This window comes from Carassius gibelio, chromosome A6 (genome assembly GCF_023724105.1).
Source record: "Carassius gibelio isolate Cgi1373 ecotype wild population from Czech Republic chromosome A6, carGib1.2-hapl.c, whole genome shotgun sequence".
NCBI lineage: Eukaryota > Metazoa > Chordata > Actinopteri > Cypriniformes > Cyprinidae > Carassius > Carassius gibelio.
Genome location: NC_068376.1, coordinates 19,094,262 through 19,223,461, shown reverse-complemented (window position 1 = coordinate 19,223,461; position 129,200 = coordinate 19,094,262). Strand labels below are relative to the sequence as shown.

General features: G+C 36.8%; 2 protein-coding genes across 4 annotated transcripts in view; both read left to right on the top strand.

The window, feature by feature from the left end:
* Window positions 1-12,551: 12,551 nt before the first annotated feature.
* Window positions 12,552-79,371, top strand: LOC128015623 (VWFA and cache domain-containing protein 1). Of its 2 annotated transcripts, XM_052599634.1 has the most exons (27): window positions 12,552-13,068; window positions 37,035-37,097; window positions 47,022-47,170; window positions 53,964-54,070; window positions 59,216-59,342; window positions 60,374-60,518; window positions 60,614-60,830; window positions 61,569-61,718; window positions 62,663-62,896; window positions 63,628-63,777; window positions 64,734-64,857; window positions 64,949-65,066; window positions 65,215-65,383; window positions 66,143-66,285; window positions 66,518-66,699; window positions 66,966-67,076; window positions 68,164-68,286; window positions 69,584-69,683; window positions 69,854-69,970; window positions 70,132-70,292; window positions 70,843-70,929; window positions 71,719-71,835; window positions 72,838-72,989; window positions 73,267-73,428; window positions 74,668-74,745; window positions 76,174-76,275; window positions 78,033-79,371. In XM_052599634.1, the coding sequence occupies exons 1-27, from the start codon at window positions 12,718-12,720 to the stop codon at window positions 78,278-78,280; spliced, it is 3,987 nt and encodes a 1,328-aa protein (XP_052455594.1). In that variant the 5' UTR covers window positions 12,552-12,717; the 3' UTR covers window positions 78,281-79,371. The 2 variants fall into 2 exon arrangements, with proteins under 2 accessions (XP_052455594.1, XP_052455595.1); XM_052599635.1 differs by lacking the exons at window positions 62,663-62,896; window positions 63,628-63,777 and having other exon boundaries at window positions 12,617-13,068.
* A 3,675-nt stretch (window positions 79,372-83,046) lies between these two features.
* Window positions 83,047-129,200, top strand: part of LOC128015622 (ribonucleoprotein PTB-binding 2) — a 53,251-nt gene continuing 7,097 nt past the window's right edge. The window contains exons 1-4 of one of the 2 annotated variants that reach the window (XM_052599633.1): window positions 83,047-83,366; window positions 93,549-93,615; window positions 113,454-113,926; window positions 125,208-125,399. In XM_052599633.1, the coding sequence (XP_052455593.1) occupies window positions 83,115-83,366; window positions 93,549-93,615; window positions 113,454-113,926; window positions 125,208-125,399 (984 nt within the window). In that variant the 5' untranslated portion in view covers window positions 83,047-83,114. Of the gene's footprint in view, window positions 83,367-93,548; window positions 93,616-102,534; window positions 108,368-113,453; window positions 113,927-125,207; window positions 125,400-129,200 lie in introns of those variants that run through there. The other variant, XR_008183961.1, reaches the window with a different exon arrangement.

Here is a 129,200-nt window from a genome sequence, read left to right as displayed (position 1 = left end):
CAACAATTAACTGACCTTAAAAAAAAAACTGGCTGTTTACTATTTTCCTCTTGCATTACTCTGCTTTGACACAATCTGTATTGTGTAAATTGCTATATAAGTAAAGGTGATTTGACTTGTTAAATATAGTGAATATAGTTCAATATATGCAAAGCTAAATAGATGAGTCTTCAGTCTAAACTTTGCAAAAAGAGACAAAAACAGACTGTTCCTTAGTTGTAACTGCGCATGTAAATGTACTTCTGGTTATTTGTCGTTTAGCAGAAAATTTGATATTTTTCAGTTTTACAAAGAGTGCACAAAAAAAGTGTAAAACGTAAGTTAGAACAGTGAGGCATGATAGCAGACATGAATTATGGATTGAGTCCAAGTGAGCTATAAAATAAGATAAGTATATCGATACCTGTCAGGGTTTTGCACTGTTACTTTGTTTTATGTTTGTTTCTTGTGTCTAGTGTCAGCACATGGCCTTGTAAGTTATTTTCTCGGCCATGTGCTCCTTTACCACACCCTCTTGTTAGCCTAGTTGGTCTAATTGTGCTCACCTGTCCCTCATGTATTTTCCTCCCTATTTATAGTGCACCTTACTTTTTTTTGTTTGCTAGTCTGTTGTCATCCTCACCCCCTCGGTCTGGGGATGTGGCTGAATATGCTCTTGTTTTGTCTAGCCCTTGTGATTCTATGTTCTTGTCTTGCTCCTTGTTTTAGTAATTTGTTTGTTCTTGCCCTTTGTTTTCATTTGTAATATTTAGTTTTCTAGTCTTGATTCTTGGTTTTGTTTGATCATTCTCTTAAGTTGGTTAAATTGGCAATTTATTTTGTTGCTTTTATTAGTTCATTTGGTTTATATTTGTCTTGGATTTAACTTGTGTTTTTGTGGAGCTTTGTCCTGTCTTGTGTTTGAGGTCCTGACCTGTCCCCATGTGTTCTTCCCTGGTTCTACCAGCCTGGCATCTGGTCTGACTCCAGAGTCAGTGGCCAACAAGTTCCTGAGCTCTGCTCTGTGGTGCCTTGTGTGGCCTTCTCTATCAGCCTGGTCTTGCTGCCCCCTCTGTTGCCCAAGTATTCTGCCAGATGTTTCCTGAAGCCTTCCGAGTGGCCTTCCCTAGCTGTTCTGTTCATTGTGTTCCTGTTGTGGTATCTGTTGTGCATTTCACTACCTCTTGTATCAGTCTGTCTTTTCAAAACCTTGTTATCTCACTGCAATTGGGTCCTCCTTCCTAGATCCCTGATAGATATCCATCCTACTGTATATGGTTTAGGATTAACTTAAAGAATGTATTCATAATGAGAAATTATTCAACTTTGCCTTTATTCATCTAATAATGCCTATGGTTCAAATGCTTCCTGGAGAACTGTAACAAGAAATGATTTTTTTTTTTTTTTAAGCTGTTATACAATGAATGTGTATTGTAATCTTATTTTAAAAATGTTCAACATAAATCAACAAATTCTTGAAGTCTTCTAAATTGTTTAAGGCTGGAATGCACTACTCAACTTTTAAAATGGGAACAGGTTTAATAACACTGGACATACACTTGCTGACTTTAAATGGTTACAGGGGGAAAAAATGGAAGTCATAAACAACTGAAGATCACACAACATTTTCAGGAAATTCAAAAAAAATCATACAGGAATGTGCACATTGCTAGATGACATGTGAGAAATGAAAATGTGTTCTAAAATCATCTTAAAGTATCAAACATATTTGATATCCTCTGACTGAATACAATCAGTCTGAAGCTAAAAATCAGTCTTGCTGAAGTCTAGAAAGTCAAATGCTGGGTTGGGTGAAACTAAATGCTATATGTTAATTTATTCTTCAGTTTGCGATCACATCTTTAGGTTATCCTTTGTTACAAAGGATACAGTTGGAATGCCTATCTTCACTGAGCACCAACACACACACAAACAAACACACACCAGGCGAAGTCCAAGAACTTTGTCACCTCACAACCCCACTCCAATGTAATATAGATGAAGGCCTAAAATTTGGATGAGCCCCCAAACCATAACTTGTCAGTCCTGTGAGCATTCAAAATAATCCATTCAGTCCCCCCTCAGTTAAGATTCTCAGTGAAAAACAGTGAATCCTTCTGTTATGAGTAAGCATGATTATGAGATGAATAGAAAACATTAGCATAGTGCTAGCCAATGAAACAGATTCAATTTGTTTCGAACACAAACCCTGCTTATGTCTTCTGATTATGACACAGTCCAATGTTTTTGGAGTCCATCGACTCATTTGACCCAATTGATGATCCCATTTTGTTTTCAAATATGTTAATTTCTGTTTCACAGATTCACAGAAGTCATACAGATTTGCAGTGACAGATGACAAAATTTTCATAGGGTGAGCGATCCATTAAAAATATTGGGGGGGGGGGGGGCAAATCTGCAGTGCAGTTAGACAACTAGTATTATGAAGTCTATGAAAAGAAGCAAGGTTCAATCAGCATTTTGCATAGTTCTTTTAAGTTTGCATAGGAATGTGTGTGAAAAGTGAATGTGAGTATTTTATAAAGTTTGTCTGTGCTTGAAAGAGTGAGTCATAATAATGAAAACATAGGACAGAGAGAAAAAATCTAGTACAAAATCATAAAATTCCTTGATAAAATTATGGCATCCACAATAGTCATCATAGTCATCATAGACAAAAGTCAAAGTCTGCTGTTTTTGTCCTGGTGGAGTTGACACATTTCACTGAAAATCGTATAGTGTATGAGGGGCACAGATTTTTTTTTTTTTTTTTTTTTTTTTTTTAGCTTCAAACTTAGATTCCATCCAGACTGAAGAGATCAAATATGTTTGATATTTTGATAATTGTGATATTCTTTTGATTTGTCATGCATCTCCTAGAAATGAGGTGAACAATTCTGTATGAGCTTGTTGTTTTCGGAACGACTTGAAAAGTCTGGTATGCAATCTTTAGTCATTTTGTGCATGATTCCCAGTTTTCCTTTGTAACCATTTATAAAGTCAACAAGTGTATGTCTAGTGTTTTTAAATCTGCTCAGATTTAAGGAAATTGCTCTGTAAGATATGTCATGTTATGTATTCCAGCATTTAGCTGAGATATCCTCCTTGACATGGTACACATGTGGTTTTTATTATCCTGACAAAACATTTACTACTTTTTTAGTTAGTGTGGTACAATTTCAATTTCACCATTTCAAATTGCTATGGTCCTGTTGGTTTTCTATTACCGTGCAAGACTGCGACTGCATTGACAGAACTTTTTTGGAGGCTAAGATTCATCACAAAGGTGATTCATTTGAAGTCGATGAGCTTGTCCCACTAAACAAAGACTGACAGTTTGGGGATTTGATAAAATTGTCAAAATTGTCTCAGGTGGCAAAAATGTGACCAAAATTGCACAGAAAATGCAATATTTCTTCAATGATGTGAAGTCCGGTACAAAAGACACAAAGTAAATTTGAGTGAACACTGGACATAATCAAAAAGCATCTGAATGCTGATGTACTCTTGTAGCAGTATAAAAGGCAGAGTGATGTGAGAGAGAGAATGAGATGCTGGTGTAAAGTTACTGTGTTTTTTGTTTTTTTTCTGGGCCCTCACTCTTATCTATTCCCATCATCTCTTCCTGGCTCGCATTCTCTCTCCCTCTTTGCGCAGACAAATCCTCAATTGTCAGGGAACTTGTGAACTGTTGTTTCAGAGCGGGTGACAGCTGAGTGACCCCTGGACAAAGGAGTTCACTGTCCGGAGTGTGGTGCTCTAATCTTAAGCAGTACAGATGAACAGAAGGTCTTCTGATTTCCTCAAGTGTCCAATCTTCTTTATTAAGACCTCAGGGTATGTGTGTAACCATTATTACTGTAACTCCATAAGCTAAACAACAGCTATTAACCTACATTTATGTAAACATGCTTGATCTACTTTTAGAAAAGTACTGTTGGATGTTTTAATTAATGTTTTGATCGCATTTTGAATGTCATGAATTAATGATCATGATTTAATAATCAAGAATTTGTTAGCATCACAAGTTACCACTGTAGTCCTTGTAAGCAACTTGTTGCATTAACATTTATGCATTTTGCACTCTTTTATCCAAAACAACGTACATTGCATATACAGTATATAAGTAATGCATTCACTGGGAATCATGATCATGGTGTTGCTAGCACCATACTATTTAGCACCATTGCTAGACATTATTTTAGGCATTTAATCAAAAACACTGTGTGCAAAAATGGAACCGTAAGTGAAATTAAATAGTAAGTTTATTATATTATATTATATTATATTATATTATATTATATTATATTATATTATATTATATTATATTATATTATATTATATTATATTATATTATATTATATTATATTATATTATATTATATTATTTCTGATTCTTTGGTAAAATACAGCATTTTATAAGAATGAATTTTTTTTTTAAAGGCGATATGGCTGACCTTGGAACCGCATATTAACAAACTTGCAAAGATAACGTAGTCAATGTTTCACCTGAACAGATTTAGATGGATCTGTGGTTTTCCATTACAGGCAAACAAAACAGGTATTGCAGGAGAGGTTTTCCTTCGACATTTGTGCTTTCCAAAGCTTTAGCGATCACTGTACAGCTCGGATTACTGCAGTTTGGCAGCACAATGAAGAAAGAAGGGATAATGAGATGAGCTGTTTTATCTGGGAGAAACAGGCTGAAGAACAGTCATTGCTAATGAGGGTGTTTTTTTCTCGTCTCATTAACGAGCAATTTCTTTAGCTAGCGATACTTGTGATAAAGATTGTTTAATGAGAAAAATGAACTCTGCATATATATCCGTCATCAGTCCATCCATCCTCCCAGTCTTCTTGAGGGTAAAATCAACATAATGCTCTTTAATGTCTTCCATGTGCTTTTGGGGTTCATCAGTAATCCGGAATACACTCACTCACCCTTTCTGTTCATTTTTATTGTTTTTTTTTTCTTTTTTATTTCTATCATGTTCTGTGTTTTTACCATCACTGCCAGTTTCCTTCTCTCTCCTTCTCTCCCCCCTCGCATTCTGTTTCTCCTAGATTTGCAAGTATGTTTCCACTCAGCCCAAAATTCTTTTCAATTCTAAGGCCTCTTCCCCCAGGCTAAAAGGAGGGCCAGATCTAGGGCCAGTTTTCATAACCTGGATCAGTGTGTTTCTGCATACTCTCCTTTTTACAGAAGAATCCATATAATATTACATAACAAAATCCTCTTGAGTTACAGGCTCAGAAGTTGTTCCCACCTGTATAGCAGTGAGTTATTAGGTCTGTGTTTGGGTCTATTGTTTGAGTATTTTTTTTCCGACTGCTGTTTCTTCATTCAGATTTTGTGTACAAGTCTTATATAGATTTGGTTCATAATACACAGTCTCATTTATGAGATTAATTTAAATTCAAACATCATCTGCCTATGGAATCCAAACCTTCGATCACCTTTTCTCAGGAATCAAATACTGTGTCCTCAGTCACTATAGTCTTATTCATGGCAGTCTGCCAGTGCAAAAAGTCAAAGCCTCCATGAAAGCATCCTATATGGGGCTGCTTTTTACGTTAGCTTTAAATTACTGTCACGGAGGAAATGTTCCACCTTTAAGATTTACTGGACACCTGTAGAGAAGGGCCTGTTTTCTAATACATGAATATGACTTGAATCTTCAAATGTGTTCAGTGTTTTTCAGTTGCAGTTTACTGGGTGTGACTGCAGATTTTGTGCTCCATAATTTCTGATATTTTAAAACAGAAATATTAGGCAGTGCAAATCTTTATAATTGGAGATCTTCACATGTTGAACACACTTTGCTAAGAGCACTGACTTTAATGACAGAGCACCACTATTAAAAAAAATGAACTTCTGAGTTCTCTTAATAGATGTGCTACACCGAGACCTTAAATATAAGAACTTCATAAATTAAATTCTGGCTTTCTTCTGTAAAAACAAAAGGAAGCAGAATGTTAATTCTGCGATTTTCAGTACAATTAAAATAATTGGTGACCATCACTCCAGAAAATAATTAAAAGCACCATAAACTTTATCCATAAGACTCATGACTGGCCACACGCTTGAAGAATTTAAGGCTGATTTTAAGCCTAATTTGCACCCTTGAAAGATCTGGGGGTGTGGCCCGATCCAAGACTTGTCTCAAATTATATTTTGTAATAAAGGTAATAAAGGCCTAGTATAATATGATAAATATTCTGAAATAATATGATAGATGAATTTGAGGAAAATACTACATTTATGTTGTTAGAAGCTGATTATCTTCTCCATCAAATCTCTGAAATCTCATTCAGGTATTCATATATAACCTGTTTTGCATTGATTCTAAATTGCATTAAATCTCATAACCCTTGTAACTGTAAAAGATGTGCCAAATTTGATTTTGCCCATATTCAGTTTCAAGAATAGGATCTGAGAGATAGTGTGGCCTACAAAAGAAGGAAAATAATTTGTGTTTTCGAAAACATGGGTGTAAGAAATAATGTTTTAGGTGAACTGTCCCTTTAAGGTTTAAACTTTACTTTATAAATCATCTAAGAATTATTTTGGTGCAGTTCTCGTTTCCGTGGTAGCATGGGCTCCTTTGATTGGTGGAGCTGTCGCTTCAGGATTATGAATAGTGTTATGGATATTAAAGACAATTAGTTTAAAATTACTTTAAAATCACTCTGGCTTGTGGCTTTTATGGAAGCATATATCATCACTTAATAATCTCAGAGCTCATGGAATATCTATCTTGAGAGGTTTATACATTATCTCAAATATATTTCACTATGGAGAAAATGAAGGAAGTTTTTACTGCACTCTGTGGAGCCTGATTTCATTGCTTTATTCTCACAACAGCATATTTACAGTTGAAATTCATAAGACCATCATCTTCGTCATTTTGGATTTACTATCATAATTTTGCAATGTTATCGTGCTAAAGTCCTGCTTAAACCAAAGGTCTAATAGAAATGCCTTTGCAATAGCTGTTTCGCATTTGCTTGCTAATGTCTCAGTCCTCAGCACATCCAGAAATAGAAAATAGCTTCATCTGGGAATCGGCTTAGTCCTCAAAGCTCACTATACTGCTCTGATGTTGAAATAGTTTGGGGGGGGGGGGGGGAGAAAAGTGCAGAACCAGATTCAGTTTCAGTTGTCTGTAAAAAGCCAGGAATAAGGTTGTCATAGCAACATGAGGAGGTTTAAACTCCCCCAAAATCCCCCCTTAAACCGACATTAAAAAGAGTATAAAAAAATAATACAGAGCCAAGGTACCATTTATTTTAAGGTGCAGAACTCTCTGGAACGGCTTTGTCCTTTTTGTTCGGCTGTTCGGCTCAGCAAGAGTTCAGGCTATGAGAGTGTTTAATGATGCCTGCTTGAATCACACCCATCTGCTCATTATTTAGGCCTAGTTTTGCAGCTGGCTTAAATTAAAAACTTATAGTGGCTACTCACAGACTTTGTTCTTTGAGGTGAGGTCCATGGTTCCTCTAAGACTAACGTTGCATCCAAAATCGCCTGTCTGAGTATACCATCTTTGTATAAGAACTTACTTTAAAAAAGTATGTTCTAGATTCTATATGAATGTGTGTAGTATGGATCACATTGTCATGTGACCAGTGTCCATTGTGTCACTTCACTGTCATCCAGAACTCCTCTCATGTGGACTCATTGGATAGTTAAGTGTCTATTGGATTTGCACTTTGGAATTTCAACATAAATAGGTCATCCGTATAAATTCACTTGCTGTTTTATGGTTACTATGAATTCTGACATACTAATCTATTCAAACAGTCATTTTTACCTACTATATAACAAAGACAATGGACATTGTATTGATTCCATTGTGTAGTATAGCCCCACCCACTGTGAAATCTCATTGGTCCAAACTCCTGCTTACATAACTGCACATTAAATATTAAATGTCAGCTGTGAATTTGCCACAGACAAACTAACTGTTGCTGGAAACTTGTTACATTGCGCTCGGTGTCATTAAAAGACTGAACATTAGAGTATTATTACGTACTGCTAAAATGCACTTTTCTTAAATGCTGTTTCTTGTTTCATCTTGTTTCTTGGAAGATCCTTTGTAAGTCTTCAGATCTTCTCAGAGAGAGAAGGGTGAACACCAATGGGCCACTGAACCCCATGTGAAGAGGACCTGTTTCGAGAAAAGGTCATGTAAAGGAATGTGGCCCCTTGTGGGGTCAGAGTTTAAAAGTCAGGGTCGGCCTTCATTCTTTTAATGGTGCAGTCCATTAGTTTACACTGTTCTATGTGCAGGGCAGAACTAAAAACAACCCGACACGCTCTTTCTCTTTGTCTTCTGCAGCTCAGTGGGAACCAAAACAAGAGACTAGTTTAAATTAACAAACGGTATTCTTCAAGCTTTGGAAATCTGTAGAGAACCACAAATTTAGAACACTGTTAGAACAGTTGTCTTTGTTAATGCCAGTCTATTAAATCCTTCATACTGTATTCAAAGAGCAGCAGAAGTCTGAAAAATCATGCATGTTCTCGCTCTCCGTTTATCACTTCAGGCCAGGGGGCTTTGTGGAACTGCAGACAAATTAGAATTATGTAAATGAAATAATCCACTGAGTCAAATTCAGAGCCACTAACTATTAATCGCTGTGCTTCTTATGTAATTATGTTTTGCTACAGGTGAATGACATAGCAGGCAAGGGAACATGTAGATTTCAATGTAATGATTTTAATGTATCTTAATGTGATCTAACTGAGTTTTGTTTTGTTATGTTGTTTTTAGTCTTTTTAATGTTATATTTGTGTAAAATATTTGTCATATCAATAAAGCATATTAAAATTAAATATTATTTTTTAAAATAAAAACAGAGAGAGGTTCTTGTTATTGAATGAAGATCCAAAGTCTATATTTTCAACTTTAAATACAGACCACTATGCTGCAGCTTTTTGTTACTGCTAATGAGACTGAAATCTCTCCCGCTGTTTAATGAGGCTAGAAAAATACCATACTTGAGCGTTCCTTCGACTAACCCTGGCCACACACTAAATTACAGCTTGGGCTGCTGCGTGTATGTGTATGGACTTAGCAAGACGATAAACTACCACAGACATTGAACTCACCTCCTCTAAAGAAGAGCACAGCAGCATATGTACGGTATGTAAATAACCACGTATTTGCAACATATGCAGTGCTGATACAATATTCCAAACTATCAGGCATGTTAGCTACGGTCATGAAATTTTCAAATGAAACAGTCGAAATGCATAGCATGTAGCTCATCTATTCCAGTTTCTGTGCTCTGCAGGCATCGGCAGCAGCAGGAGGAGAAACTGCGGGCTGTGGTGATGCTCCTTTCATCTCCTCTGGCTGTGGATCAAGCAGTGTGTGCTGCCCCCACCCGCACTCACTCCACCTCTCCCCGCTTCTCTTCATCTCCACACAGGCACTGATGCAGCATCCCAGCAGATTTCATTCACCATCAGCATATACCCAGAGTTTTTAACCCTCATATTTGTTGAGATCGACCTGACGACCTGACGGAGATGGTCCTATAGCAAACCACATTTAAACTTTACATTCTTTTTTTTTTTACATTTATACATATTAATATATATATATATATATATATATATATATATATATATATATATATATATATATATATATATATATATATATATATATATATAATGAATAAATATAGAGAATGTATACTGTTTCTCGTTATTTAATGTATATTAACATCGTATATATGTTAATATACATTAAATAGCGAGAAACAGTATACATTCTCTATATTTATTTATTATATATATATATATATATATATATATATATATATATATATATATATATATATATATATATATATATATATATATATTTGAATGATATGTATTGTATCAATATATACAATTATAGATGAATGTTACGTTTGTTAATATATGTATATTTATGTATATATGTATATTAAAAATAATTTATATACAGTAATAATAATTGATATTAATAATATAGACAGAAGACAAAATAAATAAAATTTACCCTGACCTTTAAATTCAAAAAGTTTTTTATTTATTTTCCAGGCTCTTAATGCATCGTTTTTCCTTCTGAGCATCAGTGACTCTTTGAACCTTTTGTAATAGTTACAATCCCTTAATTGTCCTCATTGTGAAAAGATGGACATCATGATGTCACTGTTGGAAAGCTTTCAAATGCGCAAAAGATGATGGAAAACAAAAGAATATGTTGGAACTTAAAGGTGTGTTCAGAAGAACAGTGGGCAGTTCAACCATTCAGGACAAACAAGGGACTCATGAACAACTATCATCTTTTTTTTTTTAAAGTCTTGTATTTAGACACACACTTGTAGAGATTAAAGAGGACAGCTTTTAATTGGACTCAGCTGGAGGCCTTTTTCGATTGCAATTAAAGGGGTTCTTAATTCAGGGCAATTAATCTAAGACTGGGGTGTATAATAAATCAGTAAATACAAAGATACAAAAGAGACCAGACGAAACTGAACACATGAAACCAATTTTACAGTGGTGGGTTTGTTAAGCACAAGCAAAAAGCCCCTGATGTTTTGCCAAAAGCCCCTGATCTTTTTGAAGATGGACCATTCACCTAAAAAAATTAAATATGTATTACATGTTTTATGAATTTTAATTTGTTCTCCAAGTACTAGAAATCCATCTTTCCATGAGGGAAGCAATCTGCACTGCAGGCTTATCTCTTCCAACTGTTGCAACATCTCTGGGGGTGACCAAACTGTCCTCAGGTAATTCAAAAATAACTTGTTGGTCACCATGCTTTATACATTAACAAAGACACATAAAGCTAATTGTCTTTTCATGCATTTTTCCATACATACATTATATTCAATTGTCTCTAGAAGTAAATATATGAATGAATTGGAAATCACCCCACACAGCTGGCTGAGGCTGATATTATCCATCCCTTAAATTCCAGCTCAGTTTGGAAGGTTTTCCAAATCACACCATGCTTATATAAAGCAAACTAATAAAAATATTTATCAACACCTATCTAATTAATCATCATTCTCTCTTTCATTAAAATTAATAAGACTAAAATATCAAAACGTTTTAAAAAAGATTGTAATGACCCTACTTCATATTCATTCTAGAGAAAAGTGAGGTTTTAGACATGATTCCTATCATTATTTTGAGAGAAACGATAATAAGAAATCCACGGGCTGCTTTCATTCAGCAGAACCAATGCATCCTCAGTTGCCCAAAATGAATGTGTTCTGCTTTAAAAGGCCTTCAACCACAGGTCAGACCACATTATTATGCATCTTAGCTTTAAATTACATAAAAATATAGTGTTTCACAAGTCCAGTAGTCATAGAAAATCACTAAAAGCATAAAACCATTCATCCCTCACACTTTGACTTCACCTCACCATTCTCAATATAGGCTCTTACCACACATTTCAGCTGATATATTTGCCATTTTACTTATTGGAGTAGCCAGTGCTTTTCTGAGGTTGGCACATGCATCTCAGTAATGCCCCCCACAAACCACACATGCTCCTGTCATGGTATGACTGAGGTGTTGCATTTTTGCAAAACATAAAAGTTTTGCAGTAACATGCAGATTCCTAAGCAAATAAATGTTTAAGAGATTTAGCCCACATCTTGAATTCTTGATTAACCCTCATGCTAACTCAGGTCTCAAAACCTCAAACCCCTTTTGATAGCTCACCTGCATTTATTTAAAAACTGAAAAGACTGTTACATCAAAAAAAATAAAAATAAATAAATAAATAAATAAATAAATAAAGGAATTTCAATATGCTGTTCTCAGATTAATATACAACCGAGTCAGATAAAAAAAACAGGATTCAGGACACAAAATACCCAAATATTTCATTAATTAATTAATTTTATTTAGATATTAAGATATCATTTTATAATATTGTATTTTGCCAATGCCAACTGCAGACATTATTTACAATGTGTTGTAGCAGAATTTTGCCTTATTATATTGTATTATTTACAGCTACTTTTAAATTTGTTGGTGATTTGATTTTTATATGTAAGCCTTAATCGTTTAGATTAAGAAACTATTTCAACAGATGATGTGCTGTGTTTTTAGAAGAAAAATAAAGGTTCAAAAAATGCTTCTGAAAATCAATTATATGGTCCAAATATTGCCCCTACATCACTGACACACAATGTAGCAGTAGACATTTTTCAGTCATTTATTTGAATTTGTTTAGCTATTGTTTTTTTTTAATTATTATTTTTTTTCTACAGGATGTTGTTAATATCAGATTGACCCTAAACACAAATGTTATTATTTTTCTACTATCTTCTATTAAATAGGCCTAACAGAAGTCACCTTTCTGAAAAGTCTCTGCTTTGTGTTAGTATAAACAGGGTTAAAGCCTTAAACAGATGTGTCTACTTAGTTTTAACTGGGTACATTACAATTTTGAAGGCAAAATAGGAGGTTTTGAATTTTGAAAATACTTCAAACGATTTTTGGGACTCTAAACAGCAAGGAACATACAGGATTAAATCCAAATCCAGCTGCTCTTCAGAATCCATGACGGTGTTTGGATGGCGCGCCTCCTGCTTTTCACTCCTATTGTGATGCTCCGGCTCACACACACACACACACACACACACCCGCTCACTCACTTTAACCAGCGCCAACAGCCAAAGAAACTAATGCTGTCCTCTTTACCAGCGTCTGAGTTTTTGAAATTATGTCTCGATGCGACTTAGTAACCCCGCTGGAGTTCGGAAAGTGGGAGAAGTGAAAAGGGAAAGTTGGGAAGTGATCGGTGAAGTTTTTCGCTGTTCCCGTGCAGGAGCGCATCGAGCCGTAATGGCGAGTCGTGCGCGGACAGGATCTCGATTCTCTCTCGCGGCGTGGAGCACACACTCCCGATCACACTGGAATAACCTGGAGATTTCAAAGTGGAGCCTATTAGCCCTGTTGCTGGTTGTTTGTGTTGGATTTTGTGGTGCGGATAGTGAGTTCTCGATCCTGGAAGAGGCTCAGATTTTGGCAGTCCAGATGAAGAAGCTGTCTACTCAGGAGCTGGGTGTTCTCACCATGCAGGTAATAAAACACACTTTTAAAACTTCAGCGTGTCTTTAAATGCACTATTCTAATTCTAATTTCTATAATGTTATTTTTTAGAGAGTTTGGTTTGCTCTATTAATCTTAAATAACTTTGGAAGTATGACATAATGTGCACGTTATATAGATGCAAGTCCTATCATACTACTATGCATTTCTGTTAATTATCCCTTAATGCTTAATTTGCATGGTTTGCGCTATTTATCAAACATAAAGGCGGTTCATTGCAGAGTTATTTGGACTTTTAAAAAACATGTTGACGTAATGACAGCCTTTACAAGTGCTTGTTTATTGATCGACTGTTTCCAGTCATGCTTGTGTGCATTCATTCATGTAAAGGCTTTATGTGATATGAATGAACAGATTTAAAAATGCAGTTTGAAAGATTTGTTTACTTTTCTCCGTGTTCATTTCCCCCCTCATCAGAAACATCTGCAGTAGTCTACTTAAGTTCCTCCATTGTATGATCATATCTGCATTTTAAAAATAGACAATGCGCAGCTTACATTTATTACTCCAATTAGTTTAGTGTAGAAAATTCAAAAAAAATGTAAGGGTATATCTTATTTACAACTATACCTTTTATATTAAAGTGGGGTATTGTGTTATTTGGTTCATTTTATATGCAAATAATGTTTATTTATAATTATCTAACCGTGTGTTTTTGTAAAGAAAGACAATTAAATGCGCGACCAGATTCAGACTGATCGTGTGTGTGTGTGTGTGTGAAATTCATGCCAATTTCACACTGATTTTATGTTTTATGCGCCAACCCTCCATCGTAAAGATTCAAGATCGACATACGAATATTATAAGACATAAACATCTTCCTTTGGCCCTTCTTATTAATTACGAATACAATTAGAAGTGTTTTTCGCAAAAAATGATACATTCTTTCGTTGCGCTGTGATGTGTTGGTGTGAACGCGCGGACTTCAGAGGGAGCGCGCACAGAGGTGGGCAGTAGGGGGGCCAGACCCAAATGGCCTTTCATCTGTGCCGCACTACTATACTATACTGCTGTCCTAGCTCCTCCTTTTTTCTTTGACACACTCAGATGTTAATAATCTCTCTCTCTCTCTCTCTCTCTCTCTCTCTTTTTGTCTCTGTGTCCCCCCACCCCCCATAATTGGTTGTTAATCAAATTAATGAAAACTCATGCAGCCACAATAAAAAATTGGCAGCCTCCACCGAATAACTGTTGTTGAGACAAATTTTTCTTCTCTTCATGTATTTAGCTAGAGTAATTTCCCACAAACTAGACTATCTTCTTCCATTTTAAATATGTCTGAACTGTTTTACACCAGCACCATAGCTTTGATTTAAGATAGACGATTCATCCTTATTTAAGATAGGTTGCTCACATAAATGCTCTGCACCACCTGTTAAGTGTACTAAGGGTTGTAAATGGCATTTAGTCTTGGGTATATTTGCTTTTTTAATTTTCTCTTCAGGCTTCTCTGAGCTCCCTCTGTTTGTCCACCAGACTGGTGGCTTTGGTTTAAGTTGAGTCTGTTTTAGCTCAAGCCTCCTAATTAAATAACGATGGTAAATCTGAATCAGTGTGTGTAAAAAGTAATAGAGACGGGCTAGAGGATTCATTATGCAGACTCAGCTGGTCCATGGTGCTTGTCTTGTTTTCAGTATCCTCCCAGGTCAGTGGAGATAATCAGTATAAAATCTTATAGCTGATTGTGATATTGTAGTTGTGTTGTTATAGGAAAATACCATTCAACCATTTATTCATCCTTGTGTGATTCCAAATCAAGAACACACAAAGACATATTTAGACGTTTCTGTCTATGCAACCAAAAAATCAGTGGGATCCAAAATAATACTGGTCCCCATTTAAGTTCATTGAATCAAAAAAGAAATCTGCATATCATATAGTGATTTGTTTTTTCCTCCACAGACTTGTCTAGTAAGCAGTCTTTATGCTGGATTCAACAATGGAAATTAGTCCTGGTTTGATGGACTTTTCATAGTCTCTGCGTGGGATGTTATCTGATTAAATAGCCCATTGAAAAATTGAGCCATTGCAAATGAGCCATCCAGTTAAAGACAGTCCATCCATCAGCTCATGGCTGCTGGGGCCTCTTAAAGAAGTCCAGTCTGATAGGCCACCTCCACTTTACTGCCAAACTGGTCACTCATCTACAGGTTCTTGTGATCTAATTCCGTTACATTGAATGAGTGTGTAACAGTAGGCTGTTTGTGAGCTTTCTTGTGAGGGAAGGCTTTTCGGTCATGCTTAATTAGCTCTGGAGTATTTGTTGTGTTGACTGTCCACTAAACTGAGACTGTGACCTTTGGAACGGCTTCCTGCTTAAGTGCACACGCTCATTTGAGAGCAACAGCCACCGGTCTTGATCAGAAGAACTGTGACCTGTCATTAGGTTCTGTGGATTGTGTATAATTAGTTTACTTTGAAATTATTTGAAGATTATTCTGATTACTCAACCTTGCCGAGCAAAACTGTACTATCACTGTACCATTGTACAAGTGATTCTACTGTTATTTGATATACTGAACTAATATTCATATACCATGTATTTTACATGGTTCTTCGAATAATACCATGGAATTCAGATCATAGTAAATTATCTGAAAAAACCATGAGAGTATCTCCTCCAAAAATAAAACTTATGATGAAATTAGTTATTAATTTTCTGACAAATCAAATGTTATTTATCAGTGATTTCCAGTTATGAAATATTATTGATGCCAAGGAAATAAGTTGTTCACTACTATTCAAAGTTTGGATTATGCACACCTGCATTAATTTTAGGAATGCTCGGATTGATGCTCCTGCCATGAGAGGTTAAGCATGACATGCGGCGGCACCATCTCAGTCTCTGTCTGGCCCAGGTAAAATAATGATAAACCTGAGGTAAAATTCATATTTCTTCATTAAATAACTTGAAAACGTTCTGCGCACGCTGCACAGTTGACACTGGAATTGTCACTTGCACAATTAAGGCAGTGTTGCATCATCACTAAAGTTTATAATGTGCATTTCTTTTTAAGTCTTGCCAGTGTTTAAACCATTCAGCACTTGCACACTCTCCTTGAGACAGTGTGCTCATGCACACTCAAAGCGCGCGCACACATAATGGCAGGTTCACACCTACTCTGTTTGCAGTGTGTCTGCGGCACATATTTTTTCCGCGCCCATGTTAATAGATTAGATCAGGGCTGGGCAACTTCGGTCCTGCGGAATTTAGCTCAAACCCTAATCAAACACACCGGCCTGTAACTTAGGCTCCGTCCACATGGAGACGGAGCATCCCCAATCTAATCTTTTTTTTTCCTCGTCTCAAGAAATATCCGCGTCCACACGAAATGCTCATAAACCTTGCGCGTGATACACAAACGAACATGGAACAATACATTTATTAATCTGTGTTAATGTTAGTTAATAAAAAGACAATCGTTCAGTGTTTGTTCATGTTTTTGTTGCTGTTACGTGACGTAGAGGTGTCTGACTAGGGGGGAGACGTGGGCTGATGACGTCATCGTTTCTGAAAATATACGGATTAGCCGGATCCGTGTGGACGAAACGCCTATCCGATAAAAAATTTGTGCGTATTCACAGAAACGCGTCTCCATGTGCACGGGGCCTTAGTGATGTTGAAGACATTGATTAGCTTGTTCAGGTGTGTTTGATTTAGGGTTGGAGCTAAACCCTGCAGGACAGTGGCCCTCCAGGACCGAAGTTGCCCAGTCCTGGATTAGAGCGTTCACACTCACACAGTTGTGGTCCAGCAGTGCATTCCAGGTCTATTTTTGCTGTGCTGTACATGCTGAATTAAAGTTATGGTGCATTGTAACGATCAGTGATCGGCTCCAAAATCCTGATCGGAGCACCCTTAATTTATTAGTTCAAAAACACAGTAAGAACATTAATATTGTGACATATTATTATGTGATTATGATAATATCTTAGATTAATTGAAAATCAAAAAGAACGACATTTATTTTGAAATCTTTTGTAGCAATCCGTTTTTAATAAATAAATAATATATATATATATTAATCTTTCTGACTCCAAACTTTTGAGCAGTAGCATACATTATGATTTTGGGTTAATGTCACTGATCAAGAAAATGTGTGAAAAAGGTCTTTTAAAAATTCAGTTGAAAGCACATTGCTTAAGTACTTAGAAATGTACTTCTTGTGTTTGTTTATTTGGGTTTGAAAATCCTTTTAAAATTTTGAAGATAAATTTAAATTTTATTTAATGTGGTGTAATTATTTTTTTTAATAATCATAAAATATCATAAGCGTTAATGTATCATTAAGCTCTTAGAGAGTCGCACCATATGACATTTTATTCGCTGTGATATCAGGACTGTTGTAGAGTTACATTGCAACAAATAGACAAACTAAATTTGATGTTTCTTATGTGTTTAGATCTTTGAGTTCACTGTTCACTTTCACACACAAAAGTTTGTAGTCTAATACCATTTTCGTAGATTTTTAAATTGAGCTGCCCAACATTAGCAGTTAAAAGTGATTTCTGTCCTCCTCCTCCAACTGTTTGATTTTAATTAGGGATGCCAGCTATTGTCGTTCTCTTTTGTCCTCACACTGGTTTTCAGTATCCTGTTGAAACCAATCCCAGACTTGAGTTAACAATCTAAAGGGAGCGTTCCTCTTCGTCCATCGCAGCAAAACATTTGTATGCTTTAATTGGGCTTTTGGTGAGGGGAAAAAGGCCACCCTGACGGTCTTCTCGTTGGGTATCACCATGGTAAAGTAAACCTCAACGAAGCCATTGTGGCATATTTTTCATTTACTCGAAACTTTACCAAGAGGGCTTCTCATTGCACGACTAGGATGCGCCTGTTATTGAACAACCTAGTTAGAAAGTCTGCTGTGAGGAAGCTTTTGAGAGGAGGTCTTTCATTCACAATCTCCCAGAGGCAACCCCCCCTCACCCTTTCTCTTGGAGAAGAGTCTGACTTCTGTAGTGCCTTTATTAACCAGGAGCTGTAATTAACCGGCCTTATTTAATCAGTTTGGACTCTTTCTCTCAAACACACGTAGGGAAGAATAGAAGCTTCATGGAAACTGGCATTTGTGCAGCGTTCAAAAGCTTCTTTCAGTAAGTTCCTACAGGGTCGACCTGGGATGGGACATCGGACCTTATCACAGAGTCTTCAATGGGGTGGTCTTAACACACACAACCCTATCCCAAGGGGGATGGGAGACCAGGGGCCCCACAGTGCTCTTAGAAGTGTGTCTGTGTTAATGTTTGTTGGATGACTATGCAGGGAGGCTTGGTGCTTGTTCTCTGTTCTACTTTTATGTTTTTTGTGACTGTGATCTCCTTCCCTCCTCATCTGATACGGCCTTACATTCACTGTGAGAGACGAGAAGGGCCCTGACTGCATTCGCTCCAGACTGTTTTTCGTTTCTGCTTCTTTTCAAACTGACAGCCCCCCTCTCTCCAGGGTCTAAACTGTCCTGATAACCCTCATGTTGTTGTTTGTCTCAGAGTAAAATAAATGTAAAGGATTGAAGAGTTGGATGTCAAATAAGGACTAGTTGTTGTTGTTTTGGCCGTATTGTGATGCAATATTTGAGCAGCTTAGAAGAATAGCCTAATTTATTTACTCCTCCACATGTCATTTCCAAACCTGTATTTTTTTCTTGTTTCCATTGAACACAAAAGGAGATATTGGCTACACAAAAGGAGTGTCCTGACTACTCTTATTACTTACAATGAAAGTGAGTGTGGATGGGCGATAAGTCGCTTTGACTTTTTACTTTTGATGTGCTGTGGATTGGTTTTGTAAAATAACAAAAATCTTCCGTGCATAATGTCAGCAAATAAACAAATTTTTGAGACACAACAACAACAAAACATTTTGGGCCCTATCTTGCACCCAGCGCAATTGACTTTGTACACCGACGCATGTGTCATTCCTATTTTGCACCCGCGCAAAGCGCGCTTTTCCCTCCACAGAAGCACGTCGCTAAACTAGTGAATGAACTTGCGCTCCCTGGGCGGTTCAGCGCAAAAAAAGGAGGCGTGTTCCGGCGCAAACAATCCCTGGTGCTATTTTGATGTTCCATTAAACAATTGCGCCACTGACCAGAAAAAACCTAGTCTAAAGTCAGTGGCGCGTTGCGCGTTGTTCATTATGCTATTTTAAGGGCGCAAGCTTGACCATAATGTATAGCGTGCACAACGCGCATACACTTTGTTCATGTAATCTACACAGATGCAACAGTTATTTTTGCAAATCATAAATTGTTACACTTAAAAAAAATATTAACACATGAGATGACGGAAATCATTGTGGTGTGCCACGAAGATGTGAAAAAATAGGCATAAATCTAGCTTACAAATTATTCAGGCTAATTGTAGTAATTAAGGATCAGACCTGTTTGAGGTCATATATGTATAAGGACATCTGACAAATGGTGGTTTGTCCGTCAAGAACCAGGAAAAAAAAAAAATCGATGAAACAATTGTGGCTATTTCCTCCCACGCCTGTTTAACCGACGCTATTTTGGGTGGGTTTCTCCCATCCCCATACAACACAACTTCTCTGTCTTTCATTGCTCTTACAAGAACATCAGTCTCCTCGGCTGTGAACCGCTCCTGGCGTGCGCCTGGTAAATACGCCATAATAATAGCAATCCATAATGGAACTTGCGCACCTGCTTTTAAAGGGAATGTTGGATGACGCTCTGATTGGTTTATTTCACGTTACGCCCAAACCACACCTATGAATAATGAAGCTCCTTCAGACCAACCCATTTTAGATTTGCGCCGGGCGCAAGAGCCATTTATCCCGCCGGGAAAATAGCAACAGCGCCGAGACCCGCCCACAAACTTACTTGCGCTTCGCGCTTTGACACTTGCGTTTCAGATCGTTAAAATAGGGCCCATTGACTGTCTGCACAAAGCCATGTGTTAGCAATCAAACTATTAGTTGATGCTTTTCTTTAAGAAACCCTTTAGTGTTTTACCTCAGTTTGTTTAGTTTTCCTTCAGCTTTTATCTCTGCTTTAAAGGCTCTTGATGTAATCTTGGAGTAATATTTCTCAGACTGTTATCGATTGATTAGAGAGTTTTGATTGTTGATTGATTGTTGTGCATTTTGAATTGACATTTTTTCCAGAGTTTCCAAAGCCTCATGCATTATGCAGTGGTGGCTTGTGGAAAATTTTCTCGGTAGGGTGCAATGTCCAACAATATAAGCATACATCCCAGTATGATTTATCCTAGTATAACCAAAGGAAAAATATTTAGACTTGAAACATTTTAAATAAAGATAATTATTTTTCCAAGTTCAAGATTAAGTATGATGATGATTCTCACAAAACATAAGTGCATTGTACCAAATTAATAATTAAAATTTAACTACATAGTAGTTAAGGCCACTTAATATAAAGTGGGTCCAAAATAAGATAAAAAATTGACTACTGAATCATTGACTAGTTGGTTGTCTTTTCTGGTACTTTTATTGTTAGTGTACAGGTAACTCTAATTTTATATATTCCATTTTTGAAGGTTAACCCTCTCTTACCACCCAAGTTGAAACAGGAAATGACCTCAGTTAGTGTCTGAACTTTGAATCTCTCTCTTGTAGTGTGTACTTTGAAAGAAAAAAGAACCTTGATTCTGAGGGCACTAATTGGCTGACATAAAGGAGCGTTCCTTCTTTGAATGTGCGATAGGAAAAGAAGGATAGCTGCTAGAGCAACAAGCAGCAGCTGTGTTTTGCTGTTTTGTGTTTGACTGTCTCAAGCTGGGCCGCTGCTTGCCAAGGACAGTTATTTTATCTACCCCGACTGACTGGTAATGCAACACCTGCGTTAGCACAGCAGATGAACTTGGGTGTTAGGCACAAGAGTAAACTTCCCCTCTATGATATGTAAATATGTAATAATAATAATTTTTATTGGCCTCAATACCGCAGTCGTTGTTTAACGTTTGTGTGTGTGTGCATTTCCAGAGTAATACTTCTGTTCATTGATTTATTGATACTGAATACTGATTGTTGATGTTGCAGTGTGGTTTCAGATAAACTGCCCTTGTCTTGTGATTGCTTTAGCTGTAGGGAGCAATTTACTGCATGGTTTTCTAGGTGCTTGTGTGAGAGACAGAGAGACAGAAGAGAGCAAGGTTGTGGGAGAGAAAGAGAATATGTTTTTGCTCAATGTATGCATGTGCACTTCTCAAATCGTGCCCGGCAGCAGTCCGCTTGGCACTCATGTTTGTGTGTGTGTGTGTGTGTGAACTGGTCCAGTGCCAGCGTCTCTTTTACAGGAGTCTTGGGGACAGCACTTTTTAGTCTCTGGCGTCTGCTGAGAGGAAGACTGTGTAATGAACTGTTTGCAGCAAAGCACTGTGGGAATGCAGGTGTCTGGATGGAGGCACTTATTGTAATGTTTTGTGGGCTCTGCATGCACGTTTACTCTGTTAAAAGACTTAATGTGGTATTTTATATAGTTATTTATGGTTTCTATATTATTTTCTGTTTGTAGTTAATGTAATACTGAAGTATTGTCCAAAAATGTCTCCAATATTGGCAATTACTTGTTTTTTTAATTTTGAAGTCTTTAAAGTCATAACGGATAGTGAAGAACCAGCAAGCTAATTCTTGAGAGATAGGCCAGTTTTCTGCATCTAGACCAAAAACAGATGATTATGTTTTAACTGGATGAAAGAAACTGATAGACCCGATCAAAAAATGGAAAATTGTTGATATTTGAGTGTTAATTCTGAAGTTGACCTGATCGCTATCCAGCCTATTCATATCATGCATTCAGTCAACATCTGTAAACATTTGATTCAGCATAATATTGTCTTCTATTTTTTGCCTTCAGTGTGAGACCGCTTCGGATTTCTCTCGGATTTTAACCTGATATTGTGTCTGTGGTTAAAATCTGTTAATTTCAGTGCGATATCTTCCTACTTACTTCAGTGAGTGAGTTTACTACACCGCAAACCGGAATCAGGCCTTCAGCTGCGTTCAAGTAGGATTTGCCAAATCTTTCATCTGATTTTCATCTCTGTTTGGGTTCCTCAAAGAGGATTAGGTGAGTTTGTTTGTTTGCATTGTCTTCACTTCACAAACCATTATGGATGGTGCCAAAACCTAGTGCCGTATTCCTGTATTTAGCTAGATTTGGGAGGGTTGGTATTTTTTTACGATTTGAATTAACCCTGGCAGCTTTCTCGATGGAAATATTGCAATGGAATGTAAGCAATGATTTGACAGCAAATATATATTTGGTTGCTTAGGGTTTTTACTGTCATCGCTGTAAGACTTAGTGGATCATGTTTTTCTTTGGTGTGAGTTTACCAGTTTGCGCACAATGCATATTTGCGTGAGGGAAAAATTGTCCATGAATACCCATGGCTTTGATCAGCCAAACTTTAGGCTTGCAATGGGGTCACGGTGTAATCTGACAGAAACCGCATCGATGACATTTCCAGACTGCTGATTCAAATGCATTTCTGTCTTGTTCTCGATGCTTGGTGTTGGCAGAGAGTTAAAAGAGAATGCAAAGCGAGAGTGTTATTTTTCTTCACCCATTTCCCATGAACACTTGCATGCAAACCTGACTGAAACTAAGGTATTACAGAAATAATTGACGGCAATTTAGTTTTTCCCACAAGTTGTTTTTGTGGTTATTTTATTTGTAGGCAAACGTTTCACCATGTCACTGCCTCTTTGAGCAAATATTCACTTGCATCTAAAGTTTTTTTTGCCTATTAAGCTGGTTTGATATACAGACTTAAAGGTAGTTTTCTTAAAATGGAGAGAAATTGTTTACCTACTAGACAGGCTTCCTAACTACACATCACATATTTTATTACACATACTTATTGGATTGGTTAGGATGGTGGTATGTTCATTTTTTAAATACTTCTAAATGTAAAAGCTAATTGCTAACTGTCAACTGTCATTTGATGATCTGCCTTAGATTTAGTTTCTTTTAAATTATTATTTTAGATCATTCATAAAAACAATTGTATTTGTATTACATTTAAATTACATTTAAATAAAATTTTAAAAGCACACAACCAAAAGATTTGCATTCTTGTTTTAGCACAGTGGATGATTGACAGGTGAGTAGGCGGTCCTTCACTGTTGTCTAGGACACATCAAGTGTTTACACTATGAATGTAGTGTGGTCACATTTTTGACTACCTGAGAATGTGAGGTGATTGTATTGCAAGCATTCTGTACCCCAGTTACACTTGTATTTAGCATTGTCCACTAATGATCAGATCACCCAAAATAAATATCTATGGCAAGTTTAAACAGAATCCTCGACTCATATTGGTGTCAGAGTTTGTTGCATAGTAGCTTGTGTGAGTGTTATAGACTTTGGCAGGCCTGTGGGTATCGGAGGCCCTTCTCGCTCACTGATTCTGTCTGTAACCAAGCCCCTGTGTCCATCTGAGCATGTTCATCACGCACCCTGGGTTCACATCCGGCAGGCGGCCAACAGAGCCTTTGTCCTCTGGACTGAAGCGAGCAGCAGGATCCTGCTCTGTCTAACTGATCTGAGAATAACCAGAGATAAGCAGTGATCCCAGACTGGAATGATTCTCCCTGATCATTGGAATGTGCTTCCCTTGTAGGCCTTGGACTGAGTGGGGTTTTAGAGAATGTGTGTTAGCTTTGTGGTAAATTGTACTCCTGGTAGTTTTATCAAATATACACTTTAAATGTGAAATTTCTTAGAGAAAATAGACCAAAAATAGTACTCGCTCATCCTGGACTGCCCTGTTTTTTTTTTCCATCTCAGTGATGAAGTACAGAGCTGTATATCCATGTAATACACCTTTAAAGGTCCCCAGTGTTTGGTCTGTTCTTGAAACTTGTTTTACAACAAAAGCACACGTGCACAGTAATTCTAGGTAGTGCTGGTCAGTGTTCCTGTGAAAGATGCTGCATTCTTCAGTGACAGCCCTACAAAAGTCCCTCTATGAGCCACTGCCACCCTGTCTCCCGTCTCGGGGTCATCAGGATAGAAGAATACAAATGTATCCCAGTAAAGCTTAGCCTTATGGAAATAGCAGGAAAAAAAAGATAATTTGTTTACTTGGTAATAAGTGGTAATTAACCGTTTCACTCGAAAGTTTAAATAATTTAACTGACCCCGCATTGTGAGTTCTTTTTTAAGGTGACCATTATTTTAGAATGTATCACCATATTATTTCCATGGTGATGCGTTATGCTTGTCATGTGACAAACTGCAGCCACAATAGTACTGTATGACAGATGTAATTTGTTAACTATAGCATGAACTTTCTGATTTTCTGATTCTGAAATACGTGTAAGTGAATGTTTTGTCATTTGCAAAACTTAATAATGATCAAATGTGCTCTCTTGCCGATGCAAGAGAGCACATTTGAATCTGGCAGTTATATGACGTCACTGTACACTCTAAAATCCCATATGTGGGACCGTACTCCCTGGGGCACAGAAATGATGATCCCACATATAGGACTGTTCTGTTCAATAGACTAAACTGTGTATCTTTCTTGATTTGCTTCCACAAACCTGGCAAAATTTGACAAAGCCAGGAACTATCTAACCTCAAATCTAAAAGCATGCTTTTGTTTCCCAACAGACTGATTAAAATCTGTACACCCTGACTCTTGAGCCCCTTTCACACTGCACGTCGGACCCGCAATATTCCCGTAACATTGCCTGGTCGCCTTCTGTGTGAAAGCAACCACGTCCCGGAATTGATTACCGAATCGAACCCGGGTCGGGGACATAGTAACATTGCGGTAATCGATCCGGAACGAGCGCTGTGTGAACAAAAGCCAGATCTAATTCGGTATCAAAATGATGACGCGCGTTATCGCGCGACTCTTTTACCGGCTGTTTTGAAGGAAGATCAACATTCGCGACGAAAACACATGTGCAAACTGTAATGAAGCAGAGATCAGTTAGTTCCTCACTTTCTGCGCTGACGCAGAGATCGTTTGCTTGCTTCAGTTAAAGTATAACGTGCCAAGCGTTGTCGACTCGTACATTACACGTCACGCGCTGATGTCACGTGTCGTTACGGGATCTTCAGGGGTTGTGTGTGAAAGCACGCACATATACCGGGTCATCACTGGCTGTGTGAAAGTGCCAAATCTAGCGACCAGGGAACAATTACAGGAACACTTTACCGCTGTATTTGCCGGAATGGCAGTGTGAAAGGGGCTTTGGAGGTTGCATAATATGCAATCTAGTTTGACCTTGTGATTTTCAGTTTTGTGTGCAACATGAATACGGTCACTGAACAGACTGTTGACTATGTCGACTGAGACTGAGAATACTTGTTTTGGATTGTTGTGGGGCACTGATTTGGGACATAATTACTGATTATAATGACTTACAATGTCTTTTTACGTGTTGCGTTGCATTGTGTTGGTATTGTAGGGTATAGGTTCAGGAAACATTCCTCATCCCCATATTGTATTGTAAAATGCTTTTGCTGCTATTGAGGTGGGAAACGGGTAAGGTAAGGGAAAGGTTTGGTAGTATGGGTAGGTTTAAGGATGGGTTAAGGTCTAAGGGATAGGTTAACAGTGTAATTATAAATGTAATTACATTCAGATGTTTTTCAAATATAAGTACAATGTAAAAACATGTGTATACAATAAGTGCATTGTACCTACTATTGTACCATTGTACCTTAACTACTATGTACTTACATTTATTAATTTAAATGTAAGTACATAGTAGTTAAGGCCGCCACTTAATATAAACCGGCACCCAATCTCTTTCTGAACTTTTGAACTCAATGAAGGGACAAAAATCTCTCTGATTCCGTAAAAAAAAAAATCTTAATTTAAAGGTAAACAAAAGTAAACCTTTAATTCATTTTGCTTAGACGGAACAGAGTACTGATGTTAAAAAGTGAGGGGGAAAAACAGCCTCCCAAAGTTTATTTACAGTGTATAGATTCACTAGTCTAGTTTTCTGTTACTTGAAATATGGCTGCTTTGCTTCTTCCATGTCAGTAGTCATCTGCTAAAACTTTCGGGCTTAACGTTTCTTAGAGGATTTTTAAAGTGTCTTAACACAAATATCCTTAATATTTTCATGAATCTAACCTAAAAAGACTTCAAAGTAATTGTCCAGAGGAACAAAGCTCAAGAGAATGCAGAATGTAGACGTGAACTCGCATTTTGATATAATGCAAAACGGGAGAGGACCACCCTTGACCTATTATACTTGTTTTCATTTAGTTCGGCTCTCCCGAGAGATGTGGTTGAATTAATGCAATCAAAGAATTACGTTTTCTGAAGAAAAAAAAGCAGATCGCTGGTTTATAAGGAAAGGTCTGTTTGCTTAAGCTTGACGGTGCTGAAATATTGGCTTTCACAAGCCTGCGGACACAGTTTAATTGCATTTTTCCCATAAACTCAAACTGACTCTGAGATGTTTGATCTGAATTACGTATTTTATGTGGAAAAATAGATTTGCCCTTCAGTCCAGGCAAAAATCCATGCTGCTTGTCTTCTGGTCAGTGTTTGTTCTCCAGTTCTTGAGTTTTTCTCACCTCACTTGCTTCATATTTATCCATTCTTTGTTCAAAAGCTTTAGATGAAGAACATTACAAGGGTGTTATTATGGCAGCAGGTGCCAGATCTGTTGGTGTGTGTCTGACTGTGTTGGCAGTGTTAAAGGAGAATGGGCACAGAGGGCAGCTAAGCCCGATGTAGCCCAGACCATATGTGGGTGTTGTGGGTTGAGGTGGTTGGGAAGCTGGAAAGTTACACCACCGTGAGTGCCAGGGTAGCCAGCGCACAGTCCAGGACATGCAACATAACCCGAATGTAGCATGATAATTAAAAACACAGCACAGAATTCTCTGTTGTTGCCATTTGATCGCACCTGTGTGTGATAAAACCGCTTGAGTCCAAGATGGAGAATGTTCAATTCAATTAAACTCAAGTTTATTTGTATATTGCATTTTACGATACAAATCATTGCAAAGCACCTTTACAGAAAATTGGATGGATTTGCAGTAGGTCCGCATATATTTATGGATTAACACTTCCGAAAGATTTCATATTGGAGGCTTTGTTTTTTTGGTTCAGGATTGCTGTACTAAAAAACTCTTTCACAATCATTTAGTAAGAAAATCATTTAGTACTTTGATCTGTTGCTTTGATCTGCCAGTAACAGTTTCATAAGTTTTTTTTTTTTTTTTTTTTTTTTTTTTTTTTACAAGACACAGATTTGAAGTTTTGAAGTTAGACTTTCATCTTTAGTGGATAGAAAATGTATCATTGCACAAGGCGAATGTTTGGCCAAAAACTAAGTTTTTTACATAAGGAAAACTGACACCATTGCTGTTTAATATTAAATAGTTTATTTGTTTTATGACTTGTGAATGATGAACAGTCTGTGTTCATTAACTACTTTGATCGGTTTGTAGACTACAATACCAAAAAGCCGAAATTTGTTAGTCCAAATCCAACACTTATTAAATAGTTCTATGGTACTACTGTGTTTTTTCCCTATTCTTTTGGTATCTATTTTTTATTTTTTTTTTGAAATACCGTGGTGTAGATTGAAAGTACCATGATATTACATTCTGATATCATCGCTGTAACATAGCGGCAAGCCAGTTCACTTGGTGGCCATTTTGGTAACACAGATTAGCAACTATTTTCTATGCAGTTAAGAGGAATCGAATACAACCCTGCTCCCAACTTTTTTTGTTGAATGAGGAAACACCAAATCTTAAAAGCATTTTATTTTATTTTAGAGGTAGATGTTAGAGGTTTTCCTTCATAGTTTGCCCCCTTTAGACCAGCACTGCATTGGAAACTCCATCTGATGGGGATCTGGATGATCTGGTTCTAGGCAGACCCTGCCAGTATAGCAGGAAATGAAGCAGTGTCTCCATCATCCCTCATAGATGGATGAGCTCCGGGAATGTCAGACAGGGCTGTGGACTTCAAGACCTTATCCTTTCCCTCCCCCAATCCTCTCTCCCTCCTCCCTTTTTATGTTTTTCCAGCGAGTTGTGAATTTTGCTCAGCGTTTGAAGCTAACACTTCACAACTGACAAATATCGCTCATCTCCTAAATTTTAACACCCCACGAGAGGAAAGATTAGAGACTCTGAGTCTCTCTCATGTTTACCTCCACAGCTCTCAGAAGCAGAATTGCCTGCTTTCCTATTTTTAGTCAGAAAAGTATAAAAGTCTCTGAATGTTGCTATGGTGCAAATAAAATTATTAATTACATCTGGAGCCTCAAAGCAATGACTCAATAATATTTAACAGCTTTTATTTATTTTGGATATGTGGCAAAGTGGATTAAGTTTGTTGCTTCTTAAATCTACTGAATTCTGCTCTACACTGAAGACTTTTAGATTTGTTGTTGTTGTTTTTCACTTGGGGCAGTTCTCTATTAGTTTGTTGTAACCTACACTTTTAAAGCCTACTCTTCATAAAAGCAAGACTCAACAATAAGATTTTATTTCTGCTGAAGTTCAGATTTGTAATTGCCCTGCCAATATTATACTGTTCAAAGTATAATTTGCAAAAACAACAAATGTTTAAATTTGAAAGGCATTAAAAATTTGATCAACTAACGTAAGATGTAGTGACAACACAGCTTTCTCCTTTTTTCTATAGCTTTTTACACAGGTATACATTTTTATGTACCTTTAAGCCTGCGGGGCAATGGATGTATGCAGAAATGCAAGGTAATAAAACACTCGACCTCTCAACTGTTGTAATTGTTATTTGGGCCCCCTTCACATGTGGAAACCATTATATCCTGTCTGCTGGACTGAAAAAAAAAACAGGGCTGCCATGAGTTGGAGATCTGCGAGAGAATCCGCTCCGTGACCCGGTCTCTCAACGGGCCTCTCAGTGTTTTCACAAAGAGGTTTTGTTATTGTAGGACCCCAGGCTCTGTCAGAATATCTACCGACACTCAGTCTCTCTCGTGGTGGAGGGGCGGCCTAAAACATTAGTTCAGCCAAGAGTGGATCAAGAACACACAGGCCTAAGGTGTGTTATCTCTGTAGGTGATTTATCTACAAGTTGTAAGTTGAGTGAGGCCTGATGAATATCCCTGTTTAGACAGTATATTGATGCTGGATATGTTAAGAGATTCCTTCATAGAAATACCACATTTGTTTCTCTCAAGAAGACAGTCATGAGACAGGCTGAACTGCACATGGTCCAGGACCTTGAAATTGTATGAATGCAATGTTTTGACTGTGCTAGTAATGCGTAACTGTGGAAACCAAAGTCATTTCATTACTTCAGTTCTGATGGTCAGATAAGTTTGAGAAGATTTTGGTATTAAAGAATCATTAAAACATTTATGTTCCATTATCCTGATAACTTGGTGAGATTATATATGCTCGCATATGGAACTCATTTCACACTCGCTCTCTTCTTTTCCACCCAACCCCCTCACAAACACTTCAGTTTATTCACTGCTAATGTGAAACATGTCAGCCACACTCCAGTATCTGTTAAGACTCTCTTTTTCAAGCAAAGAAAAACATGAAAGTTGTAATTTAGGACAAAGCTCACAAATATCAGACTTTTGACATATCTTTTTTTGGTGTTACTGTAATGTATAATTTGATTAGGTAGGCCTAAACATAAGGGAACCAGCATGCATATATTGGGACAGCAATATATGCAAAAAAAAAATGTTGTAGATATTGGGAGTGTAGGCTATAAAAATAACAGGCAACGTGTATTTTTCAGTCATTATTAAATTAATGAAAGAACTATGAGTTTCTCTATGTAGTGTATTTTCTTGGTTTGATAACTTGTAAAGTTATGTAAAACCTGAAAGTAACTTGAAAGTAATCAGTGATCTGATTACTTTTTAAATGCAGTATCCAGTAATGTAATCAACTTACAATTTAAAAGTAGTAATTTGTAGTGTATTTTTTTTATTATTATTATTTTTTGAGTAACTTACCCAACACTGTAGGAGACATATAAAATATATTATTTATATAAAATATAAATTATTAAATAGTGTTAGGCTGTTTCTTTAAAGTGTGAATAACCTTGATTGCTTTTTCATGATACATTTTGAAACTAATAGCAAGAATGGTTAAAATAGTTTCCCTTTATTGAAAAATTTGTATCAATTTTAGAGCAACTACATAAATATTAGTATATAAATATTGAATATCTTTTAAAATATGTAATATTTATATAATTTCTAGTTATAGCTCAGGTGCAGATGCAGAGTGCTGCCTTGTCTCTGGCTCATCCTTAGAAACTGGGAGAAGGTGAGAGAGAGATGGAGAAAAAAAAACACATCAGAGGGCAGGGAAGGATGCCTCATTCTAGAGCAGAAGCCTTTGTAGTGCAATGAGCACATTGCTTCTGAGAGTTAGAGCGTGGGGGAGGGGGAGATGGGGGCGAGTGGGGTACCTGCGGCAGGAAATCGCAATAGCATCCCAGACTGGCTTCTGTTGTCTGGCCTTTCATCTTCTCTGTTTGTACCCAGTTTCCCCTGTCGCTGCCACAGCAACTAGGTGTTGTCAGCTGCAGTGAGGAAATATGGGATTTCAAATCAGATTGTCAGTTACTGTCATAAAACACATTTATTTGAAGGCAGTTTTCGGTACATCCAGAAAAAAAAAAAACAGTCAAGGCAAATAACTGAAAATAAAATTGATACAAGAGATAAATGTAGGTCATAATGAATTAATTGGGATGTTTGAGCATACAAAAACTTTTTAAATCAGTTTCTTCTGATTTACCACAGTATAAAACACTGCAATTGAGTTTTACAATGTTTATAAGGTAAAAATACAAGTTCTAGTGCTACTGACATTTAATCTTTTTTTCCTGTTTTTATTGTGTGAAATGTTATGCAAGGATTTTCAGTCATGAAATTGCTTTTGATCACATTTGTTTTTGATAGCAGCAGTAGATATCTTAAAGTGATGGATCAGCCAAATCTGAATTTTTTTTTTATCATTTACTCATGCTTATGTTGTTTCAAACTAGTTTTGTCATAAGAATCGATGTAGGTACCAGTTGGTACTGAAATGTAAAAAATGTGACGATGCCAACATTTCTTTTCCAGTGACATCACTTGGATAGGCACCACATGGCCAAATATTTGTTTTGTCATTGTTTTAGCAAACTCTCAATCATTGTGACCTTATTTTATGAAAAGACCGCTTTTGCTATCAAATAAGTTACAGATGAATGAAACTGAATTCCAGCCTATATTTTTTCATTAATTGTTGTGTTTACAGAATTAAAATGGGTTGCAAATGGCAATTCACATTGACTTACCTAAGAGCAAAAACACATTACTGCTCTTTAACCTACATCTTTACTGCAGTGTTAAGGGAGGGACAGGCCAATGATTTAGACCTTGTAGGCCTAAAGAGAGGATTATGGCACCTTTTCTGCTCATTGCAGTATGTGAACACACCCTTTCACTCCCTTCACAATCCCAAATTAATGAGGATTAGCTGGATGGGCTCTGGCCTTTGAAGATGACTGAATTGCTAATAGGTTGATCCCCCTCCATCGCACCATTTTAATGGAAATGCTGCCGAGCATCAACGCCACAACTCCAGTGATGTTCCACCCCACAGCACATCAGCTGTTTCCTCAACCAATGCGTGAAAACTTTACAGAAGAGTTAGTGCTGTTAAAATCCAATAAGCTCATCTTTGCCTATTAGCTTTGTGCAGCTTTAACGAGTTAGGGTGAAAATGACATTTTGACAATGAAAATGCATTTTTCTGTTTGCGGATTGATATATCGACATGACTTATGGGTTTCATTCCTTAGGTGGAGGCAATAATTCTTAAGTGACTGCTTTTTGGCTGAGGGAAATGTCAATCTTGATATAATAAACCACCCTGCGGTGGGCTTGGTTTTAGTCAATCTGCCTTGCCGTGCCTCTGTTGAAGGGAGTGCCAGGGCCTTGACAAGCCTGGATCAAAGACAGCATGAGGTTCAGTCATTCCAGACATCTATTCAACTGCAGTCAAGATTAACCCTGAGGTTGACAAGATTAATAACCGCCCTGGACACCACATTCTGAGCCAAAGCAGCTGCACATAGGCTTCTTTGTCCCCACTTAGTTGAACGGCAGTATGTTATTGCTTACAATCCTATAGCTTGTCATTCATTTTAATGACAACTTGTCTGTGAGGATTAGACGGTGGATAGGCCAAACGTGGAGAGGTCCTGTCAGTTTGTAAAGTTCAGGCACTAAGTATTGCTGATGGCATAGCTTGATGTAACTCTGTTTCTTTCTATTGCTGCAGGACTACAGAACAAGACTAAAGTGGTCACAGATGTCACGATAAACAATTGCAACAATAATTTAAATTCTAGTCACCATTGGTGACAGTTGAGAAAACTTTGTTTCCATCCATATCACCAGTTTTGTCATATTATCTCCTTTAAAGTGGTGGTTCTCAAACAGGTGGCTTCAAGATGCCTTAAAATGATTTAAAATAAAATAAAACAAAACAAGAACCATGATTCCCACAAACTTGAAAAACCTGGATATACCGTAGGGCTGTCACTTTTTATTCGATATTCGAATATGCATTCGAACATGACGTGAAATATCCGTAATCGAACTATAAATAAAATATCAGTTTTTAAAATGCCACGTGTAGCGCATTTTTTACAGTATATGATAAGACCGTTTGTTTTTTATTTTATTCTTTGCCATCTTTTCCAGTAGAGGGCACTCTAGACGTATTGTAGTATAGGCACATGACCAAATCAAGTGAATAATAGCTAGTAGCCAGGCATGTCTGTGTGCTCCGAACATGTGTTCTCCACCGCGGGGAACATTGTAAATAAAAAGAGAGCCACACTTGACCCAGATCAAGTTGATAGACTGGTGTTTCTTGCAAACAATATTAAGAAATGAATTAGGTAAGGCTATATGCCTTACTCCTGCTGCTGTTTAAGTTGTCACGTTATTGTTTGTGCCTGTTCTGAATCGTTTTTTCATTTAACCTAATGTTATGAAATATGCATAGTGGCACTTCATATAAGTTGATATTCTAAGTTGATAACCTGCTAATACATTTGTGATAGAATCTCCTTTAGGCTACGGTGTTTTTTTATTTTTTTTTATTAATTTTTTTATCATATGCGCGGGGTCGGGCACGTAGATATTTAAATCTATTCGAATACATTGCATGATATTCGATATCCGTTAGAACTGAATTTTCCTCAAAAGTGACAGCCCTAATATACTGTATGATGTAGCCTAATTTTAAAAGTGATTTCTAGTCTAAAGGAAAAGTAATGAAAATTAATCAAATCTTTTAACTCTAAGAGCATTTTTCAGTTATGTCAAGCACTAAAATTCCTTATCCAGAAAATCACGAACAAGCATAGAAGTAATGTGGTCTTCAAATATTTTTGTGGACAATGGGGGTCTTGGTAACAAAAAGCCTGACTTAATGTTTAGATTTTGATTTAGATTACTTCATAACATTCACAAAACCATTTTGTATTTCTTGTGAGTTTGCGATTTTTAAATCAAACTAATTTGGAAATAATTTAGAGTCGTTATTGACTCCTTCATTAAATGTCAATTATGTCCTATTCAAAATAATCCAGGACCCTTTACTGTGATATAATCCTAATGAAATTTAGGATACATATTCACATACACACAACTACAAAAATATTTTACAAAACATAGTCATAGTGAGGGTGAATTGACAGTAAGGGAAACCTTGTTTAGATGAAATGTTGGAACCATCATACTAGTCTAGCGCCCTGTGTTTTCATCAGCTTTCTTATGTCAAAGACCGTCCTCTCAAGAGTTTGATGTTTGTTGAGAAGGTTCTCAATTTACAAGCTACGAAATTCCTCTTTGGTCTGGGTAAAGCTGTGAAAGTCATTGGTGCAGATTGAAAAACAACCCCACTACATCAGAAAAAGACCTGTGCTTGTGGCTGATGTGCTATTTGTGTTTGTGCCCGTGTTTATTTTACAAGAAGGGTCTGAAATTACAAGTTTCTTCTTTCACTTAGTTTACCACAGCTTCTGTGTCTGGAGCTTTATTCACAAAGGTGGGGTTCATCCATACATCATCCACAGTTTGTTTTGCTTTTTATAAACATTCACTCATGATGAAATTCCAGGCCTTTGGTGAGTGCGGACATGTGCCCGTTTCATCATCTTTAATGTGGGTGACCACCCTGACCTCAGACACATTACACAGTGTATAAAAGAGTTTCTTCTCTTCTTAAGTGTTAAAGATCATCAGTCCTCCTGATGGCCAGTGATTTTTGGATTGGGTGGGAATCCATCAAGTTGTTATGACACATTCCGCAGTGGTATTCCGTGTCAGGATTGCCATGGTAATGAGGTGTGCAAAGAGCAAATATCGTCATTGTGAGGAACTGTTGAGCTTGTAGGCTATTTTTGAAGGTTTACAATGGTAAGGTGTAGACATAGAAAGGTTTAATCTTCCATAGCTCATTTAGCTGGGAATTGGGAGGCCAATGTTTGGTGAGCTTTTGTGCAATATGTAATGTAATTTTTGGCTTTAGATGTTTATCTAGTGTTCGTGCCTATGATTGAGCATCATGTTGGCAAAACATGTACATTTAGGTAAAAGGTACTAGATTAAACTTGTGAATTCTGTAAACACACTCTCTTTCTCTTAGCTCTGAACGGGTTCAGGGGCCTGTACATTGAAGCTAGATTAGCTGGCTAGCCAGGTAAGTTTCAGGTTAGTTTGCACCAATCCTGGATTTTAGGTACCACGTAAGTGGCTTGGCTTTTAGCGGCATTCATTGCCATAGTAACTTACACTCCACAGCTAATCAGATGTGAGAGAAGTGACACATGTCTGACACAAAGTCACTCTGGCAAGAAGTAGTCTGGCTTTAATGATAATTACTGAGCCATTTTATGATTTAGATAATTATTGTGATTCATGTTATTATTATTATTTATCTTTTACACACAAGCATTTTTAGTTTAATAGTTATTGTAATTTGTTTATTTGTCATATTCTTCAATCGCTTAACCTTTAGCAAAACCTTTAACCTTTAGTTTTGAATCTCGGTGGGTCTCTCGCGAGAAGTAAATCAAACTTGCTTTGTGTTGCAACTTGCAAGGCTCGCGATTGGCTGTTCGCCAGTGATGTCACACAGTCATGTGCATGCGCTCCACTAACTGGAGTGCATGCTCCAGCATCAGCATCATGGTACCAAAAAAAAGCCGGATTGGAGAGCTTTGTTTTTGTCTACTCAAAACTAATCCTGTAACTCTGAATTTGTTCAGCTACCATCCTGGTACAGGCCCCAGGTCTTACCTTAGTAACAAAACATTATCAGTAGGTATTGGTTACGTTGTTTCATCTGTAGCTCCTCTTTCCTCTGGTGTTCCTCAAGGCACTGTTTTGGCTCCCATCTTGTTTTCACTTTACATGCTTCCACTAGGTTCAATTTTTAGGAAGCATAGTGTCCTTTCATTTTTATACTAGTGACACTCAAATGCATTTCCCTTTAAAACCTAATGATAAGTATGGTTTAGAAACATTGCTTGCATGCTTACCTGATGTAAGATCTTGGATTTCTAAATATTCTTTTGCATTTAAATGAGGGAAAGATGGAAGCAATCGTCTTTGGAGACACTGTGGGTAAAGGAAAACCAAATTTTAACTGTGGTCATTTAAACTCTTATATCAAACCAATGGTCTGTGAAAAATTTGGGAGTTCATATTAACTCAGTAGTTAAGTAATGTTTTTCCATCTTAAAATCAAATGCTAGATAATTTCTATCTTTTAAAGAACTTGAAAGAGTCATACATGCTTTTGTTTTATCAGGTTTGGACTATTGTAACTCCTTGTATATTGGACTACCCCAATCCTCCATGTCATTTCAAATGGTTCAAAATGAACCAGCCTAATTTTTAACAAGGGTTTGTAAACGAACAAATTACTACAATTTTAATGTCTCATAACTGGTTGCCAATGTGTTATAGAGTTGAATAAAAATTTCTTAAGTCCTTAAATGGTCTCACACCTTCTTATTTGTCAGATCTCGTAAATGTGAATAGGTCTGCCAGATGTTTGCGATCCTCAGACAGTATTACTCCGTCATATCCAAGATCAACATTGAAGCTGAAAGGTGACTGTGCTTTTGCTGTGGCCGGTCCTAGATTATGGAACAACCTTCGCTATCTGAGAGATCTGCATCTTCTGTATATGATTTAAATATAAGCTACAGTCTCATCTTTTTATTCTTGTATTTAATTTATTATTCTTGGTCTCATTTTAACTTTTGTTTTAGTGTATTATATTTATTATTATTATTTTTATTTTATCTTTCCTTTTTTTGTACAGCACAGTGGTCTACTCTTGTTATGTTTATTTGTGCTTTATATGTAAATAAATGAAATGAAGTTGACTTTCAGTTCAACTAAAAACATTCAAATGTGTATATCTGAGTTGAAAACCTGGTGATGAATATTTTTAACTGAATGCATCACAATAAATAGAAATACTGTCAGTAATACTGAAAAACTGACTCATGAGTATTTCAGTTGGCCAGTCAGTGAATTGTTTTTAAATGATTTGTTCGATTGAACCGATTTACTAAGATGAATCAGACTTTTGAGAGCGAATTGTTTTGTAACCGCTCACTTTGCTGTGAAGTTGTGTTTGCAAGAAAGTGGAATATTAAAAACTGCGTTTTGTTGTGCTACAACAAAAAAAGTAGCTGATAACTCGAAGACTGTTTTACACTATTTAGAACACAACTGAGCCACCGTCACACTACTGAAAAATGACCAAAAAATTTAATTAATCCAAAGTCCTGGTGCATACGGATAAATTCTGCCAGATATTCTACCTGTCATTGCCATTTTCTTCTTGTGTTTCAGTCTACCAGCTCCTTACTCTTATTTGTCAGCTTTCAGCAACTGTTCTCTCTTCTTTTCCATACAGAGAATCTACAACTCCTTTGTGTACACGGAGAAGACTTCAAATGGTGAAACAGAGGTGCAGCAGGTGAGTTACTCATCAACATCCCTTGATACTGAATGAGTGCTGTGCGTGTGTGTGTGTGTGTGTGTGTGGTCTAGAGGGGCAAAGAACACCCATTAAAATTCTCCAGTTGCTGTCTGCTGTCTTTGAAGCCGTCTTTGAGCTTTCTACTGCTGAAACACTAATTCCAACCTCTATTGACTGCACTGTGCCCCTCCCTAACAAGCTCTAGAGAAATGAGAAGATGGTTGCTCTTGCTTTAGCTCTTTCTAACGTCAATGCATTTGGCCCATGATCAAAACTCTCTGATTAGAAGCCATTTTAAAACTCTACGGCATTAGGAAAAGAGCTTGTTCAATTGCAAACATGCCTGTCTGTCAGTATGGATAACATTTAACAGAATGAGACCGGAAAAGTATGTATTTGTATAATGCCCATGGCATAAATGTCTATTTTAAAGTTATGCTGTCATATTTTCAAAGATTAAGACTGAAATTGTCATATTGTGTTAGAGTACACTATTTCAATGTGAAAAGGTTACAAAAAGGAAACGTTTAGTCTAAAATTTTTCAATTTGTTAACCAACCAAACTGTAATAATACGTTTAACTGATGTTTAAAATGTATGCCATTAAGATTTTTTTTTCTTTTTTTTAACTATCAATGCAAATCATTGGGCATCACACCAAAGTATGATAATGGATAAGATATTCAAAATTTGTACCTTTATGAGGTTTGGTTAGGGGTGTGAGATATCATGATTTTTGATCGAGGACGATTAAAATGTCTCCACACTCCCTTTTTTGAAGAAATATCATAATAATGTACTAGAGCACACATTCTTTTAGCTGTGGTTTATGTGCCTCCATCTCAATATACTGTAGAGTCACACTTATGAGACAATGTATGTTTAACTAGATCTATGCTTGGCTTTTTTAAAATAAATGTTTAAATTTAATAAACAAATAAATAAAGACACTTAGCCAACGTAACTTTTAAACACACACACATATCACAAATAGTGGTTGACCGATATTGGTTTTTTGACTGCCGACTGAATGTTGGGAAGCAGAGGTGGCCAATAGCCGATATAATCTGAAAATCAGTCATCATAAATGTGTACAATTAAAAAAAAATACTCTAAAATAAAGACTTACACTTTTGATGAAAAAGCATTTTTTACAAATAAATTAATATTTTATAAAAATATAATTAAAACTGAAGTAAACACTGTAACCAACAGGGCACACAGTATACTGGGAGGTTTGTGTGCATTGGGAATCATATTTTTCAAATAAATCCAGGGTAACACTCATTTTACATACAGCACACAGAGAAAATAACATGAATATTACAGTGGGCGAATGCATAAAGCACAGCATAATTTGAAATCATGAGTTTAAAGCATTAAATTCACACGGACCGACCGTCACGCAGAGAATGATCATGCTGGATAAAAAGACAGACTTCTATCCGTATTAGTAGGGGTGCTCCGATCACGATCGGCCGATCGTTAATGCGCATCTCGTCAGTAAAGCCGGTTTTCTAATCAGTGGTTAATTCCATCAGGTGCGTGATTTCACATAGAGCAGCTGTTACTACACAGAGCCGTTGTTAACTGAGAAGATGGGCCAATAAACGCTGAAAATTAACGTGATTTGCGCATCTTCTCTATTAACAACGGCTCTGTGTAGTAACAGCTGCTCTATGTGAAATCACGCACCTGATGGAATTAACCGCTGATTAGAAAACCGGCTTTACTGACGAGATACGCATAACGATCGGCCGATCGTGATCGGAGCACCCCTACGTATTAGACAGAACTGTTAACAACGATAGCGAACAAGAGGGAGAATGTGAGCACTGTGTGCTCAGGTGCTGCCGCTCTCTGCGCTTTCAAAATAAAATCAGGCAGGCCGTCAAAATAAAAGTCCTGTCCCAAACACATCGGCCAAGCTGAAAAACTTATTTTCGGCCTTGGTTATATATTGGTCGACCACGAATAGAGCTCGGGCGTAGACGTTATGGAATGGTGCATTGTGGGTAACGGCGGCCATTTTAGAGGTATCGCAAAGCAGGTTTGTAATAAGATAATAGCCGGTCTCCAGAAAAAGTTATAGAACGTGACAAAAAAAGTTGCCTATACCTATATGGACAAACTTAATAATGAAGCCAAACAACGCTACTTGAAAAAAAAAAAAAAAAAGAGCTTGTAATCGATCCCTATGAACACATGAAAGTTTACCAAGCCTCATTTTCCCTAATAATTTCTCCTACCGGGTCTGCGGAGTGAGCGCTTACACCTCCGATCAATTAAAAAATTTTAAATCACTGGAGGCTCACCTGCAGATCACAAATGGATCTAAAAATTAAACGTGGAGAAAACATTCGTTCTCACTAAGGAAATAGTGGTGACGCACACACATATACACACACACTTATCAGATTCTGCGAGCTATGAAGCTTGTCTATGCGGGTTTGTTACACTTCAGGAGTAATTACTCACCTATCATACTTGCAAAAATCCACTGTTTTCATCCGGTAGTTCTGTAATCCGGTATAATATTGAAGAACATTCACCTCGGACACAACCCACCATTCACCAAAACAAGACGCTTAACTTCCTATTTTGAAGTTCGTTCCAGTTTTTTTATTTAGTTGTTCAAATTTGTTAAATACAGTCAGCACAAAAATATCAAAAAGCGATCAGAGACCATACACAACATGTCTCACCATAACTATGTATTATAATATTATCGAATGTGATGGTTTCCCTCCGTACAGCGGCGACCCAAGCCATCTGACGCCTCTTGGTGATTTCAGACACCTTGTGTTTTTTTTCCAAGTAGGAAAATGTTGAAAACTAATATGATTCACGAGGCGTTTGCCCTGTCGATCATGAAACCGATTACAGCAGTTCACAATACAGCAATACTGAACCATTTTCCAAAAAATAATCAAAATTAATGACCAAATGACCAACGTTACCTAATGCCTACTATACAGTACATCTACTTCTGTACCGCGATTCCCACAATGCATTGCGACGTGACGCAACGATCCCGACCTCTATAACAAATTGTGATATGATCATTCCAGGTTTTGGCTTGAATTGATCAAGAACCACTTCACAAATGATTAATAGTTACATATTTCCCTGTTGAACTTTAACTGGACATTAATATTATTATTATTCCAATTTAATTGAATTGCATTTTTGTAATGGATTCATACACTTTTTTTTTTATTTTTTTTATGAGATCATAATGTTATTTTATTATTAAAAATACTACATCCCTTATGAATCTATATTCTACAAGACAAAATAATAACATAATTTGCATATTATCCTGTTCAAAGGTAAACATTAACTTGTTCCTTAATATTATGTGTGTTGCCTTGAGCATCAATAACTTGCAGTTTTTGTCTACAGTTCATTTATTTAGTTATGCAGGCTTTCACACTAAATACACAATTTTTATGAATTTTAATTTATTTTATTATTTTGTGAGGTACATTTATTAGTACAACTCTATACATAGTGTGTGCATATGTACCGTCATAGCTAAATTAAAAGTAATAATTAAGGAAACAGTAACCATGGAATTTCATTTCAGTACTTTTTCCCTCTGAAACTCCGGGAATGCATGTCTTTCCTCTGTCAGTTATGACAGTAAGCCTGTCATGTGCTAGTGTTTTATTCTTGCCATGGGCCTCTCCCTCATGTCTACTCCAGCTTCTGTTTTTGCTGTAAGGCATAAAAAGCTTTCAGTGTTAATACACTCTGTTCTGACCAGCCTCAAAACAAATCAGCATGAGTGGCAGCAACTTCGCTTGTACCCCATGAATGTATTTCTCAGTGAAACACACACACACGCCCTGAGCAAGAACGAACAGGTTGTTACTCTTCACTTGGGTTTCGGTGCCAAGAGAAGCCCTTTTGTGTGAATTATTTTTGTACGTCGTCTCTCTCTCTCTCTCTCTCTCTCTCTCTCTCTCTCTCTTTCGTTTCCTCTCACCTGCTGCTATTTACCGGCTGCTGGTGAGAGATTAAGCCGATCGCTGGCAGGTTTTACTAGTGATACCTCAACAGCTAAATGCCAAACAGGGTTTTTGGTGGTAGACGCTAATAAACCGTTCTGCCCGCTGAGGCAGTCGAGACCTGAACGTGTTTGGTTATAAAGTGTCTCAGGCTTTGTCATGCTATAATGCTGTTTTGTTGTTCTTCATTAATTGGCACTGGATGTACTCATATAAAAAGGGAAGGAAGACCAATTAAAATGATTGCTCACTGTACTATTTTGGATCTTGCCGCTGGTGTAGTTAACTAAGCTGGGCAGATTCAGACTTATTGAAGTGTTAACATTTAAGAGACACATGTGAAACTCCTTTTTCTGCTGATCAAATTTGGTCAAGGCTTTTCTACAGGTATAAAACTACTTTGTGTAGTTGGTGTGATGAGATCTTCTGGCACAAGATCTTGCGAGATCTGACTGGTCTCGTGAGAACGTGACTATCTCCTCATGCAGATTTTAGAAATATTTGTATTACACTGGCCCTTTCACCAGTGGCTATGTAAGATATTATATTCACAAGTGGGAAAATTAATCTTTATCCGGTCATAAAAACATAATTCAGGTTTAACGCGGAATGTCACAAAATTTGCACACATTTAATAGGGCCTTAAACGTAATTTTTGTTAAACTTTTAATAAATTAATGTGAAAATGTACTATAAGTTTCATGATTTTAATTAATTAGACATGCTTTTTAATTGATAAAATGTAACTATTAAAAAGGAGTTGAGAAAAATTTTCAATAAACAATATAATGGATTTCATAGGGCCGTAAAACTTTCCCTCAGCCTTGCCACATCTGCTTTGTTCTTTTAAATGAATACATTTATCATGTTATATCTGGATATGAAATTTCAAGATATTATACTATCGAAAAAAGCAACGATATAGATGATATAGATTTCCCCTCTCCACGCTCGTGCTCTGGCAGTCACAACAAACATCAGTATTACGAGTCCCCTTGAATGCACCGCTAAAGCCAGCGCGCGCACACTACCAAGGACATGGGAACTATATTGTGAGAGGGTGGGCAGCGTTTTTATGGTGACGCATCATTGCTTGTCATGTGACACACCGCAGCAGCAACAGCGCTGAATGAATGATGATCTGCTTTTATGTCATTTTTTTCTTTTTTATTCAGAATATTCACAAATGTGTTAGCTATGGCATGAAGATCTGATATTCCGAATCCGATTGTCAAATACATGCAAGTGGAAGTATATTGTTGTTTAAACACCTCTATAACGATCGCGTTAGTTGAGCTGTATGCGCAATGGGTGCCGCCGTGTTAGTTTGTGCCTCAGACGCAGTTCAGAGAATCGGATCTGTTGGATTTACAACCTCTATGTTTACAACACGTGAATTCATCCAATTCTCCGAACTTAAAAGTAAGTTGCTGGTGAACTGGGAATAGAATAGAGTAAACATTGAAGTTACTTACACAATGTGTATCTGATATGAATAAAACGTGTCGAATTATAATGGAAAGGATTATTATTACCTCTTCCATAGACATCAGTGTAAATGTATTGTTTTTTTAGTACTTATGTTTGAAACCTAAAATAAACAGTATGTGGTTGAAAACACTGAAAAGTCGTGATATATGACAGCTCTGAGCGCGCCTGTCTCTGGCTAAATTCATCATCGCACCCCCCAGCCCCCCAGTTCCAACGTCTATGCACACAGTACAGAGACAGCGGATAAATTAGAAAGAAAGAAAATGAGTGCGGGAGATAATGCGGCCGGTGGCTGTGCAGAATCTGACTTGGTGCCAAAACATAAATCATCTTCCATAATTTGGAAGTATTTTGGATTCAGAAAAGATTATGTAAACCAGAGTGACATGTTGTGCAGGTCATGCTTAGCAAAAGAACATGTAGTCATATCGTATTGTATTGATATCGAGATATCTGGCATGAAAATCGAGATATTACATTTTTTCCATATCGTTCAGCCCTTTTAATATATATATTATTGTTATTATTATTATTAAAGTAGAAATCAGTTTACTTAATAATGAACTTGACTGACTGCTTCACTTCCATCTTAAAGGGGGGGGGGTGAAATGCTCGTTTTCACTCAATATCCTGTTAATCTTGAGTACATATAGAGTAGTACTGCATCCTTCATAACTCCTAAAAGTCTTTAGTTTTATTATATTCATAAGAGAAAGATAGTCTGTACCGGTTTTTCCCGGAAAAACACGACCGACTGGAGGCGTGACGTGTAGGCGGAGCTAAAGAATCACGAGCGCCAGTAGGCTTTTGCGTTGAGAGCGTTTGGAAGCTGTGACCGTGAGGGAAACAACATCATCCAAAACAAACCATGGCTAACAGTCAGATTCAGCGTATATTTATGATCCAGAATCAGATCCCGAGGCTGAAACTGAACGAGAGCAGCAGCAGCAACGACTCGCTCCGAGCGGGGCTCGAGCCCGGGTCTCCGATGGGAGGCGGATGCACTAACAAGGAGGCAGAGATATTTGAAGCAGGTTTACTCACCGCCTGCGGTTCCAACACACGATCATGACCCTTTTTCGTTGGGATTGCATCATCCTTAAGAAATAAACGATACGCAAATCCATCGTCAAACTGGGCCTTGTTTGTAAAACAAACATTTTCGAAATGCAGGGAACAAACACAAACACTTGCACAACTCCGTTGATGCTCTGTAAAAATAAACTCCATTCACTGGTCCCTTAATGCTGTTTTTTCTTTGGTAATCTGTGCAGGGTTGTCTTGCCCTGGCAACCAAAAACACACTTCTTTTGTGACATTTCGCGACGCTCTCGCTCTGATCAGTGAACGTCTATTGTGCTCTCATTGCTCTGCTATACAGGAGCGCGCTCTCTTCCGGCAGACGTGCCCTAGGACCCATATAAGGACATTCCGCTCCATCTAACGTCACACAGAGCCAGACTCGAAAAAAACTTTCAGAAACTTGTGACAAACCGGATGGAGTATTTTTGGAACAGTGTAGATTTTTAACAGTGTAAAAAACTCAGTATGCATGAAATAGCATTTCACCCCCCCCCCCCCCCCCCTTAAAGGGATATTTGTTATTTATTTTTATTTATACAATTTATAATTTTGTGCAGTGACTGTTTTTGTGCCTGTCAGTTGAGTTTGTGGTAAAACCTTTTGCTGTGTTTACAATGTTGTTTATATGTGCATAAATTTGATTAAAATAGATGTTTAATTTCATTCATTTCATGATTTAATTTCAAAATTTACCTTCTTGCATTTTTGTTTTTCAGTTTCCCTATATATTTAATTATTGAGGATTTATAAATGAATAATTATATATTTATTTTTATTGTATTATCTTGTGGTATGTTGGTGTAGCCTAAATACAGTCTGAAATCTGTATAGCATTAAATTGACCTAATTTTAGTTTCTGTTTAATAGAGCTCTTCAGATTGTTGTCCTAATCAGGACAAGAATTAACATTTCAAGCCTTGTGAAATTCAAATGAGTTTAAGAATAAAGAGTACGGAAAGAATAATTGTTGTTAATTTGAGTATAATGAAGACTTTGGATTTCCGTTCTGCAACACAAATAACCACGTCATACTTCAGACGTTAAAACCATTGTGTGTTCTTGAAACAATTTGTTGCTAACAATTTTATAATTTTTATTTAATTTATAATTTTTATAATGGTTGTTATGTTCATCAGGCATGTAAATTCATTCATAAAGTCTCTAAGTGGTTTGCCCCAACTAAAAAATCTTCTAAAACCCATTAGAAATGCCAAAGAAAGTGAATTAACCTTCTTAAACATATTAGCCAAAAAATGTCATATTTGATCAGCTTTTATTGGCATCAGTTTGCGAGAAAAAAAGAAATAAAGAAAAACAGCATATTAATACATTGATTAACACTTATTGTGTCAAGTCATGGTTGCTCATATTTCCTTTATATTGCTTTGTATTGTCTTTTGCTCCATTTATTGTTTTAGTTGACATTCTAGTTCTTCTTTTATTATTCATTTTAAAGGTTATGAAATAACACCTTTTAGGTCTGTAACGACAAATCCCATTATCCTGGGTTCCTCTATTTTTTTTTTTACTTTCATCGGTTGCTCGTTTGGCAATGCTTTCTACACCTGCCAGTCTTTTGTATGCGCACAAGCGATAATGAAGGCCTGGTACTGCCATTTGTGCAAGTTGAAAAGGCACCCCAGTGGAAAACGGCACCAATTAGGATCATGCCCATGTCTTGTAGTGACACACAGACAAAGTAAGCCAGTCTAATCTTCACACAGTTCGTCATAAAAGATATTTATATATTAGAAAATTTCTTTGATATTAACTGTAGCCTGCAAGTAAAAAAAAAATTTTTCTCAAAAGGTTTCTCTATAGCCAGGATTGTGGATTGAGCTCAGTAGCGTGTAAACTTAAATTATCTTCCAGCTCTTTTTAAGACTTGAAAGTTTGATTAGATTGTACAGAATTAGATGTATTGATGTTCTGGATAATAGTGTTATTTACTGACTTGTCTGAAGTTGGAATGTTTCCCTTGTATCTTGAACTTGAAAGAATAACACTGAAGTTTAGCAGCAATTGTTGAAACAGGCAGCTGATTGGATGCTCACGGTCAATAGGTCATGGATCGTTTCTCCAATCCAGGACTTGGAGAAGATGTAGCAATTTTTATTTATTTATTTTTTTCCTTGAATTTTTAGTGCTATGTATTGTTGTTGTTAATGCAAGAATAATGTGTGCAGTTTTGGTTTACTTAAACATCTGGTGGCTCATGTGTGAGTATTTATGTCCTGTGTGAGGAGAAAATCTTAGCTGAGCTGCTGCTCTAGTTAATAACTTTCTCCAGGGAACTCAAGTATGCATTGGGAACCAGAATTCACAGAAACATGGTTAATCAGCCGTAACTCCTTTGCACAAGTGCAGTAAACCCAAAGTTAAAACAACATCCCAGTTTTCTGAAACCTCTTCTGGTTTTTGAAGTCAGTTTTCCCGTATATAACCAAACCATTTTCCTAATGCCTGTGGCACTGCAGCAGCTGACAGCGCATGTCTAATGGTGATCGATTACTAGTCTCCAAGGTTAGTTCAAGTTCTCTTTGATGTAGAGTGCAGGACTAGATTTACAGGGTGAATTAATCTCAGTTTATTTCACAGGAGTAATAGAAAGAGAGATCTCGAGCAAGGAATGTGTATATCAAAGTGATATTTGATTAATTTATTCTGTATTTATAAAAAAAAAAAAAAGGACAGTTTTGCATTCAAGTGGTAAATCAAACCAAAGGCACCAAAAATTCTCAGACATTTCAGTCTATGCTTTTAATTTGGACACACTGGAAAATCGGAAAACATTATATATATATATATATATATATATATATATATATATATATATATATATATATATATATATATATATATATATATGTGTATATATATATATATATATATATGTGTATATATATATATATATATATATATATATATATATATATATATATATATGTGTATATATATATATATATATATATATATATATATATATATATATATGTATATGTAATTATTATTTTTTTTGGCCAAAATCATTGGGTGGTAAAAATTAAATTATAATTTACTCCAAATCTGTTGAACATAAAAGAAGATATTTTGAAGAATGTTTGTAACCAAACACTATGGAAGTCAATGGCTGCTGTCAGCTGTTTGGTTACCAACATTCTTCAGAATACATTCTTTTGCGTTTCAAAGAATAAAGAGACTCACATAAGTTTGGAACAAGTGGAAGGTGAGCAAATGATGACAGATTTTAAATTTTTGGGTGAATAATCCTAACCTAACTTAAACTTAAAATAAATAGAAATATTAATACATCTCTTTTTTTTTTTTTTTTCAGCTAGCAAAAAAGATCCGTGAGAAGTTTAACCGGTACCTGGATGTGGTAAACAGGAACAAACAGGTGGTGGAAGCCTCTTACACGGCACATCTCACCTCCCCTCTCACAGCCATCCAGGACTGCTGCACCATCCCCCCTTCCATGATGGAGTGAGTACTCATTTATTACACCTTTAATTTAACTTCTTTTTTTCCACAGCACTTCCAAAAACAAGACATTTTAAAAAGCTCTTCTCAAACATGAGAGATTAACTCTTTCTTGGCGTTACAAATAAAGTAAAGACAAAATAATAACAAGTCGGCAGAGCGAATTTATCATCCACAGTGGTTCTTGCTCTGCCGCCTTATTACTGTCATGCACACCGCATTTTGATGTGATGCATGCAAAACACAGTACATAGTTTTGGCCGTTACAAAGTCTCCATCCACAAACAGATGTAGATCGTCTGCAGATAGAAGGTATTTCATTGCATTTTAACAAGTAATCTGAACGGCCTATATATGTGCAATATTTTAAACGAGCCTTCACTAACTGAGTTCAATGCCACAGTTATGTTAGAATGCATCTCATTCTTGTTTTGTGGTGGTGTGTCAGTCTCGTAATGAGGCGCGCGGTCCGGAGCGCTGTATGACTGATGCATCAGTTCAATTCAGCCTTAATCCAAATATATGAACTTACCTGTTTTAAATACTTAATATTTAATGTGTTCATTTATGTCCAATATTAGTGTTAACTGTTGGACTTTAAATGAAATCTACTATTGATTTTCACTGTTGACTGACTTTACAGAATATTTAGACTGATAACTTCTGTTCACAGGAGCGGCAGATTTGTCACAGGATGTGCGAAATGACAGTTGCGTCTGACTATATATGAACTAGCTGTTTTAAATACAGTATTTTTTTATTCAACGTTGGTTTATCAGTTTGTTTGAAAGTATTTTTTCGATTATTGATGATTCCATAGGCTCTCTTTCGTGCACCTGCACGGTTAAAAGACCACTCCACACATGCACGATAATATCATGTATCGTCGATCTCAAGGGCTAACGATATAACGATTTGAAAAATGACCATATCGCCCAACACTAATGCATAGTAAATACCATAGTAGGCCTAAAATAAAAATACCATTTGTTTTCATAAAAAAAAAAAAAAATTATGACATCATGATGAACAATATAATACATATACATTTTTACAACTGGTAGAAGTGAATAGTACTTATGACAAGCAGGTTTACAACGGTCTACACTTAAATGAACGATCCATATCTGTGATCCATGGAAAAATACTTTTTATTTTGCATAAGGGTAGTCTACCCTTATGGTGGCAACCACATTCAGATCATGTGACCTGCTGTGTCCTGTAAAAATAGCTTTAAGGCACTTTGGTTCACTCCGTGGTCATCTTCATATTTTCTATGCAGATAATAGGCATACTAATACAGCTTCTGTGTGCTTGCAAAACATCCATAAATTGTTGAAAAATTTGTTTTAGTAATATATTTAAAGACAATCTGTGAAACATTGGTTTCATAAGGTTAAATGACACTACAAGATTGAATGTAAAGGCAGTATAAATGTCAATGTCACTGTCATACTAGCCAGTGAAACACACAAAATATAACAGTTAAGATGACATCACACTTTTCCATGGAAAAAGTATAAGGCAACCAGCTTCAGCAGATTTCTGAGTTTTCTCAACTTGTCTTTGTAGGAGATTTTTGAGTTTTCTCAACTTTTTATTTTTATTTTTTAGTGCAGAAACGGCCAAAAGATCAAATGTTTCACACCATATCAATGTCACATCCCTGTCATACATCCCAGCGGTGTCCGTTCTCCCATGAGCGCTGACCTCTGGCAGAGGAGAATGCTTTAATCAACACTCACCCCCACTGCCTCCTGCTACACTTAACCAGCGATGAAACCGTCTAGAAATAGCCCTTCACTCAGGATGCTCTCTCTCTGTCTCGCTGCTTAGGGGGATCTAAATGCCGGTGAAGTGTTAAGTTACATTTGTGTATTGCCCAAAGGATGGTCTGCAAAACTAATGATGTTGAAGTGTGCATGTGGAGTCTACAGTCTCCACATGCATTTGATAAGTCTACCATTCTCACCAGTACCAAGTCACTATCTAGTTTTTGTGCTGTTGTTTTTTTTTGGTCTATGGTAATACCATGATATTCTTTGAAGTACTTTGAGTACCATCTAAATATCATGATGCACATGTATGGTTATGATGCAGTATCATTTTAAGCCTTTTAAGGATATTCCAATTTCCAGTTTCTGTACTTGTAAACTTTTCACTCATTAGTGAATCCTGAGCAAGCTGTATCATTGTTTTCAAAGAAAAAATTATAGGCTATAGTAGGAAGATAGTCATAAGAATTAGCAACAGATCGGCATACAAATCATTTCTGAAGGATGATGAGAGACTGAAGACTAGAGTAATGGCTGTTGAGATTTTTAGCTTTGCCATCAAATGGAATATTAAATATATTAAAATAGAAAACAGTAAGTTAAATTGTAATAATATTTCACTAAATTACTGTTTTACTGTTATTTTGAGCTAATAAATTCAGCCTTAAGTGAAAAGTTGTATTTTTATTTTCAAACACATTTACAAAATCTTACCGACCCCAAACTCATCACTCTAGTCTATGATGTTTACAGCGTATACATGATTTTATTTAAATGTTTGGTAACACTTAATTTTAAGGTGTCCTTGTTACACGTTACCTGCACTTACTATTATAACAACAATTAATTATGCATAATGACATGCAAGTAACCCTAATCCTAACCCTAAAATATAGTAAATACATGTAGTTAATTAATATTACTCAGTAATTGAATGTAAAATAAGACTATAACAAAAATTTTAACACATGAAGAATGAATGGTGTATGTATGATTTTTACAGTGTTTCTTACATTTAAACAGGATTTATATCACAGCAGTTACAGTAAGGTAAATCAATTCAGATTTTCAGGTGGTTGGAGAAAAACATTTCAGATGTTAATTCAAAGATTTGTTTTCAATTCTTACGCAATGCATTTAGACCATCACATTAAAAAGAATTTCACTTGGATCTTTGTTTTTCCAGTGCTTACATTTCTTAATTAGGGATTCTTTCCCCACAAGCAAACTCCCGTTCTCCAGATCTCCTTTCCTCCCTCTTTCACTCCTTTTCTCATTCTCTGTTAACTGTTAAACCGGTTTGTTTCTCCCAATCCTTTTGGAGCCAGACCGTTTGGACAGGCTCTGAACTAATAAAGATAGTGTGTGAGAGAGACTGTGTGTAAAAGAGAGAGAGAGAGGGGGATGCAGAAAGGGAGCGAGAAGAGGGGCTTTAGTTACCATAAAGGGGTCTTAAAGACAGCTCTGCCGGACTGCATGCTTTCCCGAGTCCATGCAGGGTGAACCTCTTTTCCCATAATCCCCCTTGAGCCTCCCTCTTAACTCTCACAGACTGCTGTGCTAATGAAGCCCATTCTTATAGAAGCAGTGAGAGTGTGAGTGTGTGATGGAGAGAGATGATACCGCAGTGGTACGTGCATCTTATCTCCGCCGCGTGGCGAGACATCACTAATCTGCCAGCACTCTTATAGCCGTGGAATAGAATCACAGGGACTTGTTCTTGTCACCGTCAAACATGAAGTGCCACTAAATGAGGAGTTCATCTCAGAACATTAGGACAGCACTTTACTTTAAATATTAAGAGGCTAAAAGTGTTCACTGATCATATCAATGATTGTGTACTGACACAGACTACACATTAATTTAGAAATACTGTTCTGATACCTGATCCTTTAATCATCATCTGACATATATGCATTATGTATTTTACTTTTAGCACAAAATACTACTTTTGGGTGTTTATGACTAAAGAGTTTCTTTTTCTGCTGTTGATTGACCAATATATCAGCTTAGTCAGTTAATCAGCCATTTTTGACCAAGTGTTCATTCCCCCTTGTGTTATAAAATCTAATGAACAAAATGTAAAATCAAGTTTTTCTGTCTATATAATTATAATAATAATAATAATTATTATTATTAATTAAATATAGTAAGTTGGTATCTGCATGTTGTAAACCACATCATATGTTTAAATCCTGTATTAAGTATTATATACAGTGTGTATATATTTTATTATATATATATATATATATATATATATATATATATATATATATATATATATATACATACATATATATACATATATATATATATATGTATATATATGTATGTATATATATATATATATATATATATATACATACATATATATACATATATATATATATATATATATATGTATATATATGTATGTATATATATATATATATATATATATATATACGTATATATATATATATATATATATATATATATATATATATATGCATTTAAATTCTCTCTTTAAAAATATGATAAATAAAAAATTATATATATATATATATTTATTTTTTTTTTTGCCTGGTAATATACACATCATAATTTACTTCTTTTTTTTTTAAGGGAGAATGTAAATGCATATTTTCAGTGTAACTGTTACCATTTCCATTTATTGTTTATTACAATTCTTTAATTATTATCAACAAATTAACATTTTGTTTGAATTGTCAGTTTTAAATGGTTAAGATCATGAAAATTGACTTCAATTTATTGTGTGATTTAAATTGTATGCTTTGGAATTTAAATATGCAATTAGAAGTGAACGGCAGATTTGTTTTAAGTTCTTGGTTATTTTAGGTCAGATGCTGTTTTTCACACCATGCAAGCTGAACGATACCTTGAGGGCTTGTTTTTCCATCCATTCCTTTTTTTCCCCTCTTCTCATTCTTTCTGAATGTTTTTGCAGAGGGCCTAATTTGAATGTTGAACCGAAATCAAACATAGAGGAGGAATAAGTCTCAAGCTTTTACTCGTATATATTTACTCTCCTCATTTCTCGCTCTCTCACTTTGCTTTCCCCCGCTTTCCCTTTTGCTCACTTGCCCTCCCGTCTTTTTTCTGATGTAAAATCCATAGCAGCTTGCAAATGTATTTTTTATCTAGCACATTTGCTGTGCCACCAGATGTAAAGTGTGTTGAAGGAGAATTCTAATGACTGTGGCCTGATGGGAATTAAATGTCTGAAGTTCAAAGCGCTTTGCACATCACAGCAGCTGTCAATCATACCACAGCCCCGCTCTGGCTCTGTGAGATGACGATAATGTGGAGAGAGAAATGAACCCGATGGTGAGAAAGACACTAGTTTAGTAATGGGGGATGAAAAAGAAAATGCGTAGTTCATGTGGCAAAGAACAAATACGGTGCATTATGGGGATTGTGTGAAGAAGAACAGAAAGATATATGCAGTAACTGCCATCAGGACACATTTGGTTGGCAGATGACGAGGAAATAATAACTAGAGCTTGTTACGGAGTGTGTGTGTGTGTGTGTGTAGAAGTGTTTTTGTAGAGTCATAAGGGAGATGAAAGCAAGATCTCTGGAGACACTGTTTAGATCAGTGCTCAATTAGTACAGGCAGAGACCTGAAACAGCAGAATAATGGGTGGCTATGAAATATTTGTTTGCGGTATATTCTGAATAGACAAGAAAGAGTATATATAAGTGTAAATTCATCTTGGTAAAAACAGACAGATTAGACAAATGGCAAAATGGGTGGATCAAATACCATCCTGATTTGCAAACCATGAGCAAAACTATATAAGATAAAGTAAGATTGATTAAGACTTTTTTTTTTATTTGAAGTGTGGATAAACTAGTTTTTTTGCCAACCAAAGTGTGTTTTGTGCAATTCGTTATTGGATTAATACATTAAATAAACAGGTCTTGTGTCTGACATACAATTTGACAAGTAACACTTGTCTTAAGTTTAAGTAAAATTATTTTATATATATTTAGCATTTACTCTTTACCTTGAAGATTAGAATTTTGATGGAATATTAGTAAGACATGCTTCTAAACCTTTTAGATGTAATTTATTTTTTTATTTTTTCTGTATTTCTATATTTTACATTTAAACTTTTTTTTAATGTTTTGGGAAGTTTTCTTAGTTTAGCATTCTCTTATGCTCACCATAGCATTTATTTAATCAAATACAGTAAAAAAAAGTAACATTTTAAAAATGTTTCGAAGGATTATTATGCTTTAAAATAACCGTTTTCTCTTTTAATATGTTTGAAATTTATGATTCTGAATTTTAAGCAGCCACTACTCAGAAACTTCAGAAAACACATTATTTATTATTATTTGTAATATCTGGTGCTCAAGAAACCCTTTTTTTATCATTATAATTATGCATAATATTTTAGTGGAAACAGTGTTAGGTATTATTTCAGGATTTTGTGATGAATAGAGAGTTGAAAAGAAAGTAATTTGTAACATTAAAAATGTCTCTACAGTCTTTTTTTTTTTTGACAATTTAATGCATATTTGATGAATGAAAGTATTTTTCAAGAAGTATTTGGAAAAAGCTTACTGAACCCAAATGCTTGAACAGGTGTGCCATTTTTTGCTGTTTATTTTTATATTCAAATGTTATCTGTAAATTTGCCTCTTCATGCCTGTCTGAAAGATTTGGATTCTGTGCATAAAATCTAAAGGGTTCTTCCATCTGCTCTTCGTCATCCTTCTCTCCCCTCAGACTGCATCCCTCCATCTTCCTCTTTCATCTTCAGCAGAAGAGCTCTGCAGCTGGTAGAAATAGATATCGACTCAGTCTTCCTCAGGGGTTTTTACCACACAACTGTAAAATCTATTATTATAGAATGAGAAACACTTCAGCTTCATTTTTCTTCCTGACTGAGGCCTTGAACTAACTGAACACTTACCAATCAAGTGCTGGACTGTGTATCCTTCAGTCACTTTCTAACTATCGCCGAGATAAAAGAATCTGTATTGATGTTTTGTCTTCTCTCTGATTTCAGGTTTGACGGTCATTTTAATGCCAATGTTTCGAAGACCATCAGCTGTGATCGCCTCTCCCCTACCGTCAATAGCCGAGCTTTCAACCCAGGACGAGACCTCAACTCTGGTGTGTATAACACAGACAGTGTCTAAGCTTCAAAAACCCAAAGCCAATTTCCACTTATCCTGCTGCTGCCATAGCAACCATTCACAAAGAACAATATTGCTTTTCTGACGTCAAATCATCAAAGATTTATTGGCCTTTTGAGTGAGACAAAAATGAACAATGCTGTTGAATACGTGACCTCGCTCATTTGCGTGTGGAAATACTTTTTTTATTCAATCTCCTCTCATCTCTCTGTTTTTATTCCTTCTCTTTTAACTGACCACAGCTTTGTAACTCTGTGCTCTTTTCCCTTTATATCTGCTCTTCCCCATCAATCAGGAAGTGCATGTTTTTATCAATTTCTATTAAGACTGCAGGATTCTTGCTTAAATGTGAATCGTGATTTTTCTCAAGGGGGAATTGAGACCACGATTCTCATTTTTTCAATCAAAATATTGCAGTCGAGCAAAAAAAAAAGTGCTGTCTACACAGGACTATAAGTCTTAATTCAGACTTAATTATTTTGGACCCCTTAAAGGAACACTCCGACTTTTTGTTATTTGACGCACCCACCGCTAGCCTAGCTTAGCACAAAGACTGGATGTAAATGGATAATGGTAGCATAGTAATCCCAATAAGTGACAAAATAATGCAAACATTTTCCTATTTACATGTTGTGATCTGTATAGTCTCAGCGTGTACAAATAACAAGGCTATATGAGACGGAGACCATTTTTAATCGTATAAATACTGGGAACTATATTCTCACTAGGCGTAGGAGCACAGCTAACATTACTTGGGCGGAGTGGCTACTTGGGCGGAGTGATTAGCGCAGCACACGAGACGCCCTGTTTGTACTAAGCTAGGCTAGCGGTGGGTGCGTCAAATAACACTTACAGAACGCACAGAAATGAAAAAGGTATGTATGGACTTATCTAACTCTATGGATACTGTATGGATACTCCGAACAAGCTAAAGTCCCAAAAAGTCGGAGTTTTCCTTTAAAATTATTAAGTTAAAAGCTGTTGAACAAAATTTGAACTTTAACAGTAATAAATAAAAAGAATGATTGAATAAAACAAACATTAAGTTTGGCCGATACCGATCCCACTCGTGATTTATCATGATTTATCTTCATATCAGATTCATCAGTGTTTTGCAACAGGAAAGACCCCCCAAGACCCCTATAATTGTTTTAACTAAATATAGACAATATAAATTGTACTGATTCTCACTTAATTCAGTACAATTCAGTTAACCTCTGTGATGGATCCAGCAAGTGGGTAAACTGAATCCAACTATAACTTGATTCCTTTGGATCAGTTCTTTAAAATAGTTTAAAATTGTCATTCATTTGTGAATTAGCTTACATAGGCACCCTATTATATATTTTACTATTACTATAAAAAGGTAAAAAAACTCTGAAGAAATGAGACTTGTTTTTTTAACCATCAGTACTTAAGTTTAGGGAGAGAAAGGACATTGTAGTGTACTGTAACTGCACAGTTCATTCTTAGGTTTAGTGTTAAACACAGTTGCCTTTTCTTTTCTTTTTTCTTTTTTTTTTCAATGACTTTGTTTCAGACTCTCTCTTCTTCTGGCCTCACACGCTTGCTTTCACTCCAGAACAGATTATCCCAATTCATCTTCATACAGATGCTTATTTTTGTAATGTAGTTATCAGGAGTTCATGTTACCACTCTTTCTCCATTTGTCATTGAATTCTGACCCTGCTAAACCATGCAGGCAGTCATCAGTCACTTTTGATCCCTGATAGTCTAAACATTGATGAAATGTTTGGGGGCGGAGAGAGACAAAACAATTACGAGGGAGGAAAAACCTGGAGAGAGAGATAGAAAGAGAGATAATGTTGTGTTTGAGTGTGATGTCTTTGATTTAGTTTGTAGGGTTTAGTTTGGTTCCTCTTTCCCAATACCCCCCCCCCCCCCCCTTTGGTGTCCTTTGTTTCACCCTTTACTCCTCTTCACATCTCTGTCTGTTTATTTCTCAGAGTTCTCCCAACTGTCATAAAGCTGTATCCCAACTTTATAAGCACTTAAAGCATGTACTAATTTTGTTGCTGATAGAAAAATAAGTGCAAAATAAGTGCTAAGTTAGCCAAGTTAGTACAGTTTCACAGTTAGCCTTAGATTAGTAAAATAAACAGCTTAGCCTAATAGCTTAGCATAACAGTAATTAGTCATTTTTTTAATCAAGTTGAGGATTACATTTTATGGGGGATTGGAACTTGCACAACAGTCACAAACTCTTGTGATAGATTACAAGGGATTGTGGTAAATTTTAGCCACACAAGCATGTGCAGATGTGCAATTCTTAAAAATCCACTGCCGTTTACTACAATTTGGGATGCTCAAATAATTTTGCATCCTACTTGAGACACAACTTTTGGTTTATCAATGTCTCTGCGAGAAATACAATTGGCTGGATGAGAAAGGGTTTACATGAGGAAAATTCAAATATAAAGTTTTTCGGAGTTTATAATAACCTTGAAATTGACAGCAATGTAAGCGAGAAGAAATATAACAGTCAGTGGAGATTTAAAGTTGAATGAAGGGCTGTCTCGTCATGACTAAACACTGGATGGGGTGTTAAGCACTATGGGGCGGCACATGTGTATGATTTTTTTGAAGCTGTTAACATGCTGTAAATTTCCTGTTTATACTTCGGGTATGGATTGAAGGCTCATTTGTGGTTGGGATGCCTGTTCATGCTTAGCATCCATTTTTCTTCTTCTGCATGTTTCCACAGCAATTTGATGAGCTGTGTTTATTTTGATCAGATTTAGGACATGCTATTGCAATTCTCTGTGGCACCTAAAGCTAGTGTTTACTGTAATAAACCTTTCTTTTTTCATTATTTCTTAATTATATTATATTATATAATATTTGTATTATTTGAGTTTACATTATGAATCACTCAAACCACTTAAAGATGGTGACGTTTAAGTGGAATGGATGAATCACAGGTCATCTCATTGACCCGAGTAACCTCTTATAGCACTCATTCTTCCTTTTTATGTGACCTAAAAAAAAATTTCTGGTCATTTTTTAACTCTGGGTGTGAAAGGTTTACATAATATTACTAAAATACATTTCTGAAAAGGATCCTACATATAGACGTTTGCCCTCCTGAATACTTTCACCGCCTCTCTTTCAGTTGTACTCCTACTTTTCCTGTCTTTTCTTGTTCTTTTCCCCACTTTCCTTCACTTCCCGGCTCCTGTGAAGTAAATAAACACTTGAATAGATGACTGCAGAGTGGTGATCACTGTGCTTTTCGAGTGTTTGGAAAGGATCAGCTTGACCGGGCTTTGGTCGTCACACAGCTGGGACCTGTTCAAATGACACAAACCCTACAGCTGCCTGCTTCAAGTGCACACACCATTCAAATAGGTCCATGCTGCATGGCATATTAAATTAGTTCTGGGTGATTGTCTTAAAGAGTTTGTGACATTTAGATACTGTTTCTATGAAAGAATGCTTTAGACTTTAATGATTATGTATGACTCGACAAGTAGTGATTTGTTTACTTATTTGTTTATACAGTATATATATATATATATATATATATATGTATATATATGTATATATATGTATATGTATATATATATATATATATATATATATATATATGTATATATATATATATATATGTATGTGTGTGTGTGTGTGTGTGTGTATGTGTGTATGTATGTATGTGTGTATGTATGTATGTGTGTGTGTGTCGCATTTCTTATTGTATAGCAGTGAAAATATACCACAGACAACATTCTTCTAACACTGTTATGACTTTTCTGACTTCGAGAACCACTCTATAGGCTCCAGACGAATGTTTTACGACACCAACACTAGTGCCATTAAGTTCTACAGAAGGTGGCACCAGCACGTGACAGTAAAGCACTCACCCTAATCGCACATCTTGAAGACGTCTATTTGATGTCTGCATTTACATATTAAAGAGTACTTTTTTATCTGCAATATGTCTCTAAGATGTTTTCTTTCAGATGTCAAATAGACATTTATTAGAATGCATGTAAAACTGCTTATGAATCATTTATCAGAGTATACCGCAGATGTTTTAGGAGATGTCTTATGGAGGTAATATATAACATCTGATAAAAATTTACTTTTATTACTGACATTCATGATGTCTAAATATATTTTAATGAATATAAATATATATATATATATATTTAACATATTAGGGAGTGGAAATTGCCTTTAAGTACTTCTCTGCAGCCATCTACTAGTGGTAAAATAATATCTTTTTTATTTAAAAAAAAAAATTGTTTGCTTTCCTACATTATTAAACTTTTAGTTTTACACATGGGGGAAACCTATGAAGGATGAACAAATGTTGTCATATTAAAAATAACTTTTCAGTTCGGTAATACTTAAAGCGTAAAGTTGTATGAAGCATTTAAAAACACTCGAAAACATTAGACCATTTCTGCCCCAAGTTGTTCCTGTAGTTTGGGGTGGAGATTTGTGTTTATTGAACAATGTTTTTCCTGTTTTCCACATCAGTGGCGTTTGTTCTGATATCTGAGCTTTAACTGAATTCTTCGCTGAATTTGAATGCTTCTCACAAGATTTCACAGAGATGTTGATTCTGTGTATATCAGTACTGTGTATATCAGTGTCATGTGATCAGCCCACGGCTCCGGCTCAAGCAGATAAACGGTCTGCACTGCGTAATTCAATTCCAATTTATTTGTATATCACTTTTTATGATACAAATCGTCGCAAAGCAACTTTACAGAAAATGTCTATAATATTTAGTAGTAGCTTATCAGTGGTGACTGTCAGTTTGTGCATATGGCAGAAATGTACAGAAGAATCAATTAAAGACGTAATCAAATAGACGATGAACACTACTAACAGCAATTATTATATGATGCAAACAAACTTATAGCAAAATTTGGTAGTTCTGTATGTTGTTTCAGGGTTAGCATCATCTGAGGTCTTCTGAGGGTTGGCAAAATTGCAGAGTTTGCTTGCTCGTTTACGATTGCAAAATCCAGAAATCCTGGAGTAACTGATATATGTGTGTCTATATATATATATAATAATATATATGAGACCACAGAGTAATACAAAATATATAAAACTTTTCAAACTATTCTTGCTTTCTCATTTACTTTAGTGTTGGCAGACAACCTCAAGTCCAATCCAGGGATCAAGTGGCAGTACTTCAGCTCAGAGGAGGGCATTTTCACTGTGTTTCCTGCTCACAAGTTTCACTGCAAGGGCACATTCGAGCACAGGAGCAGGTACAAAGAGCTTTCCCTCTCTCTTTTCTCTGTCACTTACTCACTCACTGACTCACACACCCACATTCACTGCCCTGATATATTAAGATTAGATTAGATTTATACTTATATACCCAACATCAAGGTATTGAATCCCATGTCTTTAGAGCATACTTGGTAATGAGACTTTCTTTGCTTTTTTTTTTTTTTTGCTTTCCTGTTTTAATAACTTTAAACACATTCATGCACACAATCTAGAGTAAGTACATCTTTTTCCAACACTGCCTTTTTAAAAGAAGCTGTTTAGACTGATTCTGTTTAGAAATGTTCAGTAATTTTAGCCAAGTACATATTTGTAAAGACAAAACTCTTTATTTTAGTAGTTTTAATTAACTGATTTGTCTCTTTTTTTTCTGTCTCCATCTTTTAGCTAGAGACCAACTAAAGATTATTTTCTCTTTTTGCACAAAAACTAAGTTAACCACCCTCACGCTGTCATGGGCACCTCAGAATTTAGCGTCTTGTGTGGCTGGTCTGATTAATGTAGTTACAATAGCCCCCATGCCCTTTACTGGAATGCAGGGTCGCCTCTACTAAACCCCACTGGAATCAGTATTGTGGGCAATGTGTGCCTCTGCTGAAAGATGGGCTCATTTCTGATGACTTCTCTTCTCCTGTTTGAGATTGCACAATAAACTTTCGATTCCCCGGGAACACATGATATGTAAAAATTGATAGCCTGAATGCACTGTAAGTCGCTTTGGATAAAAGCGTCTGCTAAATGCATAAATTGAATCTTTGAATTTTAATTTTTTAATTTAAACTCTGGTACTCTGGTTTTCAGTCTGATGTATGTACGAGATTTAGGCATTATGGACAGTTTTTTGTAGTGTTTGAGTTGAAAAGGGTTTCCAAAACAACACAATAGAGTGCAGGATCTCTTGCACAAGAACTGTAGTAAAGAGGGAATGATGCCAGGAAAAGTCATTCTGCGGAGTTCTTGTTTTCTGCAAATCAGTAGATTGTAAATCTTTGTTTCTGTGTGTTGGCAGGCCTGTGTATGTTTCAGCAGTAAGGCCGCAGTCGAAACATATTGTAGTGATCATAGACCATGGTGCCTCCGTCACTGAGACCCAACTCCAGATCGCCCGCGACGCTGCGCTAATCATCCTCAACTCCATTGATGAACATGATAAAGTAAGGAAGTGACATCATCATCATCATCATCATCATACACCTTCCACTGATTGCATTTGTTCTTTTGGCACTCAACATCCTCTTGTTCCCCTCAGATCTCAGTGTTGACCATAGCAGATACTGTTCGTTCCTGCTCTCTGGATCAGTGCTACAAGAGCTTCCTCTCTCCCGCTACCAGCGAGACTAAGAGGAAGATGAGCACCTTCATCAACAACATTAAAGCATCTGACAGCTCTACCCAGCATGCACTTGGCTTCCAGAAAGCCTTTCAGTTGTTGAGGAACACAAGCAATGTCATTAGACAACCGACTAGTAAGAGTCAAAGCTTATGTACATTAGATTTACAAACACTGTGCCCTGTAATTTCTTACCTTTACTATGTATTTATTGTTTAGTGTTAAAAAAAGCCTTCTTTAATGTTTAATTTCATATATATATATATATATATATATATATATATATATATATATATATATATATATATATATATATATATATATATATATATATAATTTTATAGCAGTAATTATGCCTTGTAAAGCACCATTGTAATTTTCTAATGAATAATTGTAACCATTGTTATAATGCATTATAATACATATCTATTCATTGAACTCTCTTTTAGAAAGTTCATTCTTCCTTTTTATTAATGCATTACATGTGACAAACAAGCAATTTTAGAATATTATAATGCATTTTAACTTTGGTTACAGTTAGGAAAATATATAATGCATTATAAGATGCATCATGAATAACTTTACAATGCATTATACAGAAAGGCTTTAAGTAAAGCATTACCAAAAATTCTCTATGATCGTATTGAAATGCACACAATTAACCACATTAGCATACAGTCAGACAAGAGTCAACTATAATGAAGGCAGATTTCAGCAGAAAGGCTGCATTATAACCACACAGAAGTTGCCACATTGTTATTGGGGCAAGATGTAATGTATTATACACAGTGTCTAGGTGTTTATGGTCTCTGGTTGCCTCAAGGTCAGTTATTATATTCAGATGATTGATTGTTGATCATCTTCCCTCTCACAGACACGGACATGGTGATAATCTACCTGTCATCAGGCATCACCTCCAGAGACTCATCTGAGCACGAAAAGAGAGCGACCCTGAGCGTGGTCAAAGAGGAGAACCGTCACCTCAACAACTCTGTCATGATCCTCACCTACGCTCTCATGAACGGTGAGATATCGCCAAAGAGTGCAGCTTTTTTATTGGCTCTGTCTCACAGCCAACGGGGCCTCATGGTGAACACCTTTATTGATGTTTGTGCCGTTTCAAAATATACTCCGCTTTTTTTGACGCCCCTTCATCTTTCTTCTTCATCTTTTTGTGTGTGCATGTTTACACGTCCACTGTAAGAAACCACTCTCCATTATATTGCTCTCCTCAGCTGTTCCTCTCCCTGCTTGTATTAGCCTGCAATAAGCACACATTACTTTGGCATCGTGAAAATTTAAATGGAGATCAACGAAAAGAAGAAAGAGGAATGCAACAATACATCAAAGGCCACTCAATGACATGAAAGAGTGAGAAAGGCCTTTTTTCATGCACTGGATGACTCAGAGATATGATTCAGATTGATTAGCTTGTCAATGCAGGTTATGCTACATTGACTAGGTATTGTGAGGCTCTGATGGACACACACACACACACACAGGGAATTACTCATATTTCCTTGTTTATTTGAAGTCTGGTTAATTTATGACAAGTTGTTTTATATTCACATATTAAAACCTGTCACAGTATCAGATTAATAGACTGAAGTGTTAAAATGTATGTCCAGTCCAATAAAAGTTGAACAGAATTGAATGTTCCTCCAAAAATGAAAGACTGACTTACAGATGCCTCCTATTCTTTTTGTTAAAGGTCCAAAACAACCATTTCATGATGGAAATAGATAAGTGTGATTTTTAGCTCTGCGATTAAGCAATCCATGTGGATATGAATGGCTTTCTATTACTGTACTGCACTCTAAATGGGCCACAGAGGCAAAAACTTTAGATATTTTAGATTGAATTAGATTTTTGTTCCAAAATTAAGTGAGTGCACAAGAGACACACAGCACATAGATATTGAGTAGAAATGTCCGTTTCAATTTTTTGGTTTTTAACAATTGTCCTCAGAAGGAGTAACGGGACTCAAGGAGCTGGCGTTCTTGCGAGACCTGGCCGAGCAGAACTCTGTTAAGTATGGCGTCCCGGATCGTTCTGCCCTGCCCGTCGTCAAGGGAAGTATGATGGTTTTGAACCAGCTCAGTAACCTGGAGACCACTGTGGGCCGCTTCTACATCAACCTCCCCAATCGAATGATCGACGTGGCCTCCTTCAGCTTGCCTTATGCAGACCAGATGGGAGACGGTAAGTTTAGAGCTTGAACTTGGCATAAAGCGCAAGTCTGGCACATTAACATTCTCTCTGACAAACCATATGCACCCAGAAGACCTCAGAAGAAGTGGCTCTGAACCAGAACGTTTCCATGGTGCTATATACTATAAACTTAAACTATTAGTAAAGCCAAAAATCACAGTTGCAGTCTGCTGTTATGAAGCTGCTAGACAGAAAGTCGTTCTAAAAAAATTATAGCTATTTATTATTAAATTATATTTACCTTGATTTTTTTTTTTTTGTTATTGCTTCATAAAAATGTCTCATTGATCATTTTAACATTTTGATAAAACTTTATTATGCTGTGATGGAAATGATGCCTGAAAGAAACCAAGGAACAGTCATAATTTTATTTAGTATGTAAACATTTATTTTATTTTATTATTATTATTTTTTTTTATTTTAAATAGTCTGGGACAAGCACAAATTAAAATATATAATTTAAAGATATTTTTAAAAAACATTTGATGATGTCAATGATCATTTATTTATTTTTCTCAACCACTGTTACAGAGAAAGTGGCCAAAGTTATCCAAGAAACGCATATCTGTTTGAAACTTGGAAATTGTTTATTGTTGTTTTGGAGTATCACTTGCCTTTTGGCCATGGCTTGCTGCTCCCAGTTAATAATATTTCTTCATAAATTACTGTTTACATAATTTGACATATTAGTATGGCGACAGAATCTGTTTTTCTGTTTGTAGGTTTCATCATGACCGTCAGCCGGCCATGCTACTTTGGGAACTTGTTGCTGGGTGTAGTTGGAGTGGATGTGAATCTGGCATATATACTGGAGGATGTGACCTACTACCAGGATTCCCTGGCCTCATATACATTCCTCATAGACAATAAAGGTAGGGAGATGCGTGTACTGAAGATTGTTTTTGGTGGAGAACCACCTGGTTCCATTAGCCAAAATGAGCCGAACTTGTTTTACATATTTCTCTGTTTGCCTCACTTCAGCTTGACTTTCCAACTTGACTGTAAGTGACTCGAAACACTGCATTGAAAGCCATTAACCTCAGCTGTCCCACATTGGGTGGCTCAGAGCCAGATCCACGGCTGACATCATGCCAGTTTCTTGAAGTGGGAACTGCAAAATTCTGTGGATTTTAACTTTTTAGGGAGAAAAGACTTAAAATTAGTTTTTCCTTAAGAGCAGCTGTTGCCTCTGCCTGCTTCTGCAAATATTGTCCACCAAAGACTGACATTCAGCTATGTAGGCTTTTTGACATTATTCCTACCCCATCCTGCTCTAAATAACTTCTATTCATTTTTCCATGACTTCCCCTTGCAGGGTGAAGTTTCTCTGACTTTACAGCACTGCTAACCTCCACTTAGTACATATTAAAATAATTTGATAAGCCCACCAGAAATAGCTGCTTTGCACTAAAAGGGTGTGTTGTATTACATATGTGATAAAATGAGGGTGATTATCTGCTCCTGAGAGTATACAGTCATCTTAATGACTGGGATAATGAAGTGGCACCTGCTGTCTCCAGCTGTTCAGTAAAGAGACGTGATAGCACTGCCTCTCAGTTCTTTTCCAAAGGATGTCTCTCCTTACGTTGTGCAGGCCACAGTTTTTGAGTTTACCCTTGTAGTTGAGAATAATTCCTTAATGGCAATTTAGTCAATTCTAATGGTCAGAGAAAGAATGGAAAAAGATCATAATGTTTATTTTTTATAATTTAATTTAATTTAATTTAATTTAATTTAATTTAATTTAATTTAATTTAATTTAATTTAATTTAATTTAATTTAATTTAATTTAATTTAATTTAATTTAATTTAATTTAATATCTTTCAGGCTACACCCTCATGCATCCGTCACTCACCCGTCCATACCTGATGACTGAAGCTCCTCTCCATACAGACATCATCCACTATGAGAACATCCCAGGGTTTGCTGCCGTGCGTCAAAACATCCTCAGGTGAGGGGGGTGCATGGGATGTCATGCAGTTGCTGGAGTTGACCGTGTTACTCACACGATTGCTAAGCTCATGTCGTGTGTTTCTTGTTAGTCTGCCTCTGGGGAGCCAGGTCATTGCTGTGCCTGTCAACTCCTCTCTGTCTTGGCACATGAACCGCCTACGTGATCCCAATCGAGATGCCTACAATGTCAGCTACGCTTGGAAATTGGTAAACTATTCCTCCACAGTGGAAAAAGCATTGCTGGAGGAAAAACCAGACTGTGTAGAATCACCCTTCTATATGTCTGTCCGTTATTTGATTTATTCTTTTTTTTGTATTTCTCTTCATTTTACTTCTTTTGATCTTTGATTTGCAGGTTCAGGACACTTCATTTATCTTGTGTATAGTTTACGTTCAGCCAGAGATCCCGGTGAAGCAACTGAAAAATCTGAACACAGCTCCTAGCAGCAAACTTCTGTACCACCGCCTGGATCTGCTGGGGCAGCCCAGCTCCTGCCTCCACTTTAAACAGCTCGCTACAGTCGGTACGCTCAGACGAAACATTAATATAGTCTTTATAGTGCTATTATCATATGTTGTTAGGACTTACCATGCAGAGCTCATGTTTCTCTGAAAATGGAGTGAGACATTATTTTAAGATTTTTTGCATTCTTGCTCAACAAATTAATTTTTACCTACAAAGCCCAAATAAATGTTTTACTTTACCAGTAGTACCAACTCAAATCAGTTTTTAAATGCTCCTGTGTTTTTGTGTGCCGTCTGGTTTCTAATTACACAGCCAAAAGTTTCTATTTACAACGGTTTTGCAGCGTTGAGTATTCTAGCCAATCACAGGCATCTTTGTTGAAAGCAGTGGCTAATCAGAGGTGTTTACTGTAGGTTAGTCAGAATCCATTTAACTTACGTTTTTGTTTTCACAAATGTACAGAGTTTTACACTCTAGAAATAGAGCTGTGCATTAAGAGATGCAGAGTAAATTCAGAGAAACGAAACTACAGCAGCAACAAGTCTGTGTTGCCTGAATTTATTTAGCACCTTCTACAGTTTTTTTAAGGCAATATTTAAAATTTAATTTAAAAATTTAATATAAAATGTTTCAGAATATTTCATGAATTATTATTTATTTATACCATTAATCAGTAACTTGTAGTTAACTATTTAAATAATTAACCATTATACGCTGTTATTGTCTGGGCTAATTCGTTTATTTATTTATTTTAAATGACATCAGACTTTGCAACTTCCTGCACTTGCTAAAAGTACTAACATTCGTTTTTTCACAGAGAGTCCCACAGTGATGTTGTCTGCTGGTAGTTTCTCCTCTCCATATGAGCACTTGAGTCAGCCAGAGACCAAGCGCATGGTGGAGCACTACACAGCTTACCTGAGTGACAACACCCGGCTCATAGCCAACCCAGGCCTGAAGGTACTTACTGCACATCTCAGCAACACATGTCTCATAGCCAACCTGGGAATGGCTCAATCTTTCACAGTTAGTGGTCACATGGATAGTTTCTCAGTCCTAACTGGCAGTTGTTGGTTGGCAGTCTTCCTGTCCTCTTTAATTCTTCTTTTTCGTTAGGGAAATGCAGTGCACCAGTCTTTATGATTCTCTGCTTAGTAGAATTCTTTAACACCCCGCTCCTTTGGTCTTCCAGTCTTCTGTGAGAAATGAGGTGATGGCCACCAGTCACGTGACAGATGAATGGATGAGTCTTATGGAGATGAGCAGCCTCAACTGCTACATTGTGAGGCGTTACATAGCAACGCCCAATGGGGTGCTGCGGATTTACCCCGGTTCTCTCATGGACAAAGCCTTCGATCCCACCAGGAGACGATGGTAAGATTTGAGCCTCAGGATGGAGGTCTTCAAACTCCTAGTGGGACACTGGTCAACAGATCCCACAGTCTGTTAACTAAGCTTAGCAAACTGATTCCCAAGAAGGTATTTTGTGTCCATATCCAACCGCACACACTGCAAAGAAAATGTGTATTTTTAATCCTTTTTTTTTTTAAGATTGTATGTGAAAAAACAAAACAAACTTTGGTAGATTTGTACATTTTTGTTTAAAATGTGGTCTGATTAGTGATCCTTTTGTCTTTTAGGTACCTACATGCTGTAGCCAATCCCGGTCTCATCACTTTTACTGGACCCTACCTGGATGTTGGTGGGGCGGGTTATGTGGTCACCATCAGCCACACTATCCACGCCTCTAGGTCAGTTGTTTAAGGGTCACATTTCAAATTCAAACCTACTGGATCTCAACCAGGGGGCCTCAGCAAGCTTTCACAGGATAATTAAAGTAATGAACTATTAATAATATATTAGAAATGTTCTAACACTTAATTAAATGTTTAAAAAACATCTAGAGGTATTTCCCGCCTGAATAACTGTATACTCCCTGTTTCTGTTAATAAGGAAATATTTAACACAAGCAGTTTTGTCATAATTATGTAAGAATAGTGGAGACCTGGAAGTCAAAATGTTTCGAAACGCTGGTTTAGACGCATCTTTTGCTATGTGTTAAAGATTTATAATGTGGATATTTATTTTTGTTCAGTCATACACTGTTTTTTATGCTTGTATGGATCAGCCTTTACAAGCGATAATATAAATAACTTAAATATAGACAATTAAATGAATAGGTCAACCCTAACGTGAACATTTTACCCACTCTCAAGATGTTTTCTTTTCTCTGTGATGAAATGGCCAATGCTTTACACTGTCAAGCTCCAAAAATGAATAAAAAAGCACCTTTCTATATAGTAAAAGTAGTTCATACAACAACTGTGTTACATAAGTGATTATTTAATTTTTTTTTTATTCAATATCATATCCAATTCATGCACATTGTACATGACAAGTTTGTTATAATGTACCATAAATGAAACTTTTGTTTTGTGTAAACAGAGCTAATTTTGTAACTTTTTCTTAACAAACTCTTTTTATTATTATTATTATTTTTTAAGATTTGCCTTTAGAATGTGTTGCATATGTGGTATGTAATAGTAACTGTTGCAAATGAAAAACAACTGCCTTATTACTGTCGGTTCTGTGCTTGGCACAGTGCATGCGTGTGTTAGAGATATGATGTAGCTATTTGAAACTGGCAGTGTTCCAAAATGTCTGGTGTAGATAAAGAGTGTTTGCCCTCCACGTTTTCCAATCAGTTCTCTCTTAAGAGGAGGAAATGTGAATATGGAGAGTGCAATCTAATCTAAATCTCCATTGCGGTGACCCATCATACCGTAGATCTCCTTTTTCTCTATATTGTTCAACACACTTATCTGCCTCCTTTTCCAGTTCACAAAAGGCCTCCGGTTACACAGTAGCGGTTATGGGCATTGACTTCACTCTGCGCTACTTCTACAAAGTTCTGTTGGATCTACTGCCCATCTGCAACCAGGACAAGGGCAACAAAATCCGGTAAGGCCTTTCCACCAAACACAACCACTCTCATTTCTTCTGTGTCCGGCGTAGTACCTAAAGCTATCGATGCCCCACAGAGGCTCTTTAAAGCTCTTTCACATGAAACTAATCAGATTTGCTTCTGTTGGAAAGAGGCATTCACTTAGCCTTCTCTGCATGCTTCTAAGCTCCCTCTTTTAGGATAGGAGGAGATAGAAGGAGAACGATCTGAGGTGGGGATCAAGAAACGGTGAAGGAGGGCTGGACGTAGAGAGAGAGGAGAGATGAGAAGGGAAAAGTATTAAGACTGGAAAGATTATGCTTATTTTATTTATTTATTCATTTTTCAAACAAAAAAAAGTCACTGCAATGATACTAGGGTGTGGTGGCAGTTGTCAAGATTTTCTACTCACTGGATGGTTGCTTATGATGTCACAAGCCTAGCTGTAGAGTGAATGAGCACAAAGTTTTCAATTTTATACACTACTAAAATATTTAGGCATAATAATTGGACAAAAATGGCAGAAGGATTACATAATGTTAAACAACTTCTGATGATAATAGTTTTTCATGCTTGTTTTTGTATCATATCTAAATAGGAATCTAAATTTGTAGTCACTAAATAGTCCACTAACTAGTAGTCACTGAGCCCCTAGTGTGAAATATGTAACTTTGTTTAAAATAGCAATAGCACACTTCTCCTCAATAAGCCGTGCAATTGGTGGTATCATGCATGTCTGTAGCACAACATCCTTAAGAATAAGCAGTAGTAATGCTCGCCTTTGCAAGCAGCACAAATAAACTCTACTGATGCAGGATATAAATGCCAGGGAAGAAACGGAGTATGAGGAAGATAGGAAAGGAAGATAAGCTGATTAGGGCTGCATTCCAAGCACATCCTGTAATGTTAGGTGCCAGTGCCCCCATTTTTCCCTCGCTCCCTTTTTTTCTGTCTCTCTTTTACCCTTCTCTCTCATTCCTCTCTCCCCTTCCTTTTTCTTTCTTCTTAACTCTATTTCTACCAGTTTGTCTCTTTCTTTGTCCCTCTTCACGCTCTCTCTGTCTCTTTATCTGTCTGTGCTCCGGTGTTCTTTGAGTTTTCAGTGCTATGGTCATTAAACAGGATTATTGACGTGGAATGCTTCAGTGAGCCACACAATAACCTGAACTGCTCCGAGCTGCGGATGCTACCCTGTGAACATACAGGAAGCCATCTACTGTTTCCTTCCACCTTTCCCTTCTAAATGTCATTCTGGATCTTTGTACAGGCTCAGAGTGCTTGATCCTGTTTGTCTTGGTCTTTATGTATGTGTAGGTGTTTTATTATGGAGGACAGAGGCTATCTGGTGGCCCATCCGACTCTGATTGACCCGAAGGGCCACGCTCCAGCAGAACAACAACATATTACTCATAAGGCAAGGAATTTTACCTCTCTTAAACAAGAAAATAGGCATTTTTATGTTTTTGTCCTTAGCAAAACGGGCCTGTTTATATTCTTTAGCCATATTATATTAAGAGATTGGTAATGAAGCTGAAAAACAAGCTTACCGAGTTCATATTATTCTCCTGTTTTGCTTGACTTTAGGAGCCTCTAGTGGCCAATGACATTCTCAACCATCCCAACTTTGTGAAGAAGAACCTGTGCAATAGCTTCAGTGATCGTACTGTGCAGCGCTTCTACAAGTTCAACACCAGCATTGTGGTGAGTGGAGTCTCATGTGCATCATTTCATATCAGACAACTGTGAATTCCGCTTGAAGTGATAATCCTGCATTTTTTTTTACCATGTATAATGTATTAATGATGGTAGGATGCCACCTAGTGGAGTTTATTTTAATGGCTTATGGCTTTGTCATTTTTCAGGGTGATCTGACAAACCTTGTGCATGGCAGTCACTGCTCAAAGTACCGGCTCACTCGTATCCCAGGAACCAATGCGTTTGCTGGGATTGTGAATGAGACCTGTGATTCACTGGCCTTCTGTGCTTGCAGTACTGTGGATCGTCTCTGTCTTAACTGCCACAGGTAATGTGTACTCTCTCTGCACAACTCGACTAATAACATTCTGTATTTGTGGTCTATTCATTTATGTAAATATTAAGGCATATCTATATTTATTTATTTATTTACTCAACTTTTCGAAAGTTAAGGGTTGGTAAGGGCTATATTATTATTATTATTTTTTTTTACTATAAATATAACCTAACAAAAAAACAAAACAAAAACTACAAAAAACTCTAATATTGTGAGATATATATATATATATATATATATATATATATATATATATATATACATATACATATACATATACATACATACATACATACATATATATATATATATATATATATATATATATATATATATATATATATATATATATATATATATATATGAATTTTTTTTTCACTCTTTTTCTCAGACAAGGCTTAAGCCTAGTCACAGATTTGCTCAATTTATAAGACTGCACTACCAAACTCATACCCACAAATCTCAAACTCTTAAATCCATTCATATAAATAATACTGAAGTTGATAGTTCTAGGTTAAAAGTGTATTTCCATCTTCCCCAGAATGGAGCAGAATGAGTGTGAGTGCCCCTGTGAATGCCCTCTAGAGGTGAATGAATGCACTGGTAACCTCACCAACGCCGAGAACAGGTAAACCACTGCCGTTTACAGGACAGCCTTGCATTATTTATGGAGAGACATGTTGAAGACATTGAGCCCATTTTAAAACATATTACCTGTTGTACACAATGTGTTAGGATGCAAAGGTTACTTCGGTTACTTCTTAAGAGCTTGGAGAATAGACTGCCACTATATATGATCCAGAAATCAATCACTGCACCACATGTCCAGATTCTCATCAGAATGCACTGGAATGAATCACACTTGTCACACACATGCACGCACACGCACACACACACACACACACACACACACACACACACACACACACACACACACACACACACACACACACACACACACACACTTCTGCCTGTCACTTCATCAAGTTCTTGTTTGTCACAATGAATAGATATCCAGCCACCTGTGTCCTCACTTAGTTCAGAATTGTTCCTCAGTAGACATTTATTTCAGGTTTGTTGCAATATTCCCAGCTTAGAGGTCTCAAGGCATTTACTTTTTTCACTGTGCCATCTGTTCATTTTAATGAAAAACTGTACACTTGAATGCTAATAAGTGTATGCTTTACTACAGAGAGCTGTGTGTTCAAAAAGGCTGAGTATTCATTGTGTAGCAATAATAATTGTTGATTTATTGTCTGTTGAATGTCATTGAGCTACAGAACAAAATTGTTGCCAGACTCTTAGTAATTGCAAATAGCTTTGACTTCAATGAGTTCTGTGTTGTATTTAGGGTCTAACTGACTCAGCTTGCCTTATCACTGTGTGTGTGTGTGTGTGTGTGTGTGTGTGCGCACAGAAACCCGAGCTGCGACGTGCACCAGGAGCCTTTGTCTTTGACTGTAATTGAGCCCAGTCTACAGGACACTCTGCCTCAGTGTATCAACACCAGATGCAGCCAGCGCTTCACCAGCAGGTACGGACATATACTATATCAGTTGTGATCAGTCTGCCCTTAGCAGGACCTTAACAGAAACACAGAGTCTCTGAGTGTAATGAGGTTTCTCCTTTCACTTGACACATCTAATTTCAAATCACTTATTCACAACCTGTGCTGACCACCACCACAACAAGCATGTGTGTTTCTCAAGATCATACAACCTCCGCTGTTATCAGGGACTGTTGAAATCAAAGACACACACTTTCATTCACCACAGACTCGAACAAAATCAGTGTTTGTAACATCAGTTAACTGTATGAACTGGAAATAAAAAATACTTCTATAAATTAATCTTAGTTAATGGTATTTCAACATTATTTAAATCCAAAGTTCATATTATTTAATAGTCCTGAACTGATATTAACTTACACTGAACAGTTAGTTTAATGACTTACGTTAACAGAGATTAAATAAAAGCTGTAAAAAAAAAAAAATTGTTCATTCTTAATAAATGAACTAATGGAACCTTATTGTGAAGTGTTTCCACTGTGTTTTATTTGACTAGTTATTAAATATACATACTCAAATCTGTAGTGACAAATGGTATTTTCGTTTTTTTAGAACTAAGTATAGTATGTTTTAAAAACTACTTGTATACATTTTATAAAATAGAATGTTATAAGCTTTTGTAAAATTAGTTTTAGTATATTGTTTAAAAATCATCATGCTGATAATAAGAAATGTTTCTTGGGCACTAAATTAGCATTTTAGAATGATTTCTGAAGGATCATGTGACACCAAAGACTGGAGTAATGGCTGCTGAAAATTAATCTTTGTCATCACAGGAACAAATTACTTTTTTAAATAAAATGTAAAAAAAAAAAAAAAAAGAAACGTTTTGAAATAGAAAACATAAAATAATAATAATAATAATATATTACAGTTTTACTGTATGTTCAAAAAATGCAGCCTTGGTAAACTAAGATATCTTTCAAAAACAAGTTTTTGTATGTTGTGCTTTATTTGTGTGGGTTTTAGTGACTGTTTTGGTGTTCTGGACTGTGAGTGGTGTATGGTGGACAGTGACGGAAAGACCCATTTGGATAAGCCTTACTGTGCCCTACAGAAGGAATGTTTTGGAGGGATAGTAGGTGCCAAGAGTCCCTATGTGGATGGACTGGGCATTTTAGGTGAGCTACTACTTCTGTAGTGACACTTATTGCACTTTAATATATTTATTTTGGTTTATAATAAATGTAGATAAATTGCATTGGTGGGTCACAGTAGTCCAATAGTAATTTACTTCTTTCTTTCGTTTAGTTTTGCTGTTTTAGAAACATTATTCACAGAAATTTGGAGGAACACCAATTCCATGATTCACACATTTTGCCTTGAGGATCTTTGCTAGTGCGTATGCTTTATTTCATTTCATTAAATTATTATTTTGTATTTTTCATCTCTGTGCAGATGAGGAGTTGGCTTCGCTGAACATGATCAAGAGTGCGCCTGTGGGGCCAGTGGCAGGAGGGATTATGGGATGCATCATGGTACTGGTGTTGGCTGTGTATGCATACAGGCACCAGATCCACCGTCGCAGCCATCAGCACATGTCCCCGCTGGCTGCCCAGGGTGAGGCTGGACACTTTTGGAGTCTAAAAGTGAAATTGTTTCTTACGAAATAATGTAAATTAATTAATTGAATGTCAGTTTTGATTTTGGCTTCCAAAGATTATGAAGACACAATAATTGATATACCACAATAATCGTATACCTGCTGCTGTTCTTATTGTTAATCAAACAAAAAAACAAAGAAAAAACACTTACTGCTCTAGACTGAATAACTTTACTGAAATTTCACTGGTATATAAATGTTGATATCTTAGCAGCCTTGTTTCCAGCAAATATACTTAATGATATAGAGCTATCATGAAAAAATATATATTTTCAAGAAGTGTGATATCGCTCACTCCTATTTGTGTTAATTGTGATTATAATATTGTCCAAAATAACCGTGATTATTTTTTACCATAATCAAGTAGTCCTATGTTTTACTCTGTTGCGAATGTGATTTGGTTTTGTTTTAATGGTTACTACTGAATAAAAAAGAATCCGCATTAAAGTTTATTGAACTAAAGTCACAGCACATAACACTTGTTACTTTCTTTATGTACCATATTTCAGTTGGAAACAAGACATTCAAGGATTATAAAATGTAGACTGGGACCTTTTTTTATCAAAATTGTTTAGACGGGGATGAGTGATCTCTTACAAAGAGTCTGGTGATGTCAGCCTGAAAAGGAAAGTTGTTTCGGAGAAAGAGCAAGTAAAACTCACTTTAATGAGGGAAGAAAAATTATTGAGTGCACTTTTAAAGTGTACTACTCAGTGTGAGATACTAATGCACAGTTCACCACTAAAAGGACCTTAGAAGGATATAAAAGTAATTTAAAGAGCTGAATTCGCTCTTCCTTTCCAGTTTGCTCCCTGATGTCTAAGATAAATTCAACCTCCATATGTCCACGACTTGGAGGCATAACTTGCATGCAGTATAAATCTGTCTAAATCAGTCTGAGAAGTGCTGCTGTTTTCTGTTTTGCAGTTAGATAATCTGTCTAAGAGAGTCCACTTTAGTCTGAATCTGCATTCTAGAAATGAATAGACTTGAATGCTATATTCCCTTGAATCAGCTTTCTTGTTTTTTAATGTCTGGTTGACAAAAAATTGATTTGAAGAGATTTGATGTCTGTCTTCTTTTTTACGAGAAAGACCCTGGTCCAAAGGAGAAGACAAAGATATATTACATCAAATCTGTTCAGGGTTGCTCCATCTTTCTAATCTTCTTCTTTCTGTCTCTCTCGCTTTCATCAGAGATGTCCGTCAGGATGTCCAACCTGGACAACGAGCGAGATGACAGAGATGAAGACAGTCATGAAGACAGAGGAATAAGTAAGATACCCACCTGCTTGCCTGCCTGGCACAGCTTCACACAAATTAACACCGAAAACCTTTAATGGCCATTTCAGCATTAGTAATTGCAATGAGGTTTTTTTTATGTATATCAAATCTGCAGTATTATACTTTGTACCATTAGTGCTGTTTTTCACTGATTCAGTGCATCAGACCCTTTAATGAATGATAATCCGTGAATTCTTTGTGTATGCTGTGCTGTTTTATTCTCCAAGAGTAAAAAGCGAGCATTCATGCTCACGATGGTACTGTGCCATTCTTGTGTGATAATTGCTTCAAACAGCCATGTGGGTTAGTCTGATGTCATAATTGGTCTCATCTTTAGTGACAATATGATAATGTGTCGTACATTTTATAATCAGAGGCATTTACAATACAAATCTGATTTACGTCACAAAGTTTTTTTAATCCGTTTTTGTGCTTTGCATCACTGTAAGAAACATACATTATGAAACAATGCATAACTGTAAGAAATCTAAATGAATAACACTCAGTATTTATGTAATACTGATTATTAGTGCAGAGCAAAGATTGGAAAAATGTAAACACCATACTCCTACTATAGACTCAGTTTTTAAAAACAGACAAAATGTACAGTACAGAAAGGTACTTCCAATGGCCGCCTGCCCAATTGACTGCTATTGTAAGTGCATTATAAGTTATTAAAATTTTTGTTTTACAAACTTAGGGCAATTTGTGATCTTTGGGCAACATGCAATGAAAAAAGGAAGTAAAATAATGAGAGTAATAACTTAGTAAACTTTTCGCATAACATCTCATATTTCACAGTTATTGATATATAATGCATTTCCCTATTCACTTATTATGTCTCCCTAAAATGCCTGATAAGCATGAAGGATATCCTGGTGTCCACTAAACTGATGCATGTCTCTCAACAGAGAGTCATATTCTGCTTTGAAACCCCACTAAAGTTGTCCTGAGATCTTCATTTATGACAAACATATCTGTCCAATTTAAATGATAATCACAAATATTGTAATATTTCTATGAGAGTGCTAAATCTGATCATACTGTTAATATCTTTAATTTTTGTTGACCAGGGGGAAGAAGTGTTAATGATCAAACCTCCAAACATTTGGTTTCTCTCTTTGTACAGGACACCAAGAGTTTAAACTGTGGCCTGTATGCTCTCAGAGAAACTTGCTAAAATATAATGTCTTCTACAGGGGACAGTAAATGGCTATAAGACACGAGTGATATGGTGATATCTTTTTTATTTTTATCTTAAGTTCATCCCCAGTATAACCTTTATATGAGAAGTATCTACAAGTATGTTATTGCCTTTTCAATGATCTGTACTCGTACACTATACTGGCCAGCTGGAGACCCAAGTGTTTTATTGTTATATGACTGTTTGGCTCTGTTTCTCTCTCTCTCTCTCTGCAGTTAGTAACACTCGATTCATTGCCGCTGTTATTGAGAGGCACACACACAGCCCAGAACGACGACGGAGGTACTGGGGGAGGTCAGGGACTGAAAGTGACCATGGTAAGAATGTGTGTGCTTGTATGTGTGCACTCCTTCCTCGAAGTCTAAACGAAAAACGGTATTAGTACTGTATGTCTGAAAAAGATCCTTTTGAAATAAGGGTCAAAGAAAAATTCGAAGATGTGACCATCCAATTTCTCATTTAGGAATATATTGAGAGTTTTATTATTGAAATAAAGCAAAGCCCAGGGAGCTCAGTGTATGCTTGTGTTCGGCCTGTATTTCATTGGCAGCTCCAGGCTTGGGTTACATGGAGTCTTCAGTTCATGCTAAATCTGCCGCCCCTCAGGGACGAGGCTTTCTGGAGATCATTGTGTAACCAGCAAGAGGAGAAAGGGCAGCCCTATCCCACAAGGAGATGTGCAATGAGAGACCTGGAGGAAGAAAGCCAGCAAAGTGGGTAGATTGAGAGATGCGAGAACAGTTAAAGGTGGCAAAGACCAAGTACAGAGATGTCTTCTCTGTATGTTTATTTGGCAGGGTTAAAGTTCGCCTCCCACTGGCTGTTCAGTCATCCAGCTTAAGGGGTCTTTTAAAGCAATATCGATTTTGAGCTTGTGTATGCAGGAGAATAGCACGGAAGCCTTTTCCTGTGTGCTCTGACTCATTATCGCTCCACCAACACAGAGATTTTTCACCAGGAGCAACGTAGAACGTAGATATAGGAGTATTTGCTTCACATCAAGGCTTAAAGAATTTCTCTTAACAGAAATGCGTTTTCTGCCAGGAACTGGGATGCTTTTTAGTACTTGTTTGCTTGCTTGGCTCTTTGATATGTTTAGGGATAGATCCCGATCCAGAATTGGTATCCCATCACTGCAGAGTTTCGAAGCTGATTCCAGATCCGTTCTGAGACGGCTTATGCAAACATTGATCAAAGTCAGGATCATAAGAGTTTTTTTTACCTTTCTTTTCACCTACGATCCCTTTTCAAATGTCACACGTGGCTGGACAGTTGGCAATCTGACAGTGATGGGACCTTTTTTGTGCTTTCTGTATTGGGCCTTGACAGTTATTATGTTAAGTTTCCAACTGTTCGTTTGTTTTTGTATGCATTGTGAGCTCCTCTTCCACTGTACAAGGTGTATATTTCAGATGATAACTCATCAACATTTGTTCCTAGTTTTTTTTGTTCTTGGGTTTTTTTTTTTTTTTTGTTTGTTTTTTTTATTCATCTTTGCTGTCATAGGGATAAATTAAAATAGAAACAGTTATACTAAATTGTCATAATACTTTACAATATTACAGTTTTTACTGTATTTTATGTGTGTATATATATATATATATATATATATATATATATATATATATATATATATATATATATATATAAAATAATTAAATAATTAATGAAAATAATTAAATTTAATTATTTTCACAAAATACAGATTTTCTTTATAAATGGTAAAAAAGTTTAATTGTAATTCAAACTGCTCTTACTGCTTGGCGTAATTTCACATTACGCTATCACGAGTCTGTCAGATTAGTACAAAATGAGATTAATGTTTCTTTATTATGTTTGGGTTTTGTGTGAGGAGTGTTAGATTAGAATGAATAGATAAATTAGCAAATTAAGTGATCATGTTTATAACCAGTGACAGTGATATAACGAAGTTCAAATTTCCAATCTCTTCAGCTGTTGTTTTAGAGATACAAAGAGCTGTTAGCTACACTTGTAGAACATTTAAGATTCAAAGTGAATTTATACTGTAGCTTCTGAAAAGATTGATTGTGATTCCTTGTCTGTTTATATGTAGGTTACAGCACCATGAGCCCTCAGGAGGACAGCGAGAACCCGCCCTGCAACAATGATCCTCTCTCTGCGGGCGTTGATGTGGGCAATCACGACGAGGACCTAGACCTGGACACACCTCCACAGACAGCTGCTCTTCTCAGCCACAAGTTCCACCCCTATCGGCACCCGCACACACACCACCCCCTGCACTTGCACACGCATCATCTCCAGGCTGCCGTCACCGTGCACAGCGTGGATGCCGAGTGCTGATCCTGTCCACCTGTGACCCCAAACCAACCACCAACCCTGACTTTGATGCCACTTCTAGCTTCAGCCACCACCTCCATTCAGGCCCTGCAAAACCAAGGAGAGAACCTTGTTGAGAATGGGAGCGGACTTTTGACCTCTGTAGAGGTCAATAAGGAGTGCATTTGGCAGGTGTATACAATACAAAGCTCCTTATGGTCCCCCCCCCCCCCCCCCAAGAAACAATGAAGTTAAAAGGATTATTTTTCTACTATTTATTTAAGAGGAGTGGAGATGGAGGTAATGATTGGGGAAAAAATGAAATTGATTGACAGACTGAATTTGTCAGCTTTCTATTAGGCCTATGGATCCCATTTTAGGATTTCTCCTCATCTAGACTGCAAAGCAGCTTTGAAGGATACGATTCATGGCACATTTGAGTCATCTGCATGTCATGAGAATTTCTTATGGGGAGAGTGAACAAAACATTTCATGGAACGATAGACACAAATGCCTGCGCTGCACATCAAGGAGACGAGACAATGTGGCGTATTCTGAGGAGCTGTCACTCACCTTTTTTTTTGACTGTGAGATGATGGTGAATCTCAAGACTTTGTTCAATGTCACCAAGGTGTTCTGGGCCACAAACCCAGTGCAGGATATTTGAAATATTTTAAAGATGACTGGGAGAGAGACTATGCTCAGTTCTGCCACTGTGTGTGTATAAGCTCTCATTGTATTTTTGTCAGCCCGATTATTTTACATTTGGGGTACGAGAGAGAGAGAGAAACAGAGTGTGCATGTGTTGGTGCTTGTGTGTGTAATTGTGTGTGAATGTGGTGGATGTGTGATGCCGCAGATGGGTCTTCTCCAATAATGTTGTCAATTTTTTTAAAGTCATTAGTAAGTATTGATGGAATGCCATGATATTTTTCAGATCTTTCTAAACCCATGTGCACTTTTAAACAACTGCTTGTCTACTGATATGTAGACATTGTGCTCCTATGATTTTAGAGGGATTGTGTCTATTGTTTAAAGAATGAAATGATATACCATGTATATACATCTAAAGTTTAACAAAGTAGCTATAAATGTGTCATACACTACAACCCTTTTATCCTCGTCAGAAGTGTTTTATTGAGTTTTTCTGCACGTTTTTAAATTGCATTGAAATTTGGCTGGGGGGGGGGAAAGCTAATGAATAGTTTGATTATGGTTTTCATTTATCTGTGATAAGAAGTCATTCCCAAAATCATGAATCACATGAGCAAAACATCTTTTCACACAATATGATACAGAAGTCTGGTACATTAGTTCTGTCCAGACATGTCCTTGTGAAATTTTAGCCTCAATCCGTTACAGTGACAGTTTTATACAGTTTTATACCTTAGAGACTGCTGAATCACATCTATGAATTATGTTTTATGTGCTTAAAATTCAGTCTGTGTGCAGCTATCATTCTTATTTTGGTCAAATAAGCCTTTACATTTTTGCCCATTATATGGTGTATAAGGGGAAATTTGCCTATTGAAGGTGGTTCAGCTAAATGAAAATGTTTTGAGCTCGTTTCAAACAAACTGAATGCGTGAACTTGACTTTTGACCTTTATAGTTACTGAAAAATATCCCATATGTTACCTTCCCCGTGTGACATCTGTCTTCTAAGTAGTCAATATTTAGTTAACAACATTACATCTTTCTCTCACGCCATTATTTCTCTATCGTGTATTTCTTTAAGTAGCTATATCCATTATAACGCGCAAATAAGATGTCAAATCTTTCAGGTTGATGTGACTCCCTTTCATTTTTTTAATATAGAATGCTTAAGTTGTCAGTCTAAATGGGGAAAAAAAGCACTGGGATCTATGGGGATTGAAATATAAGCATACTCCATTATGACATCATCAACCCATTCCTGACCTATATGTACAGTTTTTGTCTCGGTCACATACGCATGACGGGCAAATAAGTTCATGTGACGTGTGGGGCATTCATCGCGCGCGGCCGCTGCCTGGGATTTTAAGGTCATTAAGGTGTAAGGGCACCGCTGATCCTTGGTGGATAATTTTAACCTGAACACGAGGTGTGTGAACACAGTAAAGTAGAGCACTTCTGTTAAATTGGGGCCATGGAAGAGACAGCATTATTTTTACGAATCGGTTCTTTTCAACAGTTTGTTTTAACGAACCGGTTGAAAAAATGATTCATCTAGCGTCCTGCCAAAAAACGCCACGGTATATGATATGCTTTAAAAATGTTCCAGTGTGTCATTTAAGCATATTTTATACTTTATCCGTTTCATTTTGGTAATTTCATAACGGTGTTTATTGTAATTTCGTGTAATGTGTTCAGTTTCTTTCTCCCATGATTTGCACTGCAAAACAAAATCATCTAAAACTTATATTCAACAATATTTTTACTTTTCGGCTGAAAAAAAAGACATGTTATAGTAAAAACACAATTTATTAAAACGAACTCAAATCAGTGAAATTCTCATAATTCATCACTGGTTCTCGGCGATTGTGCGATTCATTTAGACTCGTTTAATGAACCAGTTTAACTCATTGAACATCATTCGATTTGAAAGAATCATTCGTTTACGAATCGGACATCGCTAGTCGAAGCTTTAGAGAAAACCAGTTGCACAAGTTAACATCTTCTCAATGTCTGTTATTCTGTCATTACCGCAAGGCAAACGTATCCTGTGAAATTTGAAAATAGTTCAGTTTTATTGTTTATTGTTCTCCTTCTTCTGTTCCAGGTTTACAGCGTTTACCTCTGAGTAATTACGCATCAGATGCGAAATAAGACAGTCACGCATAAATGAATAAATTGTCAGTGGATTCACGATGCTTTGGACAACACACACACACACACACACACATGATGAGTCGGATCTCCGCCCACGCACTGAGTGCTGTTTGCGGTGAGGAGTTCAAGGTTCCCATCACCCCTTTACATAAACACACGCGCGTCCCAGCTGCGCGCTCTGTCCGCTCCAGTACTCGCTCGAGCGCCCACGCGCTATTTTTGTGAGCCATTGAAATATTCTGGTCTTTTCTCTCCCTCCCACTCACACGCGCTGAATCACTGCTTTAGTTCATGTTCCGGTAATTCAAGTTAACGCATATGATATAGGCTATGTGACGTTGCTATATTTTATATATAGCCTATATATATATATAAAATCTTACACTACATTGATGATGATGATTGTTGTTGTTATTACTATTATTATTCATGTGATTGTTACAATTATTGTCTTGTCGGGGGGAAAAACAGAAAAAAAGTGCAATCCCCATTTTTACCAGTCAAGTGCGATCTTCTGTAAATATTGTTGACGTGGGATGTGTAGCTGCTGAAACTGCAAGCGTTCATTCAGGGCTATTCTAAGGACTCCTGTGATGGAGTCTGCCAGGAGATGGCATTTAGCACACCCACAAGAGACGCACAAGTCATTCATTCCACACCAGAGCCAGTGTATAATGAGTCAAAAGATCTGTCAGGCATGCTATCAGATGTTTCTGCCATACACATCTCTTCAAATATACAGACTAAATGATTTCTGAGCTAAAAATGTCAGCTTGTCCATACAGTTTAAGCTTTCATGCAGTCACTTATTAAACAATTAGTTTAAAAGGTAAAGCAGAATTTTTTAGATACATTACTGGCAGTTACAATGTTTGCTCCATTAACGAAAATAGTTGCGAATGCAGTCAAAGCTGGAAAAATGTTGCGCTTCTCTGAGCAACATACAGCAGTGGTGTTAAGTTAGCTAATCAGCAAATCGGTTAAGTGAATGATTCAATAAACAGTGACTTTTACGCCACCCATTGGTAACAACAGAAAGAGTCACTGAAAAATCGAAACTACTGTAGGCTAAAGAGTTGTCAGCCTGTCTGGATCACAAAAACACAAGCAGTGTATACGAATACAAGGAAAAAATTGGAACGCTGATTTGGAAATCCATAATTCCCTTTATTTTGGAACTTTAACAAAAATATATAAAATATCAGAATAAGAATTGCCGTCACATTGCTTGATGAAATCTTGCAGGTGAAATCCAGACATATTAACATTATTCCACTCAAATCAAGTTTTTTTGTGTGGATTAAAAAGTTTTTTAATTTCGGATTTCGCTCATAAAATGCATTCACAGAGCTGACCTAAAGAAAGCAGTTTTTTTAAAGTGACTTGTGTGAGCTGTGCTTTAAAGTGCCTTAGTGAAACTTGGTGGGTAAAAAATAGTTGTGTAGCGATCTATCAATTTGCCAGTGCGGTGAATTGATTTACCAACTTAAACCAGTTACGAAAATCCCAGTAATTTGGACTTCAATGGAAGAAGCTGGATTTTGCCTAAAAAAAAAAAAAAGGTATTTGTGACAGCGCCAACATTGTTATTCTATTATTTACAATAGACCCTTTTTTTTTTTGCAAAATAATTTTCCAGACATTTCATAACAGCACTTGCCTGTCCTTTTAAATTATTTGCATAAATACATACTAGATATACGTAAATGTTGCTTAATGTTTTAATAAATATTTGTAATTACAAAAGATCTTCTTAGAACTACATAACCACAGACTGTTATAGAACAGTTTTTTTTTCTTACGTAATAATTTATATGACACTGATTGTTATTATTATTTTATTATTTTATATGATATCGTCCTGTTAAGAAGGAGGAAATAAAGTATTAGTCAGAATGTGTTTAGTTTTCCATCGCTGGAGGTCGCCAGCTGTACTGTGCTGGGGCTCATCCACACTTACTTTCAAGAGTGCCATCGATGGGTTTGTATTCGAAGCACAGACGCCCACCGATCCGCTCCGCGACTCACTTTCCACCGAGCGCTCCAAGATGGCGGCCGCTTCATCCATCCAGCCGCCGAGCGTGCACGAGATAAAGCGTGACAATTCACCTCACCCGGAGTCCGACAGCCCCGCGAGCCGACAGGACGAGGACGCAGCATCCGAGGGGACCACCATCCTCAGAGATCTACCGGAACTTGATCCCGAGGAAATCGAGAAACGGCTGGAGAAAACTCGCAGAGAGCTGAGCAACAGGAGGAAGATCCTTATAAAGAACCTGCCACAGGATACAACCAACCAGGTAGAGAGATTTACATACATCGGCCTGACAGGTGAAAGTTACACTGCTCACTAGTTCATGGGACAAAAGTGCTTTTCAGTAGCTTTACAAAAACAAACAATCATTTTAGGAGTGTTTGTTAGTTAAGATAGCCTACATAAACGAGTTTTATTCTACAAGTTTGCATTCAGCAAACAGAAATTTAAGCGCACCACCGCAACGATGAATATCTTTCAGCCAAAATAAATAAATAAAATGGCAAACAGATATCAGTTACAAAAAGTTAAATAAAAGCAATTATTACTTTGAAAGACTGATAATGGGTAACGTTATACGTAAGTAAACGTAAACAGTTCAATCTAAGTGACGTTGAAAAAGATGAATTAATAGTGTTGCATCTTTTACGTTCATCATCGGGAAAACCTGTCAGTACAACTGTTTCCGCGCGACTCAAAACGTAAACAGTGCCACATTTCTATTGTAAAACACCGCTGAAATGATACGAAAACAAATAGGCTAATCGGAAAATATGTAGTAGGCTAAAATAACAGCCCGACGGCATATTTGGATGAACCCCTCTGTGCAGCAGAGTTCCGCCGAAAACGAGCCGCTCACCGGAGCAAGTCTGTCGAGTTCAGCGTTTATCAAGCTTTCCGTCTTTAGTGCCCCGACAACCTCATAAATGCGACTCCAATACCATTAACCAGTATTCAGCTTATGTTCCGTGGAACTGGTGATAAACATTTTTCGAAATCAATTATGTTAGCTACTACAAAAACGCAACGAGTTTCGTTTTAATAAACCTTACATAGGGTTTATTTTGTTTGAGTTGTGTTTTCTGTTTTGTTATACTTTGTTAATCATTGCTTATTACAACTCTAATTCTATTCAATTAAAAGCACGGCTTGTTGGCGTAATGTTTTCTCCGCGCGGCGGCTCTTATTCATTGGCCGGTTGTGGTTGGATGTTGTCTGGAGGATGTTTGCTCATAGAGACAGACAGACGGACTGAGATCCGGCTGAGGGCGTTCAGGCACGGAGAACAGCACAACGGTGAGCTCAACTCTTGAGTGGGAGATTTTCATATTCAACGAGCTGAGGCTGCTGCTGCCCATGGCATTTCCTGCAGTTTTCCTCCACATTATTAATGTCAGTAAACATGTCAGACACCTGGGTCCTTGAGGGAAGTGTAATATTTCCCAGCTCCAGGAGATGAATGTAGTTAATATCTAATTGTCAGAATCTGCTGAGCAGATGACACTGCCTGCACTGGACGTTTGCACTTCTACAATGCACAAAACATGCACTTTCATATAAAATTGCGTGGTGAGTATCTCATGCAGTAGCATATGTTTTAATTGATTCTGTTAATATGTTAATTGTTATTGACATTATTTCAGATAGCCTGTACTGCATTTTGTATTACGGGCACCTATAACCTTAGACCGCACGACAGTGAGTAACAGTTTGGAGAAGAGTGTCAGGTGCACACAGCAGCTGTGATCAGGTCACAGAGTAGCGGCTTATCACTGAGAACACATGTCAGGCAAAGCAGCTCAGTCTGTGTTCCCCATTCATACAGACACAATCACTCTGCTCCTTATACTGAATAATTTAGGAGTAGGTCAATCAAAGGTTTGGGCAGTAGAAATGTTAGAAATGAACACTTCCGATTGGTTCTTTGTCAGGTGACAACATGATCATGAGGGGGTGATCTCATCCCCTCTTGTGGAGCTCTGTCTGTTTATCCACAGGTTTGCTGTTGGTTTGGGTGTAAATAGCAGATGTTCAGCAGTGGAGTATGGAAGTGTGTGTCCTCTCTGAATACACATCACAACATTCACACTTTCAGATGGGGTGGGCGATATGAGCAAAAGTGTCATTATATTGTATTTATGATCTGTTATAGTAATAATCTATTATATAACTTTTTGGTCAACAAACATGGTTCAGAAAATAATTCAAAAACAGGAATTATATATACGTATATATATATATATATATATATATATATATATATATATATATATATATATATATATATATATATATATATATATATATATACTTTTTACATTTTATGTTAATTTAAGTTAGTTTTTTGTTGTGTTAAAGTACTTTTGTTGTTTTTGTCATATTAAATCTTTAAAGGTTACGTTACATATCATGAAAATCTGACTTTTCCAGGTTTTAAGGGCTATAATCAGGTCCACGGTGCATCTAATATTCCTTGCACTTGCCTACTGAAGCCCGAACAAGAAGAGTGTTTGTTTCACATTTTGAATGGAGGTGAAGTTGTGGCCCCACTCCCGAGTCCTGACAGGTTTTGGGAAAAGTTTCATTTATCAACTGTTACTGATCGTCAGGGAGAAACTGGGGAGGCCAAAGTCCGGCAAGGTGATAATTGTGATTGTGTCCCCCTTGGTTGCTCACACATAGGATCTGGTTAAAGAGTAACTAAACCCTAAACCAACTTTTTTTTAGTTAATGATCTGTAAGAATGGGGGTTTATTAGTGCTGTTCATTGATTCGAGTAACTCTTTAGACATTTGAGTATAAAGTGTTTTAATTCTACAATATATGGTGTAAAAACGTCTGAGTGCTGCCCTCTTCAGGTTGAACGGTTGCTACTGCAGTTGATTTTTCCTATTGGATGTTTGCGGTGGCAGGTGATGTAAGCAGTTTCCAGCTCACCACACCCATTGGTATGAGCTCCCACGCCCTTGACAGTATAAAACCATCTTGTTCCGTCAAAATTACTGTAGTGAGTCAGGAGTTGGTATTGCGAATATTGAAAATGACCAGGATAGACTATTATAGCATCTATTTAGCATAGCATTTATATAATTATTTAGATTATTTTGTGTAGCCTATGTAGGTACTCTAAATTTTAGTGCCTCTGACAGCAGCTGTCAATTAATCCGTCACTGCTGATCTCAGGTTCACGCCCCACCCTATCAGCCTCGCCCTCGGTTCATCCCCTCTATCTCCACTGTGCTCTGCCCACTTTTCAGCATTTTTCAAATATTGCCAGTGGGTGGAGTCAGGCTCTGACCAGGGGTTTAGTTATATAACTCATCCGTTTAAATTATATTAAGCCTTAAAGTTCTGCATAATTAATTGAGTGGCCACTTGAGTGACAGATGGATTGCCACTGCTGTCACCACTGTCAAGCTAGGTGGGCGTGGTTTCGGCAACTACCTCCCACCTTTTTTCCAATTTTTCTGATTATCCGAGAGTGACGTGCGGTGACGCGCTGCCTAGATGGTGACGGCCAGCTCCTCCCTCTTTTTAGGCTTTCAAAAATGGTCTTCGGAATATGGGTGATGTCAGGGACACTATGTCCATGTTTTTATACAGTCTGTTTATACCCACAACGCCGTCATTTTTTTCATTTAAAGATGCGGCAATAGTGTAACGTCTCTAATGCCATCTAATGCTAAAGTCTGAACAAAACATACTAACTGTCCTGCTGTAATGGCACAGCTCTATTCTGGAAGAGGAGACGGAGAGCAGCAGCTCATTTGCATTTAAAGACACAGGCCTGAAAAACAGCGTGTTTCTGCTTCCACTCAAAATAGGCATTTTCAAAATGATATAATAAATGAACTGTTGAGTATTTTGAGCTGAAACTTCACAGACACATTATGGGGACACCAGAGACTTATATTACATATTGTAAAAATGGGCATAATGTGTCTCCTTTAAAAAATGTCTAAATAGTGTTTTATTCATTTTACATTAGTTTTAGTTATTTTATTACAGCAAGTTAAACTAAATGAACATGGAAAATACTGAACTAGTTGAAATAAATAGTTTTTTTTTTCTTTTTTTTTTTAATTTAGTTTAAAGTAACAGGTCTAATTTTAGTTAACTAATTTAAATATGAAACAAATTATTATGCGTTCCCCAATCTGTCATCTGTATATATTTTAATGTAAAGTGATTGGAATGCCTGTTCCCTACCACGCAATCAGTAACTACCCCTAAATAAAAATATATCTGAAACATTTCAGTATTTAGAGTAAATGTGTATTCTTAAAATGTAAGTTTACTTAGAGCTCAGGAATATATCATACTTGAGTTGTAGTCATTTAGAGGTCATTGCATACTGTTTACGGAGTGTTGCTGGCTAGAATAAATAGTTTTTCATAATTCCTTGGGTATTGCACACAGTAACAACTGCTAGTTTTCCATACATGTTTGACAGTGCCAGGAGCCAGGCTAGTAGATAAGCTTGTTCTACCTAGCAACAGTAACCAAGGGTGTGGAGCCTAGTGAAAAATTATCACTAAGGTGAAAATTAAAAATTCATAATTTCCATTTTCTGCACATTGCAGAACAAAAGTGAAAAAGCAATATAGTGAAAATCATGTGTTGTGTAGTGATATATAGTAGTTACCAGTTTTTATTAGTGTCACAGGTCACACTATGAACACATCTCATCCTGGCCGTTTCTTCTCAGAGACAAAAAAATAGTTTTCAGACGATTTCTAAATTGCTAACAAGTGAGCATATTTATTCTCTCACTCTGATAAATTGCGCTTTCTTTAGTTGTAACTTCCGTCTTTTAGCTTTAAATCCCCTTGTTAACACAGACCGTCTGTAAAGCATTTGAATAAGTCACATGCAGCATGACCTGTGTTTCATTGGTAAACAGGCGCAGAGACATTAATCATGGGGAAGTAACCTCCCTTCTGTTAGCCTTCAACCGTCCCAGATGCTGGTCCTGACAGTGTGATCCATATCTAATTGTATCTAGATGCTAACTCAGGCTTTCTGACCATTTATGGGCCATTACAATGCATGTGTAATGTGCTGTGCTAAGAGAAAGCCATAAGTGATGCAGACTTGTATGGAAAGTGTCTTGTTGACTCTAATTAGAGGCAGAAGGAGGGAGTGCACTGCTCTTTGAAATGGAAATTAGACAGTGTACTGCAAATGACTGTACAGAATGTGAAATTGAAAAAAAAAGGAATTTTATGTACTTTATATACAGTCTTGTTCAAAATAATAGCAGTACAATGTGACTAACCAGAATAATCAAGGTTTTTCGTATATTTTTTTATTGCTACGTGGCAAACAAGTTACCAGTAGGTTCAGTAGATTCTCAGAAAACAAATGAGACCCAGCATTCATGATATGCACGCTCTTAAGGCTGTGCAATTGGGCAATTAGTTGAATTAGTTGAAAGGGGTGTGTTCAAAAAAATAGCAGTGTGGCATTCAATCACTGAGGTCATCAATTTTGTGAAGAAACAGGTGTGAATCAGGTGGCCCCTATTTAAGGATGAAGCCAACACTTGTTGAACATGCATTTGAAAGCTGAGGAAAATGGGTCGTTCAAGACATTGTTCAGAAGAACAGCGTACTTTGATTAAAAAGTTGATTAGAGAGGGGAAAACCTATAAAGAGGTGCAAAAAATGATAGGCTGTTCAGCTAAAATGATCTCCAATGCCTTAAAATGGAGAGCAAAACCAGAGAGACGTGGAAGAAAACGGAAGACAACCATCAAAATGGATAGAAGAATAACCAGAATGGCAAAGGCTCAGCCAATGATCACCTCCAGGATGATCAAAGACAGTCTGGAGTTACCTGTAAGTACTGTGACAGTTAGAAGACGTCTGTGTGAAGCTAATCTATTTTCAAGAATCCCCCGCAAAGTCCCTCTGTTAAAAAAAAGGCATGTGCAGAAGAGGTTACAATTTGCCAAAGAACACATCAACTGGCCTAAAGAGAAATGGAGGAACATTTTGTGGACTGATGAGAGTAAAATTGTTCTTTTTGGGTCCAAGGGCCACAGGCAGTTTGTGAGACGACCCCCAAACTCTGAATTCAAGCCACAGTACACAGTGAAGACAGTGAAGCATGGAGGTGCAAGCATCATGATATGGGCATGTTTCTCCTACTATGGTGTTGGGCCTATTTATCGCATACCAGGGATCATGGATCAGTTTGCATATGTTAAAATACTTGAAGAGGTCATGTTGCCCTATGCTGAAGAGGACATGCCCTTGAAATGGTTGTTTCAACAAGACAATGACCCAAAACACACTAGTAAACGGGCAAAGTCTTGGTTCCAAACCAACAAAATTAATGTTATGGAGTGGCCAGCCCAATCTCCAGACCTTAATCCAATTTAGAACTTGTGGGGTGATATCAAAAATGCTGTTTCTGAAGCAAAACCAAGAAATGTGAATGAATTGTGGAATGTTGTTAAAGAATCATGGAGTGGAATAACAGCTGAGAGGTGCCACAAGTTGGTTGACTCCATGCCACACAGATGTCAAGCAGTTTTAAAAAACTGTGGTCATACAACTAAATATTAGTTTAGTGATTCACAGGATTGCTAAATCCCAGAAAAAAAAATGTTTGTACAAAATAGTTTTGAGTTTGTACAGTCAAAGGTAGACACTGCTATTTTTTTGAACACACCCCTTTCAACTAATTCCCCAATTGCACAGCCTTAAGAGCGTGCATATCATGAATGCTGGGTCTTGTTTGTTTTCTGACAATCTACTGAACCTACTGGTAACTTGTTTGCCACGTAGCAATAAAAAATATACTAAAAACCTTGATTATTCTGGTTAGTCACATTGTACTGCTATTATTTTGAACAAGACTGTATATATATAGCAGATTAAAGTGCATGTCAGTGCAGTCTACTCAGTTTTATTTTTTTTTTTCATACATATTGAAGCAGATGAATGTGTTAGGGAATATTTTGACAGATATGACTATTAAGTTACATCAAATACTCACATCTCTCTCTAATTCTTTATTGTGTGTGTGTGTGTGTGTATATATATATATATATGTGTGTGTGTGTGTGTGTGTGTGTGTGTGTGTGTGTGTGTGTGTGTGTATTTCATTCCCATTTGATCAAATAGCAAAATAAAAAAAGTCTTAGGTCTTAGATAGGGTTTTCATGACTTTCAAAAAGAGCAAAAAAAGAGAGATAGATTGATAACTGCAGTCAGAAGAGAGAATGTTACCAAATTTACAACCACTCCCACATAATATAAGACAGTATAGTGTTATAAGAGAAATGCAATGTTCAGGGATCTGTCTCCTTAAAAAAAAATAATAATAATTGTCAAAATGTACATTATTTACCCTCATGCCATTTCAAACCCAAAGACATTTGTTTACCTTTGAAGATATTTTTAATGAAACCTGAGAGATTTCATTAGCACTTTATTTTACAGTCCTGTTCCGCGTATACATTCTGTGTACTTATTTTAGCAATTACAATAACTGTGTAATAACTCAGTACTAACCCTAATGCCTAAATAAGGCCCTGTGATTTCTGGGATGCAGATAACACGGAATCGTGGAATCCAGTTATAAAAAACGGAATTTACTGTATGGTGTGGAATGTAACAGAATTTGGATGGCTAAATCAAAAGAAGGTCAGTACACTTAAATCATAATGGGACATGAACTAGTGTCTGTAAATGTTAAACCACAATAAATACTATTTAAATATGAATCCTGCATGTTCTGCAAGTCTCTGAATGGCGCACACACTGGAGCGCATGTGACGCTCAGCGTTTTCAGCCACTGCGGCCTCAATATATAAGTATAATATAATCTCTAGAACTGCTCTGAGACTCACTTCATGAGCATTTTATGTTTTATTTTTGTTTTTTAAGAGAAAAACTGTTGTCATATATTAAAACAGAAAAGGTCTTCACAGCAACTTGTCAAAATAAATTTAAATATAGTACTACTAGTAGTAATTATAATTAACATTATAAAAATTATAATTAAACTTCATTTTTTAAAGGAATATTGGTAACACTTTCTCTGAAGATCATGCTTATAATGAATCATAGCTCCATTTTTGCTTATTTTTAAGTAGGTATTATAAACCTGTTTATAAAGACTCAGTAAGACCTATAAAGCATAATAAGAACTGTTATAGTTGTATTTATATTATTTTTATAATTACCTATAATTCATGCATTTTCTTTTTCAAAGTGCTGTTCATAATCCATTATAAACTGATTTAGAAGCATTAATTAATCAGCCGTGTGGTTCCATGAATGTATTTATAAAGATGCAACCTGTATTGCTATGATATACTAATATATAAGTTATAATGGCTTTTTAGTCATTATTATTAATATGTGTTTCTGTCAAATAAGTGAATATATTGTTATATATTCTACAATATATACTACTACTAGATACTAACTTATATAAATGCATCATTGATGGCTTTCAACTAATCAAAATTACCATTCATCACCTTTAATGCAAACATTAGCCAATAGTCATTAAAGACATATTTATAACTAATTGGTACAACAAACAAGTGTCTCTGGAATTTTTTTATATTTAATCATTTATAAACAAGTGTATAATGGGTTATGAGCAGCATGCACACTGAAGAAGAAAATGCATTCCTTACAGTATAATTACAAAAAAAATGTAATTGTAATTATAACTGTTCTTATAACACAGTATAGGTCTTAATGAGTCTGTAAAAATATATTTATAGAATAGTAACACACTTATATATAAGTACGTATAAATGGGGCTATAATTCAGTGTTATACACTTAATCCACATGGCCTTCATAGAAAGTGTTACCAGAATTTATTTACCAAAAAATTTTAATACACAAAACAGTATTTCTGAATAAATAAATATATTGGTAATCCAGAAAATGAATGAAACTGAATTTGAGAAAAAAATAATTAAAATCATACCGTCTCAAAATTTGTATTTTTGTTAAACTTGTAATAAATTGCCATTAAGTTGTGTACATTTCACGATTTCAATTAATTAAACATTTATTTGATTAATATAATTTAATTTATAAGTACACATACAGTAAAATAAAGTGTAACTGAGATTTCTATCCCTCCATTGAAAGCTCATGTAAACAAATCTTTGACAGTTGACCAATGAGCTTTGTCCTTGAGAAGCACGTTTGAGCTTCCACAAGAACCAATGAAGTTTATTTTGCATCAAGCAAGTACATTTGAGCTTCTGTTTGCCATATTTGATGTGTATTGATCAGTGTTTATGTGTGAATAAAAGTGTAGATTAAATCTATTCATCATTTATACCTGTCGTGTCTCTTCAGAAGACATAAGCCTATATTAAACTGCTTAGTTGATGTGGATTCATTTTACATCACCAAATACACAATTTCAGGTCCTCAGCAAAATCATAGTTCGACAGACCACTAACATTACAAGAAAGTACATCTCACTGTGAACAGTAACTAAGCACAGCACACATTAACAGCTCCATGCTGTTGCAGTTTGTCATGTGCCCTGCTGAATCCAGAAGTCCCTTTGTCATAATCACATGTGTCCTTCTGGATGTTCCTTATGACCAACTAGAGAAAACACAAAACCAGTGTGGGCACCTCTGGTTTATCTCTGTTAACACACGTTCGGGATGTGACTGCAGAGCCTACTGTGTGCATAAAAGGGAAGAGGAAGAGATTTATGAGACGGTGTATCTGATGGATAACAGCGGACGCTCTGTTTCTGTTTGTGGCTGCAGTTAGAAAACTTCATTTTCAAGGCCATGTTTTCGTTGTATCAATTTTCATAATGATAAAAGAACAAGTTTGTATGGAGGCCCAATGTACTGCATCTGGATGATCACTCACTGAATGTATTACTGAATATTTGATATTTTGTGTTTTTCTTTTTTTAAACATCTTTATTTGATTTTAGAAACACTTCTGAAGAGGCATTTTATGTCTCAAATTCTCTCTAAATAATGTCTGGAGGCCAGTTTGCGACATTACATAATGTGCCAACATACTTTGCCTTACACAAATGAAATCATCTGCTCTATACAATATATATGCATGCAAGAGAAAATATTTCCCTATAAAGTTAACACCTTGTAAAATAGTCCTTACTACAGACTATAGTGCAATAATGGAGTGGATAAATATATTAAAGTTTATAGTGTGTTTTTTTTTTTTTTTATTAAATAAATGTGTATTGATTATGTTATGCTTTTATTGTAATCTATAGCTTATACACTATTTTAGCTCTAGATTCACTCCGGGTCTTCCATTTACTCACCAGTACATGAAAGAGGAACAACACTCAGTCGAATCAAATTTGAGGAACTAACTGTTAATAATATAATTTGTTAATGAAAAAAAAATATATACAGTGCATTGTAGCATTACTTTGCTCACTTTTTGTCTCTTTTTTTTCCCCAGGAGGTCCATGAAATTCTACGCGAGTACGAGCTCAAATATTGTTTTGTGGACCGGAACAAAGGAACAGGTAATCGCCCTCTTTCAGTCATCCTAGTGCTCTCATGTTTCTAATGGTTCTCTTCCGTCTGAGCCATCAGAATCCAGACCTCTTAAAAAAAGGCACACATTTGCCTACTTGACGCACCTGAGATTAACTTCCTGTGGTGGTGAATGAGGACTTACAGAGAATTGTTCTTGGTGAAAGGTCGCAGCTCTGGGACTGCAAAAATGTTGCCTGTTCCTGAAGTAAAGTGAAGCTTTGAGGTTATTTGAGTTTGTACATTGTCACTGTGTTGATTTGTCCTATGCCTATCTTTGTTCTGTTTAAAATATTGAATCAAATGAGCAGGTGCATTTTAGATTTCATATATTATTAGAACTAAAATATAATAAATAAAATGTAATAGTATTTTAACTTCAGTCCATCACTTAAAATAATGATCGAATACATCCCGAAGAGCTGAGATTTCAACTGGATTCCAGACAGTTTGAAAGCTCAGGGTGACTTCCAAAACAAACCAAGCTTGTCAGTGTCATCCTGGTGAAAAACAATTTGAAGTCTAACATATGGTAATAAATTCTTGAAGATAAATAAGGGAAGATAAACAAAATGCTCTGAAGTTAAGCAAAAGTGTATTCTGTTATTCAGTTTGAGGAATATTTGCTATCGTGGCAAATGGGAATGCAAAAAATACTAATATTTGTTATAGTTTCTGTTTACTAGAGGTTTACCCAACTATGAGTGTGAAAAGGGTCCATGTGGGGGAAAAAACTTAATAAGCTCCCATTCTCACAGCTGTCAAAATAAAAGTCCTGTTTCCAAAATGTATCAGCTGATGCTGATGATTAAAAACGTCAAAATATCAGCTGATATATTGTATTCCTTTTGCCACCAGCCATAGCGAAGCCACACGTAGCTACTGTTGGATTAAGCCTCAGCTGCACAATTACTGCGATTACAGCTGCACATTTCACACATGGGCATTTTTCACAGTCCAGTGCTAAACCCAAGGCTGATTATCAACCTGCACCTTCATGTAATGCCGGGACTCTGGCCTGCTAAATGTCGTCAGTACCTAAAACCCCTGGCAGCACCGCAAACATTCCCACATGCTCTAATTAGCAGTATCTAGGGATGAAGGTGAAACACTATGATGATCTCATCCTCCAGCCGCTCGGGGCTTGTCACCTCCTGCCAGCACCCCAGCAGAGGCTCCGGTGTCAACAGTCAGAGTCCAGTGCACTTGCGCTCTTAATACTTGCCTGAAATAAGCTGAACAATTCAAAAATGACTGATTCACATTGCATATAGACCTGTTCTTTCGGTTAGAGATGAGTTTAAGTGAAGAGCTGTGAAGAGTGAAAAAGAATGAGGAATTACCATGAGAGGAAATCAGGAAAGGCTGATAGAGACTTAAGGGAGAGAAAGCAATCAGAGATGGAAGAAAGAATTACAACTTATATGATGGTGAAAGATGGGGCAAAAAAATCTATCCTAAAGAAAAAGAATTGTTGTCTCCTCTGGCGTACAGCCCAGAATTGAAATATGCTCTGATATTCCCAATGCTGGAGGCTTACAGTAAGGGAATTACACCCCCCGCCTCCGATTCCTCGTGTTATAGTTGCTTCATACTGCATTATGAATGTTCCTAGGCTTAATGATCTGAACATATGCTTTTAAGGCCTGCCAGGGAAGAGCTGCCTTCCCAAACAAAAATAGTGACAATAGTGGCAAGCTCTCATTTCACACACCGGTTCTTAGAAGCACAAGTCCGTACTGTTACTTATCTGAAATATTGAGTATCAGTGCTTTATTTCAGTTTTTGCTGCCTATGTCTTTGTAAGGTAATTTCAGTCTGCCATAAGTAATTCTAAAGTGTGTCTTGGGAAGTACAATACATGGTGGTCCTTTGCTCATACTCCTTGTTATGCCCCTGCTACACAACACAAAGCCAAACATCACCTAGACAAGTGGAGTTTGTTAAAATCAGCTCAGCTTTTGCATTCACACTTAGTTTTTTATTGCTAAAGCCTCTTTAGAGATGGTAAAAGCCACTTTTCAGTATGCTGTGAATCTCTCCCAAACCTTTTAAATGCCAAACAAGGCTGGTGGACAGCTTTCTCCTTTAGCAGCTGCAGGCCCTCCAGCTTTATAAATGTTTAGATTGTCTGGAAAAGGGAAGCAGTTTGTTCAGTCTGGAATGCTGATGATGTAAATTATGAGCTGTACTGTCTGACCTCTAGTGTACTATTTAGCCCCTGTAGACTGACTAAGGATGGAGACATGGGGAAACATTCACAGTCTTTAATACTTGAATCACTGGCGTAAATCCACAATAGGCACACTGAAAACACACAACATCCAACAAGTAGACCCGACCAAACCAAACTGAACAGACTGGGGATTATAAAGACAGGGCAATCAGGGGAACACAGGTGCATGGAAACGAAGTAATCAAACTAAACTAGAATGGGAAAAAGACCATAAAAGGAAACACAGGAAGAACTACGGAGGCAAAACGGGTCCATAAGTCTGACATTTATACAGTAAATTCTGTTTTTATGACTGTATTCCGAGCTTCTGTCTGCTTTTTTGCATAGTGGAAATCATAGGGCCCTACTAATGTAGCAAATAAGTATGATAAGATCATTGTGAGAGAAAGACGGGGGCATTATTTACTTTTAAAGCATTGCGTCTCACCAACTAGGTTACAACGTAGCTTTAAATCACCATTCAACAGACTCAAGCCACCACCACTCAGTTTGACTGTTGGAGAGAAATATAGTAAGTTTTGTTTGTATGAAGATGTTTCTTTTATTTGTGTTATTTATTTGATTTGGGGCTTGTTTTAAAAATTGTATTTATTTTTTTTTATTTGCATTTACATTATATAAAAATGTTGTTATTTAGCAGACGCTTTTGTCCAAAGTGACTTACAATGTGGACAATAGAAGCAATCAAATCCAACAAATGAGCAATGATATATAAGTGCTATATTAGTATATTATTAGATTTAAAATTAGTGTTTAAATTTTAGTGTTAGATTTAAATTTCTCAAAGAAAAAAGTGCAGCATTTTGCAAGTCCAAGCAACAATAAAAGGAAGCATTTAATTTATAATTTGTCTTAAATCTCATTTTGTAAAAAAAAATAAAAAACGTGAATCGAATTGTGATTTGAGTGAATCCTTACATCCCTGCAAACTGAGTAATTACACCATTAAGAATCATTTCATCTGCGTAATGGCGGCCCTTATCATTAACTCAGGAAGAAAGTGTATATGTTCTGTAAAAAAAAAAGTCATATCGGCAGCATATCTGATGCATATTCGCCGATATCGATATATCTGTGACATGCTCATATCGGCGGATAAAATCGGCAAAATTATATATCGGTCGGGCTGTAGTTAACTAGCATTAAGCAAAGATGCCAGCATCTAAGTTTAAAATAACTTTTCAAATTATTGCTTAGGTTTATTGTTTGGGTATTTCTGCACATTGGAATCTTAGAGCTGGTGTTATTGCGATTAGGGGTGATGTGGAAGTACAGACTTACGGCAGCTGGAGAAAATGCAGAGATGAAAGTAATACAAGAGAACCTACTGTACACACTAGTTCATTTAATTGAATTGTCAGTGTCTGGGAAGGCCATTAGGGATCAGACCTTCTTCTATCTCTCTCCCTTCCGTTTACATGACTGCATAGCTTTTCCAGTAAAATCATGCACATTGTGAAGTCTACTTTGTGTTTTTTCTTTTCTTTTTTTCTGTTTCTGCTCCTAATGGAGGTGGTAAGAGTGTGTAGAAGTTTTTCCTGTAATTACTAAACAACAGAGGGTGTGTGTGTGTGTGTGTGTGTGTGTGTGTGTGTGTGTGTGAAGAGGTGCACACTCTCATAGAGGGATTTGCTCCGGGCTGTTGCTTCCTCTCTATAGGTAATGAGGAATATTTATCTTCCATCTCCTATGCAAAGTTTATTCAAGATTCGCCTCGGTGAGCCCAACAAATTGGCTGCGTGGTTTGAAAGCAATTGTTAATGGCTGTGAATTACGAGACAAAGCCCTTTTAATTTAACATTAAGAATCCACTGTCAGCCGTCCTGGATTTTCCCGTCCTCTGTAGATATAGAATTAAAAAAGCTTGCTTGTTTCAATAGGGGCATGCACTCCATGATGGAATATTGAAAGGAATGTGTGGTGACCTGGACAGGCAGTGGAATGACAATGGATGCAGTGGGCATGGGAATTACAGTTTAACAATGGGATTTTTGTTTAAACTGCAATGTCCTGTAATTAAGGCACATACAGATCAAAAGCGCTTACGCTGGATTAACTACACCGGCTCAATTGGCCTAGTTAACAAAGATGCTTAAATGCATAACTAACTGCTAAATTTTTGAATATGCATATAACAATTTCAGACCATTAATGTTTGCTTGCTTGAACAAGGTAAGGTTTGAACACTTTGCATAACAAGAGGCAGCTTGATGTGATTAGCTCTTGAAATTTAAGTTTTGAAAAAAAAAAAATATATATATATATATATATTTGTTTTGTTTTTTACAGTATCTATAGTTGCAAGCCTTTCTGTGTTGATGTCCTCAGATCTCACCTATTAACTGTTAGTTGACACTTTTCTTTCGGACTAATGCAGTTGAAATTACTGTATTGTGTTTTGAAGCTGCTTTAGTGACCATAATGTTGAAAGTCTGTGTACATTTTATCCCCATTCAGCCTCAAGGGTTCACTTACAGCCCTGCTGATTTTGCCCAATAATTTTTGATAGGCCATCAATGTTTTAGCCTTTCATGGGATACTGCACTAGGTGTGATCGAGAGGGGCTCATATAGACCATTTTGCCAAGGTTTGTTTTTTTTTTTTTTGGTTTCCTAGCAAATTTGTACAAAGTAGCTATTAGGGATGGTTATGTCATTGTATTTAATTAAGTGATTAAACCCTTTTGCTTTTTGTGTTGTTGCATTGTGTTCATTTACAAGGTGAAAATGGGCTGATTGTGACTGATTTGAGGTCATAGAAAGAGCTAATTTATGGATGTTCTTTTTAATGGCAAAGCTGCACAGAAAATAGAGGAAAGCTTAATAGCACAGAATCGCTTGTCCATTAGGAGTTTTCCTGCTGCGGAAAATCATATCAAATATCATATATTACATTATAACCAGCAGAACAGCTTAATGCTGTATTAAGCTTTCTGGCAGATTGAAGTTATCTAAATGCTCACCCTGTGTGCCTCTTAGAAGACACAGTGGGTGACTAAAGCTTTATACTCCTTGGAACAGTTGTTCTTCATTTCAGATTTATTTTTTATTTTTTTACTTTGTGAGTCCTGGATGTAGTAACATATTTAGAATACATTGTCTCCCACAGTACAGATCCTTCAAATATGGACGTTTATGCAGACAATAGCTTAAAAACGCTCAGCCATCAGTTCGGCATCTCAGGATTCTTCTCATGCCTGTGACAGCACTTCAGCGATCTCTCTCAACCGAGGCTTATCAAGCGGAGAGACAGCACAGATAAGAGCTGAATCCAAGTCCCAAAGGGAGGAGAAGAACACCATTAGAAGCCCACATGCTGTCATTTCACGCCTCAATTCGTGTTATGTGCGCTGTTGTTTGCTGTGCCCAGTTTCTAAATGACTGATTTGCAGCCCTAAAATTAATTGCCATGTGAGCGTTCACATTCACTCCCAACGGATAGTTCATCAGCATGTACAGTGACAAGTCATAGCTGTTAAAACTACTTCTATCTGACACGCGTGGTCTATGAGGGAAACACACCGGAAAAGGCTGCCCACTCTTTTGCCTCATGTCATGTTGTATTTGTCCTTCGAGAATCACAAATTGGGAGAAGAGTGTTGTGTTTGTGCCTTGTGAAACTAATATATATATGTATATAATCATGTAATCATGGTTAAATAATTTGGATAAATCTCACTAAAACATTCTCATAATTCTCTGGGATTATTCTTATACTTTAAAACAAAATATTCCAAATATTACACTAAATTCTTGTAATGCCTTTATTGCTTTTTATTATTTTATATATATTTTTAACGGTAGCACTTATTTTACAGTCCCGTTCTTCAAGTACCATGTACTTCTTATAGTAATTACAATAATAGTAATAACTAGGTAATAGTAATAACCCTGAACCTACCCCTAGCCCATGTAGTCACCTTGTATTACCAGAACTTTCTTAGATAAATGCACTGTAAGTACATATAAAATAAAATAAAGTGCAAACTTTAATTAATATAAATTATGCTTATTTCTATTAATTATTATTTTTTATTCATTATTTTAAGCCAGTATAAAGGGAGTACAGCACACTATGATGCATGAGCACTCCATCAGAACAACCAGCCAGCATGCATCTCAGTCTCACAGATGACGAAGATTGAGAGATGGGGCCGCGAATGGATCCAATAGCGGTGTGGGGGTCTCATTGTCCACTTGAAGCTTTAGAGGGGCTTTTTACGGGAGCGTGTGGGAGTTAACTGCTCTGCCCGACAACCACTTCAGCAGTGGAAAGCAGAAGGAGATCATCATTAATTGATGCAGTGGCAAATGTAGGTGGCTTTGGAGAAGGAGCACACACACTCTCACACTCAGTCATGAACACACAGGAGGACAAAGGCCAAAGTCATGGCTGCTGAAGAGCAGAATACATTTGAATATTGAGCCTGGGTAATGCTAGTATTTAACCGATCCATTATCAGGCATCTTTGCCGCACGGCTGGAAATGTCATTTCTTTAGTTTTTCTGTTTTGACTCAGTCTTGTATGCAAGGTTTTTTCACATCTATATTGGATGTTTTATTACGTATGTGTGAAGAGATTTTGTTTTGAACATTCCATGATAATGGTAGCAGATCCTCTAACATAGGCTCATTGAAAAAACACACCTACCTACATTGTTGGAAAACTCCCAAAATATACCTACTGTATACATAACATTCACTGCAGTTTCTAGCTGAAATGAACCGTTTTTATCTTTTCACACAAATTACAGTTACAAGAGCTGATTATTAGGTATGTAACAATTTACTCAACTCAAAACAATATGATTTTCTCAGGTTTTTTTTTTTTTTTTTTTACAAATGAGATTTAAAGGATTAGTTAACTTTCAAATTAAAATTTCCTGATAATTTACTCACCCTTGTACATTGTACATTTATTTGTGAAACTGAAATGTGACGATTAAAAAAAAACTCAAATCAAATAAATAAAAAACACATATTAAAGAAATCTCTTCAAATAAACAAACTAAGGCTCTTTCCATTCAGTTATAAAGGCAACCATTGGATTTTAATCATGATCCAAACAAAGATACTGAATGAGCAGTTTTTAATCAAAATTAGATTGTATAATTTTTACATTTGAAGCAAAAATAGCATAGTCTGATGTTAACTTTGTGGAATTATGCTACATAAAACATCTGAACAAGACAAAAACAGCAGAATGAGAACGCAGATACACTTTCTGACAGAAGTTGGCGCTTATGGAAAAGCAACATTGTTACTGCTATAAACAAAAAAACGGTGGTTTGACCCTGTTGATGAACACTGCTTTAATATCCATTATACAGAGTCAAAATGAAAATATAATATCAGCTAAAATTTTCTAAAGACAGTTCTTAATATAAACATTAACCACAAATGTTTAAAATTGTTTAAATGTTTAAAAACGTTTAAAATCTCAACCGATTTGAATTGTCACATATTTGTATTGATTTTCAGCCGGCTTGCAGTGGATCTTTACATCTGTACTGATTGTTGATTAATAAAAACGTTTTTTTAATGCGAGGTTCCTTGCACAATACTGTTTTATGACCTCAAAAAACTTTTACCAGATTGCATGATTTGGTAACTTAATACATTTTGAAATTTGCATCTGCAGGTCTAAAGCTTTTCTAATGTAGTAAACTTGCTCATTAGCTCACCCGGTACAACATCTCACTTGCTGTAAATGACCGCAAAAATATGTATGTGTGTGTCACTTTAAATGTGTTGTGTGTGCGCACGCACGCTCTCTACGTAACGTAAGCTAGAAGAGAGGTGCGGACGAGGAGCACATTGTGGTTCTCACATGGCGTTTACAAAAGTTTGATATATATATTGTAAAAGGTGGATGCACTTTACGTTTTGGTTCATCTAGTACCCTTTGGCAAGCGGAGCGAGGTATGTGTCTTTATTGTGTGTTTTGCATGTTGTATTTTAAAGTAATATAATTTCGTATGGCACGTGTTATTTGTTGCTCTTTTGGTTAATTTCTCATGTATGTAATAATTTATTTGCCTTTTGGGTATCTGTAAATGTGTATTTGTTTAAGTAATCTGTCATTTGTACATACGTTTTTTTATTTATGAGTATATTGTTTCTTTATATAGTTTCACGGTGCTACAACACAACGTTTCTCGAAGTCACGGTTAATGGCGCTCAAAGCGAGCGAAATAAAGAAGATTAAGCACCCGTCGAAACTCTCTGTCTCGTTTGTCGACGCCAAGGGGCTGCTACAGTGAAACTCGACGCTTATTGGGACTCTGCATCGCTTCGCTGCTGCCCGGTTCGAGAGAGTTCATCACAACGCCGCACGAGGATCAATCAGCACGGCGCTGCGGACGTTTGCGCAGTCACAGCGGATCGTGACGTCATTATAACTGCTTAAAGGGAAAGATCGCAAGGTGGTAACAAGGCACCGTTTAACACTACAGATGAGATTGAGACTGTGAGTTAAATCGTATTCCCAACTGAGCTGCATCCATTCATTGGAACTCTGTAAGTTGACATGTTCAAATGAAAATGAGAATATTTTTTGGACTTTTAAATTGAAGGATAAAACTACAAGAGACATTTAAATTGAATAAGTCAAATCACAAGAAAATATTTAAGTTTGTTTGATTATTTAAAGACTATAAAAAACTTGTGTGTTAAATTTGAACGTTGATTGTTGAAGATTTATCTTGGACATTTAAAAGGTCATACACAAAGAGTACAGTTAACTTTATTACTGTTTGTAAACACTGAAATTTCTGATCTATTACAAGGGAAATATTTAAATGTTAAAAGTGTTCACAGTTGTGCATTTGTGTTGATTCTCCTTGCTAATATTTTGAGTGCTTACATTTTAGAGGTCTGATGGAAATGGTATCACTTATAGCTTAAGTTGCCCAGTTTAAAGAAGTAAACAACATTAAAGAGGCCATGGAAAACCCACCTGAAAAGGAAGTTGAACCAGCTGCACCTCCACCTCCAGCTGAAGAAATAAGTAACCCACCAGTGCAACAGCTCAGAGCAAGCTCACGTGAAAGAAGCTTAACAGAGAAAGGTCGAGAGGTGCATGAGCTCGAAGCAAAGAAACAGGAAAAGTCCTTCCATAGGACTTATGAGTCCTGGAAGCAGGCTGCAAGAGAGGCTAGATCAAATTTGAAAACATTCTGTACACGTGAAGACCTGGATCAAATACAGCAGGACATTCAAGGCAGACATGATTCAGTCTATCATCGTTATGAAGCAATTCTGCGTAACCACACTACTACTCCAGACATTGTTAAACGTATGGATGCCTGCGCTGCACTAACTGCAGAGATCACTGATCTTGTCAGTAAACGACTGGAAACATTTAATGAAAGTTACAACGAAGAACTTGTGAAGGAAAGAGTAAGGCAAGTGCTGAATAAGGATGAATATGGATCCGTCTTTGGATGTACAGTAACAAACACAGTCGTTTCAGAGTCATCACTGGGATCCGATAACCAATCCAAGACTTCTAAAGTCTCAAGTAAGCGTGCTGATGCACAGGCAGAATTTGCAGCGAAACTGGAACAAGCTAAAGCTTTACAAGAAATTCACAATCAACAAGCTAAGCTTGATAAGATGGAGCATGACTGGAAGCTTTGTGAATCGAGAATGTTAGCGGAGATAAAGCAGAAGGAGGCTGAAATGCAGTTAAGGCTAGTTGAGGAAAAGAAACGGCTACAACAGTTACAAGTTGACAAAGAAGTTAAAGTAGCAGCAGCTCGTGTCAAAGTGTATAACGATTTGGAAGGCAACCTTCATCGCTGTGAAGATGACGAAGGCCCTAGCATTCACACTGGCTGCCAAAGGACAGAGCTTACATCTCAACTGAACCCGGAAGCACAGTCGTTCCTACCTCAGCAAGCATCATGTGAAGGATTTGGAGTTACATCACCTCAGGAAACTGCAAATCTAGCTCAAGCAATAGCAAACTCACTAAGCACACATCGGCTGCCTGTTCCAGAACCCACTGTCTTTGTTGGTGACCCTTTAAAATTCATAGATTGGAAGATGTCATTCATGGCCCTCATTGATCGAAAACCTCTTCCTTCTGGTGAAAAAATGTTCTATCTGAAGAATTACCTTGCTGGGGAAGCTCGCAAAGCGGTGGAGGGATATTTCTACAGAAATTCTGAGGATGCATATCAAGGTGCCTGGAAAGTGTTACAGGAAAGGTACGGGAACTCGTTCGTCATCCAAAGAGCGTTTCGAGACAAGCTGATGAGATGGCCCAAAATTGGAGCAAATGACCCACTGGCATTACGAGACTTCACAGATTTCCTACAAGGTTGTGTCGAGGCAATTCCTCACGTAAAAGGATTAGCCATCCTAAATGATTCTGAAGAAAACCACAAGCTGTTAAAGAAACTCCCGGAATGGATTGTGAGAAAGTGGAACCGAATCGTGGTGGAAGAACTAGACACATCAGGTGACTATCCAAGTTTCAAATGCTTCACAGAATTTCTGCAAAAGGAAGCAAAAATAGCTTGTAACCCTATAACCTCTGCACTATTTGTGAATCAAAGGAACACAGATGAAAGGTTCCCCAAGCGCGCTAAGGCTCTCAGTACAAAGGTTCAGGTGAAGGACTTAAGCTCAAAAAGACCAGAGACGTACAGCTCTAAGCCAAAGACATTGTGCCTTTTCTGCAAAGATGAAAAACATCACATTGCCCAATGCTCTACATTTGCTGGAAAGACTATTGAAGAAAAGAAAGCCTTCATTCACGAAACCCACCTCTGTTTCGGATGTCTCAGAAAGGGACACATGAGTAAAGACTGTAGAAGAAGACATACATGTGGTACGTGTGGTCGAAGTCATCCTACCTGCTTACATGAAGAAAGGGATAAAGCTCCTTCAAAGGACCCTAAAGGAGCATCTACGAATGTTCAAGCAAGTGAGGAAGTTCATAAAGTCATGACACACGCACTCACTCAATGTTCTCCTGCTACTTCCAGCATTGTGCCAGTTTTCATCTCTACAGTGGACGAACCCCAAAGAGAAGTACTAACTTATGCTCTACTTGACACCCAGAGCGACTCAAGTTTCATCTTGGAAGATCTTCTTGAAAGTTTGAATGTTGTCTCACAACCTGTGCAATTGAGGCTCAGCACCATGACAGCTGCTGACACGATCACTGCCAGTAAGAGAGTCTGTGGACTTAAAGTAAGAGGACTACAATCTGCAAGTTCTATACCACTACAGCAAGCATACACAAGAGACTTCATTCCAGTGGACAAGTCGTATATTCCCACCAAGCACACAGCGCTTCAGTGGAGTCACCTCAGACACTTAGCAAGTCAGCTGTCACCACTTTTGAACTGTGAAGTCGGACTTTTAATTGGATTTGACTGCCCATCTGCTCTAGCTCCCTTGGAAGCAATTATAGGTGGTGAAAATGAGCCTTTCGCGCAAAGAACTGTGCTTGGGTGGAGTATTATAGGCCTGTCTAATCCACACCTTGACCGACAAGGAAATCAGAGTTTTGTCCACCGTGTTGCAGTAAAGGAAATACCTGTCCCATCGGCCAATGATATCCTGAAAATTCTTGAGTCCGATTTCAATGAAAAAGCTTATGAGGATAAATGTGTGTCACAAGAGGATGTTCGTTTCATACAGCACCTCAGTGCCAATATTCATCAGAAGGATAATGGACATTACGAGTTTCCTCTCCCATTTAAGTGCAGCAGCCGACCCTCACTACCCAACAACAAAGGGCTAGCAACTGCTCGACTACAACACCTAAAGAAACGGCTCAAGTCCAATAAACAGTATTATGATCACTACAAGGCTTTCATGGAAGAGATGATTATCAAAGGTGATGCAGAACAAGCTCCAGCTATACTAAGTGGAGAGACAGTGTGGTACATCCCACACCATGGGGTGTACCACCCTCAGAAACCAAACAAGCTGAGGGTGGTATTCGATTGTTCAGCAAAGTTTCGTGGTATATCATTAAATGACACACTTCTGACTGGGCCTGATCTAACCAATTCCTTGGTGGGAGTGCTGTGCCGTTTCAGAAAGGAGCCAGTTGCAGTTACCTGTGACATAGAGAAGATGTTTCACCAGTTTCTCGTCCCACCTGATGAACGCAATTACCTGAGATTCTTATGGTGGGAGGGTGGAGACTTGGAGAAAGAGCCTCAAGAATATCGCATGGCAGTCCACCTCTTTGGTGCCACGTCTTCACCTGGGTGTGCTAATTTCGGCCTAAAGTACCTGGCACAGCAGCACAAGGTTAACTATCCTTCAGCCTCAGCATTCATTGAGAAGAACTTTTATGTGGATGATGGGTTAACCAGTGTTCCCTCAACCAGTGAAGCCAAAGAACTAATAATGCAAGCTCAAAGAGTGTGTAAACATGGAGGTTTACGGCTTCACAAATTTAACTCAAATAAGGAAGACGTTCTGAGTTGTTTAAACCCGTTAGAAAAGGCAACAACATCAATGCCTCTTGACTTTAATCTTGAAGCAACACCATACACACCTGTGAACCTGCTTGTCGGTGATCCTGAAGTTAAATTAGTCCAAACCTTTGTGACCTCCGTCAGAGACGGAGCAGACATCCTCAGTCGCTTAAGTCGATTCTCTTCTTGGTCTATGCTTCTAAGGGTGGTTGCAAGAATAAACAGATTGGGCCACAAACAGATGTACAACGGTGATCATGTGACAGTTGAAGAACGTGAGAGAGCTGCTAAGGTGGTCATCAAGCTTGTACAGCAGCAAGCATTCTCAAAGGAAATGCAAATAATTGAAAGAGGAGAAGCTCTACCAAATTCAAGCGCACTGTACCCTCTGGATCCTATTTTGGACAATGGCATCCTCCGTGTTGGTGGGAGGCTAAAACACTCATCTCTCAGTCAAGATCTAAAACATCCTGTAATACTTCCAAAAGGTAACCACATCACTAAACTAATTCTGTCGCATTACCACATCAAAGTTCGTCACCAGGGAAGAAGCCAAACTCAAATGGAGTTAAGAATGAATGGATTCTGGATCATTGGAGGCAGTAAGTCCGTCGCTAAGTTCATACACAAGTGTGTGCAATGTCGGAAACTCAGACGACCAGCTGAAGACCAGCGTATGGCAGAACTTCCCAGAGAACGTGTTGAGGTTTCCGCTCCATTCACGTACTGTGGTATGGACTGTTTCGGGCCATTTATTGTGAAGAGAGCTCGTAAGGAGCTTAAGAGATATGGCCTATTATTCACTTGTCTATCATCTCGTGCAGTCCATATTGAAATGATTGAGGACCTATCTACAGACTCCTTTATCAATGCCCTAAGGTGCTTTATCAGCCTCAGAGGAGCAGTTCGCAAACTTCAGTGTGACCACGGCATTAACTTTGTTGGAGCTAAAAATGAATTCGCAAAATCACTGAAAGAGATTGACACCAACGCCTTAGAGATCTTTCTTACAGAAAGGCAATGCGAGTTTGTCTTTAATGCTCCTTCTGCAAGCCATGCTGGAGGTGTCTGGGAGCGTCAGATACGTACTGTGCGAAATGTACTCAATGCCACACTTGCTTTATGCCCAGGCAGGCTTGATGACGCATCACTCAGAACGCTGTTCTATGAAGCAATGGCCATTGTAAACAGCCGCCCTCTAACGGTAGATGGGATTAATGATCCAAATTCACTCGAACCATTGACCCCAAACCATCTGATAATGATGAAATCTGATGTTGCTCTTCCACCTCCAGGAAAGTTTGTAAAACAAGATGTGTATGCCACTAAAAGATGGCGCAGAGTTCAATACCTAATCGAACAATTTTGGGTCGTTGGAAGAAGGAATACCTTCTCAACATTGCAGCACATCAGAAATGGCATATTCCTTGGCGTAACCTTCAAGTGAATGATGTTGTAATCATCAAAGACGATATGCTTCCCAGAGGTCAGTGGCAATTAGGCCGAGTGGTGGAAACCAGTGAAGGAAGTGATGGTCTTGTAAGGCGAGTCAAGTTGCAGTTAGGGGAGCGAAGACAAAATCAATGCTCCAAGCCCACAGTCATTGAAAGGCCCATCCAAAAATTGGTGGTACTTATTGAAAATGAGTAATCAGCGACTGCTTTGTGATATCATTGCATCAGACCATGTAATTAAGTTTTATAAAACCTAACATTTTAGACTTCACATGCATAAAAACTGTGAAGGCGGTCATATTGATGTGCAGAAATCATGTTCTGATTCATTCACAGTTTGTTCTGTTCTTTCATCATCTCATAATTGGTGGGAGTGTAAATGACCGCAAAAATATGTATGTGTGTGTCACTTTAAATGTGTTGTGTGTGCGCACGCACGCTCTCTACGTAACGTAAGCTGTAACGCAGGTAGAAGAAAGAGGTGCGGACGAGGAGCACATTGTGGTTCTCACATGGCGTTTACAAAAGTTTGATATATATATTGTAAAAGGTGGATGCACTTTACGTTTTGGTTCATCTAGTACCCTTTGGCAAGCGGAGCGAGGTATGTGTCTTTATTGTGTGTTTTGCATGTTGTATTTTAAAGTAATATAATTTCGTATGGCACGTGTTATTTGTTGCTCTTTTGGTTAATTTCTCATGTATGTAATAATTTATTTGCCTTTTGGGTATCTGTAAATGTGTATTTGTTTAAGTAATCTGTCATTTGTACATAAGTTTTTTTTATTTATGAGTATATTGTTTCTTTATATAGTTTCACGGTGCTACAACACAACGTTTCTCGAAGTCACGGTTAATGGCGCTCAAAGCGAGCGAAATAAAGAAGATTAAGCACCCGTCGAAACTCTCTGTCTCGTTTGTCGACGCCAAGGGGCTGCTACACTTGCTAAGTGCTCAGGTGCAAGCCTTGTAAAAAAGTCATGATAAAAGAGCTCAAAGACTACCACTAGTGGTTAGTTCTACTTAAACATCTTAAATTAAACCATTTTCAGGTCATTTTGTTCCATCTCTAGCAAATATTATTAATTTCCAAAGCCAGTTTTTACACTAAAGATAAAAGACAAAGATGTCTGTTTATTATTTTGAATGTTCATCAGACTCCACTCTGCAGTATGGCAGCTGTCAGCTTTGTTGGGTGTTTTCAGTGGTAATTGACATGCTGAGATATAGCGGGTGGACGCCAAAATCTTTGTGTGTTGTAGCGTGATTTATAATGCTATGTCAGGTGACCTTCGAATTGATATAGTTGCATTTGGGAACTACAGGTATGCACGTGAGTTTGTTTATCTCTGACCTGCCATTTGACACACAATAAAGCAGTAGCTGGATCATAGAGCTTCTGTCTGCGTGTTTGTGTGTCTGCCTGAATGCTTGATAATTGACATGCTGTAAAGCAGCAGGGGAAGACTTGTTTGTGCTCTGCCGCTGAAGGCAGCGGGGGGAGGACACTCTGTCAAGGCACAGCCTGAAGGACCCAAACTTGGCCCGGTGCTGATGGCCTTGGTCTGCTAAGATATTGCAGCCATCTGTGGTAACGACACCCAGTCTGAAAGGAGCCTAACAAGCCATAATGAGCACAGTACCAGAGCAGAGCTGCGTTGTCTGCTCTTTGCCACAGACCTAGTTGTAAACTAAAACTAGAGTGATTGTATGTGTCTGTGTCACAGTAGCTAAATCCTCATTCACGGTGGAACAGTGTTTAGCATGGCAGAATAAGGAAATATTAGTTACTGAAATATTTAGTTAATTTTTTCAGGTTTACACCTGATATTAAAATGCGTTATTAAAATAGGATCTCAAGTGGACAATGCTAAATAAGGGATAATTACATTATGCTGCTTATTACACGGCTACTTGCCACTTAAGTAAATAATTAGATGAGAAATATTGATTTGATTTGAAATATTTGAATGCAAAGCTTCCGTGAAGACAGCAGTTGTGAGCAAGCGGCAAGTTCAAACTAGACGGACATTTAAGGGATATGGTGCAGTCAAACCACTTATTACACAACATTTTACCACATAAATAATTGAGACATTAAAATATTTAAGAAGAAAATGTTTTAAAATCTTACCAGTATGTTAGTTATCTTATAATCCATTACATTGTGCAAAACAATCATCGCAAAATGGCAACAGCAGCGTTTGTATGAAACGAGAGAGTGAGTCCACAATACCAGGATCACATAATTAAATAATTGTACTCAATTTTGAATGGAGTTTTAATTTTTTATTAGCTAAACAAACGCAAAGCTTCCACCAAAGAAAAAACTGTTCCTAAAAAGAGTACGGCACCGACTTCAGTTACCCAGATGAGCCTGTGTTATCAGCTTTTACTGGTTGTTATCGAGGGATAACATACCTTGGAGTGTAGAATCAAGTATTCCACTGAGCCGTGTAATAAGCACAGTTGTAAAGGAGATGTGAAAGTGATGTGACATTCAGCCAATTATGGTGACCCATACTCAGAATTCATGCTCTGCCATTAACCCATCCAAAGTGCACACACACAGCAGTGAACACACACACACACACCGTGAATACACACCCGGAGCAGTAGGCAGCCATTTATGCTGCAGCACCCAGGGAGCAGTTGGGGTTAGGAGGGTTACAATCCTAGGGTTAGGAGTCAAACTCTCTAACCGCTAGGCCACGACTTCCCGAATCGCAACAATCTCGTCCATATTTGACAGACTTAATCGAAAACACATTAGACCGGGTTGCTTTTGTTGTGTAGACGCTCATGTGGTTGAATGCATTTGAACAGCCACAAAAGCCACTTTGCTGGCTGAAATCGTAAGTTTGGTTTAAAAGGCGAAATATGTAGCACAAACTCGCGGTGTTTGGTGTAGTTTTGCGGCTATCAGAGCAGAAACAAAGCTGTTGCTTTCTATATCATTTTCCATTGTCTCTTCACATTCATAAGTAAATTGTGTGAGCGTATATCTCAATATTAGACTGGTAGATCAGAAAAGCTCATGCTCTTTTTTTATTTTTATTTTTTTGTGGACACTATGATTCAGAAACAGAAAGTTCAAAAGAACAGAATTTATTTTTCAATATTTTTTTTGTAACAATAAATACTTTTGTACATACATTTTACACATACTTGCTGAATAAGGTATTCATTTCTTTACAAAATATATTGAACAGTTGAGTTTGTGTTGCCACAGAGTTTTGGTCTGAAAAAAAAAGTCAGATAAATGTTTTTTTGATTTTTAGAATGGTAAACTATCCAATAGAGGTACAACATTTAGATGGTTTGTATGTTTTTGTTTTTAATCATCCATAGAATGTAAGTGTTCATTTTTGACCCTGCCTTCAACATTTCCAAAACCAACAAAATAACAGTCATGTTCCTCTCGCTCAATTTTTTGCTTATGTGCCAATTTTTACCAAGGTTTCTGACCCCTGATGTGTGTTAGATGGATATTACACTTATATTATGCATGCAACAGAGCAGTCTCTTGGTATCAAGATGTACAGTTATGAAATAATAGAATTTGGTACAGTTTTCTCATTGCCAAAGAAGTGAATTCATTGTGTAACTGGAATATGCAAATTTAGCCATTTAGTTGGAATGATGCATTATGAGTGTCGTGTGTGCTAACAGATACAAACCCATGCTTGTTTTAAATGCTGTGATCTTTCACACCATTGCTTAATAAATCTCAATGAGCTCTTACAGTGTGAGTAGAGCTCACTACAGTAGCTGAGTGAGTGTTACTCCTCCCCAGCATATTATCATCTCAGAGCTAACCGAAAGTCTAATGAGTGTAATAAGAACGGGGAAACAGCACAGACAATGCTCATGGGATGAGAAGGCTCAACACTGTGATATTAACTTTATAATTGCTGTAATTGTTGTGGCTTTGTTTTGTGATGTTTCTAAAATGATAAACATTCCAATCTGGACTCAAACTGACCACAACAGACCTAAAGAAGCCATGAAAGATCTGCAATAGACAGTATGTTATCTTCTATTGACAGCTGAACATGCTAGTTCCTGTGTAGCGCTGTGTAACTCCACTGTACATTGAGTAATTTTAGATGTCTCATGGCAGGAGAATTATAGGCTTTATGCTGTTACAATAAAGCCCCTCACCACACTACCCCCTCGTCTCAACTTAAAAAAACAACAACTAATAACCGTCACAGATTGAGACAAAGGCTATAATCAGGTTCCTGTGTGTTTTATCTTTTATTTTTTATTTTTTACAGGCTGTCTCAGTGCTGTCAGCAGCTAAAGTGGCTGTGATTTCTAAGATTATTGTGTTAACTGTTCTTTGTTTTCTTTGTTGGAAAAGAAAATGCCTAGCTGTGCTTCATTTACTGTAGTTAAAAGGAAGGGAGGGATAAGGGGGCGGAGAAGGACAAAAAATGAAGTATAAAAGAGATTAACTTCTATGGATCAAGGGCCTGTGTGACATTATTTATAATAGTTATGTACTATTTATTATAAAAGATTACTGTAGTTTTAAAGGTTTGCCACGGTATATTATAAAGGGCAGAACAGGTTAAAAGGCTGGTTATTTCCTTGGGGGGTGGAAAATATCCAATTAGTTCTTGCTTACCAATTTACTGGGAAATAATGCAACAGTCTCATTTACAGCATAAATGTCACAAACTGGGTTTTGCGCTCAAATGCTGGATGTATAATTCAAAGTAATGTGCGTAACATTCAGAATTAGATGTTTCACTAAACAAAATATTTTAGTCATCGGCAAGAGCGATAGACATAGTTTTCAACCATTTACACCCTGTTTTTTAAAATCATGTGAAATCCTTTTTGTGTTTTATATTGAAATCGACAGACTTCTTGTGAAGTTAATTACATTTTACTTGAATTTCATTGTAATTAAGGAATTATTTTATGACAGGCTCACTGAATTGGCCCATTTCCAGGAATTAATCAGGTCAATAAACTGAGAGCCATCTGCCAATCCAATAGGCAATCTGTAAAGTTTTTGCTTTTTTTTTTTTTTTTGTTATTGAGAAAGAAGACTGAGATTAATAATTTAGCAGTTGTTCTTATGAAGTCAGGATTGGCAGATCTTATACTTAATTTTGACATACTTCCAAGTGTAACGGATTATCGAAAAATAAATCATTTAAGGCAGTTCTGTGTTATCCATTGTTGATTGGATTTTAAGATGTGGGTGCACATTTAAAATCGAGGCAGACAAATGCGAGTTTTTAGAAATGTGGTTTAAGAACACTAAATGATTTAGAAAAGTCCTGCATTCATCATTAGAGAGTCTGTTGTTTTTATCGGAAAATTGCATTGGGATTTTAATTAAAAATTGTAAAAATAAAAATAAATAAAACATGCATGGATATGATTCACATTAGGATCAGTGCATTTAAAAAATATATATTTTGTTTATGATGAATGTGTATATGTTAGTTTCATGTTTTTCACTGACCTGTATGTAAAATTTTTCCCACTTGTTTTTGTTAGACTAAGTGTTACCATCAACTTTAGTTCTATCTAAAATCACTCACAGTATGTAGTAGTTCTCTTGTACTCTTGTTGCTTTTTACTTTTCAAGACCCATTTGATTTGCTGTTTGAGTGTTTTATTAATGTTTTTTTGTGTGTATGTTTGTTTATGTATGTGTGTCCCACTAGCCTTCGTAACCCTTCTAAATGGTGACCAGGCACAGGATGCCATCCAAACTCTGCACCAGACATCAGTCCGAGGCCGTGACATCACCGTCCAGCTTCAGCCCACGGACTCTCTCCTGTGTGTCACCAACCTGCCCTACACAGTCACTGCCAGCCAGTTTCAGGAGCTGGTGCGCTCCTACGGCAACATTGAACGATGTTTCCTGGTGTACAGCGACCTCACGGGCCACTCCAAAGGCTACGGCTTTGTGGAGTACATGAAGAAGGACTCGGCCTCCAGGGCACGGTCAGAACTCTTGGGCAAACCGCTGGGTGACCGTGCACTTATGGTGCAATGGGCTGACGTCAACCAGCTGACCTCTGCTGACCACCTCCACTCCAAGTGCCTATGCGTGGATCGCCTGCCGATAGACTTTGAAGACTCGGAGGAGCTGGCGCACATTTTTTCAGAAAGCTACAAACCCGTCTTCTGCCAGGTGAGATGTGAAATATGTTGGAAATAATTGTTTTATAGAAAAAAATTATTTTGCTATTTAGTAGAGTAAGAGAGATAATATTTCTTAGTCCAACTGAGAAATTATTTCTGTAGGACTACTGCAGTCCAGCGGAATGTGTTGGTTGCTGCCATTTGCAGTCTTTTAAAGAGAAAGTTTTTTGTGGAACACAAAAGGAGAAGTTTAGCACATTGTTTCTGGTGCTCTTTTTCATACCATGAAAAAATTGAAAAAGTAAAAAAAAAAAAAAAAAAAAAAAAAAAAATATATATATTTATTCCAGTAACAGCTGAAGTTCTTTTGATTCAGTAAAAAGAACCAGCTCATTAGAGCCATTCATTTAGGAATCCAGCCACAATGATATTTTTCATTCACATAAGAAATGGCTTATAAGAGTCTTATTATTTTTATTTTCAGTAATTATTAGATTACACTAATTGCTATCTATGTTTTTGTCTCCCTTAAAATAACTGCCCTATAAGACTCAGGATTCCGTGAGTGAGTCTTTTATTAAACAATTCAATTTGCTAAAAAGAACTGATGAGTTGTTCTTATTCACTTAAAGAAATGGTTCATGAGAGTCATCTGTTTGAGAATCTGACTGCACTGACTGCACAGAATTTTTTTGATTTAATAAACATAAGAGTCATTCTTTCAGATATATGACCCTGCCTTGATTTATTTCAGCTAAAATATGGCCAGTGTATGGTGGTATGGTGCTGGATTTGTCTAATTCAAAAAAGAAATGGCTTATAAAACTCATTTGTTTGGTATTTACTGTGGACTTACATATGCCTTGTATACAGTTGTTCACCTAAAAATTGCTCATAAGGGTAATTTGTTCAGGAATCAGATTACACTGGTAACATATTTCTTCATTAACATCATTTGGTTCTGGTATTCTTTTTTGTTTGTTTGTTTTTTGGAATACAACCTATGTTTCTGTTCCCTGCCTAGTTATTAGAGAAGTATTGACGACCTGATTGTGGCTTTAGAGGTTGATTTATTTTACCAGACTTGGTGATGAGGACTTGTGTGGAAACCCTACCCAGCCTTCACTTCTGTCTCCACTGTGTTAATAAGAGAGAGCTTTTCACCATGCATACCTTCTCCAGAAATCAATACCTCCCAGGAAAACTGCCTTTAAGTGCTAATGCAGGATACAGTTTCCTCAACCTCCATCCTAATCAAAACCATTAAAGCTAAAGGGCCTCACTGACTTTAGATCTACAGTTAGGGCCAACACAGAAGTCAATACGCTGTACCCTCTCAATCCTATTAAGCTTTGCAGTAGAGGTGTGCCATATCATACTGTCCACCATAATGCCGGTATACATTTTTACATCATAATAAAAGTGTCATATCGCGAATTCAATGATATAGCGACACGATGACAGTGTGCATGCAGAAAGCCGCGTCTGCAGCCTGTTTTTTCTCTTCTTGCTCTTGAACTGGCAAATACATACAAAATTGTCAGAATACCTTTCTTTGCAAGTATCTTCGAAAAAATTGTCAAATTAAATGTGTATCATTATATTGGATGTATTATCTCTTAAAGTGACCACAGCTAATTTATATTTACTTGTTTTATATTTATATTTAATAAATTAAATAGGAGAAAATCCCTAACTGCTCTTTACTGAATTACTTTGTAGTTTTAACAAGTATTAATCTATATTTCATTTATATAGTGAAGACAAAGCAATGCTTTTTGCATTTGATTATTTAGTTTCTGTACATGGACACCTACAAACTTGAAAAAAATTTCAACCTTATGACAATAGATAGATGGGTACACTTCAAATTAGGTAGTCTGTCATCGATGACAGTAGCTCATTGGAAAAGTTCAAAAGTTTTTGCACTAATAAACGCTGCTGCCTGCCAGCTGCAATCACCAATAAATTGTGGTTCCATGTTTTTCTTTTCTATATCGTTATAAATAAAGTTATTGCATATATTCTTGAATATTGTGTATAACTTTGAGGCTATACTTTGCAGCTGCACTAAACCCACACCATCTGCTGGGGTGTTGGGGATGCATCAAGCTTTCAGGACTTTGACCTCAAATTGCATCACATTGCTCTCAAGCCTCTATAATACTCAAGCATTGCTTCAAGAATCAATAATGGAGCTCTCTGATTATTGCCGCCCCCACTTCTGTACAGAAAGGAGATAACTTGATGTACTGCACAAGTGATTCAGCTCATTTCTGTGCTGGAGATGCCGGAAAATAATATGCAAAATGTGCCTCAAGTCGACAGAAAATGTCTCATCAGTATTTAGGGGGGGTTTAATGATCTAAAAGCTTCTTTCATAACTGCCTGGTGATTTGGAAAGTTTAGTTCTTCTAATCCTAGTTCTTCAACGCAGCTGTTTAGATTATTTCAGAGTTTGTTTGTTCAGTCCTTCTGTTGTAATAGCACAGTGGTTATCGAACATTTTCAGATTGATCGCTTTAAAAGTAAAACAAAAATAGCAGACCCCTTCACCTCCTCTAAGGAAATAGAATTACCCTTAGTGTATTGCTTACATTTTGAAATGGTACCACTTTTACAGTTTTTCTAGACTACTGTTTTTCTTGTTTTATTGAAATTAAATAGACTATAATTTAAGTAGTATTTTTTTTTAAGAGGCAGCTGTTCACTATTTATGAAGTTTAACTACACAACTTACATCCACTAATACATAGATGACATTATTTGAGTGAGACGACAGAAAAATTAAATAACAGATGAATGTTAAAGTAAGTCAAATTACTAAATAAAAAATAATAATAAGACATTTAGTGGCTTAAAGTCAAAATGATTTGGTCATAGTTCTCATTTATAGTTATGACCAGCTCATGTTTGACTCTCTACACATGATGCAGCAGTATATTTCTCAAAACCATTATGGTGTGAAATGAAAGGACACAAAACTCTTGAGTTTAGTTGGCAGGAAATGTCAGCTCCATTAGATGTGTTTGAAAATGCATCTTTTTTTTAAATTCTTTCTCACATCTCACCTCCCACTCTGTCACTCATTCATCTCGTAGCCCCCCTCCCTTCCGTCAACTCTCTTCCTTTTGCCTTTCTTTTTGAGAAAGACAGCAGCAGTTATGTTATTAGATGACTCAGTGTGTTCATGATGGGCATATTCTGACCCTGGCACATTTGATGGAGTCACAAACACATAAAGACTGACAGCTGGACGCACACACAGTGCATCTAGATATATTTAGGTGGATGTGAATTTTGGTGGAGAGTTTTGATTTTGTCATTGTTGCTTTCTGTTTTTCTTTACCCATTCCTCCCCCTCCCTCTCTTTGTCACTGTTAGTCTCTGTTTATCTCTGTGTTTTCCTTTCGACTGATATGAAGGCCAACGCATTTGCTGACCCGTGGCCTGACACATTCAGTAGAATTTAAAGGCTGTCATAGCACAACCACGAACAAACATGTCACTTTTTAAGACAACCTCCTTCTTGAAGATGGAATATGAAGATGCACACAGTATATATACTTTTAAAAATAAGTAACCATGAATGTTTAATGTATAAAAATATTCATATTGATCGCACAGATTAAGTGATGTGATTTTTAATGCTGCTGCAAGCAGCTGTAGGTTATTTGGAAAATGTAAACATCCATTTCGATTTTTGGATTGACATGCTTTTAAATTGACAATTTATTGTTTTGCTGCACATGCATTTTTGCACTGCTTTTATGTTTTTATTATATCAATTTGGGTTAGTGCCTGTGTTCAAGTGCATGTATATATCTGTTATTTTCTAGGTCTGACTTTTATTCCCAGCTTGTGATGTTCCCATCAGGTATATAAAGGTGTTACTGTGGCTCAAGTGGTAGAGCATTGCGTTAGCAGCGTAAGGTTGTGGGTTTGAAACTGTTAGCCTGAATGCACTGTAAGTTGTTTTGGATAAATGCGTCTACTAAATGCATAAATTTATATTATTTATTTATTTATTTATAAAAGTGAAGTGTTCAGCATAAAAAATTCAGTGCAATTTCCGAACACAATTTGTCTGTTTAGACCAGGGTAATCATACTATTATTTATATAATATTAAATTGTATTAATATATTGAATTTTAGTTTTAGTAGTTTTAGTAATTGTATGTACCTTTTTCTATTTCTTTTCTGTTTTCAATTTTTTCTGTCATTTTTATCCATTTCTATTTAGATTTTCTTTTCAATTTTAGTTCCATAACTTATAGCCTAGTTTAGACTTATTTTCAGTTAGTTCCAAAATTAGTTAGACAACATTTCAATTTTTTTCAATAAATATTTTATTTTATTTCAGCTTTATTTCAACTAATGAAAACATTTTATTTTAATTTTTATTATTTTCTTCTTCAAAAAAATAAAATAAATTAAAATAAAATAAAAAAACACCTAATAATTCTTCACACCTGAATATAAGGAGTTTTGTTTTTAATGTTTTATTTATTTGTTATAAATAAAATAAAATAAAATAAAATATATGTGTATCTTGTCACTTGATCTTATACCAAGTTACATAAGGAAAAAAAAAATTTACTTCACAACTGGCTTGACATTATGGTTTCATTCATACTACCTGGCACCCCCTTTTTTCTCTGAATCCCACTGGGGTCTTTTTATCGCTCTCAAAGGTCAGCCATTTATAAGAGGAAATAGAACATGTCCAAGCCAGAGGGAACACACCATGCAGACATCTGGCTACAATATTTGCTTTTGATGGAGTACTTTATAGTTTGGTATATACTGTTTGTGTGTGTTTAGATGGAGGTGGTTGCTGTATTGATTTCCCTAGCCTTAGATCAGAAATGACTAGCGTTTGCATGTCTCAGTGGGTGTATTCTCCGCCTCAGACCTCAAGCCCAAGTCATGACTCCAAAACCCTTTAGAAGGAAAAAGCCATTGTGTTTACAACTGTGACCAATGATCACATATTAGGATCCACTGAACGCTGGATTTTCAGAAGTATACAGTATATTGAAGTATTGCGCCATTGTTGCAGTAACCTTGCACAGCATGCTTGAATGATTAATTTATAAGTTGAATGCTGGTTTGTTATTGTAGGAACATCGACTTTACATTTTCAGTCCTTAAGCATGATGCTGATCAGAACAAACTGTGATTGGCTGCTTTACAGTACATGTCTGTCAGACTGTCTGTCTTCTTGGGCGGAGCTTGGGCAATGAAAGTTGGGATGGAGTCCAGAACTTCTACCGTTTACCACTTTCTCCTTACTGCCTAGTAAAATGTTTGTATATACAAAGCCAATAAAAAAAAATATGGAGTATCATTATTGTGTTAGATTTGTCAAGTGCCATGCAGGATATAAATTAATGACAGAATCAGTTTGGACCAGAGAGAGAGAGCTGTTTAACATTTGCGCAACTCAGCAGGTTTACTGAAATTATTTTATGCTCCAATTTGTCATACAGAAGCCTGTCATCATCATATACATACACTTCCTGTTTGATTTTGCTTGTCTGTGTGTGTGGTGTCTTTGGTTGTGATAAGAGCCCTGGGTGGTGACAGTTTCCTTGTTTGTTTGTTTTTTTCTGCCTTTGATATTTCATCTCTCTTTTCACCGTTTTTTTTTTTTTTTAAACAAGAGATTTAATGAGCTCATCTGGGGCTGTTTGTGTGTGTGTGTGTGTGTGTGTGTGTGTGTTTGTGTGTAAATTTTTGAGTCTGAATAGGTGGGCGTTTTGGAACAGTAACATGAAGGAAGCCCATAAAAAAGAAAAATCACAAATATTATCTTTTTTTCCAAAACTTTTTCCTAGACGGAAATGTGACTAAATGGAGAGCAAATGGAGACATTTTCTTATGTGTGCTGCTTCTTAGATTTAAATTTCACATGTACATCAGCATTCAAAAATGTAGAATTTTTTAAGGAAATCAGCAAGCATGCATTAAATTGAAAGTAACAGAAAAGACATTTATAATGTTAAAGTTTTTTACAAATAAATTATTTTGAACATATCTGTTACTTATCTAATTTATCTATTCGTCAATTTTTTTTTATCCCAGTTGCTAAAAAAATAAATATTATGCTGAACAGCTGTTTTCAACACTGATAATAATAAGAAATGTTTCTTGACCACAAAATCAGCATATTAAAATGAAGGATGGTAACACTGAAAACTGCTTTCCAATCACAGTAATAAATTACATTTTCAAATATATTAAAATACATTTCAGAAACACTGAAAAATCTTACTGACTCAACGTTGGAACGGTGGTTTATCTCAACTGGAGTTCTCAGTAGTGTCACAAACTGTGCTCAGATTTTAAGACACCATTGCTTGCAATCAAATTCTGAGGTTTCCATACTCTATAGATGTACCTGTTATTCGCTGATATTAGGGATATTTTTTTTAAATGTACCACATAATAGATACTTAATCATGGGCTTTAAAGGTATAGCACACGAATACAGGGGAAAAAATAACTCATTATTTATTAAAACATACTTTAAGGAGTGCTATCCTATAACAGAGGAAATCATCTGTTTTTGGCTGTAATATCTGTGAACTCAATCAATTCAAAGAACAATTCAAAGAACAAATGATCTGCATCAGGACACAGTAATTTCATTGCTTTGTTCTTACTGCATGGCAGTGATTGTATCATTTGCTTCTTGCTTCTAATTGAATTCTTCTAAATTACTTGGGAATCAAAAACCATAAAACAGAAAAACTGAATTTGGTAGGATGGAGCCACCTGCTACTCGAGTAATTACACACCCATTCAACTCTAGGTGCCGCTTTAATGAGTCAGTTTTCACAACTCTGGAAGTTTGGGACCAAAAACATCAACAGGATTTGTTCTATTTTTAATGATATCCACACATGTGCTTCAACCTTTATATTTTGTGCTTTTGGCTCTATTCATTCTAAGGAATTGCAGATGAAATATCTGAATGGCCATTTAAATGAAATGTAACTGCTAACTCCAATAAACTGATAAGCTATAGACGAGCAGTAGAATGTTCCTCTGGGAAGGTGGATTCTGGGAATGGTGTGCATTCACCGTAGTGTTCAATCAAATGGCCACACACACACACACACACACACAGAGACGTTTGACACTCTTCCAAATGAAGAATGCTTTTCCTTCTCTATATTTAGACACTTACATACGCTGTCCTGACTGCATTATAACTGGCACAGATAAGCCCGGGTTCCTCTGAGACATACCGCACCACTTATTACTGCCAAGGACGTACGGCGTGTGTGTGTGTGTGACAGTGTGAAAGAAATATCCAGGCCACACCAGTACACATTACAGAGTCTTGGTTTACTACATTCTCCCCACCATGTATGTATTCGTGTTTGTGCACATGCACATGTTTAAGGTCCCACTTTAAATCTGACTGTTTCCCTTCTTGCACCATCTTTTCTATCTTCTATCCTCTAATCAGCCCATCTTCATTTCACATTCTCTCAACATCCTGTCTCTTCTTCAGCCCTCCTCGTTTTCCATCTTCTTCACTGTCAATAGGACATTATCCATCCATTCAATCATTCACTCACTCTCCAGAGCTAGCCTCCTTCTCTCTCTCATTCTCTCATTCCTCTATCTGTCTTCCCTCAGGAGTCTCATTTCCATCAGAGTAACTGCCAATAGCTGATCAGTTTCTTCCACCCCCTCACTTTATAGAGTCCCTCGATTCAACCTTTATTCTTTATTTCCTCATCTTTCTCTTTCTTTCTCTCAGGCTGTAGAAAGGCTGTGCATCAGTGTTTACAGCACCACTATTCCGATGTTGTTAACTTGTGAATCGTGTGTGGTTCAGAAAGGAAAGTATGTGATATATTGACATTAAACAAGTTGGAACAATGTTCAGTTTATTTGTTAGGTAAAAACTGTCAGCCTGAATGCACTGTAAGTCACTTTGGATAAAAGCATCTGCTAAATGCCTAAATTTAAATGTAATTTAATTTTTAATTTTATTTCCACTTGATAATTGCACAGGTTGAAAAAAAAATCGAACAGCACAAAATGTAAACAAATCACTTGGTTAGTGCTATTCTTTGTAATGAATTAGTCTGGATCAAGCAAAGGAGTCATTGTTCTGATTCATAGACCGAACCGATCAAGAAAGAGACTGAGCAGCACAAAATATATAATAGAGCAAGTTTACACAATGCTCAATTGATTTGACCTTGCTAACTGCACAGATAAAAGAAGAAGAAGAAAAAACTGCACAAAACTTAAACAAATCTATTATTTATCAGTGCATTCTTCTTTCTGAATCATGGACCGAATCGATGAAGAAAGAGATTGTGCTGTGGCAGACAATGAATAAAATACATTTTAAACAAGTTAACAATGTTCTATTGGTTTGTCCTCGCTAAGTGCACAGATAAAAGAAATCAAAAGCACAAATGTGAACAAATCACTTTATTAGTGTGATTCTTTGTAATGAATCAATCAGAGATTGTGAATCAGTCTGAATTAGGAACAGGAGTCATTGTTCTAAATCATGGCCCAAAATTATAATGAAAGAGATTATAAAAGAAGCAGCGCACAATATATAATACATTGACATTAAACAAGTTAACACAAATAAATGAAAAGTATAAAACAACAAAACACTTGATTTGTGTGATTCTTTGTACTGAATCAGTCAAGTCTATAATTAAACACAGGAGTCATCATTCTGAATCGTGGACTGAATCTACTGAATTTAAGGTCAGTGTTTAGAACATGATTCAGAGTAATTAAGATATGTCGCTTTAAGACAAACATGATGAAGGAGTGGATAGAGGAGGCTGTTGGTGGAGATGTTTTGATGAGGCAGCGCCAGACTCCCTTGAGGCCAATTCAACAAAATGACGCACATAGATGAAAGGCAACACCTCACCACACATATGGAGAGTGTGTTTGTGTGTGTTTACTCAAGCTCACCTTGTAAATGCTCTTGATTCCTTGTGTGGTTCCTCATAAGGAATGTGAGATTAAAAAAACACTGCCTGGTAATTGTGCTGGGAATTAGAGTATCTTTACCATATTTGCAAGTAAGATTGTGTGCATATGCAAGATTTTTTATAGTAAGTCACTTTAAGTCGTGGCCTAGTGGTTAGAGAGTTTGACTCCTAACCCTAAGGTTGTGGTACTGTTAAATAAGTTTGTTTTTTCTTAATCGCGGGCTTCATCTTTCAAAATAAATGTTAAGACAGTTAATAATGTCCTTAATAATGTTAATAATGTCCTTAACCAAGAGCTTGTAACACTCCAAAGAGAAAAGGAAAAATTTAAATAGCATCATATGACCTCTTTAACATGTGTCTTGTGTATAGGTGTATAGGTCCCAAATATTTTGTTACCTAATGCAATAACGTTCATATATCTTAAAGTGTGGCTTAAGTGACCATGGTATTTTGGGGGGGGCTTTGCATGTTAAAGATGTTGTAAGTGTAAAAAGTTATTCTAGTTCATTTTTAACACATCATTCATTTCTTTTTTCTTTTTCAAAAGTAAAACCAAAGTCAGATTTCTCTTAACCCCCTCTAGAGTCATGGAAAGAACTATAAACAAGGAATTGACTTGACTGCTAGAACACAGCACATTCTCCCACAGACAGAGTCTAGTTTTAGATCTGGACACTGCTGGATTAATGAAAGTAAAAAAGTAGGTTATCTCTTTAGACTGTACACAAATTCATGATCAGCTTCAGTCCCCTTTTAATTTCATATGAAAATGGTGGCAGACTTCGGCTCATCCCCGTCTTTCAGCATGTCAATCCGTTGACCGAGAAACAGTGGACAAGGTGTGTGTTTATCGATAGATTGTAATAATATCTGCATCTGTGCAGTTCTTTGTCATACATACAATTTACAAAATGTCATGGGGGAGCAATCGGTTTCCCAGCTACTGTAAAGTTTTCACTGTGTTCACCTCTCATCACACCACAGCTGTGTAAATGTAGCGCTTAACAAATATGAACACATAGGCTACTTCATAAAACTATCATGTTGCTATTTTCATTTGAAAATTGAACTTTCGATATAAAACATATTACAGTGCATGTGGCATTACCTACCATACAGTCATGCACAGAAATGATTGAAGACAGTAACAGACCAACTTGAGCACAGAAAGTTGTTTGTTTAAAAATGCAAACAGTACAATTTTGTGTTTGGAGAGTAAACAGGTGTGTGTGTGATCAGGAAGTCTTGTATTTGGCTTATTCAGTATTTAAATGTTATAACGATCTAGCTCATGCAATACAGTGGAATACTGCAATAGGTTTAGTACACCACCCTTACCTATTAGTCAAACATTATTTTAGTTTATCAATTTATTATTATTTGTTATTACTACTGTATACCCTCATTGGGGGTTGAGCCCCCATAAAATGAAAATCCTAGGATCACCCCGGTAGATTTTATTTCTATTCTATTTTATTTGTCTGATCTATATTTTGGTCTTTTTTTGGTATATTTTTTTGTTTTGGACAACTTCCTTATATCAAGTAATATAAGGAAAAGGGAGCTAAAGAGCTAAGAGCTAAAATTGTGTTTATATAATAAATATATACAGTGGAGACCAAAAATCTGCAACCTCACTGAAAATTTGGGATTCAGAACCAAATGTAAACCTTTAAATAAACAAAGTTTTAGTATTCTTAAAAAGTTTATGCAATATAATAAACAATGTAGAAAGAAACCAAGTGCATAGGGAATATTCTACAGTATTTCTAGATCACTAATCAGATAAGCAAATTTGAAATCCTTTGTACAGGTAATAACAATAATAATAATTGTAATTATTATCATTGTTGTTGTTAAAGCATTTAAAAAAAACAAAAAACATTTTGAATAGTGGTCTCAAATGTTTGGACCCCACAGTATCAATAAACAGAAATGTTTATTTTTGCCTCAAGGAAAAATACTCAATAATTAAACCTCAATTTCTGTTCTAATATCAAAGTAGTGCTTTCAGTGCGGTGGGGTTTTATTTCTCATGTCAGAATGTCACAATCATTAACCACATCCTGTAGCTGCAGGCAAATCACAAATCAACACCAGAAGACACAGATCAAGGCTCTGCACAGCCCAGCCGAGCTCATATCCACAGATACATTTTGTTTCCATTATTTAGGATGCATCCATTTTAATGAAACAGTAAATTTTTGGGTTTCATAAAATAATCATCCAGAGATGATCAGAAAATTGGATTGTAATTATGTACCTAAATCACACACCTTTGGCAAGAATTGTTGATTTTTGAACACAGTATATGTGTGTGTGTGTGTGTGTTGCAGCTGGCTCAGGATGAGGGAAGTCCGGTGCGGGGTTTCGCTGTGGTGGAGTATGAGACGGCAGAGCAGGCTGAAGCCATGCTGCTGGAGATGGACAGACAGCTGATCCAGGGTCAGGAGATACGTTTGTCTCTTTGTCCCCCAGGAACCTCTGGACGCAGCACTCTCGCCGCCCTCATCGCTGCTCAGGGTGTGGTGAGTGATGTACACACTCGTGAGGAAAAGTCACTTTCTCTTAAGCGCCACATAACAAACAATGAAAGTGTTTCGCACATACTGTATTCATCCAGAAGCACGTGCATGTGTGAAACAGCAGCGTGACAGTTTAATTACAGTATTCATACAAACCCTGCTGTTTCAAACATCTCCAGATCTCCGCAGCATTTCCGAGGCCTGAAATAAACTGCATGGCTATTTTCATCATGCTGGACAGACCCACATAAACCAGCAGCTGGTCCTGAAGACAGTGGCAGTGGTGTTGAGCATTAACTGATATTCTCCAAAACACAGGTTCTCTTTGATGTTTTGTTAGAACATAGTTTTTTTTTTTTTTTTTTTTTTGACAGTTCACACTTTGTGTTCATTTCTTTTCAAATGTAGGAGTTAATTCTGTAGACATATATAGTATATTGCTAGCAGAGCAGGATGTTACATCTAAATATGAATTGATTTCAATTTTCAAAATGCAGCTTTTTGCATGTGGTGGACAATAAAAAAAAAAGTTGAAAAGGTGGAATGTTTACAGACCAAATGAAATAGTTTTATGTACTATTTGCCTTGTAGTGTTGGTATTTGTCTTATTGAAACAGGTTAATTGAGCAGGACATATCAAAGAGCTTCACTCACAAGCATTTCTAGGGTTTACAAAGAATGGTGTGAAAAGGGAAAAACATCCAGTACGCGGCAGTCCTGTGGGCGAAAAGGCCTTGTTGATGCTAGAGGTCAGAGGAGAATGGGCCGACTGATTCAAGCTGATAAAAGAGCAACTTTGACTGAAATAACCACTTGTTACAACCGAGGTATGCAGCAAAGCATTTGTTAAGCCACAACACACACAACCTTGAGCCGGATGGGCTACAACAGCAGAAGACCCCACCGGGTACCACTCATCTCCAGTACAAATAGGAAAAAGAGGCTACAATTTGCACGAGCTCACCAAAATTGGACATTTGAAGACTGGAAAAATGTTGCCTGGTCTGATGAGTCTCGATTTCTGTTGAGACATTCAGATGGTAGAGTCAGAATTTGGCGTAAACAGAATGAGAACATGGATCCATCATGCCTTGTTACCAATGTGCAGGCTGCTGGTGGTGGTGTAATGGTGTGGGGGATGTTTTCTTGGCACACTTTAGGCCACTTAGTGCCAATTGGGCATCGTTTAAATGCCACAGCCGACCTGAGCATTGTTTCTGACCATGTCCATCCCTTTATGACCACCATGTACCCATCCTCTGATGGCTACTTCCAGCCGGATAATGCACCACATCACAAAGCTCGAATCATTTCAAACTGGTTTCTTGGACATGACAATGAGTTCACTGTAATAAAATGGCTCCCACAGTCACCAGATCTCCACCCAGTAGAGCATCTTTGGCATGTGTTGGAACGGGAGCTTCGTGCCCTGGATATGTGTGTGTATATATATAGATAGATAGATAGATAGATAGATAGATAGATAGATAGATAATAGCCAATAATTCAAATGTGCAAGTTTATTGGTAGTTTTTGTCAACTTTTAGGGATACAAGAGCATATACAAATTTAAAGCTAAAGACCTGAACCAAAAGCAACAAAATTGCTATTTTGATTTCATGGGGTCTTTATGCAATGCTTTATGTTTTCCATTCCTTTCTGCATTCTGTTGCTTCTCTCTCTCTCTCTCTCTCTCTCTCTCTATAAATTCCCCATTTTCCTGCAAAAAATGTCAAGTCAAATGGAGCAAATGCAAGCTGACATTTCTCAGGAAGTCCACCCCTCTGAGCCACAGGCATCTCTGTGCTCTGTCTGTGTCAGAGACACGCCTACCCACTCATCCACAGACTGTGAGGGCACAAGCTTTCCCCTCATCTGATGGGCCCTTGCGCTTGCGTGTGAGTGCAGTCATATAATTTTAGCATTCCTTGGGGACTAGCAGGTGTCTGCTCTTGTCTTCCTTACTGGTTAGTACTGTAGAAATTCATATACAAAACTTCAAATGTTACGTGCCTACAAATGTCTAAAACTTTGCACAGTACTGTAGCTTTGCAGATTTCTTGAAGTGCCACAGTTCTTCTGAATTGAGTCTATCTCAGTTTGTTCTGTTTCTTCATGTTATTCCAGACAGACTGGATGATGATGGTGAGATCAGGTCTCTGTGTAAAGCACTGGCTGCTTTCAAACTCTTTATACAAGCAAAATTCTCTCAGGATTATTGCATTTAATGGTAAAAATTATGTTTGGGAATGTAAACTGATATTTACTGCTTACACACTACAGCAAAAGATAGAAATAACCGACTTAAAACCATTTTTTGTCGGTGAAAATACTAGTGGCCTAAGACTTTTGCACAGAACTGTATTTAGACAAAAGATATGTTATTTTGGTTGTTTGTTCTTGTTTATTGCTTTTTTTACATTAAAGTCAACTTTATGCATGTTTAAAATTTTTTTTAATGGCTTTAAAATAATAAAAAATATAATTAAAGATGACAGTTCATCTTTACAGTTATAAATTAAAATGAATTATTTTTTATTATTTTTTTACTGTATAATTGTAGTTATAATTTTAAAATAATATTTTATAAATTCTTATATATATATATTGGATTGAGGAACCAAAAAAAATCATAATATATATTTTTACGTGGCTTAATTTGTTTTGTAAATAGATATATTTCTGAGTAGATATGTAGATAATAGATATTTCATGCTTAATTGTGCCTATTAAAGTGTATTGTTCAAGCTTCTGTTCACTGTTCATTTTATCGTTCTGTTCTATTTTATCTTTCATTAAATTGCAGAATGAACATTTAGAGCTTCTCCAGTGCAGCAGTAAAGTATTCACTTGACATTTTCCTGTAATTATGTTGGAAACCACTTATTATGCAGAAATGACGTAACATTTAATGTTTTTACTTACATGCACATTTTTATTGTTAATCCAGAAGACACATGTGATGCCAGTATCTGTATCAGTGCATACCGAATTCTTTTATATTACTTTATATTATACCTCTATACAACCTTGGCTTCACCCATTCCAGTATGAAAGCAGTCTGTGTGAAGGGGAGTAGTAGTCAGCAGATGGAGTTGGCATGCGGTTGGGATGGATCCACACCTCTAGCAGACATCAGAGATCTAATCAGGAGTTCTGCATGTCTGCATGCGTCTCATCCAAGCCAGCAAATACACACACACACACATACTCACTTACCACTGGGACATGAACATCCCAGATAAACATTTGACAAGACATCAAATATGAAAAGGAAGCTCAGCAAAAAATACATAAATAAGATTGTAATGAGTGGGGCAGGGCTCAGAGACGTGGCCTGGTCCTCTCTCGTCCGTCACGGTCGTCGCTCCAGTTTTATATCCTTCCATCTCCTACATGGGACTCGAGACCGGTGGTGGGTCGCAGGTGTAGCTCATCTCCAATCACTACACCTGGTCTCACTCCTCGTTCCCGCGTCTCTCGGCCCCGCCCCACTCATCACAAAGATAAAAAATGTTAACCCTGTACTGCCTACTGTATCATATTTGATATTCAAGTTTCTAAGGCCTTTAAATTAGCAGCATGATAAAAAATGTTACTTAAAAAAGTGCACCGTCTATTAGATGCCTTCTGGCATATGATTGATCTTTTATATTTTTTAAGCAAATAAAAGGCCTTTTAATATAATTCTAGATTTAAAATTAAAAACTACAGAGCTTTGATAATAAAACAAAGCATACTAAGACATATTATTGGCAGATAGAGAGTGACAACTGATGTTTATATACATTTTATGTAAATAGT

Coding starts and splice junctions, on each gene's coding strand:
- LOC128015623 (XM_052599634.1), top strand. CDS start 12,718: ATGCGACTTAGTAACCCCGCTGGAGTTCGGAAAGTGGGAGAAGTGAAA. Junction 47,171..53,963: donor ATCCCCCCTTCCATGATGGA/GTGAGTACTCAT, acceptor CTCTGATTTCAG/GTTTGACGGTCATTTTAATG. Junction 61,719..62,662: donor CACCTACGCTCTCATGAACG/GTGAGATATCGC, acceptor AATTGTCCTCAG/AAGGAGTAACGGGACTCAAG.